Raw genomic sequence first — 101,164 nt, 5'->3', positions numbered from 1 at the left:
ACTGCGCACCGACTGTGTGCTAGGCTCTTTATACACAAGTGTCTCTTCTCCTTATCATTCATCCCCATTTCATAAAAGAGAAAGTGAGTCCCAGAGAGGCCAAACCACTTGTCCAGGGTCACAGCGCCCCCTTCCAGGCAGAGCTGGAAGATGCAGCTGAACTGAGACCTTGGGCTCCACTCCATCTCCTGGTTTCCTATTGACCCCCTTCTGTGACCTTAGCCTTATATCCTGACCTCTCTGGGCATCCAGAAGCAACACAAAGATCTTTCTTCTTAGTCCTGAATTCACTTCTTGGTTGAACATCTGTTTCTGTGATATCCTTTCCCGACTTGAGTTGTGGCAGGAAATGCCCCAGATTGCCCTCACATTCTGGGTCTTCTGCTGTGCCAGTGGGCTAGAGCTTAGAGGAGAGCGTTGATGGGACCCTCAGTCCAGGCTGGCACCTCCTTCCAGCCCACTCCTCCCTGGACCCTACATAGGGTCCTTACTGCTTTAGGATCCAAGATGCCTAAAGTTCCTTCATATTTTGACCCTGTCTGACTTCCCAGCCTCCCCCAACCCCATTTTGGGCACTTCTCCCTGCCTTTGCTCATGTTGGTTCCTCTGCCTGCTGTTCCCTCCTTGATGCTGTGTGCTGGGGACTGTTCATCCTTCAGAGTTCTGCTCAGATGCCACCTCCCTCCTTTCCCACTGTGCATGTCCTTCCTTCACTGTACTCTTTAATATATTTTTATTGAGAATGTGTTATTTCATTTAGTTTTTACCATTTTGGGTGCTGGAAACACGGCAAGTCCATGGGCTTTAAAGTTCTCAAGATTCTGAGCCCCAGATCCCCTCCTCATTGACTGTAAGTAGGATCCCTTTCAGGCTTATCTCCCCCAAGCTCTCCCACATGTGGATATGATCCAACCATGTACTTCCCCACTCTCTGCTTTCACTGGTCTCTGTTTCTGCAGCAGGAATTCCGTTTCCCTGCTATCAGCCCAGAGAAGGCCTACTCATCCTTTCAGTCCCAGGGAGAACGTGCCTTCCTTCACATTCCCGGTGGTGACCAGCAGATGTCTCCCTCACATTGCAAGGTGGCTCCTCCATCCAGGGTCTGAGACTGGATAAGATGTATCTCTGTGTCCCAGCACCTGTAACAGTTGCTAGGCATGCGGTAGAGACTCAATGGATGTTGTGGAGTTCAGTGGCAAGCCATTTCTACTGCGCAAAATGTAACTCTTGAGCCTGGCATTGAACGTTCTGTAGTAAAACTCATATATGCAGTGTTTTGAAGAGGTGTTTGAGGTTTAAGGTTTGAGGTTTAAGAGTGCCCCCAAGAAAGAGAAATGGGGACCAGGGTTGTCTCTGGCAGGTGACAGGCACAAGAGGGAGTGATAATTTTGAGATAATTCTTACCTATGGTGGGATCCACTTAAACTCACTGTGGTCCTGGGGGCCTGGAGTGTTCTTCCTAGAAGACACTGACAGTCCTGGGGGACCCCAGGGAGCAGAGTAGGACTCCCCTGGAGGAAGGCACTTGAAACTGAGGGCCTGCAGATGTTCAGGACCCAGGAAGACATCCCACTTGGCCAAGTCTAAGAGTATTACTATGCCTTTCAAAAGACCTGTATGTCTTGTATGTATGGAGGCTTGTGAATCACCAGATACCATAGTCTCAATGCAGAGAATATCCCTGATAGGCAGGGGTACTTATTTCCATTTTAAAAATCAGGAAACTGAGGTGGATAGGTTAGGTGGCAAATGGCAGGTCATTACAATAAATGAATAGGAGATCTGGGGCTTAGAATTCTGAGAACTTTTAAAAATCATGAAAGATTTCACTACAAAGGGCTGATATCCAAGATCTGTAAAGAACTCCTCAAACTCAACACCCAAAAAACAGATAAGTCAAAAACTGGGCAGAAGACATGAACAGACACTTTTCCAAAGAAGACATACAGATGGCTAACAGACACATGAAAAAATGTTCATCATCATTAGTCATCAGGGAGATTCAAATCAAAACCACATTGAGATTCCACCTTACACCAGTTAGAACGGCCAAAATTAACAAGACAAGAAACAACAAGTGTTGGAGAGGATGTGGAGAAAGGGGAACCCTCTTACACTGTTGATAGGAATGCAAAATGGTGCAGCCATTTTGGAAAACAGTGTGGCGATACCTCAAGAAATTAAAAAAATAGAGCTACCCTATGACCCTGCAATTGCACTACTGGGGATTTACCCCAAATATACAGATGTAGTGAAAAGAAGGGCCATCTGTACCCCAATGTTTATAGCAGCAATGGCCACAGTCGCCGAACTATGGAAAGAACCAAGATACCCTTCAACAGATGAATGGATAAGAAGATGTGGCCCATATATACTACGGAGTATTATGCCTCCATCAGAAAGGATGAACACCCAACTTTTGTATCAACATGAATGGGACTGGAGGAGGTTATGCTGAGTGAAATAAGTCAAGCAGAGAAAATCAGTTATCATATGGTTTTGCTTACTTGTGAAGCCTAAGGAATAACATGGAGGATAATAGGATAAGGAAAGGAAAAGTGAATTGGGGGAAATCAGAGGGGGAGATAAACCATGAGAGACTGTGGACTCTGATAAACGAACTGAGGATTTTGCAAGGGAGGGGGATGGGGGGATGGGTGAACCTGGTGGTGGGTATTAAGGTATTACTCCATGTATTACATGGAGTACTGGGTCTGGTGTATAAACAATGAATCTTGGAACACTGAAAAAATAAAATAAAATTTTAAAAAATCATAAAAGATCATTAAAACACAGATTGCGGGAACTCAGAAAATCCCTAGCTGGGTAAATTCCAAATAGCATATGGAGGCACACATAGTTACACACACACACACACACACACACCCTAATTAACTTGGTGAAAACCAAAGAAAAAGAAAAATTGTAACAGCGTTCAAAGAGAAAAAGACCCATGAAATGACGTGATATATGGACATTTCCTTAGAAGACTCTCAATTACATTAGCTTACTTGTCCTCCTTACTGTACCATATTCTCCATTTAAGACATAAAGCAATGTGTGGTGGAGGAGTGGCCACATGTTCTTTTTTTTTTTTTTTTGTGGCCACATGTTCTGAGTGAGCATTAACATAACTCCAATGTTGAAACCACTACAACTTTATCTCTGAGAAAATGCGAGATCTTTTGAAAGGACTGCAACCAGAAGCCTAAAGGTGCAAATGCACTGGAAACTTTGAGGAAGACTTCTGGGGCTGCTACTGAGCCCCAAACTGAGAAAAAACCAGAGTTTTACAGCATACTTGGAACAGAATACCTTTTCCAAGATGCTAATGCCACCTCCCTGTGACATGAACTGATGATAAGCCATCTAGAGATCTTGGGGGCCTTACGGAGCCAGGAAGGAAACATCTGATGGTTTACATAGGGGGTGGTATTTCCTAGTATAGGATGGGTGTGTCTTAATAATAACCAGAAGGGCTGTGGGTAGCTAGACAGAAGGAGCTGCAGCCATAGGTGAGGGCAGCCACAGAGAACATCAGGCTATAGGACCTCACGTCCATGGAGGGAAAATCTCTGCCCATGCCAGGGGAACCAGGTGAGTCAAGAAGTCGAGGGCAGGAGTAGATGCCCTCCTCAATACTAGGGGTGCTCACTGCCTCCCATTCCAGGGCCTGGTTCAGGCTCATCCCTCCACATTCCTAGCACGTTACCAGCACTTTCAGAGACCGTGTGCACTGCCTCATGCTTGTTGCATTTCCTGCAGCACACTGGGACCAAAAGCTGCCCCAGGATGGCCCCTGGAAGTTTTTCTGCCTGATGATGACCGTGATGTTGCTTCTGCTAGTCCTCATCCTTGGTGTGGTTCTGGCTGAGGGTAAGGTGTTGAGCCATGGGAATGGGTGATCACATGGACCCAGGCCCCCAAATCTGCAGTCCTGAGAAGAGGACCCTAGAGGGCTGGGGCAGAGATGGCTCAGTAGGGGGTGACTGGACTGTGTTGCTGGACTCAATGATTCTAGAGAGAAACTGCCCTCTTTGTCTCAGCCTGCCATTTGGGGAGTGGGAAAAGAAATGTGTATGGAAAAGTCTAGTGCATATCAGCCATGTGTTTCCTCTAGTACTGCAGTTCTTCAACCAGATGCAGGAAGAACTCAAGCAACTGGACATCAAATGTGAGTGCTGAATGTCATGGAGGGCTTATTCCTCTCCAGCCCTCCACCAGGTCTTGATCTGCCTTTCTCTGTGGGCCCCTTAGTTGTGCAGGGTCTGGCAGATGCTGGACACAAACGGGACACGATGCGGGGAGAGGTGTTCCGGCAAATGGAGGCTCTGCGGGCAGGCAACGGTAAGGAGATGGGGCAAGTTGGGTGGTGGGAAGTGGGAGTTGGGAGAAGAAGGTTGTTCTCTTGGACACTGTTGATGCTAGTGATTCTTGCAACACATGCATGTATGTAGGGTTGTTTTAATCGACCCTCTATCAGGGTTGGTGTTCATATAAAGTTTGAGGTCCCCTGAATGGCATTACTCTGCCATCTCATAATGGCTCTCTCTCTCCTAAAGATTTTATTTATTTATTTGAGAGAGAGAGAGAGAACACAAGCAGGGGGAGCAGCAGAGAGAGAGAGAGAGAGAGAGAGAAGCAAACTCCCCACTGAGCAGAGAGCCTGACTCAGGGCTCGATCCCAGTACCTGGGGATCATGATCTGAGCCGAAGGCAGCTGCTTAGCTGACCGAGCCACCCAGGCACCCCTGCCCATCTCCTGAATGAACAAATGGGAAGCTACTGTGCTCACTTTTGCAAAGTGGCAAAGATGCACAGGTGTGAATCATTTCACTGGAGATCTTGTTCAGTGGCCAGTGCAGCCCTTAACCCCAACAGAGCTAACCTCTTTCCCCTTCTCCAGAATCATCCTGTGAGCCCTGCCTGGAAAACTGGATGGCATTTCAGGGCTCCTGCTATCTATTTTCCACACAGAAACAGGACTGGTTTAAAGCCAAGGATCACTGTGCTAAGAAGGGTGCTCACTTGGTCATCATCAATAGCCAAGCAGAGCAGGTGCGAAGGTGGGGAGGGGTGCTCTGGGGACTCTTTGGGTCATTGCAAGTTCATGTCCTTGTCCCATGCAAAATCTAGTGCCAATCCTTCCTTCTGCCCTTCATAATACCCTTCCACTGCCTTAGCACACAGTATTGGCCAAGATTCTTTCTTGGCCAAGTCTTTTTTCTGAGCGATTCTTCATGTTGGCCCTTCTGTCCAGAATGCTTTCTTCTATCTACATAGACAACTTCTACTCCTTCTTCTTCAGATCCAACTTTGTCCTTCAACATCCTTCCCACCCCCTCTTCCTCAACACTGGACTATGCTGCCAGATCCCTGGTTAATCTCCTCTCACAGGAAGAACTCCCAGGCTAGGTGTGGTTCTGACTCATTTTTGAGTTGATAATGCCAGGGACCAGATTAGACATACTCAGTATGGTTCAGTGGACTCAGTGTTTGTCAGTGGAATCCAAATGATTCCTATTTTCCAGAACTCTTCCTAAGGGGGTAGTGTCTATATTTCTCACCTTGTAAACCATGCTTTTGAATAATCCTAACTACCTCTTAACCAGTGCTCAGCTAGGAGCCACACTGAGCTCTTGAGACTCTGGACTCTGGGAAACAAACCGAGGGTTACAGAAGGGAGGGGGTGGGGGGATGGGATAGCTGGGTGATGGGCATTAAGGAGGGCACATGTGGTGATGAGCACTGGGTATTACATGCAACTAATGAATTGTTGAACACTACATCAAAAACTAATGATGTACTAAATGTTGGCTAACTGAACATAATAAAAAAAAAGAAATTTCAGAAAATTCTGGAAGGCACCTGCCATTGTTATCCCCATTTTACAAATGAAAAGCCCGAGGGCCCCAAGTATCCATAATTTGATGACCACATAGGCCATAATAATGGTGGAAATGGAGATCTACCCAGAGCTTTTATCTAACTTCAGCCAAGGATGTTGCTTTGGACAACATCCCTGCCTATGTGGTCCTGTAAGTCTTATTCCCTTTCAGGGACTGCTTCCACCACCATTCTGACCTCTGCCCATAATATTTCTTGACTTAATCTGCCTTCTTCTCATGCAGAAATTCCTAAGGCCAGAGGAAAATACTGGCTACTGGATTGGCCTTAAGAAACAATATCCAAAGGGCATTTACAAGTGGCAAGATGGCTCAGCACCCACCTTTATGTGAGTGTCCCTGTTGAGCTTGTCTGTCTCACTGGACCTTGAAGACATCTTCCTACAGATTCCCACACTGTCTCAAGTGTTTGATTTTGGTTAAAACCAAACTGCCTGTCACATTTCCTATTGTCATGCTTAATGTTATTTTGTTAGCTGCAGAGGGGTGTGTGTGTGTGTGTGTGTGTGTGTGTGTGTGTGTAGACCATAATTAAACAACACTTAATAGGAAGTTCTCTATTGTGGGAAGTCTCAGTGCTGCTAATACATCGAAGAGAATCATACACTTCGAGGAGGGAGTAGGCAGTGTATGATGTGCCAAGCTTATTGAGATGCACATCTCATTTGCATGTATCTGGAGCCTTTAGTGTCCTACAGAACACACTCAAGGAATAACTGCCTAGGGGATCCAGACTTAACCCCTCTACATATGACTCAATGACCTCACATTCTGGTCATCTGTTCTTGAACTTTTTTTTTTTTCATGTCCACACACTTTCCTAGAACTTCACGCTTAACCTCCTGGACCATCTTGAGTATTTCTGCTTTCCTCAATTTCCACATCTTCTGCCTCAGCTCAGGTCAGGATGATTGCTATATATCCTATACTTAGTCTTACCCTCATGAACCCATGCTCTAGTCAAGTTCAAGGGGTCATTTTCCTAAAACATGCCTTTGATATAGTTTTAGGAAACACCTAATTCCTCAATGTTACATGCATAACCCAGAATCTTTAATTTTATTTAAAAACATTTTTGTTAAAGATTGTGTTTTTTATTTATCGGAGAGAGAAAGAGTGAGCACAAGCAGGAGGAGTGGCTGACAGAGGGAGAAGCAGGCTCCCCACTGGGCAAGGAGCCCGATGCAGGACTTGATTCCAGGCCCCTGGGATCATGACCTGAGCTGAAGGCAGACACTTAACCGTCCGAACCAGCCAGGTGTCCCGAATAACCCAGAATCTTTAGATGGCACCTTACAATGCCCACATAGTGGGTGCTATTCATCTTTACATCCTTATCTCTTACACACCCAAAGGCTCTCCATCTCCTTTCACAACTATGTGACAAATAACTCATCTTTTTGAACACTGTCTTGCATCTGATCTTTCCGTTTTTTCTCCTGCTGTGTTATCTGCCTAGAACACATTTTATTGGTTTGGTGAGCTACAATATGTGTGTCAGATCTCATAGAGGAATCCATCCTTTGCCCAGAATGAATTATTCCAACTCCCTTAACACTATGTAGAGTTTTGTGGCTGTGTCAATTTCAGTTATGATCTTTCTTTGCCTGCACATGTCTTACCTATCAGACAGGCTGCTGCTTCAGGGCAGAGCAGTCATCCAACTCATTGATGTGTCTCCAGTACCCACTTCTGGGCTTGGTACTCAGCAGGTGCATAATCACCTGTATTGGAGTGAATGAATGAATAAATGTTGTGAACATTTCAAGAAATGTTTAGGAAAGAGGGGATGGGATCCTTTGATAGACTTGGCACCTATCATATACTGGACATTCAAATGTGTCATGTCCTGAAACTTAACCTCAGAGACCCAGGGATATTAAGTTATTTGTCCATTTTGGCCTCATTTATTTCATTTATAATGCAAGAAATTGCACCAGATGATTATTATAAAACAGTGGTGCTCAGAAGGTAGTGATTTCCCCCTACAGCGATTTGGCATGGTCTGCAATATTGTTGGTTGTCACAATAGAGTGGAAGCTTCTGGCGTCAAATGGGTAGACAGCAGTGATGCTGCCCACTGTCCTACAATGCACAGGACATCCCCCACAACAAATAATGATAAGGCTCTCAATGTCAGTAGTTCCTTCATGTAAAAACCCTTGCTCTAAGAGACGGCTGGGATATTTTACTTCTAGAGATTTCTCACATATCCCCAAGGCTAGACCTTCCCCTGGTAGCCTTATCCTCTTCTGGGATTTTAATGGTGAGAAGCCCAGCTGGGCATGGCTGAGTGTGGCTTGCCCCAGTACTGTGGCTAAGGGACTTGGTTGATGCTCGTGTGTGTTTTCGCAGCAACTGGCCTGCTACCACATCTTCTGACTATGACTGTGTCTTCATGGAGAAGTCTGGCTCCTGGTTCTCGGGTATATGCCATGCGTACTGGTATTATTGGATCTGTGAGAAGCCACAGGTCTGCTGAGCCTGATCCCTCTACTCCGCCTGCAATCTTGGGAAAGGTTGTCTTGATATTTGACCTCATAACGATCCCCCAACTTCTCTGCAGAAAAGGGGGTTTCCTGAAAGCTCTGGTCCTCTTGGGAGCATCGTTCCCCTTTCTTGCCCTGACTTCTAAATGCTGTCGAGGAATATGAAAAATGACGCCAGGATGGAACAATAAGCAGAATATATTGTGTAGGACTTTCTGCAAGACAAATAATCTAGTTTTTAAAAAATTACATAAATAAAGGCAAATGTAGTATTCTTAGAAAATAAAAGAACCTTAAAGACATCACTAAATTAATATGTGTACCATGTTTGGATTTTGATTTGAAAAAGGTTTTGAAGAAATCACAATATTTGTGTATGGATTATATACCGGGCAACACGAAGGCAATTTTATTTATTTGTGAGTCATGCTAATAGCATGGTATAGATAGATGATGGATAGATAGAGAGATAAGAGATAAATCACTATGTGTTAGCAATACATACTAACATGAGTATGGGTAATATATATGGATAGATTTGTGTACTGTGTAGGATTTTCTTAAAAATAAATTAAATAAGCAGGAAGGTTGTATATAAGAAACTCAATTGGCCAAGTGTTTATAATTATTAAAGCTGAGACATAGAAGTCTATCATATATTTCCTCTAATTTGTGTCAAGAGGAGCATTCTACATAAAATTTTAAATTAATCAATGCAACTTTTAATAATTCATATAAGGTAAACCTGACCAAAAAGGAACTTATCAAACTTGTAATAGAACAGAAGTGTCTGAACCTAAAAGTGGTATCTACATAAAGTCTTACCATAACTATCATACGTCACAGTATATTGTTGAAAACATTCCATTTTACCTCAGGAACAATGAATGGGTTTCCATAGTTTTGGATTTCTCTTCAACATTATTCTGGGGTCTGTAGACAAGGCCGTGAGACATCCCCCCAAAGAAGTATCCCATAAAACACTAAGAAACAAAAGTATTAAAATTTGGAAAAGAAAATACAAACACATCATTTTTCATACATGATGTCATTGTTTTCACAGGGATACTAAAGCATCTGCGCATGCTTTTAAAATTTAGAAGTGTGTACCAAGTTTTCTGCATTCAAAGTCAGCATTAGAGATTGTGTTTTATAAATGAAGAGCAAATTGATAAACAAAGATTTAGAAAATATCACACTTAGGGAGAAAAACCATGAGAGACTCTTAGCTATAGGAAACAAACTGAGGGTTGCTGGAGGGGAGGTGGGTGGAAGGATGGAGTAACAGGGTGATGGGTGTTGGGGAGGGCATGCGATGTGATGAACACTGAGTGTTATATGCAACTGATAAATTTTGGAACACTGCATCCGAAACTAAGGATGTACTATATGTTAGCTAATTGAATTTAAATAAAAAATTTAAAAAAGAAAATATCACATTTGCCATTGCACAAAAACATTAAGTGACTTTATTAAAAAAAGGATTTTATTTATTTATTTCACAGAGAGAGAGCGAGATCGAGAGCACGCGAGAGAGCAAGAACAAATAGGCAGAGCAGCAGGCAGAGGCAGAGGGAGAAGCAGGCTCTCTGCTGAGTAGGGAGCCTGATGTGGGGCTCGATCCCAGGACCCTGAGAGCATGACTTGAGCCAAAGGCAGACGCTTAACAAACTGAGCCACCCAGGCACCCCATTAAGTGACTTTAAGAGTTACAGATATTCTGATGTCTTTTAGTGAAAAACTAAAAACTATGCATGAAGATACATAAGTGCAGATTAGGTAGTCTTGCAGCACTCACTATGGTGAGAATTTTAGGACACTGCATGCTTGGCATAGCTCTATCTGCATAACAAATACTTAATACATTATAACTTATTGGTAATAATATATTTAAAAGCTTCATCATGGAAAACGTTGAGTACCATGCTATCCCTCTGGCAACCAAGAGAGATGAATCTGAAGAAAGTCAATGTCCTCATGACAAACTTCTTTCCTGCAAGATGCCAGACTCAGAAGCACACTAGGGAAGATGAGCTAATTGTATTCCCTTCAACAAGGTTCTCTGGGGATTACGTCTCGGGGGTCAGAGAATCTGGTATAAACTGTGGTGGTGGTTCTGCTTCGTGCTCTCAGAGAAAACATGCTCCTCCTTCATGGCCATAAGACAAAGTTGAGGCAGCTGCAGCCTCTAACCTCTGGAAACACTACACCCAGCAGCTGAGAGGTCTGGGATCTGCCAGGGGTACAGTAGCCACTGGTCAAGTAAGTGTGTCAGGAAGACAAGCTACAAGGGAGTGGTCTCAGGGAAGAGCCCTCCCCAGAACATTCCTCAGACAGTGGGGAGCTGCCTGCTCAGTGTTCCCCACCAGAGCTTAGAGAGCCTGCTGTCCTAGCCTCATGAGTGGATAGGGAATTGTGAGTTGGTTAAGAGAGTGGGCGCCAGACCCAGAGCCAGAGCTTAGGCTGAATTCTAGCTCCACGTAGGAGTGAGGTGTGGAGTCTCAGCTGCCTGCCCCATGCGTTGGTCAGGGTTTAGTGGGCTGGTATGTGTCAAGTGATCAGCTAAAATGTGAATTTCAATCAAATAAACAGTACTGTCCCACTCAAAATTAGTTGATCTGGGCAGGTGCTGTGGGAGGAGAGAGCAGGGAGTTCAACCTACATCAGCGGTCCTTAATGGGGGGGCAATTTCAATCCCTTCCCAAGAGGTCTTGTTGCAGCTGGGATGAGGGGATGCTCCTGGCCAGGGGTGCTGCTCCGTATCCTGCAAGAATACCTGGACAGTCCCCACCACAAAAAACTGCTCTGGCCCCAAATGTCAATAGAGCCCAGGTTGAGAATCGCTGGGCTCGGCCAATAGAGGGATGAGTGGGAAAGGGATCCTTGCAGACATAAGGGTAATGCCTAAGTGAGGCAAAGTTGGGGCTAGAGGTTTCTAGGCAGGAGGAACAGCAGGTGCAAAGGCTCTAAGGCAGGGATAAAACCAGGAAGATGGAAACTGAGGTCCGGGAGTGAGAGGAACAGTGGTGAACCGTGGAAAGGTGAAGTTGAATTTGATCCCCATCTACACTTTTATAGAGTCACTGGCTGTAGGCCTGTGGAGGTGGGGTGGGTGAGAGTGGCCTTGGGGAGACCAAGGAACAGTAGATCATCCACATGAGAATCCATGGTGACCTGGATTGGAATACTTCCTCTGGGAATGAATTTTCTGCTTCTGTCCAAGAGATGAACATGATGTTTAAAAACCCACAAATCTGGAACCGTTGGGAAATGAAAGGCAAGCAGCAGTGGAGGGCAGTTCTCAGTCCTCCATGCCCAGTTGTTCAGGTTGTGCACCCTGTGGAATGCTACAGTGCGTGACTCCCAGGGCCAACCTCAGCATCTCTGGCAGGGAGATTCCATTTTGGACCTTGTGAGGCTCGAGTGCGTGGGAGTGTCTGGGAGTGATGTCCAGGAAGCAAAAGGATAATCAAGTAGGAATTTGAAAAGAGGTGGGTGCTGAGCCAGAAATTCAGAATGAATTTAATCCATTGAATGAAAAATGTAAGTCTGGAAGACAATGGAGACCCCCCACCCTGCACCAAGATACCTGCCACTAGTATTATAAATATTTTCATACCACATATGTACTCTGAGCATCCCATGTCATATGTACAGTATATGGATTGCAGGGGAGGGGTCCAGAGATACAAAACACCAAGTATTCACTCCCTTCCTCAGCCTTCAGTAGAAGAAGGTGAAAGGAAGGCTTTGAAGAGTCTATTGTAGTTCACAAATATGTACTGTTGCTCTCTACCCCTTGACACCAGACTTGGCCATTAAAATGTGTGTGGAGGTGAGAGAAGGCTGTTTCCTGGTAGATGTTCTTAGGAGCCAGCTTACAATTCACTTTTTCCATTGCTGTGATAACTGGCAGCATCCCAGACACAAACGTTTACCACCCGCCTGAGCCCCGAAGTGAATTCTTCATGGAACACAGCCATAGCAACATGTCATGGGCATGTAGCCTGAGAGAGAAATAAGCCTTCATTGCTGTCAGCCATGAAGATTTGGGCATGGATGTTACTGCAATATAATTTAGCCCAAATGGACTTCGACAGCGTCAGTGGGTGCCCAGTGGAAGCCAGTCAGGGTAATAAAAGCACCGCCTGGGACATAGGGCCAGAATTTGTGGACAAATTAAGATAATCTATCTCTAACATGGATGTGAAGAAGCATCAAATGAATGAAATTAACTCCCTTTGGAAATAACCTATACCAAGATATCTTTAATCCATGCCATGCTTATACAGCTTGACAGGGAGACTGATATAAAAGATACAGGTCATCGTAACATTTTAGAGTGGTACCTTTAAAAGAAGACTTTATAGAGCACCACACTAATTGTCTCATTTAATCCTCCCAAGAACCTGAGGCTTTGGGCGTATCTGTCATTGGCTCACACAGCTGATGAGTGTCTGGGGTGGTATTTAAATAGGGTCTGTCAGAACCCAGAGCCTTTGCTCTCAACCACTAAGAGACCTTAACTCTCAGGAAAAAAATCATAAGGTTCGGCATTTTACATATTAACCCACTGCATCTTTTCAATTGCTCTGTGGAGCAGCTACTACTATTAACCATCTTTACAGATGAGAACACGAAGGCACGAAGAGGTTAAGTAACTTGCCTAACTCACACACCTCGTAAGTGGCAGAGCTGGGATTTATCCCCAGGCTGTCTGGCTTCAGAGTGGATGCCCTTAATCACTAGTATTTATTTTTATTTTTAAAGCGAACCCCAGAAATAGTAAGCCTATTTATTTAGATTGTTTATTTTTTTCTCTCCTCCCATCATTTCTGAGGTACAATTGGCAGATAAAAATGTATATGATTAAGGTGTACAACTTGATGCTTTGATATATGTATGCACTCTGAAGTAATCACCACAATCAAGCTAATTAACATAGATCACTCTTTATTTTGATAGTGTCGCTAGAAGTTTCCACTGATAAAAACAACTGTCCAGTAACATATCAGGTGTGGATTTAAGGCCCTTATACATATTTTCTCACTTAATCCTTGTAATGATCCTAAGAGGTTAGATGACCAGTCCCATGGAGGAGATGAGGAACCTGAGGCTCAGGGAGGTTAGTGGGAGGCAACATGAGGGGTGGGTGGGAAGGACAATAATGCAACAATCCATTTCTTCTCCAGGAGTCCCCTCAAGCCGATGCCCTTATTTTGGCTTTTGTACTACCTGGGCATGGACAATCAGACCCGAGTCTTTGAATTCATCCTCCTTGGCCTCTCTGAGCAGCCCGTGCAACAGCAGGTGCTCTTTGGTCTGTCCTCCAGTCTGTATCTGATTGGGTGCCTGGGGAATCTTCTCACCATCCTGGCCATCCTCTTGGACCCTCACCTCCACAGCCCCATGTACTTCTTCCTCAGCAACTTGTCTCTACTTGACATCTGCTTTACCTCCACCACCATCCCCAAGATGCTGGTGAACCACCTATGCGGGCACAGTACCATCTCCCCTGAGGCTTGCCTGATGCAGATGTATTTCTTCGTTGCCTTTGGGGCAGCTGACAGCATCCTTCTCTCGGCCATGGCTTATGACCGCTACCTGGCCATCTGCTGCCCGCTGCGCTACTTGACAGTCATGAGTGTCCTTCGGTGTGCCTTGCTGGTGGTGGTACCCTGGATCTCAGCAAACCTCATCTCCATGGTCCATACTATCCTGATGACCCGCTTGTCCTTTTGCACCAATAGGATCCCACACTTTTTCTGTGACCTCAATGCCTTGATCAAGCTCTCTTGCTCTAACACCCAAGTCAATGAGATGTTGGTGTTGGTCCTTGGGGGCTTGGTGGTTCTGATTCCTTTTGTGTGTATCATGGCCTCTTATACACCTATTGCTGTGACTGTGTGGAAGGTGCCCTCAACTCAGGGGAAGTGGAAGGCGTTCTCCACCTGTAGTTCTCACCTTTGTGTCGTCTCTCTCTTCTATGGGACTATTATTGGGGTCTATTTCAACCCTGGATCCACGCATACCACCCAGAGGGACTTGGCAGCCACAGTGATGTACACTATGGTCACCCCCATGCTGAACCCCTTCATCTACAGCCTTCGGAACCGAGATCTGAAGGAAGCCCTCATGAAACTTCTCAAAGGAAACCACTTGGCTGAACCTCTTTGAAGATTCTTTTGAGACCCAGTTTTTTTTAATTTTAAGAATTTTTTAATTGCTATATTTGATGCGCTCATATTTTTTATTAGGTTATGTTAGTCACCTTACAGTACAACGGTAGTTTTTGATGCAGCGTTCCATGATTCATTATTTGTGTGTAACACCCAGTTCTAATTATAACACATGTCCTCCTTAATACCCATCACCGGACTACCCCATCCCTCCATCTGCCTTCCCTCCAGCAACCCTCAGTCTGTTTCCTGAAGTCCATAGTCTTTCATGGTTCATCTCTTCCTCTGATTTCCCCTGCTTCACTTTTCCCTCTCTTCCCCTATGTGCCTCTGCTCTATTCCTTATGCTCCACATATGAGTGAAGCCATATGATAATTGTCTTTCTCTGTTTGACTTATTTCACTTAGCATAACCCCATCCAGTTCCATCCATGTCCATGAAAATGGTGGGTATTCATCCTTTCAGATAAAAACTTCTGCACAGCAAAGGAAACAGTTAACAAAACTAAGAGACAGCCCGCAGAATGGGAGAGGGTATTTGCAGATAAAGGGCTGGTATTCAAGATCTATAAGTAACTTCTCAAACTCAACACCCAAAAAACAAATAATCCAGCCAAAAAATGGGCAGAAGACATGAACAGACACTTCTCCAAAGAAGACATGCAGAAGACATGAAAAAATGTTCAACATCATTAGCCATCAGGGAAATTCAAATCAAAAACACACTGAGATACCACCTTACACCAGTGAGGATGTTTTTTAAAATTATTTATTTATTTATTTATTTGGGGGTGGGAGAAGAGAGAGAGCATGAGCGGGGGAGGGGCAGAGGAAGAGAGAATCTCAAGCAAACTCCCTGCTGAGCGCAGAGCAGGACATGGGGCTCAATTTCAAGACCTGAGATCATAACCTGAGCCAAAATCAATAGTCGAGCATTCAACCAACTGAGCCACTCAGGCACTTCAGACCAAATTGTTTTTGAAAAAAACTAACTTTTCCCAGTGTCAAAAATCTGGGTGTTTTTTTTCTTTTTGTTTTTTAAAGGTAGAAACAAAATTTTATTATTTAAGTACTTTATTTTTTGTTGAATATATTTGACATATAACATTATGTAAATTTGTTGTATATGTTAATTTGATATATGTTTATATTATATTGTGATTGCCATGATAGCAATACTTAGCACTTCTATCATTACATAATTGCCTTTCTTTTTAACGGTTGAGATAATTAAGTTTTAGACTTTTAGCAAGTTGGATGATTGTAGTACAATATTGTCTATGTTCATTACATTGTGCATTATATCTCTGTCTTATTTACTACTTACTGCAGGTTTGTAGTCTTTTTTTAAATCTTTATTTTTATTTTATTATTTTATTTAAATTCAATTAGGCCACATATAGTACACCATTAATTTCAGATGTAGAGTTTAGTAGTTCATCAGTTGCATATAACACTCAGTTGCACATAACTAATTCATCAGTCGCATAAAACACTCAGTGCTCATCACATCACATGCCTTCCTTAATGCCCATTACCCAGTTACCCCATCCCCCCACCAATCTCCCCTCCAGCAACCCTCAGTTTGTTTCCTAGAGTTAAGAGTCTTACATGGTCTGTCTCCCTCTCTGATTTCTTCCCATGTAGTTTTACTTCCCTTCCCCTATGATCCTCTGTGCTATTTCTTGTATTCCACATGTGAGTGAAACCATATGATAAATGTCTTTCTCTGATTGACTCATTTTGCTCAGCATAATCCCCTCCAGTTCCATCTACATCAATGTAATGGTAAGATTTCAACCTTTTTGATGGCTGCTTAGTATTCCATGTATATAGACCACATCTTCTTTATCCATTGATCTGTCGATGGACATCTGGGTTCTTTTCATAGTTTGGCTATTGTGGATCTTGTTGTTATAAACATTGGGGTGCAGGTGTCCCTTCAGGATCACCACATTTTTATCTTTGGGGTTAATACCAGTAGCAGGGTAATTCTATTTTTAACTTCTGGTGGAAACCCCATACTGTTATCCAGAGTGGCTGTACCGGCTTGCACTCCCACCAACAGTGTAAGAAGTTTCCTCTTTCTCTGCATCCTTGCCAACATTTGTTGTTTCCTGACTTGATCATTTTAGTCATTCTCACAGGTGTGAGGTGGTATCTCATTGTGGTTTTGATTTGTATTTCCCTGATGCCAAGTGTTGTTGAACATGTGTCTTTATGTGTCTGTTGGCCATTTGTGTGTCTTCTTTGGAGAAATGTCTGTTCATGTCTTCTGCCCATTTCTTGACTGGATTATTTATTTTTTGGGTGTTGAGTTTGATATGTTCTTTATAGATCTTGGAAAACAGTGTCTTCAACAAATTGTGTTGGGAAAATTGGACAGCAACATGTAGAAGAATGAAAGTGGACCATTTTCTTACACCATACACAAAGGTAAACTAACAATGGATGAAAGACCTAAAAGTGAGTCAGGAATCCATCAGAATAGTACAGGAGAACACAGGCAGCAACCTCTTCAACCTTGGCCTCAGCAACTTCTTGCTAGACAAGTCTCCAAAAGCCAGGCAACAAAAGCAAAAAGAGCAAAAAACTGTTGGTACTTCGGTGAGTTTGTACTCTTGTTCCTCCACCTTCCCTTCCCTGGCAACCATCACTGTTTTTTTTTTTTCCACCTAGATTCCAGGTGTAAGTAATATCACACAGTGCATGTCATTCTCTGTCTGACTTATCTCACTTAGCATAATATACTCAAGTCCACCCATGTTGTCACAAATGATAGGATAGCCTCCTTTCTCATAGTGGAATAATATTCTATTGTATATATCACATTTTTTTTAACCCACTCATCTACTGATGAATATTTAAGTTGTTTCTATATCCTGGCTATTGTGAATAATGATGCATTAAACAGAGGAGTGCATATAACTCTTTGAAATTCTGTTTTTATTTCCTTTAAGGGTATATACCCAGAAGTGGAATTGCTGAATCATAAGGTAGATCTATTTCTGATTGTTGAGGAAACTTCATATTGTTTGCCATAAAGGTTGGACCACTTATATCCCCACCAACTGTGCACAAGGATTCTCTCATCATACCTCCTCACCAACACCTCTTGTCTTTTGTCTTCTGAGGAATGGGAGAGACTGGATCAGACAGATTGCCCATGTTGAGTCAAGAGAAAAACACTGGGATTTCATGATGGTATGGGGCATTGGCTTAAAAATCTGACACATTTGGGTTCAAATTCTCCATTTGCTCCTGAATAAACCACATGTCTCTTATCTGTTCACTTTCCCTTTGAGTGTGAGTTTTCTTTTTCATAAAGTGGGGGCTGTTCAATCATCCTTCTAGCCTGTTGCTCCAAGTTAGTTAACTTCACATCCCAGCACTACTGTTTTCTCATCTGTAAAGTGAATTTTGTTATGGTTCCCCCTCTCTCTACGTGGTCATCAGAATTCTATCAAATAAAATGTAGATCACCTGTCAAAGGACTCTGTGCATAGTAAGCACTGGACAAAAATTTCTGCAGCTCGAAAAAGATAGATATCACAAGTTTAAATCTTTTTTTTTTAATTTTTTTTTTAATTTTTTATTTTAATAAACATATAATGTATTTTTATCCCCAGGGGTACAGGTCTGTGAATCATCTGGTTTACACATTTCACAGCACTCATCATAGCCCATACCCTCCCCAATGTCCATTTCCCCACCACCCTCTCCCGTCCCCCTTCCCCCCCGCAACCCTCAGTCTGTTTCTTGAGATTGAGTCTTTTATGGTTTGTCTCCCTCCCAATCCCATCTTTTCATTTTTTCTTTTCCTACCTCCCCCCAAACCCCCCCACCTTGCATCTCCCCTTCCTCATATCAAAGAGATCATATGATAGTTATATTTCTCCGATTGACTTATTTCGCTAAGCATGATACCCTCTAGTTCCATCCACGTTGTCGCAAATGGCAAGATTTCATGTCTTTTGATGGCTGCATAGTATTCCATTGTGTATATATACCACATCTTCTTTATCCATAAAAGCCCTTTCTGGAGAAATAAAAGAACTAAAATCTAACCAACAAGTTTAAATCTTTTTTAATGGAGTCACAAGGCACTGAAAAAAAAACCTTCCAGAATTTGAGGTTTTGTCAATTCATGAGATGTAACAGGATTTTGGATGGAAGGAAACACCAACATTGTAAAAACAAAGATTGTGTGGTGCTTCTGAGAATGAATGCCCACCTTTGTGCCAGACAGGGATATAAAGTGCTTATTTTTAAAGACAGGGTTTCTTGGGACGCCTGGGTGGCTCAGTAGGTTAAGCCTCTGCCTTCGGCTCGGGTCATGATCTCAGGGTCCTGGGATCGAGTCCCGCATCAGGCTCTCTGCTTAGCCGGCAGCCTACTTCCCCCTTCTCTCTCTCTGCCTGCCTCTCTGCCTACTTGTGATCTCTCTCTGTCAAATGAATAAATAAAAATCTTTAAAAAAATAAAGACAGGGTTTCTAGAAAGAAACAATGAAGACTCACTGAATGTAACTTTTGCTACTTTATTTTTATTTTTGAGATAGTCCTTTCAACAAGTTCTACTGTATCTACTGATGTTTGTTTTCATCACCTTACTGGACTTTGGAAAATAAAGGTTTTGCTGAACTGAGTATTGGTGAACCAATCTTGTCCCACTTACCCTTCTTGATTTCTCAAAGATAATGATCTCCCTTCCCCAACAGATTGTGTACTCCACAGAGGAAGGAATCTGGCTTCATTCATCTTTGTACCTTGATTCCATGCACATGGTAAGTGTTCAATAAATATTTGCATATTTCTGAACTTAGTGTCTGTCCTCAAACCCGGACTAGTTCTTTTATGTGCTGCTGCAACAGGTAAGATGCAGATTGTTCAGGTCAAAGGTCTTCCTTCCACCCTTATCATTCTTTTTTAAAAAACATTTTATTCATTTATTAGACAGAGAGAGACACACAGAGAGAGGGAACACAAGCAGAGGGAGTCGGAGAGGGAGAAGCAGGCTTCCCACTGAGCAGAGAGCCCGATGGGGGGGGGGCTCGATCCCAGGGCTCCGGGATCATGACCTGAGCTGAAGGCAGATGCCTAATGACTGAGCCACCCAGGCACCCTACCCTTATCATTCTTAATCTTTAAAATCCTTCCAAAAATTTTGAGGCCTTAATTTGTTCATATGCTCTCCTGTCTTCTGTAGATCCTTCCAGTGTGTCTAAATACTCCAGGATTCACTTTTATTTTTGAGTTAACATATTAATTTCCCCTGATAAATACAAGTGCCAGCCCATTATGCCAAAGACAACCATTCACACTTTGGTATAAATTAGTATGGTGAAAATCATGGCCTTGAGGGACACCAGAAAAGAAGTCCTGGTGAAGAGAGAAGACTGGGAAGTGTAAGTATTAGATGCTGCCACATGGAGATAGCACAGATCTGCCTAAACTCACCCCAGTCATAAGACAAAGGCCAGGACTGGCTGAGTCCACCGAGCTTTCATGAAGGTAGGAGCCATGTCAAGGAGCAGAAGTTCCATAAGGGGGAAGGCAAGACCAAGGAGAAGCAGGAAAGGAACAAAACACTTCCTAGAATCTTTTTTATTTTCTTACCTCTCTGCCAGGGGTGTGGGTCAAGGATGTGCCAGGCAGACTTCAAGGTGTAACAGAAAGATAACAGAAAGGAATGCAGCATTTATTCCTAAACAGTTTTGCTAAGGTCCATCCCTGAATGCAAACCCTGCCTTTGGCAGTGGTGTGTATTCAGTGAATATTCACTACGTGAGGCACCGTGGTACAGGCTGGGGACTCATGGTGAACAAAACAGATCCAATCTTGTGTGTAGGAGAGATGACAAGTTGATAGACATTTGTGAATAGCAGTGATCAGTGAAGGACAAATTATGGGGGCATTCTGGAAGACCAAGGGGCCAACTGACTCAGATCAGGGAGTGTGGAAGGCTTCCAGGCAGTGGTAACATTTAACCTTAAAAATGAGTAGAAATGAGCCAGGCAAGGGAATGAAGGGAAATACAAGTGTCGTGGTTACCCCCTTGGTTTATTCTCTTCCTGCCATTGAGATGCCCTTCTCATCTTTTTCTTATTTCCAGGGTCACCCATTAGTTTTCCTGAGTCACTCACCTCTGCTCTTCTGATGATGATAGAGACCTTCTTTGTTGAGCACCCATTATGGGTTGCATATTATGCTTAGGGCTTTACAGGCAGAGCTCACTGAATGCTCTACTAGGTAGGTAGGGTGCAATCTTGATTGCACAGAGGGGAAACTGAGGCATAGAGAACTAGCTGAGACAATACTCCAAGTCTGCATCCAGTTTGTGCTAGTTGGTTAGTGTTTCCATAAGAAAGTAGTACAGACTGTGTGTCTTAAATAACAGAAGTTTGTTTTATTACAGATCTGGAGGCTGGAAGTCAAAGGCCAAGTTGTCAGAAATGTTTCTCCTGAGGGCTCTCTCCATGGCTTGTAAATGGCCATCTTTTCTCTGTATGTTCACATGGTCTTTCCCCTGTATCTGTCTGTGTTCAAATTTCCTTTCCTTTTTTAAAATTATGTCATGTTAGTCACCATACAGTACATCACTAGTTTTTGGTGTAGTGTTCCATGATTCATTGTTAAAATTTCCTCTTCTCATGAGGATGCCAGTCATACTGAATTGGGGTCTACCCATATGAACTTATATTACCTTAACTATCTCTTTAAAGATCCTGTCTCCAAAAACAGTCACATTCTGATGTGCTAGGGGTTAGGACTTCAACATATGAGTTTTAGAAGGACACAGCTCGTACGATAGCCTTCAACCGGAACAAGCTCAAGATGAAATCTCTAAGTTGACAGATCTGAACACTCCCCTCTCTTCCAAGGGAATGAGGTTTCTTGGGTATTAACCAGTCTCATGAGTAGGATCACATGTGGCTGAATTCTTGCCTTCTTCATTCACACAGGGATCTGTGGCTGTGCCCAGATGTTCTCAACTTGCCAGGAAAAGCCTGGCAATTGCTCCACATCTCAGTCCTGCAAAGCACAGCTTTCAGCAGAGAGTGTGTGCCTTTTTTTTTTTTTTAAAGATTTTATTCATTTATTTGACAGACAGAGATCACAAGTAGGCAGAGAGGCAGGCAGAGAGAGAGGAGGAAGCAGGCCCCCCGCTGAGCAGAGAGCCCGATGCGGGACTCGATCCCAGGACCCTGAGATCATGACCAGAGCCGAAGGCAGAGGCTTTAACCCACTGAGCCACCCAGGTGCCCCAGTGTGTGCCTTTTGTAATAAAAGCTCTACTCTCCAAGACAATGATGATCAATGAAAGCTGCAACCATTCCATGAAAGAAAAGTAGAATGAATAGGGAAGACACACATTAGAACCCAGCAATCAGTTCTAGTACCACTTAAAGCGTGTCTGTCAGATATTACAGTCCTCCTGATATGAAGTAATAGAAAACACAGGACACCCCTTATGAAGTAATGTTGCTTAAAAATTAGAACCTGAATCCAATCAAGCTTCATTTAATCACTAACAGTTTAACACAGGAAATACAGCAGATAGAGTTTGAGTCTGACAAGAAGGGACAGAGGATTAAAAGATGAGGCCTACTGTACCCAGGTGTAGAGAACTGAAAAAATAAAGCAATTTACCTAGTGGTAAGATACAGAAAGAGTCCCATTAACATGAGGAATGATAAGAATGTCTACTTTCAATATATGCCTATATTGAATCCTTATGTTGTACACCTGAAACTAACATAATGTTATATGTCAATTATATCTCAATTAAAAGAAAAGAATACCCACTATCATTACTTCTCTTCTGCATTGTACTGGAGGACCTAAACAATGCACTAGAACAAGAAAACAATAAAGAGGTACAAGGATTGGATGAGGAGAATCAGTGTTGTCAATATTTTCCAATAGTAATTATCTAGGGAAGCTTTGAGAATTAACTAACAATATAGCTTTCCTGTATAATCAACCTCATGAACACAATATAATAGGAAAAAAAACTCACTCACAGAAGCAACAAAATTTATGAGGCATCTAACAATAACACTAGCAAGAAAGGAGCAAGACATTTAGGGGGAAACTATAACATTTTGCTAATGGAGATAAAAGAATTTCTAGATAAACAGAGAGAGCTACCAAAGACATAATAATGTAAAAATGAATGAATCTGTAAAATGATGAAAACCTGATAAAAATTTTAATGCAACTCATGAATCACTGAACCCCACATCAAAAACTAATGATGAACTGTATAGTGGCTAACTTAACATAAAATTTTTTTAACATGAAATTTGAAATACTAGTTCACAATTCACATGAACATGTACATGTGTAAGAATATCTGATGCAAATATGAAAAAAACACGGAATGGATGATAGAATTAGAGAAGAGAACAATATGGGGGGTTCAAATATCCATTTCCTCATGTCTAAAGACCTTGGCCAAGTTATTTAAACTCCTTATACCTCTGTTTCTTAAATTTGGAACCTGGAGATGCCAGGAGTACCTAGCTCATAGAGTTGTGAGAATTGATGACTCACATATATACCTGTTTTGTGTAATTATAATCTTAGGAGAGTACCAGGAACAGTTAGTACTGACCAAATCTTAGTCATTATAAACTGCTACAACTACTGTTGCTATCAAAGATAAATACCATGCTATACATATATTGCTAAAATAATTTTTTAAGACAGCCTTATATTATATGGGAATAGACATACAAAACAGTGGAACAGAATAAGAGTCATGGAACAGATTCACATATAAATAAACTTACATTAAATAGTGGACTATTTATTAACTTGTGTTAGAACACTAGTTAGACATTAAAAAATAAGTATTACAACCACACACCTATTAGAACGGCTACATCCAGAACATTGGGCACATCAAATGCTGATGAGGATGGGAAGCAACAGGAACTCTGATCCACTGCTAGTGGGGATACAAAATGGTACCCCACTTTGGAAGACAGTTTGGCAGTGTCTTACAAAACTATATATATTCTGGCAATATAATTCAGCAACAATACTTCTTGGTATTGATCCCAAGGTGTTGAAAACTTAGGCCCATAAAAATATGAACACGGGTGTTTATAGCAGATTTATTCATAATTGCCCAAACTTGAAACAACCAAGATGCCCTTCAGTAGGTGAATAGATAAGCTATGGTCCATCTAGACCATCTAGAATGGAATATTATTCAGCACTGAAAAGGAGTGAGCTATCAAGCCATACAAAGACATGGAGGAACTTTATTTTTTTTTAATTTTAATTTTTAAAATTTCTTTTCAGTGTACCAGAATTCATTGTTTATGCACCACACCCAGTGCTCCATGCAATACGTGCCCTCCATAATACCCGACATGGAGGAACTTCAAATACATATCAATATGTGAAAGAAGCCAATCTGAAGAGGCTACAGACTGTACAACTCCAACTACATTATATTCAGGAAAAGGCAAAACTATGGAGACAGTAAGAAGATCAGTGGTTGCCAGGGGTCAGAGGGGGGAAGGAAGGATGGAAAGGTGAACACAGGAGATTTTAGGGGAGTGGAAATACTTTTATGATACCATAATGATGAATACATCTCATTATACATTTGTTAAAACCCTTAGAATGTACAATGAGAGCAGACCATAATGTAAACTACAGACTTTGGGTGATGATGTGTCAATATAGGTTCATTGGTTATAACAAAAGAACCACTCTGGTGGGGGATATTTATAATGGGAGTCTATGAATATGCAGGACAAGAGATATATGGGAAATCTCATATGAGATATGTGCCTCCCTCTTAAAAATGCTAAGGACCAAAACCACTTTAAAAAAAGTCTTTTTTTTATTGGAGGGGGAGATGAACCATGAGAGACTATGGACTCTGAAAGACAACCTGAGGGTTTTGAAGGGGCACGGGGTGGGAGGTTGGGGAGTCAGGTGGTGGGTATTACGGAGGGCATGGATTGCATGGAGCACTGAGTGTGGTGCAAAAACAATGAATTCTGTTACGCTGAAAAGAAATAAATAAAAAAAAAGTCTTTTTTTTTTTTTAGATTGCTTATTTATTTATTTGGCAGAGGGAGACACAGCAAGAGAGGGAGCACAAACAGGAGGAGTGGGAGAGGGAGAAGCAGGCCCCCCGCTGAGCAGGGAGCCCAATGCAGGGCTTCATTCCAGGACCCTGGGATCATGACCTGAGCCAAAGGCAGAGGCTTTAATCCACTGAGTCACCCAGGCACCCCATACAGCTGATAAATTATTGAACACTAGGTTGGAAACTAAGTATGTCCTGTATGTTGGCTAATTGAATTTAAATAAAAAAAAGGAAGAAACTGTCTCTGACAGGAAAAGTAGTGAGGCATAAGAAACAAAAGGCAAAGGAAAAAAATGGTACAAAAACTAGTATTTAGAATCTCTTCAAAAATGCCTGCAAATCAATAAGAACAAGACAATCCAATAGGAAAATGAGGAAAGATTTTGGATAGACATATCACAAAGAGGGAACTCATATAGTTAAAAACCAGTGGAGATTTCAGCCCCACCAGTAATTAGGGAAATGTAAATTAAAGCCACAACAGGAGACCACTTGGCAACCATATTGGTAAAATTAAGTTTCACATGATCAGGCATTAGTGAGGGTGGGAGAAATAAATCCTCTGACACGCAGGTGCTGGGAGTGTGAATTAGCACAGCCATTTGGGAGTTTAATTTGGCAATTCTTCTTAAATTTAAGAATCGTATTTCCTATGACCTGATTATCTCACTAGTAGTAATTTGTATTTTTTAAAACAAGATTATTTATTTATTTATTTATTTATTTGACAGACAGAGATCACAAGTAGGCAGAAAGGCAGGCAGAGAGAGAGAGGAGGAAGCAGGCTCCCTGGTGAGCAGAGAGCCCGATGTGGGGCTCGATCCCAGGACCCTGAGATCATGACCTGAGCCGAAGGCAGAGACTTAACCTACTGAGCCACCCAGGCGCCCCCTTAATTTGTATTTGATAGTGCCTGTGGGTAGTAAATGATATACAAAGATATGTATTGCATTATTCCTAAAAACAGTGAAAAATTAGAAGCAACTTAAGTGTCTATCAGATAACTATATATTGTGCATATTCATAAAATTGAATATTAAACTGATTTTATAAAAATGGGGCAGTTCTATAACAATGGTTCTCAGTGGCAGCAACAACTTTGCCACAGTGACAATTTTGGCAATATCTGGAGACATTTTTGTTATGACTGGGGTGGAGAGGCTACTGGCATCTGGCAGGTAGAGAACATTCTGCAATACACCAGACAACCCCCACCACAAAGAATGATCTGGCCCCAAATGTCAGTACTGCCAAGGTCCAGAAACCTTGGTCTCTGTAAACTAACATGGATTTCACTTTGTGATGTTGAGTTAAAAAAAAAAAGCCAAGTTACAGAAAGATACCTACCTTAAACCACAACAAAAACTCATAATAATAATCTTATTTTATGTTTGTTTACATGCCACGTGTGTACAAAGGTGTGGAAGGATGCCCATCAAATTCACCCTCATAATTGCATGGCTGGCCATTGCATGATTTTAGCCTTAGTTGTGGTATTTCAAGTATCTAATAAGAAGAAACAAACAGTTGTGGGTTTTTTTATGTTTTAAATCTTTAAAAAAGACATTTAATTGTTTAAATGACCTGGGTGGGGAAGGATGAAGGTCAAGAAGGTGTATTTGGCAGACTCCTTGACCCCAGTGGCCCATGGCAGGGCTGCTCACCTCTCAATATCAGAAGTCAGGGCCTCAAATCCCAAATTTGCAGAGCATTAGACTCTGCTCAAGTCCCTGAGAAGCTCAGGTAATTGACTCACCCCTGGCAAGCAGGGAGGGAAGGAAAGTGAGGACATAGTCTCTCTGAGGTTGCCCCCTCCCTTGCAGGATCCCAAGGGGTCCTGGTATCCCTGTAGCAGAAGCAGAAGCAGTGGACCACAGTGAGAGAAGGCAGCAGGTAAGGAACAGAGGCAGCATAAATAATGGAGGTCAGGCTTATGTCCCTCCCCCTCCCCCACTCCTGTCCAGCTAGCACGCTCAGGGCAGCAACTCCTTGTTTTGCAGTCCAGTCCTCACCTGTCCAGCCCTCACCTGCAGAGCAACACTAACCCAGGACCTCCTGCTGGAGTGAGGCAGAGGCAGATGCAGAGCCTTGACCCCAGGTGAGTCACCTTCCTCACATTCCACCTAAGAGAGACGTGGGGAACCAGCATCTGTCCTGGACTCAGTGAAGCCATCCTGTTTATACAACCCCTTGTGCAACTTGAATCTATGGCATGGGGGCAGCAGGTGGGGGCCCACTTCCTAGTTTTGAGGCAGTGTGATGATTGCTTTGCAGGCATTACTTTTTTGGAGCTCACATTACTTTATGATGGAGGTTCATTGGGTAGCTGAGAAACTGAGGTACAAAGACTGAGGTACAAAGCTGCCACTCAAAGTTACCCAGAATACCTACCTGACTTTGCACCTCTCTCTCCTCTCTGTCCTGCCCGGAAACCCATGGTAAAGGATCAGGGAAAGGCAAAGAAAAGAGAGAGATAAGAGGATTCAGGATTGAGAGACTCTAGCCACCTTCAGGGGTGTAAACTGTCAGAGAGGCCTGAGGGACAGACGGGGTGATGGTGAGAACTTAAGGATGAAGAGAGGGAGAGACAAGGCATGTAGGAGATGTCTAAAGTGTGAAGGAGGATGCAAAGAAGGGAAAACAAACAGTTTGACTAAGAAGAGACAGCCAGGATGGGGGCAGACAGGTAAGACAAGATGGGGACTGAGAGGCAAGACAGATCTAGCCTGTGGTTCTGCCCCCCAAGGATACATATGACAATATGCAAAGATACTTTTGATTATCCCAGCTGAGAGGTGTTACTGGTATCTATGGGTACCAGAAATGCAGCTCAATCCTGCAATGCACACATTGTCCCTTCCACAAAGAACCCAGCCTTAGGGGTATATATGGTAAGCAGCTGGCCCCACCATGATTTCCTCTAAGTTCTAGGTAGCCAGATATCTCTCCCACTCTCCCCACACCCTTCAGTAAAAAGACTGGTCTGCAGGGAGAGAGAGGATCTATAAGAAATCTCTGCATTAGAGAGAGTCAATTATCATATGGTTTCACTTATTTGTGGAGCATAACAAATAACATGGAGGACATCGGGAGATGGAGAGGAGAAGGGAGTTGAGGGAAATTGGAAGGGGAGGTGAACCATGAGAGACTATGGACTCTGAAAAACAACCTGAGGGTTTTGAAGGGGCGGGGGGTGGGAGGTTTGGGGAGCCTGGTGGTGGGTATTAGGGAGGGCACGTATTGCATGGAGCACTGGGTGTGGTGCAAAAACAATGAATATGGTTACACTGAAAAGAAATAAAAATAAATCTCTGCATTATCTGCTCAATTTTTAAAATTTCTTTATTTGAAAGAGAGTGGCTCATGTATCTGTTCACACTGCCTTATGCGTCTGTCTTCTGCTTAGGTCATGATCTCGGGGTCCTGATATTGCCCCACATCTGGGCTCCCTGCCAGGTGAGGAGTCTGTTGCTCCTTCTCCCTCCTGCCCCTCCACTCTCTCTCAAATAAAGAAATTTTTAAAATGTTCTGAAAAATTGAGAGGAATTTGTCAGTTGCATATAACACCCAGTGCTCATTACATCTTGTGCCTTCCTTAATGCATCTGAAACTAATGATACACCATATGTTAACTAATTGAATTTAAATAAAATAAGTAAAAAAAAAAAGTAACAAAAAATTGAGCAGATAATGCAGAGATTACTTAGAGATCCTCTCTCTCCCTGCACACAGTTTCCCCCCTTATTATCCTGCATTAGTGAGGTACATCTGTTACAGTAGCTGAGGTAATATTATTGTTATATATTATGATTGACAAAAGCCTACAGTTTACATTAGGGTTCACTGTTCGTGTTGTTCATGCTGTGGGTTTTGACAAATGCACGATGTCATTATCCACCATTATGGTATCATACAGAAGAGTTCACCAGCTTACCCCACGCCCCCAGAGTTTTACCTATTCATCCCTTCCTCTCTCACCACCGAGCCTCTGGCAACCACCAGTCTTTTTACTGTCTCCCTAGTTTTGCCTTTTCCAGAATGAACAGGCACCCCTCTTAGGTGCATTCTTCATCCCCATCATTCCAGAGGGTGCTTTATGCAGCTCTGGGTAGGTAGCTCTGGGCTACCTTCTCAGGACATGGTAACTTCTCGTCTTCTCATACGTCCTCTCCCTTTCTTTCTTCATGGCTGTGGATTTTTGTCATCTTAACTGACACAGGGAGGGAGTGGTCCAGCATAGTGAAGCTGTCATCTCCCAGGTCCTGGGAGTGGCCTCTGACATTCATTAACAGCCACCAGTAAGTGCTGAGTATGACAGAGAGGTTAGGAAGAGATAAATTTTGGCAGCATTCAAATACAGGTTCTGATCCTGGCCTCCTTATTCTGCATCTGCAGTCCCTTGAGCAAGTGATGTGTCTTCTGAGGGGTTCGGTGGCCACATCTATAAGATGGGGATCACAGGGGATGCCTTATAATGTTGGAGTAAAGATTTAATACAAAATACATAAGCATAGGTGCTGGGTTTATAGGATACATCCAATAAAATGTAGCTATTCTCACCAAGAACTCAAAATCCAGTGCCAGAAACAGTTACGTCTCCAGCATGACCAATTATGATGAGGGTCATGGTAAGTTAGGAGTAAGGAATTTTTTTTTTAATTTTTTATTTCTTTTCAGCGTAACAGTATTCGTTGTTTTTTCACCACACCCAGTGCTCCATGCAATCCATGCCCTCCCTAATACCCACCACCTGGCAGAGCAAGGAATTTTAAACTCACTCAGGAGCCATTGTTTTGGAAGCATGCAGGAATGAGTGATTAAATCTGCTTTGGGAAGGGAATGTCCAGGATGACATTTAAGCTGAACCTTTATTTATTTACTTATTTGTTTTTTTGTTTATTATTTTATTTTTTCAGTGTTCCAAGATTCATTGTTTATGGACCACACCCAGTGCTCCATGCAATACCTGCCCTCCTTAGTACCCACCACCAGGCTCACCCATCCCCCCACCCCCTCCCCTCTAAAACCCTCAGTTTGTTTCTCAGAGTCCACAGTCTCTCATGGTTCATCTCCCCCTCTGATTTCCACCTCTTTAATTTTCCTTTCCTTCTTCTAAGGTCCTCCGTGTTATTCCTTATGCTCCACAAGTAAGTGAAACGAATAATTGACTCTCTCTGTTTCACTTATTTACTCAGCATAATGTCCTCCAGTCCTGTCCATGTTGATTCAAAAGTTGGGTATTCATCCTTTCTGATGGCTGAGTAATATTCCATTGTATATATGGACCACGTCTTCTTGATCCGTTCGTCTGTTGAAGGACATCTTGGCTCTTTCCACATTTAAGCTGAAGCTTAAAGATAAATAGGCATTTGATGGGCAGAGAAGGGAAGGAACCAAGATTGGGGCAGAGGGAACATGCCAAGGAATGGCTACTGCACTATCTAGATCATTGCTTTCAACCAGGGTTGACTTTGCCCCCATGGGAACATTAGTGACTGCCTGGAGACATTTTTGGTTGTCACAACTAAGCAGGGGTTGGTAGGAGCCAAGGATGCTGCCAAACACCTTACAAGGCACAGAATGCCTGCCGCCACCAAAGAATGATCTGGCCTTAAAAATCAAGAGTCCCACAGTTGAGAAACCTTACATTAGATGTTGGAGAGCCACTGGAGGCTTGTGAGCACAACTCATGACCCTGGTCTCACCCATTCAGCCTCCTTTCGGAGGTTCTTGTTTCCAAATTATTGACTTTGACTCACCCGTCAGAGTGCCAGGACTGAATGGGGGGGTTGTTGGGGCCACAGTCCTGGGACCTATGGCCAGGTGCTCACCCAAATGTGGAGGAAGGATGCAAGGGACTCCAGGGAAGGGAAGCCAAGAAACTCTGAAAACTGGTGGTATTTGGAGAATGCAGCCTCTAGTCACCAACAGTTGCTCCCCCCTTCATTTCTCATTATCAACCTGTCAGGGCTTGATCAGGGATCTGTGGCCACTTAAGAAAGCATTGACCACTTTTTCCCGATTTTTTTTTCATTGTGGTAAAATACTATAACATAAAACTTACCATTTTAGCCATTTTATAGCATACAGTTCAGTGGCATTAACTACATTCACAGTGTTGTGAAGCCACCACCCCTATCTAGTTCTAGAACTTTCTCATCATCCAAAGGAAACACTGTGTCCATTAGCAGTCATTCACTATTCTCCCTCCCTAGTCCCTGGCAACCACTGATATGCTTTGAGCCCCTGCAAGAATGAGCATTCATAGTAGCACTATTCACAATAGTGAAAAAGTGGAAACAACCCAAATAGTGAGTAAATAGACAAAAAAATAGACAAAAGTAAACAAAATAAATAGACAAAAAAATTAGACAGAATGGTTTATCCATACAGTGGAATATTGGTCAACCATGAAAAGCAACAAAGTTTTCAGAATGTTACATGCTACAGTGTAGACAAACCTCAAAACCAGTAGGCTGAATGAAAGAAGCCAGACCCCAAAAGTCACATAGAGTATAATTTCATTTAGATGAATGTCCAGAACAGGCAAATAGAGACAGAAAGATGATTAGTGGTTTACACCCTTTAAACTTTATATTGCCTAATTAAAAGATCATTGAAAAATGGTTAAGTACTCATAAAGAAACATGGAAATGTCATTAAATTGAAGTTATTTCCTGATCACAGACTATGTACATTTGCTCACTTAGTGTATTGATTTACCATAGGTAGTACTTGCTGTGTGTCAGGTGACCTTCCAAGAAACTCATTTATTTCTCATAACAACACTTTGAAGTAGGCAGGGGGACGTGGAGGTACAGAGAGGTGAAGAAACTTGCTCAAGTTTACGCAGTAGACAGAAGAAGAATTCAAACTCAGGTTGGCTGGCTCCCATGTCCCTTTGTCTGATGGCCATGTTGTGTTGCTTTAGAACATATAGACTTCCCTCATGGGAGCTGGAAAATAACCATAATGTTATTTCTAATCAGCCTCCTGCTTCTGACTTCCTGCATGGGTAACTCCAGGGGAAGAATCTGTTCAAGTTAGAGGGGCAAGCTGATCCAAGGAGTTGTAGCCATGGGGAAGGGGTATCTTGTGGTCTCTGAGGATATGGGGAGAACAGGGCTTATCAGAAGGGAGTAGGAGAACACAGGGACGACGGGTGGAAGCTTTTCATTTTGGTAGGCAATCCAGAAGGATAGTGAAAGGCATAGTCTTTGGAGACAGCCAGGCATGGGTTCAAGTCTTAGCTCTGCCATTTTGACAGCACCGCCTTGAGCCAGTAGCCCAACCTGTATGCACACCAATATTCTCAATGAGTATGCTCAAGATACTCAAAATGCTGGTGATAAAAACAGCACCTTCTTTATTAAAATAATGAGAAAGTTAAATCGTAAGAGGCCCAGAGTGGGAACTCAATCAATGTGTTAACCTTAAAAATAAAAACAATCAGTTATTTTACCAGCAAAAGATGTGTTTATTTGGGAATAAAAGAGAATCACAATCCAGTGCAAACAAAAACCGAAGTGCCAAGAAATCGAAGGCAGGTTGAGGGGAACAAACAAACGGTAGACTTTTTAAGGAGAACAGGGGTAAGATAGGAAGGCTGTTATAAAAAGTCCATTAGAATAAATGGAGCATTCAAAGTATAGTGGCTTCTCACCGGGACAACTGTTAGGGGCAGGGAGTAGTATCCACACCCAAGGTCAAGTCCACCTCTTTCTGTCTGGTTGTCCAGTTTGCAGTCCACCAGGAGGGGCAAGGTATGAGAGCTCTTCCTGCTGAAACCTTCCGGTGCATTTTAGTGAGGTTTCCCTCTACTAATTTTCACAAATGCCAGCTGTCACAGATCAGGGGCAGCTTCCTGAGCCGTTCCAGGTATGGTGAAATCCTTTCCCCATCCAGTAGCTGACCTCTCTCTGTCACACTTCATCCCAGACACAGCCTCCATGCAGAGAAGCAACTTCTCAGTGGTGACTGAGTTCATACTGGTGGGTTTCTCCACCTTCCCCCACCTTCAGCTGATGTTCTTCTTGCTGTTCCTGCTCATGTACCTGTTCACGCTGCTGGGAAACCTGCTCATCATGGCCACTGTCTGGAGCGAGCGCAACCTGCACACGCCCATGTACCTCTTCCTGTGTGCCCTGTCCATCTCCGAGATCCTTTACACCTTGGCCATCACCCCACGCCTGCTGGCTGACCTGCTCTCCACCCGCCATGCCATTGTCTTTGCAGCCTGTGCCAGCCAGATGTTCTTCTCCTTCATGTTTGGCTTCACCCACTCCTTCCTTCTCACCATCATGGGCTATGACCGCTATGTGGCCATCTGCCACCCCTTGCGCTACAATGTGCTCATGAGCCCCCAAGGTTGCTCCTGCCTGGTGGCCTGGTCCTGGGTTGGTGGCTCTGTCATGGGGCTGGTGGTGACCATGGCCGTTTTCCGCCTAACCTTCTGTGGACCCAATGAGATCCACCATTTTGCTTGCCATGTGCCACCACTGTTGAAGTTGGCCTGTGGAACTGATATACCAATAGTGGCCTTGGGTGTGGGCCTGGTGTGCATCACTGCCCTGCTGGGTTGCTTTCTCCTCATCCTTCTCTCTTATGCCTTCATCGTGGCTGCCATCTTGAAGATCCCCTCTGCAGAGGGCCGGCACAAGGCTTTCTCCACCTGTGCGTCCCACCTCACGGTGGTGGTTGTGCACTATGGATTTGCTTCTGTCATCTACCTCAAGCCCAAGGCTCCCCAGTCTCTGGAAGGGGACACTTTGATGGGCATCACCTACACAATCCTCACACCCTTCCTCAGCCCTATCATCTTTAGTCTCAGGAACAAGGAGCTGAAGACTGCCATGAAGAAGACCTTCCTCAGCAGACTCTACCCAGAAAAAATATGACAATCTGGGAGGAATTACTTGGAAACAGCTAAATTGTGTTACCAGATGCTACCATTAGAAATGCAATAACCTATATTTATCTGATGTTTTAAGGTTTCCAAGGATCTTTGAAGACAACATTCAACTGTACACACAATGGTTAATCAACGTTAAGAGTATATTAAGATGTATGAGATGGTGATACACAGAGAAAATCAGATTTCATGATTCTTACCTGCTGCAGGACACTTGACTAGGCAACATCAAACCTAGGATCTGTTCTTCTCCTGCCAGAAGGTCTAATTACTTCCGCAACTAGTAATCCATATTATGAAGAGAAATGGAGGATGTCAGTTCCCCACCTTCTACTAGGCAGCAATGGGTACCTACAACATGGATTTTGCAAGGTTACAAAAGACTAAGCCAGATTATAATAGAGGAGAGCAAAGCACCCAAAATTTCAGCATTGCACAGATCTGCGCAACAGCAGTTAGAAATAGTAATAAAGCAGACTCAGAGAAAAAAAATCATGGAAAACTCTGCATTTCAAGTGTGTATCTCCACAGTCAGTTCAAGGAAAAAGTCCCACTGTGAGAAATCACCTGTTGTGTTAGAAAGTGATATGGAGATGAATGGATAAAGAAGATGTGGTATATATATACAGTGGAATACTATGCAGCCATCAAAAGAAATGAAATCTTGCCATTTGTGATGACATGGATGGAACTAGAGGGTATTATGTTGAGCAAAATAAGTCAATCAGAGAAAGACAATTATCATATGATCTCCCTTGGTATGAGGAAGTTGAGAGGCAAAGTGGGGAGTTTGAGGAGTAGGAAAAGAATAAATGAAACAAGATGGGATCGGGAGGGAGACAAACCATAAGAGACTCTTAATCTCACAAAACAAACTGGGGTTGCCAGGGGGAGGGGGATAGGGAGAGGGTGGTTGGGTTATGGACATTGCGGAAGGGATGTGCTATGTTGAGTGCTGTGAAGTGTGTAAACCTGGTGATTCACAGACCTGTACCCCTGGGGCTAATAATACATTATATGTTTATAAAAAAATTAAAAAATGTTAAAATTGTATGTTTTCTATATATTTTTTATGAATATTTGGAATATACCAAAAAAACCACAAAACCAGCCAGAGAACAACAACAAAAAAAATTAAAAAAAAAAAAAGAAAGTGATGTGGAACACTGGCCAGTGGGGAACTCTTTGTTGAGCCACAATAAATGCAGAGTCCAGGATAGAGGGGTATCTCATGATCAGATCAGCTTAATGCTTCCTAGTAGGCATGAGGAGGGATTTAAAGTTAACCATATTACATAGTATTTATAATTTGTTGAAAATATGTATATTTAAGAGAATAACAAATACTACATAATATCACTATATGCAAAACCTAAAAAAGCTGAACTTGTATAAAGCAGAGTAAAATTGTTTGTTACCAGGGACTGAGGTGAAACTGGGAAGATGTTGTTTAAAGGTACAAATCTGCAACCAGTAGATAAATAAGTCCTGGAGGTCTTACCCAGAGTATAGTGATTATGGACAACAATACTATATTGTAACTTAAAAGTTGCTAAGAGACTAGATCTTAGTTGTTCCCACCACAAAAATGAAATGATAATTATGTGACATGATAGAGGTATTAGCTAATGATACAGTAGTCATCATATTGCAATATATAAATGTATCAAATCAACACATACTATACCTTAAACTTACACAATGTTATGTGTCAATTATATCTCAATAAAAAAAGGTTTCCTTGAGGTACCTGGCTGGCTCAGTTGGTAAAGCAGGTGACTCTTGATTTGATTGACTCTTGGTTTGATTTTGAGGTTGTGAGTTCCTGCCCTATGTTGGGTATAGAGATTACTTATAAATAAAATGTTTAAAGAAAGATTCCCTTAAATTGTTTCTGCATATGAATTCATGAAATTTTAAAAAAAGATTTTGTTTATTTATTTATTTGACAGAGAGAGGGATCACAAGTAGGCAGAGAGTCAGGCAGAGAGAGAGGGGGAAGCAGGCTCCCTGCTGAGCAGAGAGCATGACAGGGTCTCCATCCCAGGACCCTGAGATCATGACCTGAGCTGAAGTCAGCAGCTTAACCCACTGAGCCACCCAGGCACCACTGAATTTATGAATTATTTTAAAATAGTGATTTATCATAATACTTAATGGACACTAGCTTATGGTGCTACTGTTGTACACAACAATACATGTAATTAAAATGCACAAAAATTATGTGCTATGATGAGTGCTGTGAAATGTGTAAACCTGGCGATTCACAGACCTGTACCCCTGGGGATAAAAATACATTATATGTTTATTAAAATAAAAAAAATTAATAAAAAATAAAAAATTTAAAAAATGCACAAAAATGCACAAGCAATACATTTCAAATTGGCCAAAGCTAATAAAAATATGTTTATTCATATTTAAGTCGAATAGTAAACTATTCGTCATTTGTCCTAAAGTTGAATGCAGTTTTTCTTTACAACTTGAGCAATAAAAATATCCCATGTTATCATGAAGTGGGAGGATGTAGGAAGCAACTTCAGTCAAAAGTGGGAAACCCAGACTGTCCTCCTTTGCAGAATGTACACTGCACTGCATATTTCCTGTTACCCCTCATGTACATTATCTCATTATAGCCTCACAACGAGGGATCACGGCACATAAATTCACATCCACTCCATTTGACAGAGGGGAAACTCAGGGTTAAAATGTTTGGATGACTCATACGACATCATGCAACTTAGTAGGGCCAAGCTTCTGTTGTAGGTCTTTTGTGAATCCCAGTCCTGGCCACCAAGCACTTCACACAGCATCTTCCTACAGTGGGTCTTGTGGGTTGCCTGTCCACGGAGGACTAGTCTATCCTCAAACCAAAAACTCCAGAACTCTGAGAGTCTTTTATTCATTTTTCTATTTTTTAGTTTTTTAAAGATAGAAATAGAGTGCAAATGAGGGGGCGGGGAGGAAGAGAGAGGATCACATGCGGGCTCCAGGCTCAGCACGGAGTCCAATGTGGGGTTTGATCCCATGACCTGAGATCATGACTTGAGTGGAAACCAGGTCAGATGTTCAGCCAGCTGAGCCACCCAGGCGCCCATCCTGAGAGCCTTTCAAACCACACAGGTAGGCAATTACAACCCACCATGCACTGGAGGAAGAATCTTTGGGAGACTAATGGGCTGTTTCTACAGATTCAGGACTACCTCATCATTTTATAGTACGTTTGGTCTTGCAGTGAATTCTTTTCACACTGAGTTAAGAGGTTCCACTTTCCCAGTAGCATGGCCAATCTGGACAAAAATACAAAGTAGCCTCTTTCATTGTCTTCATTAAAGGCCAGTTGGCCTCTGATCCTACTAGTATCTAAACGGAAAGAGAACCTGGAAGGTGGCTGGGTACCCACCGTGAGTCAGACCCCCAGTGTCTTTTGTTAACCCATTGGGATCTCTTAAGCTATTAGCTTTCTGAGGTCAGAAAGTCTGTCCATCTTGCTCACCATCACCTAACACCAACATGATACTTGGAAGATATAATTGGTTAATTAATAAATATTTCTTGGGTAGACCAATGTATTCCCTATAATACTGAACAAACCAGAAGTCTGGCTTATAATATCTACTGTGAGAAACCTCATTGTCCTCCAAAGCAGTGGGAGACAGTGTGGTGGGGAGCTGTGTTTGAGGTCAGACTGACCTGGATTTGAACTGGCTTCTCATCTTCCTACCAAATTAGATTGGCCTCTTACAGATATATCCCATATCTGTGGAAAAAAAAGTATATTCAGAACAGTGACATTATTGATTATAAAACATATTAGATATACTCATTAGTGAAACATTGTTAAACAAATATTGGTTTATTCATACTTGGAACACAAAGCAGCCATTAAAACCACCTGATCCTTGAACTTCATCAGTGTTCTTCCTTCCTGGGAGTCCTATCAGTATCAGGGCTTTATGTATACTCTGCACACAGGTGACCCCCAAATTCTTATCTTCATCCCTATCCAACCGCCTATGCAGTATCTCCACATGGATATCTAGTAGACATCTCAAACAATGTGTCCAAACCCTAACTCTTGGAAGTTCTCATTGCTGTTATCATTCTCTCTTTCTCTGTCTCTGTCTCTGTCTGTCTCTCTCTCTCTCACATACACAATTCTTCCACAGTCTTTCTTATCTCAAAAAACAGCAACTCAATCTCAAATCCCCCAAAACATGCCTGTTCAAAAATCATAGAGCCCTTCTCTAACCCTACCACAGAAATTAGAAACACCTCAGCCATATCCTATGTCTCTTGATCTGGTTATTTCCTGACTCATGCTTATTACCACCTCGTGTATATCTGCTTATTGGATGTTGTCTGTCTCTACCCACCAGAATGTTTTTTGAGGTAGTCAGGGACTCTTGGCCCATTTTGCTATGCCTACATAATATATGATAAGTTCTCAAATATTTGTTGAATAAATCAGTTTAGAAGAATGATGGCAAATGAAGGTAACTGTGAGGTACAATTTTTGTCTATCCGAGAAGAAGGACAAAAAAAATTTCAAGTTTATTAACACTGTTTCAGTAGGGTGGGGAAACTGGCTCTCATACTTTGCTGTTTGTGCTTGGGCAGCTCACCTCCCCTCTCAGCCTACCCTGGAGGAATGCATAACACCTACATTCTAAGACAGTTATAAGACTGAGGTAAGACAATGCTTGTGAAGGGCTTAGAATAGTGCCTGGCAGAAGGATATCCACAGTAGTTAAGATGACTTTATAATTTCAAGTTTTGTTTGATGAGCTTGTGATCAGAGAGAGGTGTGAGTTGAGGCAATGACCAATTGGAGTCTTCAACTTTGATATATCCATCTTGGTTATCAGTGCTGCAGAAGGAGCTGACCTTCAGTGGAGAGGATTGGGGTCCAGGAGGGGGCACCATTGGGAGAAGTGCGGCTCCAACTAAGCTTCCTGACCTAACCCTCTTCTCCCAGAACCCTCTTCTCCTGGAATATCCTCCTCTCTATGGCTCCTAGCCTCCATGAGTGATCCCCATGACTCATCACCATGGCAACAGCGAATGGCACTAGACATAGGTGAAACCTAGCTCTCTTGAGAGATAAAAAGATGCTCTGAATTGCAGACAGGATTGTGCAGTGGGTAAGGGACGAAGCAAAGTGGCATTGGTTAAATTGCATCCTATCTCTTGGCCTCAGTTTCCTGTCATTAAAATGGATTTATTAATAATGTAGTCATCCCTTAGGATAGTTCTGAGAATTAAATAACATCATCTGTGTAGGGTGATTGACAATGACTGGCATGCAACTGCACTCAATTAATGCCAGCTTTTAAGGATCTGTTCTATAATTATTTGCAGCCTTCTGTGTCTCAAATCCTGTGCTAGTTTGGGGAGTACAGAGGTGGGTCCATTGCTCTTCCCCGTCTTTGAAGAGTTTCTAAGTGCTTGATGGAATGACACACAGAGAAATATAGACCAAGGTATAGACCAAGCACTAAAGGCCACCAAAAGGGGCATGACTTTCACCACTGCTCCTCAGAGGACACTTGCAAGTTTCTGGAGAATTTTTGGTTATTACAGTTGAAGGAGGGTGAGATGTTCTACAATATCTAGTGGGTGAAGGCAAAAGATGCTGTTCAAAATCCTACAAGTGCAAAACCTGCCACAAAGAATGAGCCATCCCCAAATGTCAATAGTGCCAATGATGACAAACCTTGTTGTATTTATTCAACAGCTATTGAACACCTACTGTGTGCCAGGCACTTTTCAGATGTCACTAGGGATACAATGTTACACTGATCAGACATGACCCCTGATTTCAGTGCTTGTACTTGATAAAGACATAGATATTAAACAAATAATCAACCCAGTGAATATATATGATAAACTGTGATAAATGCTATGAGGAAAAAGAAAGAAGTTGCTGTCATAGGAGTTGCTTATAATAGGGGTGGTAACCTGGTATGGGGAAATCAGGAAAGGGTTTCCTGAGAAAGTGGCATTTAAGGTCAGACTTAAGGATGTGTAAGAGTAGGGGGAGGGTGTTCCAGGAAGAAGCAATGACTTGTGCAAAGTTCCTGAGATCCAAGCATGCTTGCTTTCTTACAGAACAGCTGAAGGTGTAGTGGGGCTGGAGAGCAGGGGAGGTCTGAGGAATAGAATTGGAGATGAAGCAGTGATCCAACCACACTAGAGTTTGTACTGTATCTAAAGAGTATAAAAACAGACCAATGATTTTTCGGTTTTTCCCTTTAGAAAGTTCCCTCTGGCCTCTGGACAGAGATAGTCTGGTGGGGGTTGAGGAGAAGGAGGAGGAAAACACCCTTGAGGAAGGAGCTGGCAAGGGCAAGGGGATCAAGGTCAACATTGGAGGAGAACAGAACAGGTGAGGTAAAGGCAATAAATTGCATCTCTCAAGCTGGCCTTTGCCTCCAGCAATTAGCACTGAAACACTCCAATTAGTGCAGGGAGGGATGGTCCTCTAAAGTCTGGAGATCTCCCCAACAACAGCCCTTCTCTGTGCTCCAGGACTTTTAATCACCTCTCTGGGCTCTGGCTGTGCCTTGGGGATATGGAAGAATGTGGCACAAAGGGGACCATTAGCAAGGAACGGTAAAGAGCTAGGGATGGAGGGGGTGAGGGAACTTCAGAAAGTGGGAGCTGAGTAATGGAGGGGGGGGGACAGGACCCCTGGGTGTGGGGATGGGGTCCTAGTCAACCCTAGTGAGCAGAGGGGTGGGGGCTGTCTCCACCTCTGTGATATCAAGGATCATCCCCTAAGATCTTGTGTTTATATTGATTTTCTGGCATATGTTCCGATTCCCATTTTCTGCCACCAGATAAGTTAATGATGGCTTCTATTTTTTGTCCTTTTTAGGAAAAATAAATGCAAAATTACTGGGGGGCAAGGAAGGGGAAGTCTAGCAGGGCAGGGACTAGGGTCAGACAAGTGAGGCATTCACCTTGACCACCAAATTTAAGGGGCAACCAAAAAACTCAGTGATCAAGATAAATCATATTTAATGCAGTATATTAAAAGTCAAAATTAATGCAAAAAATTTATGATGAATAGCACATCAACATTTTCAATAAAGATGGGATGAAAACTGTGATTTCGTAGCCGCATCTCAAACATCGTCCTGATCCAGGCCTTGGAGTTTAGAATATGTCACTTACAGAAACAATATACATTCACTAAGTTCAGTTTCTTTGGTTGTTTTAAATTTTCAAAGCGACGAATACTAAAAAAGCAAAGGACTAAACACATGGTTTATTTAAATTTCAGAATGTATTGACATTGGTCATTCAAACTAGAGTAAGTTGATTTTCTGATGACCACGGGAGCCACACTGACTCTTCTTGGGTATAATCCAGAAGACATTTTTGCCATCAGCTCTTTCAAATTCACAGTCTCTTACCCATTTCCCAGGTCAACCAGTATACTCCAAGTTGTCTCTGGATCTGTGACCAGACAAGCTCTGGCTATCCCCCAAGACTTATGCAGGTCACTTAAACATACCTCGTACAGGACAGCTCTAAGAGGAGCAGCTCTTACCACCTGGGACTCTTTCTCATTTTGTAAGGGAGGCAAAGGATGTTGCCAAATATTGCTAATCAACTACCTCAAATCTTCTCAATATAACCCAGGAACCTGGTTCCAAAAGGTCAGAGTTTTTTCTCCTTGTAGAAAATTTATTTATTTGTGGAATTTAATTGATTGATTAATTAATTATCATGTTCAATTTACCAGCATATATAGCACATCATTAGTTTTTGATGTAGTGCTCAACGATTCATTAGTTGTGTATAACACCCAGTGGTCATCACCTCCTTAATACCTATCACCCAGTTACCCCATCCTCCCCCCCTTTCTGTAACCCTTAGTTTGGTTTCCAGAGTTTTTTTCAGAGCAAATAATTTGGTGTTTGAACATGACAATATTTTCTGTATTAATACATCTATTAATGAAAACTAAAACCAGAAATGCTACAGCCAGTTTTGTCAAGCTTACAATGTGTCTCTCCCATCTCATCACCCTGGATGCTTCTTCCTAACCTCCCCACCCCCCAAGAATAGCATATCTTCAGTTCTGCCTCATTTCATCAGTGCTTCCTAAAATTGGTCCCTTCTTTCCAATCCAGGTCTTCGTCCCTTCTTGGAACACACTGGCTTCCTCTCCTTGTAACCCCTGAGAAATCTATGCTTCTGATCCCCAGTAACAACTCAAAGAATTCTAGTTTTTCCATTTCAGGGGCAAGACCCTTAATGAATAGATTTGATCTCTTTATATCTCTGTTTCCTCATCTTCAAAACGGAGCTAATAATGTGATCTTCCTTGTGAAGTAAAAGAACTATTATGTGTTAAATCATTTAAGATTGTACCTATCATTAGTCATCAAGGAAAATAAAATCAAATCACAATGAGACACATTAGAATGGTTATGATCAAGAAGTTAGATATGTTAGTGTTGGCAAGGATGTGGAGAAACTGGGACACTCACACACTGCTGGTGAGGATGTAAAATGATGCAGCTACTTTGGAAAACAGTCTACAAGTTCCTCAAATGATTTAACATAGACTTACCACACAATCCCTCAATTCCTCTCCTAGTTCATATGCCCCCGCAAATGAAAATGTATGTCCACACAGAAGCTTGAACATGAATGTTTATTGCAGCATTGCTCATAGCCAAAAGTCAGAAATAGCTCAAATATCTATCAACAAATGAATGCATAAATGAAGTGATATCCTAAACAATGGGATATCATTCAGCCATAAAAAAGAATGAGACTTTCATGGTTTTGGAGGGGGTGGGAGGTTGGGTGAGCCTGGTGGTGGGTATTATGGAGGGCACATATTGCATGGAGCACTGGGTGTGGTGCATAAACAATGAATTCCGGAACACTGAAAAGAAATAAAAAAAAATTTTAAAAAAAGGAAAAGGAATGAGACACTGATTCATACTACCATGTGAGTAAACCTTGAAAACATGCTAAATGAAAGAAGCCAAACACAAAAAGATCAATATTGCATGACTCCATTTATTAAAAAGTGTCCAGAACAGGTAAATCTATAAAGACAGTGGATTAGTAGCTGCTTAAGCCTGAAGGGAGGAGAGAAAAGAGGGATGACAGCTAAATGGTATAAGGTTATATTTGGAGATAATGGAAATGTCTAAATTGACTGTGATGATTACACATATTTTATTTTACATTTTATTTTATTTTTTCAGTGTTCCAAGATTCATTGTTTATGTACCACACCTATATATCTTTAAGTGGGTGAATTATATGGTAATGTGAAGTACATCCCCATACAGCTGTTTTTTTAAAAGACCACACCTAGCTGACGATAAATGGCCCCTAAAATGGGAAAAAAATGGAAGCTGTTATCAGCATAACTATTAATAAGGAAAGAAGGAAGATAAGATGGAAGGAAGGAAGGAAAGGGAAGAAGAAAGGAAGAAAGAAAAGAAGAAAGGAAGGAAGGGAGGAAGGAAGGAAGGAAGCAAGCTCCTTTCGTTTCCAACTCAAATATCTGGCTTTATCTTTGAGCTAGAGGTTCTGTAGACCAGGGGTTTCCAAACTGTCATCATCAGACCAGCAGTCTCAGCACCTAAGAGCCTGTTAGAAATATAATTTCTAGAGCCCTTTTCCAGACCTGTTGAATCAGACCCTTTGGAGTGAGACCCAGCAGCCTTTGACCTAACCAGCCCTCCAGGTGACTGTGACAGGTCCCCAGTTTGGAGACCCATTGCTCCTGAGGACTCACTGGGCTGACCCCATACTGCATCCCTGCACCTTGCTGGCTTTTCAACACTGAGCGATCCTGAGCCTCACTGTGCCCATTTCCTCATTTCAAAACTAAGTGCAACCCCAAGGGGCTGCCTGGCTTGGCCTGAGCACCTCCTTTGAACAAGACCCAGCTTGTGGATGCTTCCCCCAATATATCTGACTCCACAACACATGAAAGAGAAATGGATATTTATTGAGGATTTCAAGGGAGTCAGGGAAGGGGAATTTACATCAGGCACTTGATGGCAACTGTAAAACCTTATAAAGTGCCCATTTACATGCCTGTTCTTTCCTCAGACTTCTTCACCAGTCACTGGGCCCATCACTCCCTTTATATCCTGGTCAACTACCAGCAACTGGTTTTTTCTCCTGTCCCAGTCCTTTCCCTCGGCCCAGTCCTCACTTCCTTAGTCCTCTCCCACATCTTTGCCCCATCTGTCCACACATCTCTTCTCTACCAAGGAGAAATTCAGATCACCCATTTTCTTTCTGTAATTTACATCCCCAGACTGGTCATTTGGCTCAGCCAACAAGACAACACATAGGAGGAGATGTCTTTCCACCAAAAATTTGAAGAACTAAAAATGAACAATCATTTTCTTCATCAAAAATAATTTCTTTCCTTCAACATGATATTCAGAATGAGAGCAATGATGTGTCTGAAGCAGAGGACACAATGCTTGGTACACAGCAGGTGCCCAATCACAGTTTGTGTGTTTTGGGCAGAGCAAGCACCCCTTATTCACACTTTTGTGATAGACCATGCACATAGGCTTCCCAACCCAGCAATGTGGGCATGACCCCACACCCACCGACCCCCAGCCACCCTCAGGCACAGGAACCAGGAGGAAGTTGATATACACAATCAATATTGGGGAGGTTGGGACCCCAGTGAATCCAGAAGGAATGAGGTCACTGAGACTGGGGGAAAGGAGAGAAAATAAACATCTAGAATTTAGAGTACTTGCCAAGAAGGCAGGTGGGAGAATTCACATTCAAGAATCATCACCAGGGACACCTGGGTGGCTCAGTTGGTTAAGCATCTGCCTTAGGCTCAGGTCATGATCTCAAGGTCCTGGGACTGAGTCCCATGTCGGGCTCCATGCTCAGTGTGGAGTCTGCTTCTCCTTCTGCCTCTGCCCCTTCCCCTGCTCATGCGTTTTCTCTCTCAAATAAGTAAGATCTTTTTTTAAATTTAATTTTATTTTTTTCAGTGTTCCAAGATTCATTGTTTATGCACCACACACAGTGCTCCATGCAATACGTGGCCTCCTTAATACCCACCACCAGGCTCACCCATCCCCCACCCCTCCCTTCCAAAACCTTCAGTTTGTTTCTCATAGTCCACAGTCTCTCATGGTTTGTCTCCTGAAATAAGTAAGATCTTAAAAAAAAAAAAAAGAATCATCACCAGTGAAGCATAATCATTCCCATTTTATAGATGGAAGGCTGAGGTGCTTCTACCCAAAACATCTGCTGTCACAAAAGAAACAACTTCAGGAGCTCTGGGGATAGAGTCTGCTGAGGAAGGTCTTCTTCATGGCAGTCTTCAGCTCCTTGTTCCTGAGACTAAAGATGATAGGGCTGAGGAAGGGTGTGAGGACCGTGTAGGTGATGGCCATCAGGGTGTCCCCTTCCAGAGACTGGGGAGCCTTGGGCTTGAGGTAGATGACAGAAGCAAATCCATAGTGCACGACCACCACCGTGAGGTGGGACGCACAGGTGGAGAAGGCCTTGTGCCGGCCCTCTGCAGAGGGGATCTTCAAGATGGCAGCCACGATGAAGGCATAAGAGAGGAGGATGAGGAGAAAGCAACCCAGCAGGGCAGTGATGCACACCAGGCCCACACCCTGGGCCACTATTGGTACATCAGGTCCACAGGCCAGCTTCACCAGAGGTGGCACGTGGCAGAAGAAATGGTGAATCTCGTTGGGTCCACAGAAGGTGAGGTGGAAAATGGCTGTGGTCACCACCAGCCCCATGATGGAGCCACCAACCCAGGACCAGGCCACCAGGCAGGCGCAGCCATGGGGGCTCATGAGCACATTGTAGCGCAAGGGATGGCAGATGGCCACGTAGCGGTCGTAGCCCATGACAGTGAGCAGGAAGGAGTGGGTGAAGCCGAATGTGAAGGAGAAGAACATCTGGCTGGCACAGGCTGCAAAGGCAATGGTGCAGTGGGAGGAGAGCAGGTCGGCCAGCAGGCGCGGGGTGATGGTCAAGGTGTAGAGGATCTCAGAAATGGACAGGGTGCACAGGAAGAGGTACATGGGCGTATGCAGGCCGCGCTCACTCCAGACTGTGGTCATGATAAGCAGGTTCCCCAGCAGTGTGAACAGGTACATGAGCAGGAACAGCAGGAAGAAGACGGGCAGGACGTGAGGTGGGAAGGTGGAGAAGCCCACGAGGATGAATTCAGACACGGAGCTGTGGTTTAGGCCCAGAGTGACAGCCATCCCTGGGTGGGGAGAGAGCAAAGGCGACCTGGTGGGCAGGAGCTCCGGGTCCAAGTTGAACCCAGCCTTGGAGGACTTCCCGGGGGGAGAGGGGGCCCTCACCCTGCAGACCACGGCCAGTCCCTCCGCCACTCGATGCTCATGATGACTGTCAGCACTTCTTGGAGCTGCTTGGGCTTCATGGAAGATTGTGTGCCTCAAGTGCATAGTGCAGGGCCTGGCACATAGTAAAAATTCAGGAAATGATGACAGTAGTAATAGTAATAATAATAATAGCTACTATTTTTAAATCTCAGTGGCAGGAGCTCAGGGTCTCTATTCAGCCACACCTGGGTTGAGTCTCTCTTCAGAGCTTGTCAGTGCCTCCAACCATATTTCTAAGTACGAATGGAAAATTAAAGAAAAAAGCAACAATTCAGTCTTCTTTTTTAACAAAAGTTATTGTGTGGGAGTCTCCAATAAAAATGTTCAAATTGGAACATTCTGGTGCTGGTTGGAATTCCATCTTTGAAAGGTTAATGCAGATCTCACCATCACTATCCCCAGTTTGCTGCATCAACTCTGAGCTGTTTGCAAAGCTTAGCAAGTGTTACATGGTGGCTTTTTTTCTTTTTTAGACAAAACTCTACCATGTTATCCACATGAGTTAAATAAATTTGAGAAGCTGTTTTGAAACAGTGCTTCCAACAACTATACCAACAGCAACAACGTTGGGTTGGTTCCTTAATTTTTTTGAGCTTTAGTTTCCTCACCCTTAAAAGGAAGTTGATTGTAATAATATCTAGCTGACAAAGTTGTTATAAGGATTAAATAAGTTTATACATATAACGTTCTTATTGTGGGGCATGGAATAGATAGTAAACATTGGAGAAGTTAAGAGTAAGGACAAGCACGCATGACCGGAATCAGATTCTCTTAAAATGTAGCAACCTATGATTGTGTCTCTCTTTTAATTGGGTATTTAATACATTTTCCTCTTTTGTAATTACTGGTGTCTTAGGACTTAATTCTGTCACATTATTTAATATTTGAGCTTTTATATATATTAATGTACATAGCTAATATATACTTGTATATGTATATTTAATCTGTACAAATACACAAAGACACATGTATATTCCTGTTTACTATACCAAAAACAAACAAAGAAACAAAAAGAAAACAAGATTGGGTTATGGACATTGGGGAAGGTATGTGCTATGGTGAGTGCTGTGAAGTGTGTAAACCTGGCGATTCACAGACCTGTACCCCTGGGGCTAATAATACATTATATGTTAATAAAAAAATAAAAAAAAAGAAAACAAGACCCCAAACACCAAGAGCATGTAATTATCACACACACACACACACAAAACCCTTGAGTGAGGCCATAAAGGAAGTGCAAGTACATTCCCAAGTACCAGTATTACAAAGACGCAGGTATCTGACCATTTGACAATGAAACTAGAACTTAATAAGAGGATACCTCAAAATTCCCAAATACTTACAATGTAAATATTAGGTTGAACCATTTGACATTGCCACCATTACATACTACTCATTAATCTTCAGGCTAAAAGGAAAATGAAGAAACACTAAGAAGTGCATGAAAAGTTGAAATAACTAAATGAAATGGATTGTGTCCTGGGATAGAAAAAGGATATGAATGGAGAGCCAGAAAAATTCTAGTAAGATCTGTTGCTTGCTATATGGTTATATACACCAACAGTCATTTCCTGGGTCTGCTCATTGTCGTGGGTTCTGTAAGATCCTGCTGTTAGAGGGAGTTGGTGAGGGGAGGATAAGAATTTTCTGTATTATTTTTGTGACTTTTTCATAAGTTTAAAATTTGTTAATAATTAAACATTGAAAAATAAGATATCATTCACTGTTGCACAAAACCTGTCACAATCTAGGAATTACTTTAAACAAGAACACACAAGACTTGCATGGAGAAAAATTAAACCTCTATTAGATAAAAAAACATGACAGATCATATACATAAATGGATGAAAAGAAAAGACAATATAAGAAAGATGTTTGGGGTGCCTGGGTGGCTCAGTGGGTTAAAGCCTCTGCCTTCAGCTCAGGTCATGATCCCAGGGTCCCGGGATCAAGCCCCGCATTGGGCTCTCTGCTCAGAAGGGAGCCTGCTTCCTCCTCTCTCTCTCTCTCTCTGCCTGCCTCTCTGCCTACTTGTAATCTCTGTCTGTCAAATAAATAAATAAATAAATCTTTAAAAAAAAAAAAGATGTTCATTTTCCCCCCATCTTAATCTATACATGCAATGTAATCTTCGCAGAACTATCCAGCTGAATTTCTTGAGAAAGAGGATAATAAACTTATTTCAAAATGTTTATGAAAAAATAAAGACCCATGAATCGCGGAGGAAGTCCTGAAATGAAGAGTGAAAGGTGGTGGAGGGGTGGGGTAATTGCCTTCTGAGATACAGAGACATTCTACAGAGTCTTGGAAACAAAGCAGGGTATGATTAGTGCAAGGACAGACAGATGACCAGTGGTTCCGAATGCAACCTCCAAAACAGAGTCGGCCATTTGTATATGGTTAAGGTCACACCACAGATCTTTTAGAAAGAAATGAATTGTTTAAGGGATGCTGTTGAGGAAAGTATCTCTCTGTACAAACAAAAACCAAAACTATACTCTCACTATCCCAGTGAAAAGAGAATCAAGATAGATTAGTAACGTAATTGTGACAGATAAAAACAGAGCTAATGAGAGCAAGTGTAACAGGATCTTTGTGCTCTAAGAACAGAAAAGAAGTTCCTTAAACAGAAAAAAAAGCACAAACCTTAAATAAAAAATTTTACATCAGATTTATGAATCATATGAACATAGAGCATCATGGATAAAGTTAACAGATGACAGAGAACAGGAAGTTATTTGCAATATAAGTTCTAGAGCTCTGCTGTACAACCCAGAACCTATACTTAACAATATGATAGTGTGCAATTAAAAACTTCTTAAGAATATAGACAACAGTATTGTATTATAATCATCAAACTTGCTAAGAGATTAGATCCTCATTATTCCTAACACTAAAAAGAAATAATTATTATGTGACCTGATAGAGGTGCTAACTATCACTCCAAGGGCAGTCATATTACAATATATAAGCGTATCAACTCAGCATGTTGTACACCTTAAATTGATACAAATTACCTGTCAATATATTTCAATTTTTATTAATTTAGCCACATAAGGTGCATCATTTGTTTTTTTTGTGTGTGGATTCCCAGGCACACCTGAGTGTGTGGGTGTGGGAGGTATTTATTTATTTATTTATTTATTTATTTTAATGTTTTATTTCTTTTCAGCATAACAGTATTCATTGTTTTTTCACCACACCCAGTGCTCCATGCAATCTGTGCCCTCCCTAATACCCACCACCTGGTTCCCCCAACCTCCCACCCCCTGCCCCTTCGAAACCCTCAGGTTGTTTTTCAGAGTCCGTAGTCTCTCATGGTTCACTCATGGTTCGCATCGTTAGTTTTTGATGTAGTGTTCAATGATTCGTTAGTTGCATATATTTCAATAAAAAGAACTTGCTAAGATGATAGATTTCGTTAATGTTATTAACACACACACCAACAGAGGAAGGGGACACAAGGTATCGTTTGGAGCTGATGGATACATTTATTACCTTGATTGTGGCGATGGTATCACAATTATGGGCACATATGTCCAAACTCATAAAAATGTATACATTAAATGTATGCAGATTTTTGTATATTATGTATACTTCAGTCAGACTGAAAAAAAAGTCCACTGATAGAGCAGTGTCTATAATCTACAATGACAAAAAAGAGAAATGAGAAAACCAAGGAGAAAAAAGAAAGGATCATGATAGAAAGAGGGCAACAGAGGGGCACAGGAGATTTGCAGCTGAGGAACTGCAATAGGCAAGCAGCAAAGACATGAGCAACTAATTAGCAACTAGAGGAATTCAATTTAAAACTGCAACACTCTCATGGTTCATCTCCCCATTCAATACAAACTGAGGGTTTTGGAGGGTAGGGGTGTGGGGGGGTTAGGTGAATCTGGTGGTGGGTATTAAGGAGGGCACGTATTGCTTGGAGCACCGGGTATGGTGCATAAACAATGACCCTTGGAAACACCGAAAAAACAAAATTAAAAAAAAAGTGTCACACCATAAAAATAAATAAATAAATGAAACAGCAACACTCTGTGAGTGCAATGAATACAGGCATCCCCTCCCACCTGTTGGAGCAGCAAGACTTAGAAAGTTTGATCTGCTCTGTGTTGTCCCAGATGTGAGATAAGTGGACTACAGTGACTCTCGTGGTACTTGGTGGTTCATGGCCAAATTAAGGGGACACTTACCTGAAGTCCCCAAAACACTGCTCCTAGGTCTCCATCTGAAACTCCCACAGAGCTCAGTGAAGGGACGTGGTCAAGACCATTCATTGCAGCATTGTCTGTGATGGCGGAGAGTTGGGGGACAGTCTGAGAGACCCCCACAACCTGGGGCGTGAAGAAGTAACATGTGGTGAGCCTGAACCCTGAAGCTCTAAACAACATGTAAGAAAGAAACAAATCTGACATCCACACAGCAATGTGGATGGCTCTTAAACCATAGCTTTGGGTGAAAAATTAGAAAGAAGTATATCTACATATATACATATATATATTCATATTTATACCTGTATCATTGATACATATATATCTCAATGATACATGCATATATATCTATGATTCACACATCTATCATATACATATATTGGGCACATTTGATGACAAGCTTTGAAGTATTTACCCAGGAGCAGAGCTCACCCCCATATTACAACCCTGCTTCCATCCTCCCCACTCCCTCCCCTGGAAGATTGTTATTAAGTGTCATCTCAGAGCCACGGTGAGTCAGTGCTTGGAGGACCCAGAATCCAGTGGAAAATGGACAATTGGGCTGAGTGTCAGAATGGGGTCCCTCATACAGGAAAGCAACATTGGGCTACAGGGGCAGGGGGCAGCCCAACAATTCCAGGGGTACCTGTCTCAACTCCCTTCTCTACCTCATCCCTTGGCCAGCTCTCTGGCCCCTACTCCCAGCCTCTCTGTGCCATGGCTAGCCCTGGCTCTGGTCTCATTCCCTGTCTCCTGGTGAACTGTGCCTGCCCACCTCCCCTTTTGACTCCAAATCTACACTGGCTTCCAGAGTCCATCCTCTGAGACACATGCACCTTGGGAAGTCATTCCAACCCACTTCAAATCCTGGATCCTCACCATGTGTTGGGATAACCAGAGGACTTCCCTCATGGGTTCTCTGTGGGGATTAGATGCCAAGTGATTAGCACAGAGAAAGTTCTCAAGGAATGCTAGCTGGCATTGTGGTCAATTTTATCATCGTCTTGGGGCTGGCTTTCACTCACTCTTCTCTTCCAGGTGATGCATATCGGTGCCAACCCCTATTTTGGGGCACCCTATGTCTATACTGTGAATACCCCCACCCTAGCACGTACTCGTACTTCCCTGGGCAACCCACCTCTTCCCCTTTCTTGGCTACAAACAGGCCAACGTATGTGGTTCAAAATGTATAAATGGTACCCAAAAAAGGGGTCTCTCTTGGCTCTGTGTCTCTGTCTGGCACTTGCTCTGTGTCATCCTTCCCAGAACAGCCCCTGTGCAATGCTCTCCATGGGAGGGGGTCTCCAAGTGACCTGCCCAGGTATGATTTAAGGAAGGAGAAAGGCCAGGCCCTCATCCTAGCTATGGGCTCTCAGCCAGAACCCCAAGCCAGGGCACACTCAGGCTGGCCTCACATCCTGCCCCTGTGCCCTTCCTTCCTCCTCGAGGGGCACTATTCTACTCATTCAGCTCTCTCTGCTTATGCACCGGTGTCAGAGACTCAAGACTGGGCTCCCAGGAGTATAAGCAGACAGAGCTGAGCACTGCCACATAGATACACAGGTTCTGAAATACACACCGGCAGTGAAACCCAGGAGACACTCAGCCAGGAACAGAGACACTGTTGCTCATTCTGCACCCCTCTACTGAGCATGAACCAGGTGGCTGGAGCTTGTACAGGATTGAGATAAGCCAGAGACACACAAACAAGGGTACCATGGTGGGTTGAATAGCATCCCCCTCCAATTCACGTCCACTGGAATGTCAGAATGTGACCTTATTTGGAAATAGGGTGTTTGCAGATGTAATCAAGGGAAGGATCAAGGTGAGATCATCCTGGATAAAGGTGGGCCCTAAATCCAATGACTGGTGTCCTCACAGGGATAGGAGGGGACACACAGACAGAAGCAGGCTTTGTAAAGACAGAGGCATGCCTTAGGCTGCCAGAAGCTGGAAGAGATTAGGAAAGATTCTCCCCTAGAGCCTTTGGAGGGAGCATGACCTGACCCTGCCAATACCTTGGTTTTAGATTCTAGCCTCCAGAACTGTGAGAGAATAAATTTCTGTTGTTTAAAGCCACCTGGTTGTGGGACTTGTCACAGCAGCCACAGGAAACGAATATGGACAAACACAAGTGCGCATAAACAAACAGTACCCACAGAAGCACACACAACATTGTATAAATGAACACATGTACACGGTGACAAACCCAGTGCCACACTTCTGGCTCAACACCATTCTCTGCACGCCTGGTACAGAGAACAATTCCTGCCTTGGAATGGACCCTGGCATGCCTGACTGCTGTGGGTCCAGGCTTTGGGGCGGGAAGGAGGCAGTGTGGGCGGTAGATGGACTCAGTGTGGGACCAGGTTGCTGGGACTATAACCCCACTCCACCCCATCGCTCTCCCTGCCCCCTTCCTCCAGCCAGAGCCTCCCTCTGCTTTGGCTTTCCATGGTCTGCAAAATTTCTCCCTTCTACCTCCCCTGGCTCTTGCCACCTGTTCCTGGAAAACATTGCTGGAAAGAGCGTTCCTCTTGCCTTGCTTGCAGACTGCTGCCTGGGATGCCCTGTTTGCAGCTGGGACTGGGGCTGTGCGTCCTGCTGCGTGCGGGGCCAGTGGTGAGCCGGGGCCAGCTGTAAGCCAGGCGGGAGCTTTATCTCCCCGGTACCCTCCCCTGTGATGGATTCCCAGAGGTCTTTCCCCAGAGTCTGGGATGCAGGATGCCAGCTTCTCCAAGTTCAAGGAGGGTGACAGGGGCCCTGGAAATGCCCCTTCCTCTCTTGATCTTTCTCTCTTTTTCCTTCCTCTCTCTCTTCCTCAGGTCCTCCCTCACTTCTTTTTTTTTCTGTTTTTTTTTTAAAATTTTTTATTTATTTTCAGTGTAACAGTATTCATTGTTTTTGCACCACACCCAGTGCTCAATGCAATACGTGCCCTCCCTAATACCCACCACCTGGTTCCCCCAACCTCCCACCCCCTGCCCCTTCAAAACCCTCAGGTTGTTTTTCAGAGTCTATAGTCTCTCATGGTTCACCTCCCCTTCCAATTTCCCTCAACTCCCTTCTCCTCTCCATCTCCCCATGTCCTCCATGGTATTTGTTATGCTCCACAAATAAGTGAAACCAAATGATACTTGACTCTCTCTGCTTGACTTATTTCACTCAGCATAATCTCTTCCAGTCCTGTCCATGTTGCTACAAAAGTTGGGTATTCGTCCTTTCTGATGGAGGCATAATACTCCATAGTGTATATGGACCACATCTTCTTTATCCATTCATCCGTTGAAGGGCATCTTGGTTCCTCCATCACCTCTTTTCTTCCAGTCATCCCTCCCTTCTTGTCTCTCATGCTCTCTCCCTACTTCCTCCATCCATCACATCTTCACTGAGCCCTAGCTAAGGAACTTGGTCTGAATCCTGGAACCCAAAAGGAGCACTGCTGTAACCCTAAAAGAGCTCTCAGTCTAGCTCGCAGCTGGATGCAGACATATTACATTATATAAAATGCAACAGTATAACATAATGTATTATAATCTATAGTAGATTGTAACTGCATAGGGACATTATTTACTTTCTACCTTGAGTTTTTTTACTCAATTAACATATATTTAATAAACTCCTACTATATGTCAAGCAAGCTTTTCCTTTTTGATACTCTTTCAAAGTTTTTTCTTTGTTTTTAAAATTAGTGCCAAAAGAGAAAGGCATTATAATTTGTAAATGAAATTACATATCTTGTATCTCTTTAGCTTAGTAGTTGGAGCTACTTAGTCTTTAGCTGCAAGACTATTGTTCTAGTACCAAGGAAAAAATGTTACATGTGCCAGGAGATTGTGCATTTTTAAAAATAAAAGCAAGCAGCAAAAAGATGAATTTAAACATACTATAACATTATTACATATGTTATATGATATATATATATATATATATATTCGTATGTATATAACACACAGATATGAATACACATTCATCCTGGTAGTTCTCTGGGGAATTCTGACATCCACAAATCCAAAAGAAAAAGAAGCCTTATAAATGTCATCTTTCCATCTAAAGAGATGAGTTCCAGATCTCTGGATCCCTGGTGGTTTTTCCTTTGTGTAACTATTTCCACCAGGTCAGGCCCCCTGCAACTCAGTGTTCTCTCTGATGATGTACATGTTCATGTACCCTTATTGTAATGCAGAGGTCCCATCTCACAGGAGTTTTAGTATCTCTTACAAGCTCACACGGCCCACACCAATATGGAGAATGTTCCTGGTGTCCTCCAGTTCCTACTCTGCTGAGTAGGTTTGTTGGGTGTAGACCATAGTCCCTGGGCTGCATACCCTACAGCTTCATAGCATGTGTGTCCTCACGACACTCCCCAAGGGCCTTGCTGCTAATGAGCAAATCCTGCAGCCGGGCTATCAGGATCCTTCATCTTTGCTGATGGACTTCCAAGGATACTCAGCCCTTCTCATGAGTGATTGCAATGCCCTAAGTCTTCTCCATAGAGAATAGCCCAAGGATCTGGCTTGAAACAAATTCTGTCATGAAACAAATCACATAGAATGACAGGATGTCATTTCACAAATTCGTTTTCTAGGGCTACTGTAACAAAGCACATAAACCTAGTGACTTAAAACCACACACATCTATCCTCCTCTATGCTGGAGGCCAGAAGCCAAAATCAGGGTCACCAGGTGTGAGTCAAGGTGTGAGCAGGGCTGAGTCCTTCTGGGGATCCAGGGGATGTTCTGTCTCCTGCTTTCCCAGCTGCCAGAGGCAGCAGGCATTCCTTGGCTCAAGGTTCCTGACCCAGCTACTCCAATCCCTTCTTCCAGTGTCACATCGCCTACTTCTCTCTGTGTCTGACCCCTCCTGCCCCCTTTTAGAAGGACACTTGCAGTTATTGCAAGCCCATCTGGATGATCCAGGGCAATCCCTTTGTCTCAGAGGATTAACTGCATCTCATCAGCATGCAGTCCCTTTTGCTGGGGAAGGGAACACAGTCACAGGCTCTGGAAAAGGATCTTTAGGTGTGATGGGTTGGCATTAGTCATTAACATCAATAATTATAAAATAATGAAATGGAACCCCAGGGTCTCATTGTCAGTGCCAATGTGACAAGTGTCACAAAGTGTCTCCATAACTCCTCTGGAGTCAGTGTTTCTCTCTAGCTGTGTGAAGGCGTGTGTGTCTAGGGCTGTACCTGCCCTCCCACCCTGAGGGGTGTCTATTCCTTCTAATGACAGCCTTCCTCTCCCAGTCAGGACCACACTTCACTCTACAGGCACCTGAGAAAGATGCATTCCTGATCACCAACTGCACACACATGCAGATTGTAATGAATTCCTGCTTCCCCACTTCAGGGCAGTGTGGCTGGGCACAAATCATCTCTCAGATTTGCATTTTCAGAATTTCTTTTTTTTTTTTTAAACATACAGTGTCTTATTAGTTTAGATGTAGAATTCAGTGGTACATGGTACATCACTCTTATAAAATATCCAGTGCTCATTACATCACATGCCCTGCTTACTGCCCATCACCCCATTATCCCATCCCCTCACCCCCTCCCCTCCAGCAACCCTCAGTTTGTTTCCCATGATTAAGAGTCTCTTATGGTTTGTCTCCCTGTCTGATTTTGTCTTGTTTTATTTTTCCCTCCCTTCCCCTATGCTCCTCTTTTTTTTCCTTGAATTCCACATCATATGATAACTGTCTTCCTCTGCTTGGCTATTGTGGACAATGCTGCTATAAACATTGGGGTGCAGGTGACCCTTCAAATCACTATGTTTGTATCCATTGGATAAATACCTAGTAGTGCAATAGGTGGGTTGTGGGGTAGCTCTATTTTTAACTTATTGAGGAAACTCCATACTGTTTTCCAAAGTGGCTGCACCATTTTGCATTCCCACCAAAAGTGCAAGGGGGTTCCCCTTTCTCCACATCCTCACCAATGTCTGTCATTTCCTGATATGTTAACTTTAGCCATTCTGACCAACGTGACATTCTATCTATCTCACTGTGGTTTTGATTTACATTTCCCTGAGGCTGAGTGATGTTGAGCATTTTTTCATATGTCTGTTGGCCATTTGGATGTCTTCTTTGGAGAAACTTCTGTTCATGTCTTCTGCCCATTTCTCGATTAGATTGTTTGTTCTTTGGGTGTTGAGTTTGGTAAGTTCTTTATAGATTTTGGATACCAGCCCTTTATCTGATAAGACATTTGCAAATATCTTCTCCCATTCTGTTGTTTATCTTTTTGGTTTTGTTGGCTGTTTCCTTTCCTGTGAAAAGTTTTTTTATCTTGATGAAGTTCTAATAGTTCATTTTTGTTTTTGTTTCCCCTGTCTCTGGAGATGTGTCTAGCAAGAAGTTGCTGTGGCCCAGGTCACAGAGGTTGCTGTCTCTGTTCTCCACCAGGATTTTGATGGATTCCTATCTCATATGTAGGTCTATCATCCATTTTGAGTCTATTTTGGTGTATAGTGTAATAAAATGGTACAGTTTCATTCTTCTGCATGGGGCTGTCCAATTTTACTAACACCATTTGTTGAAGAGACTCTCTTTTTTTCAATGGATAGTCTTATTTTTCAGTATTGAAGGCTTTTATTTTTGCAGTATACATGAGGGAAAAGAAAAAGGTGATGATGGTCTTCCTCTGACTTAACAGAGCAATTTTTAATGTATATATATTGTTTAGAAACAGCAATCTTTCAATTTTAATATTATTTCTGTTTTAATTTTTTTATTATTTTATTTTATTTTTTCAGTGTTCGAAGATTCATTGTTTATGCACCACATCCAGTGCTCCATGCAATACATGTCCTCCTTAATACCCACCACCAGGCTTGCCCATCCCCCATCCCCCTCCCCTCCAAAACCCTCAGTTTGTTTCTCAGAGTCCACAGGCTCTCATGCCTCATCTCTCCCTCTGATTTCCCCCAATTCACTTTTCCTTTCCTTCTCCCAATGTCCTCCATGTTATACCTTATGCTCCATAAGTAAGTGAAACCATATGATAATTGACTATCTCTGCCTGACTTATTTCACTCTGCATAATTTCCTCCAATTCCATCCACATTGATCTAAAAGTTGGGTATTCATTCTTTCTGATGGAGGCATAATACTCCATTGTATATATGGACTATATCTTCTTAACCATTCATCTGTTGAAGGGCATCTTGGCTCTTTCCACAATTTGGCAATTGTGGCCATTGCTGCTATGAACATTGGAGTACAGATGGCACTTCTTTTCACTACATCTGTATCTTTAGGGTAAATACCCAATAGTGCAATTTCAGGGTCAGAGGGTAGCTCTATTTTTAATTTCTTGAGGAATCTCCACACTGTTTTCCAGAGTAGCTACACCATTTTACATTCCAACCAACAGTGTAAGAGCATTCCCCTTTCTCTACTCCAACTCATCCTCTCCAACACTTGTTTACTATCCTGTTAATTTTGGCCATTATAACTGGTATAAGGTGGTATCTCAATGTGGTTTTGATTTGAATCTCCCTGATGGCTAATGATGATGAACATATTTTCATGTGCCTGTTAGCCATCTGTATGTCTTCTTTGGAGAAGTGTCTGTTCATGCCTTCTGCCCATTTTTTGACTTGATTATCTGTTTTTTGGGTGTTGAGTTTGAGGAGTTCTTCATAGATCTTGGATATCAGCCCTTTGTCTGTAGTGTCATTTGTGAAGATAAACTTGAAATGGATGAAAGATCTCAATGTGAGGCAGGAATCTATCAAAATCCTAGAGGAGAACATAGGCAGTAACCTCTTTGACATTGGCCACAACAGCTTCTTTCAAGACACATCTCCAAAGGCAAAGGAAACAAAAAAGAAAATGAACTTTTGGGACTTCATCAAGATCAAAAGCTTCTGCACAGCAAAGGAAACAGTCAACAAAACAAAGAGGCAACCCACGGAATGGGAGAAGATATTTGTACAAACAAACAAACAAAAAAACCCCCAAACAAACAAACAAACAAATCAGGCAACAAAACAAAGGGACAACCCACGGAATGGGAGACATTCAATTTTAATATTATTTCTAAGGCAGGAAATTATTGAGACAACCAATGAGTTATAGGTTTCTCTTTGAAGTTTACTTTTTCAGAATATGACAACAATTTCTAAAGTTTTTGGAATTTCTTTTTTTAAAATTTTTTATTTATTTTCAGCATAACAGTATTCATTGTTTTTTCACCACACCCAGTGCTCCATGCAATCTGTGCCCTCCCTAATACCCACCACCTGGCTCCCCCAACCTCCCACCCCCGCCCCTTCAAAACCCTCAGGTTGTTTTTCAGAGTCCATAGTCTCTCATGGAATTTCTTTTTTTTAAATTATGTTCAGTTAGCCACTGTATAGTACATCATTAGTTTTTGATGTAGCGTTCAACGACTCATTAGTTGCATAAACACCCAGTTCTCATCACAACATGTGCCTTCCTCTATACCCATCACCCTAGTATCCTATCCCCACACCCCCTCCCCTCTGAAACCCGCAGTTTTTTTTCCTGAGGTCCACAGTCTCTCATGGTTCATTTACCTCTCTAATTTCTCCTGCATTTAAAAAATGTGAATAGTAATAGATGTGGGTCATATCTAAATGTGCAAAAATAACAATTTATTTTGAGACTTAGAAAAGTGAATGCACAGGAAATCCTTCCCACAACATTTGGCAAGCAGCAGGCACTCCTATGTGATAACCATTCATATGTTTAATATTATAAAAAATAACTGTGGAAAGAACCAAGATGCCCTTCAACGGATGAATGGATAAGGAAGATGTGGTCCATATACACTATGGAGTATTATGCCTCCATCAGAAAGGACGAATACCCAACTTTTGTAGCAACATGGACAGGACTGGAAGAGATTATGCTGAGTGAAATAAGTCAAGCAGAGAGAGTCAAGTATCATATGGTTTCACTTATTTGTGGAGCATAACAAATAATACAGAGGACAAGGGTAGATGGAGAAGAGAAGGGAGTTGAGGGAAATTGGAAGGGGAGGTGAACCATGAGAGACTATGGACTCTGAAAAACAACCTGAGGGTTTTGAAGGGGCGGGGGGCAGGAGGTTGGGGGAACCAGGTGGGGGGTATTAGGGAGGGCACAGATTGCATGGAGCACTGGGTATGGTGAAAAAACAATGAATACTGTTATGCTGAAAATAAATAAAAAATTTAATAAAAAAAAACAAAAAGCTTCTGCCACCAACCCAAATACTGGACATAGCTTTCGTTAAGAATTTATACCAATGGAAGGACTGTTCCCTGGATCCTCAGATATATGCTTCTCAAACCCCAGCATGGGAGTCAGACAGACTTCTACATGACTCATTCGTTCAAGTGTTGTATGACCTCCACCAACATTTCTCATCTGCATATTAGGAGTACCTGTATCCTGGCCTCTCCTTGTGCCATCTTGGTATAACACTGTGCCTACAACACATCCCCCAGATAGACTCAAGGAAACACAGGAATGAGAACTTGCTGTTGTACTGAAGGTAATGTGGGTGAAAAGGACGACTTCCATAAGATGTCAGATAACATTGGGGGAAATCGGAGGGGGAGATGAACCACGAAAGACTATGGACTCTGAGAAACAAACTGAGGGTTTTACAGGGGAGGGGGTTGGGGGGATGGGTTAGCTTGGTGGTGGGTATTAAAGAGGGCATGTATTGTATGGAGCACTGTGTGCTGTACATAAACAATGAATCTTGGAACACTGCATCAAAAACAAATGATGTCTGTACTGTCATTTGCAAATATCTTCTCCCCATTCCGTGGGTTGCCTCTTTGTTTTGTTGACTGTTCCCTTTGCTGTGCGGAAGCTTTTGCTCTTGATGAAGTCCCAAAAGTTCATTTTCGCTTTTGTTTCCTTTGCCTTTGGAGACATATCTTGAAAGAAGTTGCTGTGGCTGATATCGAAGAGGTTACTGCCTATGTTCTCCTCGAGGATTCTGATGGATTCCTGTCTCATGTTGAGGTCTTTTATCCATTTCGAGTTTATCTTTGTGTACAGTGTAAGAGAATGGTCCAGTTTCATTCTTCTACATATAGCTGTCCAGTTTTCCCAGCACCATTTATTGAAGAGACTGTCTTTTTCCACTGGATATTTTTTCCTGCTTTGTCGAAGATTATTTGACCATAGAGTTGAGGGTCCATATCTGGGCTCTCTACTCTGTTCCACTGGTCTATATGTCTATTTTTATGCCAGTACCATGCTGTCTTGGTAATCACAGCTTTGTAGTAAAGCTTGAAATCAGGTAACGTGATGCCACCAGTTTTATTTTTGTTTTTCAACATTTCCTTAGTGATTTGGGGGTCTCTTCTGATTCCATACAAATTTTAGGATTATTTGCTACAGCTCTTTGAAAAATACCGGTGGAATTTTGATTGGAATGGCATTAAAAGTATAGATTGCTCTAGGCAGTATAGACATTTTAACAATGTTTATTCTTCTGATCCAAGAGCATGGAATGGTCTTCCATCTTATTGTGTCTTCTTCAATTTCTTTCATGAGTGTTCTGTAGTTCCTCAGGTACAGATCCTTTACCTCTTTGGTTAGGTTTATTCCAAGGTATCTTATGGTTCTTGGTGCTATAGTAAATGGAATCGATTCTCCACTTTCCCTTTCTGTATTTTCATTGTTAGTGTATACGAAAGCCACTGATTTCTGTACATTGACTTTGTATCCTGCCACGTTACTGAATTGCTGTATGATTTCTAGTAGTTTGGGGGTGGAGTCTTTTGGGTTTTCCATATAAAGAATCATGTCATCTGCGAAGACAGAGAGTTTGACTTCTTCGTTGGCAATTTGAATACCTTTTATTTCTCTTTGTTGTCTGATTGCTGTTGCTAGGACTTCTAATACTATGTTGAACAAGAGTGGTGAGAGCTCATCGTCACTAGCCATCAGGGAGATTCAAAAATAAAACCACATTGAGATACCACCTTATGCCAGTTAGAATGGCCAAAATTAGCAAGACAGGAAACAACGTGTGCTGGAGAGGATGTGGAGAAAGGGGAACCCTTTTCCACTGTTGGTGGGAATACAAGTTGGTGCAGCCACTTTGGAGAAAAGTGTGGAGATTCCTCAAGAAATTAAAAATAGAGCCTCCCTATGACCCTGCCATTGCGCTACTGGGTATTTACCCCAAAGATACAGATGTAGTGAAAAGAAGGGCCATCTGTACCCCAATGTTTATAGCAGCAATGGCCACGGTCGCCAAACTGTGGAAAGAACCAAGACGCCCTTCAATGGACAAATGGATAAGGAAGATGTGGTCCATATACACTATGGAGTATTATGCCTTCATCAGAAAGGATGAATACCCAACTTTTGTAGCAACGTGGACGGGACTGGAAGAGATTATGCTGAGTGAAGTAAGTCAAGCAGAGAGAGTCAAGTATCATATGGTTTCACTTATTTGTGGAGCATAACAAATAACATGGAGGACATGGGGAGATGGAGAGGAGAAGGGAGTTGAGGGAAATTGGAAGGGGAGGTGAACCATGAGAGACTATGGACTCTGAAAAACAACCTGAGGGTTTTGAAGAGGCGGGGGGTGGGAGGTTGGGGGAACCACGTGGTGAGTATTAGGGAGGGCATGTATTGTATGGAGCACTGGGTGTGGTGCAAAAACAATGAATACTCTTATGCTGAAAATAAAAACAAACAAACAAATACATCACTTGCTCCAAAACCTATGGATGCATCCAACAATACCTATTTAATATTTCCATACACTGAACTCCTACAACAGTCCTATGGAGAGTGGCATTATTATTCCCAACCCTGCTATCATATCTCTTTATGACCAAACTGACCATCAGGAGCTTAGGGGATTGAATTTTCTCTGGAATGTTTTCTTTATGGCATTCTTGAGTTCCTTATTTCTGAGGCTGAAAATGATTGGGCTGAGAAAGGGGGTGAAGACTGTATAGGTGGTGGCCATCAGAGTGTTACTGTCCATAGAATGGGGGCCCTTGGGCTTGAGGTAGATAACGGAGGCAAAACTATAGTGCACAATGACCACAGTGAGGTGGGACACACATGTGGAGAAGGTCTTGTGCCTGCCTTCAGCTGAGGGGATCCTCAATATGGCAGCCACAATGAAGACATAGGAGAGGATGATGAGGAATAAACATCCCATCAAAACTGTAACACACACCAGGATCACACCCAAGGTGACAGAAGATGTCTCCTTCCCACAGGCCAACTTTAGGAGGGAAAGGGCATGGCAGCCAAAATGATGGATCTCATTAGACCCACAGAAGGTGAGTTGAAAAACTATCAGGGTAACCATCATCCCCATTACTGAGCCACCAGCCCAGGACAAGGACACCAGATGGGCACAGGTGCGAGTGCTCATGAGCACGTTATACCACAGGGGGTGGCTGATGGCCACGTAACGGTCATAGCCCATGACGGTGAGCAGGAAGGAGTGGGTGAAGCCGAATGTGAAGGAGAAGAACATCTGGCTGGCACAGGCCACAAAGGCGATGGTGCGGCGGGTGGAGAGCAGGTCGGCCAGCAGGCGCGGGGTAATGGCCAAGGTGTAGAGGATCTCGGAGATGGAGAGTGCACACAGGAAGAGGTACATGGGTGTGTGCAGGCTGTGCTCACTCCTGACAGTGGCCATGATGAGAAGGTTCCCCAGCAATGTGAATAGGTACATGAGCAGGAACAGCAGGAAGAAGGCAGGCAGGAGATGTTGTGGGAAGTTGGAGAAGCCCACGATGATGAATTCATACACCATGCTATAGTTCTGACCCGCCTCAGATGCTGCATCTGTTGAGACCAGAAAGGGAATGAATGTACATGGTTCATTCCATGAAGGAGAAGTGTAGTTCAGCATCAGAAAACCTATCATGTGGTTAGCCACATGAATAAACTAAAAGGAAATGTCATAAAATTATATCAATCTAGGCAACAGCCCAGGATTACTAAAGTTCAATTCCTATTTATGACTTTAAAAATTGATATATAGTTGATACATACATTGTATTATTTTAGATAGACAACATAATGATATATACACAAATATTAAAGATTTTTAAAAAGCTTCTCAACATAATATCGACTAGGACTTTCTTAGTTAACTAAGAATATATACTGCAAAACTAGCAAATACTATATGAAATGGGAAGCTAGGGGCGTTTCGTTTTAGGATCAGGAACAAGTCAAAGTTACTCACTGTCTCTGCTGCTCATTAGTGGGGAACAGAAAAGCAGGAGAGGTGCTTCAGGAAAGATATCAAAAGGAGTATCAGGATTAGAAAGGAAGAGGTATGGTCATCTACCTAGAAAGGTAAAAGAATGAAGGTGGAATACATTTGAGCAAAGACAGAAAGAACACAAGTTGCAGAGGACTAGATCAACTTCCCAAACTCACAGTATTTCCCATAGAATTACACCCATAATAATCACATTAAAGATAGACTTTAAGGAAAACATAAGATAACATTACAAACTATAATGAGAGAGTGCTCATACATTTTGGCCTCATGATTTCTTTATCCTAGAAACCTATTAAGTCCCCTAGAGGGCTTTTGTTTAAGGGAGATATAACTCTCCTTTCTTACCATATTAGTAAATAAAACTGAGATTTTTTGAGAATATTTAGTTATTAACACATATAAAAGAATAATAATCAACCTTTGATTCAACATAAAGGAATGATCTACTCATGTTAATATAAGAAACACTTTAAGAAAGTAGCTGGATTTTAAAAAACTCATTTAGTGAGAAGTGTGGCTTTGTTCTGCATTTTAGCAAATTTGTCCAATGCTGGCTGGATGGAAGACAAGATAATGCTCCTATCTGTTTCTGCATTCAGCCTGTGGCACTATGTGGTTTTAGTTGAAACATATGACAAAAATACATACTCTCCTTTATTGGAAAATTGAGGACCTGATGACCCCCTGAAAGGGTCTCCAGGGCCCCAGGGATCCTCATATCACACTTTGAAAACCTCTGATGTAAAATATCTAGGAATTAACCAAGGAATGCCATATGTCCAAGGACAGAAATTTTAGCCACAGATAGATATGTAGAAGATGGTCTGGATATACGGAAATATGGAAACCACTGTGCTCTCTTGGATGGGATGAGCTAATATAGCAATGATGTCAGTTCTTCCCCAAATTATATTCAGTAAAACTGCATTTACAATTTAAGAAGTTAAATTTCAGAACCTATCTTAAATTTCTTTCTGAAAAATAAAGTCAGTGAAAAGTTACACTGGTCTCCTAAAAATGGAGTACACAAGAGAGATAGAGATACCCCTCCCCGCATTGAGACTCACTATAGACTTGGAATCACTTAAAAAAGTGTGACAGTAGAACAGATGTGTATGATATGTATGATACACGGATCATGTTGGTTGGATATCTAAAAAATATCTCTGCCTGATTCTAAACCCAATATGCAATAAAGGTGAGAGCACAAGTCAAATGGAAAAAAAAAATTGTTGACTGGTTTGTGATGGGAAACTGGAGATTTTATGAAGTGGTGCAAATGTGGATTTGGGATTTGGGATGTGTCTTGGGACTCCTGCCCAAGACAACACCCAAAGTAGATGGATTCTACAAGTAAAATGAAATATAACGTTAATAGGAAAGGGGGGGTAGGAGAATAACCTTGTGATTTCAGAGTAAAGAAGTACTTCTTAACCAAAACTCAAAAGCACAAATATTAAGGTGATGTGGAGAAAGGGAAACCTTTTTACACTGTTGGTAGGAAGGCAAACTGGTGCAGCCACTCTGGAAAACAGCATGGAGGTTCCTCAAGTTAAAAATGGAGAATTGTCTCTTCATGTCTTCTGCCCATTTTTTGACGTGATTATCTTTTTTAAAAAAATTTTTAAATTTCTTTTCAGCGTAACAGTATTCATTGTTTTTTCACCACACCCAGTGCTCCATGAAATCCGTGCCCTCCCTAATACCCACCACCTGGTTCCCCCAACCTCCCACCCCCTGCCCCTTCAAAACCCTCAGGTTGTTTTTCAGAGTCCATAGTCTCTCATGGTTCACCTCCCCTTCCAATTTCCCTCAACTCCCTTCTCCTCTCCATCTACCCTTGTCCTCCATGTTATTTGTTATGCTCCACAAATAAGTGAAACCATATGATACTTGACTCTCTCTGCTTGACTTATTTCACTCAGCATAATCTCTTCCAGTCCTGTCCATGTTGCTACAAAAGTTGGGTATTCGTCCTTTCTGATGGAGACATAATACTCCATAGTGTATATGGACCACATCTTCCTTATCCATTCGTCCGTTGAAGGGCATCTTGGTTCTTTCCACAGTTTGGCGACTGTGGCCATTGCTGCTATAAACATTGGGGTACAGATGGCCCTTCTTTTCACTACATCTGTATCTTTGGGGTAAATACCCAGTAGTGCAATTGCAGGGTCATAGGGAAGCTCTACTTTTAATTTCTTGAGGAATCTCCACACTGTTCTCCAAAGTGGCTGCACCAACTTGCATTCCCACCAACAGTGTAAGAGGGTTCCCCTTTCTCCACATCCTCTCCAACACACGGTGTTTCCTGTCTTGCTAATTTTGGCCATTCTAACTGGTGTAAGGTGGTATCTCAATGTGGTTTTAATTTGAATCTCCCTGATGGCTAGTGATGATGAACATTTTTTCATGTGTCTGATAGCCATTTGTATGTCTTCATTGGAGAATTGTCTGTTCATATCTTCTGCCCATTTTTTAATATGATTGTTTTGTGTGCGTTGAGTTTGAGGAGTTCTTTTTTTTTTTTTTTTTTAATTTGACAGACAGAGATCACAAGTAGGCAGAGAGGCAGGCAGAGAGGGAGAGGGGGAAGCAGGCTCCCCGCCGAGCAGAGAGCCCAACGTGGGGCTCGATCCCAGGACCCCGGGATCATGACCCGAGCTGAAGGCAGACGCTTTAACCCACGGAGCCACCCAGGCGCCCCGAGGAGTTCTTTATAGATCCTGGATATCAACCTTTTGTCTGTACTGTCATTTGCAAATATCGTCTCGAAATGGATAAAAGACCTCAACGTGAGACAGGAATCCATCAGAATCCTCGAGGAGAACATGGGCAGTAACCTCTTCGATATCAGCCACAGCAACTTCTTTCAAGATATGTCTCCAAAGGCAAAGGAAACAAAAGTGAAAATGAACTTTTGGGACTTCATCAAGATCAAAAGCTTCTGCACAGCAAAGGAAACAGTCAACAAAACAAAGAGGCAACCCACGGAATGATTATCTGTTTTTTGAGTGAAAAAATGTTCATCATCATTAGCCATCAGGGAGATTCAAATCAAAACCACATTGAGATTCCACCTTAAACCAGTTAGAATGCCCAAAATTAACAAGACAGTAAACAACAAGTGTTTGAGAAGATGTGGAGAAAGGGGAACCCTCTTACACTGTTGGTGGGAATGCAAGCTGGTGCAGCCACTTTGGAAAACAGTATGGATATTCCTCAAGAAATTAAAAATAGAGCTTCCCTATGACCCTGCAATTGCACTACTGGGTATTTACCCCAAAGGTACAGATGTAGTGAAAAGAAGGGCCATCTCTACCACAGTGTTCATAGCAGCAAAGGGTACAGTTGCCAAACTGAGGAAAGAGCCAAGATGCCCTTCAATAGATGAATGGATAAAGAAGATATGGGCATATATACTATGGAGTATTATGTCTCCATCAGAAAGGATGAATACGGGGTGCCTGGGTGACTCAGACTATTAAGCCTCTGCCTTCAGTGTGGGTCATGGTCTCAGGGTCCTGGAATAGAGCCCCACATCAGGCTCTCCACTCAGCAGGGAACTTGCTTCGCCCCACCTCTCTGCCTGCCTCTCTGCCTACTTGTGAGCTCTCTCTCTGTGTCAAATAAATAAAAACTAAAAATCTTAAAAAAAAAGAAAAGAAAGGATGAATACCCAACTTTTGTATCAGCAAGGATGGGAGTGGAGGAGATTATGCTGAGTGAAATAAGTCAAGCAGAGAAAGTCAATTATCATATGGTTTCACTTACTTGTAGAGCATAAGGAATAACATGGAGGACATTGGGAGAAGGAGAGATAAAGTGAATTAGGGGAAATTGGAGGAGGAGACAAAGCATGAGAGACTGTGGACTGTGAGAAACAAACAGGGTTTTGGAGGGGAGGTGGGTTTGGGGTTGGGTGAGCCTGGTAGTGGGTATTAAGGAGGGCACGTATGGCACGGATCACTGGGTGTGGTGCATAAACAATGAATCTTGGAACACTGAAAAAATAAAATTATATTTTAAAAAAGTTAAAAACGGGACTACCCTATATCCAGCAATTGCACCACTACATATTTACCTAAAGAACAAAAAAATACTGATTCAAAGGGATACATGCACCCTGATGTTTATAGCCCCATTATCTGCAATAGCTAAATTATAGAAACAGCTCAAGTGTTGGATACAGAAGATGTGGTTTCTTTTTTTTTTTTTAAGATTTTATTTATTTATTTGACAGAGATCACAAGTAGGCAGAGAGGCAGGCAGAGAAAGAGGAGGAAGCAGGCTCCCTGCTGAGCAGAGAGCCTGATGCCGGGCTCTATCCCAGGACCCCGGGACCATGACTTGAGCCGAAGATAGAGGCCTCAACCCACTGACCCACCCAGGCTCCCCAAAGATGTGGTTTTTATACACAATGGAATATTACTCAGCCATCAAAAGAATGAAATCTTGCTGTTTGCAACAACATGGATGGAACTAGAGAGTATTATGCTAAATGAAATAAGCCAGTTAGGGAAAGACACATACCATGTGATTTCACTCATATATGGAATTTAAGAAACAAACAAAGGAGTAAAGGGAAAAAAAGGGAGAGAGTGAGAGGCTAACCAAGAAAGAGACTCTTAACTATAGAGAAAAAAACTGTTGGTTACCAGAGGGGAGAGGGGTAGAGGGTGGGAGAAATAGGTGATGGAGATTGAGGAGTACACTTGTGATGAACACGGGGTATTGTATGGAAGTGTTGAATAAGTATATTGAACACCTGAAACTAATATTACACTATATGTTAACTAGTGGGGCTGAAATAACAATGTAAAAAATACACGAAATGTGTATATGCATGCATAAAGGAGCATTTGAATTTCATAAGCATATCTTCTGTAAGTGCTGATGCTGTCCTCTGGAGATAAATGTTAACTGCTCAGGAAAGGAAACAGAGATGAAAGTTTCCCTAAGAATTTTGTTCAACAACAACAACAACAACAACAACAATAACAACAACAAAGGATATCAAGGATCCATGAATAGGTAGGTGGTAATTGGGAAAAGAACCTTGCATTGCTGAAAATTGACCAGGGAATACTATCTAGAAGAAATAAGAAAGCAGTGACATTCAGAAGGAGAAACCTCAATGCAGAAATCAGTCAAGGACATAAGCAGAGAATTCACAGAAGGAGTTACACAGACACAGGAAAGAGTGGTTTTAAGACAAGAAAAGGACAGAGGAAAATGATCATGGACTTTCACTGTACACCTATTCGTTTCCCCAGACTAGAAAGTGCCGGGTACTAATCAAAACATGGTCAGAAAGCAATCCTCATGGCCTACTGGCGAGAACCAAGAATGCAGAAGAACAGACTTCACCTGCTCTGTGCAACAGCACATGTTCTCCTGAGCATCTGTCTTGATTGTTCACACCTGTCTGAAGGGAGAATGTCAGAGGATGTTTCAGTAGCATTGCCTGAAGTGAGGAAATGGACAAGCCTGCTTGGGAACTGTAATTGGGAAGAGGCCAGGGCCATGGGCTGGATGCAACCGTTGGAGCCCCGAGCAGAAGTTTGATGCACACACAGCGGGTAAAGGAACCTGTAAAATGATCTTGAGTGAATGAAGCAAAAGCAGATGAACACTCAAGCATAATTCCATTTGGGCACGTGAAAATTAGAGCACCTGAACCTATTCTAGACCATGCTGCAAGGGTGTATACATGTCACTACACATTTCTCTATACCCACAGAATGGGTAACACAGTCAACCCTAATATAACCTATGAGGTGAATTAGTAATTATGTATCTATCCATATTGGCTCTCCAACTGGAACAAATGCACCACAAGAATTACTAGATTGTACAGCCTTTAGCAACAAACCTGGCCTCAACCCAACAGATGTCAGTAGCATCCCCTCCCTCCCCATGAGCTCTGACAACCAAGAGGTCCTCCAGGCAGGTACAAATATTTCAGGTTAGGGATACAGAATCATTCCCAAATAAGATACAGACTTAGAAACTGCAAAGGGCACTAGGTTGGATGAAGAACCTAAGATCCAGAATGGGCAACCTGAGAAGACCCCCAGCAGCTGCCCAAGACTAAGAGCCTGTCTAATGACCCATCTCCCAGACCCTGCCCTCAGTCTGGGTCTTGCTCCCCATAACTATCCAAGTATTGCCACCTACCCTGTCCCTCCTGTCCCTCTCAGCCTGGGCTGCCTCTTCTGGGAAGCACCCAGCAAGAGAAGGCAGAAGAAGCTCCCCTGCCTGAGGCTGTCAGTGGCACACAGGGACAGGTGTGGGGCCAGACCTTGGAGCTCCTGGAACTGATGCTGTGTGCTTTACCCCTGATGCAGCTTCCCAGGAGGCTGCTACCCAGGGTCTTCCCAGGACACCAACCTGCAAGGTCTGCCCTCTGGTTCTTAAGAGCCAGGAGGATCATCAGGGGGCCTCCAGGGACCCGAAGCCTCTATTCCTTCCTCCAACACTCCAACACAACCAAGGCTCCCTGGTATCTCTCTCTGCCCAGAGCCCCAGTCCCTGCTCAAGCCTAGGAACTCCCAGTCTTGGGGGAGACAGGACAGGATTAGATGCCCTCAACAAGTTGGGATCAGGGCAGGGTCATAGGGAAGGCAGGAGCTGGAGCAGCCCCGAGTGGGAATCCAGGACTCTGCCCTGGAGTCAAGGCAGCTGGAAGGCTTCCCAGAATAAGAGTAATTTAGAGCTGGGTCTTGGAGGATTGTTTCTCTAGGTTAATGGAAGTATTCAGTGTCTTCTGACCAAACTGGATATCCCTACTTCTCCCCGCTTGGTTGAGTTACCCTATCTCTGTTTTCATGGTGATCCAAGCCAGTGACTTCATCTTAGTGTGTGCATCTTTGAGCTATAATAACATATTTGGACTTTGTCCAGTTCCCGAGACACAGTCCCTTAACCCTTGTCTCAGGAGTGATATAGTGGCTTCTGTATGCTACTGAGATGAGTGGTGGCTGAGGGCACCTGGATAGTTTTAGGTAGGGGGCTGCTCACCAGAACAACCAAGGGATGATTGGTGAATTGGAACCTCCAGGGAGGGGAGGGGATACAGATTGATATTCAATACTGATGATGAATGATTTAATCAATCATGTCTGTGTAATCAAACCCCCATAAAACTCTCTAAAAATGGGATTCAGAAACCTTCCCAGCTGGTGAATACACAGCGGTGCTAGAGGGTGACATGTGCAGAGAGGGCATGGAAGTTCCTTGCTCCTTCCTCCATACTTTGCAGGATGCATCTTTTATTGGCCTCTTCCTGAGTTGTATCTTTCATAATAAACTGGGAAGAGTAAGTGTTGCATTTTCCTGATTTCTGTGAGTCATTTTAGCAAAGTATCCAAACGGGAAGGGGGAAATGTAGAAACCCTCACCTTTGTAGCCATGTCAGAAAGAAGTGCAGATACCCTGAGCACCAAGTATGTGTGAATGTCATCTCCACATAGTTAGTGTCAGAACTGAACACAATTATAGGACACCAAGGTGGTGTCAGGTAGTTGTGGGATTGGTATTGGTGTCGAAAGAATTCACACATTTGGTGCCTTGAGTGTTAGATGTAGAAACAGTTCAGTTCCTGTCTCCCTCTGTCCAGTCAGCAACACTGTCCTTTCTACATTTGAAATCAACCTCAATTTGCCACTCCACCCCATCCAGGATGCCCTCATGCACCTCTCCCCATCTCTTTCTGCACCTACCCACCCCACCTGCCCTCAGCAGCCTGCTTCCCTCACACCTGCCAGAGGGGGTCTCTACAAATGGGAATCTGACCATGCTACTTGTGCTTGAAATGTACCTGTTGGTACAATCTCTTTGGAAAACTGTTTGGCAGTATCTATTTTAGGTGAACATTGGTATTCCCTATGAGTCGGTATTTACACACCTAACTATAGACCCAACACAACACATAAGTATTAATCTACCAAAGGACACGTACTAGATGTCATAAGAACACCCTCATAGGAAGCCCCAACTGGAAACATCCATGAGAATGTTCACATAATGGAATACAGCTCTTTCCTCTATGGACCTAAAAAAATATTTAGGGGTCCCCATTGCCCTTAGAACAAATTTCTCAAGTGGACACTGTGGTCTTCATGCTCTTGCCCTATTCACCTGTCTGCTTTCCGTTCCAGAACTGCAGTAGCAACTTCAAATTCCTCTGTGCACTGAACATACCATTGTCCCAAATGCACTATGTTTGTCACCCTGAGACTTTGCATTTGCTGTCCCCTCTGTCTGGAAACCCCTCTTCCACCTGCCTGGCTCAGCTGAATCATTCCTACTCACCCTTCAGGTCTCCCTGTAGACATCACCAATTTCAAAGCCTCTAAATCGCAGGTTGGGTCTGAGACCCACACTTAGCTTCTGCAGATCCCCAGACTGTCCTGAACACTCCTCTGACCACTCTGTGCTGTCATCTTTGGTTATATAACAGCTTCCCTTAGTGGACCATGAAAAGGACAGAGCAGAGCCCTAGCCCTTGGTTGCTGCTGGATTTGAGCATCTAGAATATTTCCATATAAAATAAACCTTCAATAATATTTCTTGACTATATGAGTGAATAATTGAGGCAAAGTGCTCTGAGGACATATTTCACTCTTTTCTGTTCATGATCATGGGCAATGACTGCTGTGTGGCCATCTGCCACTCCCTGGGATACAATGTGCTCATGAGTCCACATAGCTGGGCCAGCTTGTGTCCAGGTGCTGGGTTGGTGGCTCAGTCATGGGGATGATGGTGACTCTGATAGTTTTTCACCTCACCTTCTATGAGTCTTAAGTAATCCATGATTTTGTCTACCATGTTTTTTGCATCCTAAAGTTGGCCTGTGGGGAGGAGACATCTTCTGTCACCTTGAGTGTGATCCTGGTGTGTGTCACAGCTCTGATGGAATGTTTATTCCTCATAATCCTCTCCTATGTCTTCATCATGGCCACCTTATTGAAGATCCTCTTGGCTGAGGCCAGGCACAAGACCTTCTCCACATGTGTGTCCCACCTCACTGCAGTCATTGTGCACTTTGGTTTTGCCTCTATTATCTACCTCAAGCCCAAAGGCCCCTGTTCTATGGACAGTAACACTCTGATGGCCACCACCTATACAGTCTTCACTCCCTTTATAAGCCCAATCATTTTCAGGAATAAGGAGCTCAAGAACGCCATAAAGAAAAGCTTCCAGAGAAAATTTAGTCCCCTGAGCTCCTATTGGCCAGTTTGGTAGTAAGGAAATATGACAGGAAGGCTGGGAATAATAACATCTGTCTCTGTAAGACTGTTGTAGGGTTTCATTATATGAAAATAAACACATCCATAGGTGATGGATGAATGCCTGATATTTGTTTTTCTCCAATTTGTTTGCTCCCTTGTATGGGATCTAGTGATCATGATCTCTTCTTCACCCCAAGTGATGAAGTCCATCCAATTACCTCCAACAAAGAACATGTTACCTACTTAAGTGCTGGACAGCAGCATTGTAGGTGTGTTTGGGTTCTGATGCATAGGGTTCTTCTTGAATGGATATGCAACAGAAGACTTTCCCCTCCTCCACCATAAGGATAAATAAAAATTAGCATAATAATAAATGTCCAAAGAATTTACCCTTTTCTTATCAAGCATGGTATCCAGTGTTTTATTGTCTTTTTAAAGTAAAAAGACAATAAAAGTATTGTCTTTTTAAAATTTTTATTTTATTTTTTCAATGTTCCAAGATTCATTGTTTACGCATCACACCCAGTGCTCCATGCAATACATGGCCTCCTTAATACCCACCACCAGGCTCACCCAGCCTCCCACCCCCTCTCTTGCAAAACACTCAGTTTTTTTCTCAGAGTTCACAGTCTCTCATGGTTCATCTCCCCCTCTGATTTCCCCCAACTTACTTCTCTCTTTCACCCAATGTCCTCCATGTTATTCCTTACGCTCCACAAGTAAGTGAAACCATATGAAAATTGACTTTCTCTGCTTGACTTATTTCACTCAGCATTATCTCCTCCAGTCCCATCCATGTTGATACAAAAGTTGGGTATTCATCCTTTCTGATGGAGGCACAATATTCCATTGTATATAGGGGCCATATCTTCTTTATCCATTCATCTATTGAAGGGTCTCTTGGCTCTTCACACAGTTTGGCTATTGTGGACATTGATGCTATAAACATTGGGGTACAGATGGCCCTTCTTTTCACTGCATCTGTATCTTTAGGGTAAATACCCAGTAATGCAATTGCAGGGTCATAAGGTAGGGTCTTTTAAATTATAACAAATATACAAAAGGAAATAAACTGTTTGTCTCTAGGAAGATGGTTACTGTTTATAATTTCTCCCTGCTTTGGAAGAGTTGACCCTAAAGGAGGTTTTCTATCTTAAGAGTTTAGAAAGTGAAGAAGAGAGAGACAGCAAGAGAGAGTGAGAGAAATGAGAGAGAGAGTGAACTAGTGGGATGGGAGTCCTTTAAATTGGTCTGAACAGAAAGTTGCATAAAATTGGGTCTATAAAGGAATAAAGAAGAAGAAGGCTGGTAACAGAGCAATTTTCCGAGAAGGGAAAGGAAAGGGAGAATGAGAGAGGAGGGGACCAGAAGTAGAAGAATGCAGACAGAGAAATGAGGGCTGGAAGGGGGAGAGGGTTCATGCTTGGGTTAGAACATAAAGGATGGTAAAAGTGTGAGGCTATCTGACATCTTATGGAAATCCTTTTCCCCACATTACTTTCAGGAAAACATCAATTTCTCATTCCTGTGTTTTACTTGAATCTATCTGGGGGATGTGTTGTAGGCACAATGATATCTCAAGATGGCACAAATTGAGGTCAAGTGTATGGGAATCCTTACTATGCAGATGAGAAATGTTGGTGGAGGTCACACAACACATAAGTGAAGAAGTCCCATGGAAATTTAGATCTGTCTGACTCCCATGCTGGGGTTTGGGAAAGCATATGTCTGAAGATCAAGGAAGGGGGCCTTCTGTGGATCTAAACTATTACTCAAAGGTGAGGCCAGATATTAGAGTTGGAGACACAAGGTGTATTGTAACCCTAAACCCACAGCCACCAGTCATCTTATGAGCATAAAAAGACTCTCATCAAAAGGTCAGTAAACAAAAACACATAAAAGACCAAATATAAGTGTGATTATATTACAGAGAGACAGATGTTAATGTAGACTCTTTTACTTGGACCACCAGGACAACAGGGATAGGGAAAAACTTGACCATAGGAGAGGTGGAGCCTCCAGCCACCACTTATCCCATTAGCATATGGAAGACACTATTATCACTCCTGAGGCGGGGGTCTTCCGGGCTGAATGTCAAGAATTAGAGCGAAAGGAGGCACAGACTAATGTGGATTCTTTGGCTTTAATCACCATCACAACAGATAGGGTAAATCTACCAAGGGGGGAGAAGTGGGACTATCCAGTTTGGTCAAAAGACACTGAACACTTCCATTGACCAGGAGAAACCAGTCTCCAAGTCCTAGCTCTAAATTACCCTTTTTGTTTTGTTTTGTTTTTTACATTGTTTATTTATTTATTTATTTTTATTTTTTAATCTTTTTAAAAATTTCTTTTCAGTGTTCCAGAATTCATTGTTTATGCACCGCACCCAGTGCTCCATGCAATACATGCCCTCCATAATACCCAAGACCAGGCTCACCCAACCCCCCACCCCCCTCCTAAATTACCCTTATTCTGGGAAGCCTTCCAGCTGCCTTGACTCCAGGGCAAAGCTCTGAATTCCCACTCTGGGCTGCTTCAGCTTCTGCCTTCCCTCTGACCCTTTCCTGATCCCAACTCGTTGAGGGCATCTAATCCTGTCCTGTCTCCCCCAAGACTGGGAGTTCCTAGGCTTGAGCAGGGACTGGGGCTCTGGGCAGAGAGAGATACCAGGGAGCCTTGGTTGTGTTGGAGTGTTGGAGGAAGGAATAGAGGCTTCGGGTCCCTGGAGGCCCCCTGATGATCCTCCTGGCTCTTAAGAACCAGAGGGCAGACCTTGCAGGTTGGTGTCCTGGGAAGACCCTGGGTAGCAGCCTCCTGGGAAGCTGCATCAGGGGTAAAGCACACAGCATCAGTTCCAGGAGCTCCAAGGTCTGGCCCCACACCTGTCCCTGTGTGCCACTGACAGCCTCAGGCAGGGGAGCTTCTTCTGCCTTCTCTTGCTGGGTGCTTCCCGGAAGAGGCAGCCTGGGCTGAGAGGGACAGGGTAGGTGACAATACTTGGATAGTTATGGGGAGCAAGACCCAGACTGAGGGCAGGGTCTGGGAGATGGGTCATTAGACAGGGTCTTAGCCTTGGGCAGCTGCTGGGGGTCTTCTCAGGTTGCCCATTCTGGATCTTAGGTTCTTCACCCAACCTAGTGCCCTTTGCAGCTTCTAAGTCTGTATCTTATTTGGGAATGATTTTGTATCCCTAACCTGAAATATTTGTACCTGCCTGGAGGACCTCTTGCTTATCAGAGCTCATGGGGAGGGAGGGGATGCTACTGACATCTGTTGGGTTGAGGCCAGGTTTGTTGCTAAAGGCTGTACAATCTAGTAATTCTTGTGGTGCTTTTGTTCCAGTTGGAGAGCCAATATGGATAGATACATAATTACCTCAAATGTCATATTAGGTGTTACCTAATTCTGTGGGTATTGAGAAATGTTTAGTGACATGTATACACCCTTGCAGCATGGTCTAGAATAGGTTCAGGTGCTCTAATTTTCATGTGCCCAAATGGAATTATGCTTGAGTGTTCATCTGCTTTTGTTTCATTCACTCAAGATCATTTTACAGGTTCCTTTACCCGCTGTGTGTGCATCAAACTTCTGCTCGGGGCTCCAACGGTTGCATCCAGCCCATGGCCCTGGCCTCTTCCCAATTACAGTTCCCAAGCAGGCTTGTCCATTTCCCCACTTCAGGCAATGCTACTGAAACATCCTCTGACATTCTCCCTTCAGACAGGTGTGAACAATCAAGACAGATGCTCAGGAGAACATGTGCTGTTGCAGAGAGCAGGTGAAGTCTGTTCTTCTGCATTCTTGGTTCTCACCAGTAGGCCATGAGGATTGCTTTCTGACCATGTTTTGATTAGTACCCGGCACTTTCTAGTCTGGGGAAACGAATAGGTGTACAGTGAAAGTCCATGATCATTTTCCTCTGTCCTTTTCTTGTCTTAAAACCACCCTTTCCTGTGTCTGTGTAACTCCTTCTGTGAATTCTCTGCTCATGTCCTTGACTGATTTCTGCATTGAGGTTTCTCCTTCTGAATGTCACTGCTTTCTTATTTCTTCTAGGTAGTATTCCCTCGTCAATTTTCAGCAGTGCAAAAGCTCATTAACTGAATATTTTCAAAGATCTCAGTTTTAATTACTAATATGGTAAGAATGGAGAGTTATAACTCACTCAAGCTAAAACCCTAGAGGACTCAATAGTGTTTTAGCATATGAAGTCCTGGGGTCAAAATGTTAAGAGCTGTCTCATTATCATTTGTGTCACTAATAGTAATATTATCTTACTTTTTCATTAAAAATCTATGTTTTGCATTAGTATTATGTTTTTAATTCTATGGGAAATGCTATGAGTTTGGAAAGTCGATCTAGTCTTCTACAGCTTGTGTTCTGTCTTTGCTCAAAAATATTTCACTTTGATTCTTTTACTTTTCTAGGTAAATGATCACATCTCTTTCCTTTCAATTCAATATTCCTTCTCTGTCATTGTCAACTACCACTCCAGACATTCAGTTCTCAGCTAATGACCGGCAGAGACAGTGAGTAAACTTGTCATGTTCCTGATTCTAAAATAATGCATTGATAGTTCCCTACTTCATAGAGCATTTGCTAGTTTTGCAGTATATATTCTTAGTTAGCTAAGAAAGTCTCAGTTGATGTCAGGTTAAAAAAAAAACTTTAAAAATTTTTAAGAGATGTACATATGTCAATCATTAGGCTATATATGTAAAATAATACAATGTTTTATGTCACCAAATATCAACTTTTAATCATAAATAGAAGCTCAAGTTTAGTAGTCTAGAACTGCTGCCCAGATTGATATATGACATTTACTTTTCATGTGACTAACCACGTGGTAGGTTTTCTGATGCTGACTCATCCTTGTCCTTCATGGGATAAACCATGTACCTTCATTCCCTTTCTTGTCTCAGCAGGTGCAGCATCCCTGACTGGTCAGAACTATAGCATGGTGTCTGAATTCATCCTCGTGGGCTTTTCCACCTTCCCTCAGCACCTCCTGCCTGCCTTCTTCTTGCTGTACCTGCTGATGTACCTGTTCACCCTGCTGGGGAACTTGATCATCATGGCCACTATCTGGAATGAGCGCAGCCTGCACACACCCATGTACCTCTTCCTGTGTGCCCTGTCCATCTCTGAGATTCTGTTCACCATTGTGGTTACTCCTCGCATGCTGGTTGACATGCTTTTCAGCCACAGCTCGATCACCTTTGTGGCCTGTGCCAGCCAGATGTTCTTTTCTTTCACATTTGGCTTCACCCACTCCTTTCTGCTTATGATCATGGGGTATGACCGCTACTTGGCCATCTGCCACCCCCTGCGCTACAACATGCTCATGAGCACCCGCACCTGTGCCCAGCTAGTGTCCTGGTCCTGGGCTGGTGGCTCAGTCATGGGGACGATGGTGACCCTGATAATTTCTCGTCTCACCTTCTGTGGGTCTAATGTGATACACCATTTTTTCTGCCATGCGCTTTCCCTCCTAAAGTTGGCCTGTGGGAAGGAGACATCTTCTGTCACTTTGGGTGTGATCCTGGTGTGTGTCACAGTTCTAATGGGATGTTTATTCCTCATCATCCTCTCCTATGTCTTCATTGTGGCCGCCATATTGAGGATCCCCTCAGCTGAAGGCAGGCACAAGACCTTCTCCACATGTGTGTCCCACCTCACTGTGGTCATTGTGCACTATGGTTTTGCCTCCATGATCTACCTCAAGCCCAAGGGCCCCCATTCTATGGACAGTCACACTCTGATGGCCACCACCTATATAGTCTTCACTCCCTTTCTCAGCCCAATCATATTCAGCCTCAGGAATAAGGAGCTCAAGAATGCCATAAAGAAAAGCTTCCAGAGAAAATTCAGTCCCCTAAGTTCCTGATGGCCAGTTTGGTCATGAAGAGTATGATGCAAGGACTGGGGATAATGATCCTCTCCACGGGACCATTGTCTATATTCAATATATGAGAATTCTGAAGAGGTATTATTGGATACATCTATAGGTTTTGGAGCTGGCTAGGTTATTAGATTTTGCATTTGTTTCCTCCTTCCCTCTTGGATAAGCTCTAGCGATCATCCTCTCTGTTCTTGACCCTGTGTGATGAACCCCAATCCAGTTACCTATTCCTAAGAATTTGTTATCTCTCTATGGGCAGAGGAAAGCATCACAAGGATGTGTGGCCAGTAATGAACAGGGTTCTTCTCCAATAGACAAGCGAGGGAGGAGTTTCACCTTCCCTCACCATGACATAAACAAAAGTAGCATAATGATAAATACCACCAGCACTGGGGATATACTTATTAGGCACCGTGTTCAGTGCTGTATCAGGGTTGTCTTTTTTTAAAATTTTTTATTTATTTTCAGCGTAACAGTATTCATTGTTTTTGCACCACACCCAGTGCTCCATGCAATCCGTGCCCTCCCTAATAACCACCACCTGGTTCCCCCAATCTCCCCCCCGACCCCTTCAAAACCCTCAGGTTGTTTTTCAGAGTCCGTAGTCTCTTATGGTTCACCTCCCCTTCCAATTTCCCTCCATCTCCCTTCTCCTTCTCCTCTCCATCTACCCTTGTCCTCTCTATTATTTGTTATGCTCCACAAATAAGTGAAACCATATGATACTTGACTCTCTCTGCTTGACTTATTTCACTCAGCATAATCTCTTCCAGTCCTGTCCATGTTGCTACAAAAGTTGAGTATTTGTCCTTTATCTTTTAATTACAACAAATGCAGAAAAGAACATAACTACTTTTCTCTAAGGAGATGGTTGAATGTTTTTAGTTCCTTCTGTCTTTGGGGTGGATAGACCTTAAGGAAGTTTCTATGTTGAATTTAGTAGAGTGACAGATGTCAGGATATGAAGTGGAGAAAGAGCGAGGCAGAGAGACCGAGAAAGAAAGGGGAGAGGGTTCGGTGCTTAGGTAAGGACATACAAAATATTAAGTGTGGGTTGTTATCTGACATTTTATGGAAATCCTTTTCCCTTTTTCCCACATTACTTTCCATAAGACATCAATTCCTAATTCTTTTGTCTTAAGTGGAACGATCTGGAGGATGTGTTGGAGGGCACAGTGGTAACTGAAGATGGTAAAAAGAGACATAGAGGGTATGGGTCCCCATTTTAACAGATGTAAAAGGTTGGTGGAGGCCACACAACATGTTAAGGAAGGAGTTACATGCAACATTTGGTCTGTCTAACTCTCATGTTGTTCGGGAAACCATGTGTCTCATGATCCAGGAAGGGGGACTTCCACTGGGTAAGTTCATACTCAGAGCTGCAGGTAGATATTTGAATTTCATGAAGAAGATGTTTTATAATAATAAACCTATGAATGGCTATCACATATGAGTGTCTGCCGCTTGCCAAATGCGGGAAGTGTTTCCTATGCATTCACTCTTCTAAGACTCAAAGTAAATTATTATTTATCCCTATTTAGATATGACTCACATCTATTACTACTCTTATTTTTTTCTTGATAGAGAAAGAGAGAGCTGGGTGGGGGGAGGGAGAGGGAGAGAATCTCAAGCAGTCCCCACTAGCACAAAGCTTGACCTTGGACTCCATTTGGGACCCTGAGATGATGAGCTGAGCCTAAACGAAGAGTGGGATGCTTAACCAGTGAAGCCACCCAAGCGCTCCAACTATTCACTTTTTTGAAATGCAGAAAATGCAAATCTGAGAGATGATTTGTGCCCAGACACAGTGCCCTGAGGTGCTGAAGCAGGAATTCATTACAATCTGCATATGTGTGCAGTTGGTGACCAGGAATGCACCTCTAGGTGCCTGCAGAGTGAAGTGTGGTCCTGACCTGGAGAGGAAGGCTGTCATTAGAAGGAATAGACACCCCTCAGGGTGGGAGAGCAGGTGCAGCCCTAGACACACATCCCTTCACACAGCCAGAGAGAAACACTGACTCCAGAGGAGTTATGGAGACACTTTGTGACACTTGTCACATTGACACTGACAATGAGACCCTGGGGTTCCATTTCATTATTTTACAATTATTGATATTAATGACTAATGCCAACCCATCACACCTAAGAGGTCTTTTTCCAGAGCCTGTGACTGTGTTCCCTTCCCCAGCAAAAGGGACTGCATGCTGATGAGATGCAGTTAAGGATCTGAGATAGAGGGATTGCCCTGGATCATCCAGATGGGCTTGCTATAACTGCAAGTGTCCTTCTAAAAGGGGGCAGGAGGGGTCAGACACAGAGAGAAGTAGGTGATGTGACACTGGAAAGAGGGATTAGAGTAGCTGAGTCAGGAACCTTGAGCCAAGGAATGCCTGCTGCCTCTGGCAGCTGGGAAAGCAGGAGACAGAACCTCCCCTGGATCCCCTGAAGGACTCAGCCCTGCTCACACCTTGACTCACACCTGGTGACCCTGATTTTGGCTTCTGGCCTCCAGCATAGAGGAGGATAGATGTGTGTGGTTTTAAGTCACTAGGTTTATGTGCTTTGTTACAGTAGCCCTAGAAAACTGACTTGTGGAATGACATCCTGTCATTCTATGTGATTTGTTTCATGAAACAAATGTTTCATGAACAAATTAGTTTCAAGCCAGATTCTTAGGCCATTCTTCTCTATGGAGAAGACTTAGGGCATTGTGATCACTCATGAGAAGGGCTGAGTATCCTTGGAAGGCCATCAGTGATGAGGGAGCAGGAGGCTGGCTGAGGACAAAGCAAAAGCTGGCACCTTGCACCCCCTCTCCACCCACTCCCCTGGGTGATATGTGTGACATTCCTCAGGCACCCCTGACTGCCCTAAAAGAAAAACAAATAGTTAACTTGCAGAGATCACAATCCTGCAAGACAGGAGTCTCCCTTTGTTTACAAATGTCCTAGAGATCTACAAACAAAGAAGTTATCTTAACAATAGCACAATTTCCAGAGGCAAATAACTCAGCTCCTCAAGCCCTAAATAAAGTTAAATTTCTTCTAAACCTAAATCTCACTAACAAGGACACTTGATAGGAGAAATGTGAAACTTTATCTCTAGATCTCCAAGACAGTGTTGAGAATCATTCCCAAGCATATGGCCCACTGATATACATCTAAAGGGTCTCACAAGAAGATTTTTACTACTAGTAATAAATAACTTTTCTCCCAACAATAGCTAGCCTCTCAAGGTCCTGGAGACCTTGCTTCCAAAATTCCTTAGAGACTAACATCACCCCCTTTGTTCTCACCTATCCAACTCCTGTGTATACAATCAGCCACTCCTCAGGATAGCGGGGCAGCAGCTCTTCCTGCCCATGGGTCCTGTCCCCGTGCTTTAATAAACCACCATTTTGCACCAAAGGTGTCTCAAGAATTCTTTCTTGGTCATCGGCTCCGGACTTCATCCCACCGAACCTCACCTAGGTTCTAGAACTTCATCATCAGCAAAGATGAAGGAGTCCTGATAGTCCAGCTGCAGGATTTGTTATTTGGCAGCAAGGCCCTTGGGGTGTGTTGTGGGTACACACATGCTGTGAAGCTGTAAGATACCCAGCCCAGGGACTCTGGTCTACACCCAAAGAACTCAGCGGAGTAGGAACTGGAGGACACCAGGAAACTTCTCAGTGCTCAGTATGGACTGTGTGAACTTGGAAGGTGTGCTAAAACTCCTGTGAGATGAGCCTTCTGCATTATAATAAGGATACACAAATATGCACATCATCAGAGAGAACACTGAGTTGCAGGGGGCTTGACCTGGTGGAAATACTTACACAAAGGAAAAACCACAAGGGATCTAGAGATCTGGAACTCATCTCTTTAGTATGGAAAGATGACATTTTTTTTAAACATCTAATTTTATTTTATTTTTTTTTTTTTTTTTTTTTTTTTTTTTTTTTTTTTTTTTTTTTTTTTAAGATTTTATTTATTTATTTGTCAGAGAGAGTGAGCACAGGCAGACAGAGAGGCAGGCAGAGGCAAAGGGAGAAGCAGGCTCCCTGCTGAGCAAGGAGCCCGATGTGGGACTCGATCCCAGGACCCTGGGATCATGACCTGAGCCGAAGGCAGCCGCTTAACCAACTGAGCCACCCAGGCGTCCCTATTTTATTTTTTTCAGTAAACAAACACCTACCATGTATCCAACACCTATAGATTTATTCCACAGTACCTGTTTAGTATTCTCACATATTGAATCTCTACAACAGTCTTATGGAGAGAGTCATTATTATTCCCAACCCTGCTATCATATTTTCTTATGACCAAACTGCCCATCAGGAGCTTAGGGGATTGAATTTTCTCTGGAAGCTTTTCTTTATGGCATTCTTGAGCTCCTTATTCCTGAGGCTGAAAATGATTGGGCTGAGAAAGGGCGTGAAGACTGTATAAGTGGTGGCCATCAGAGTGTTACTGTCCAAAGAATGGGAGCCTTTGGGCTTGAGGTAGATAATGGAGGCAAAACCATAGTGCACAATAACCACAGTGAGGTGGGACACACATGTGGAGAAGGTCTTGTGCCTGCCTTCAGCTGAGGGGATCCTCAATATGGCGGCCACAATGAAGACATAGGAGAGGATGATGAGGAATAAACATCCCATTAGAACTGTGACACACACCAGGATCACACCCAAAGTGACAGAAGATGTCTCCTTCCCACAGGCCAACTTTAGGAGGGAAAGCACGTGGCAGCCAAAATGATGGATCACATTAGACCCACAGAAAGTGAGACGAAAAACTATCAGGGTTACCATCATCCCTATGACTGAGCCACCAGCCCAGGACCAGGAAACTAGCCGGGCACAGGTGTGGGTGCTCATGAGCACGTTATACCACAGGGGGTGGCTGATGGCCACGTAACGGTCATAGCCCATGACTGTGAGCAGGAAGGAGTGAGTGAAGCCGAATGTAAAGGAGAAGAACATCTGGCTGGCACAGGCCACAAAGGCGATGGTGTGGCGGGTTGAGAGCATGTCAACCAGCATGCGAGGGGTGAGGGTAACAGTTAACAGAATCTCAGAGGTAGACAAGGCACACAAGAAAAGGTACATGGGTGTGTGCAGGCTGTGCTCATTCCAGACAGTGGCCATGATGATCAGGTTCCCCATCAGGGTGAACAGGTACATCAGCAGGTACAGCAGGAAGAAGGCAGGCAGGAGATGTGGTGGGAAGGTGGAGAAGCCTAGGAGGATGAATTCAGAAACCATGCTATAGTTCTGACCCGCCTCAGATGCTGCATCTGCTGAGACCAGAAAGGATATGAAGGCTCATGGTTTATCCTATGAAGGACAAGCATGGTTCAGCATCAGAAAACCTATCATGTAGTTGTTCACATGAATAAAATAAAAAGGAAATATCATAATTATTTCAATCTAGGCAGCAATCCTGGATTACTGAAGTTCAATTCCTATTTGTGACTTTAAGAATTGATTTTTTTCAATTTTATTTTATTTGTTCAGTGTTCCAAGATTCATTGTTTATGCACCACACCCAGTAGTCCATGCAATACGTACCCTCCTTATTACCCAACACCAGGCTCACCCACCTCCACCTCCCCTCCCCTCCAAAACCCTCAGTTTGTTTCTCAGAGTCCACAATCTCTCATGCTTCTTCTCCCCCTCTTATATGCCCAATTCACTTTTCCTTTCCTTCTCCTAATGTCCTCCATGTTGTTCCTTATGTTCCACAAGTAAGTGAAACCATATGATAATTGACTTTCTCTGCTTGACTTATTTCACTCAGCACACAATCTCCTCCAGTCCCATCCATGCTGATGCAAAAGTTGGGTAATCATCCTTTCTGATGGCTGTGTGATATTCCATTGTATATATGGATCATAGCTTCTTTATCCATTCGTCTGTTGAAGGGCATCTTGGCTCTCCCCACATTTTGGCTATTGTGGACATTGCTGCTATGAACATTGGGGTACATATGGCCCTTCTTCTTACTGGGTATTTACCACAAAGATACAGATGTAATTTTAGCTATTCTGATGGATGTATGGTGGTATCTCATGGTGGTTTTGATTTGTATTTCCTTGATGGTAAGAGATGTGGAACATTTTTTTTCATGTGTCTGTTGGCCATTTGGATGTCTTCTTTGGAGAATTATCTGTTCATGTCTTCTGCCCATTTCTTGACTGGATTATTTGTTTTCTGAGTGTTGAGTATGAGAAGTTCCTTAAGAGATCTTGGATACAGCCTTTTATGTATACTGTCATTTGCAAGTATCTTCTCCCACTCCATGGGTTGTTTCTTAGTTTTGTTGACTGTTTCCTTTGTTGTGCAGAAGGTTTGTATCTTGATGAAGTCCCAAAAGTTCATTTTTGCTTTTCTTTCTCTTGCCTTTAGAGACATGTCTTGAAAGAAGTCACAGTGACCAATGTCAAAGAGGTTACTGCCTATGTTCTCTTCGAGAATTTTGATGGATTCCTGTGTCACATTTAGATCTTTCATCCATTTTGAGTTTATCTTGGGTATGCTATAAGAGCAAGGTCTAGTTTCATCTTTCTGCATGTGACTGTCTAATTTTCCCAGCACCATTTATTGAAGAGAGTGCCTTTTTTCCATTGTATATTCTTTTTTTTCCCATTTTTCTCCCATTGTATATTCTTGCCTGATTTGCCAAAGATTAGTTGACCATAGAGTTGGGGGTCCATTTCTGGGTTATTTATTCTGTTCATTATTCTATGTGTCTGTTTTTGTGCTAGTACCATGCTGTCTTGATGATCACAGCTTTGCAATATACCTTGAAGTCAGGCATTGTGGTATCCCCAGCTTTGGTTTTCTTTTTCAACATTACCCTGGCAACTCAGAGTCTTTTCTGTTTCCATACAAATTTTAGAATTATTTGCTCCAGCTCTGTGAAAAATGTTGATGGTATTTCACCCAATTCACTTTTCCTTTCCTTCTCCTAATGTTCTTCATGTTATTCCTTGTGTTCCACGGGTAAGTGAAACTGTACATTCACAATAGCCAAACTACTGGAAGAGCTGAGATGCCCTTAAACAGATGAATGGATAAAGAAGATGTGGTCCTCAAACTCAACACACACCGAACAGATAATCATTTCAATAAATGGGCAGAAGACATGAACAGACACTTCTCCAATGAAGACATACAAATGGCTAAAAGACACATGAAAAAATGTACATCATCACTAACCAACAGGGAGATCCAAATCAAAACCACATTGAGATACCACCTTACACCAGTTAGAATGGCCAAAATTAGCAAGACAGTAAACAACAAGTGTTGGAGAGGATGTGGAGAAAGGAGAACCCTCTTACACTGTTGGTGGGAATGCAAGTTCGTGCAGCCACTTTGGAAAACAGTCTGGAGATTCCTGAAGAAATTAAAAATAGAGCTTCCCTATGACCCTGCAATTGCACTATTGTGTATTTACCCTGAAGATACAGAGGTAGTGAAAAGAAGGGCCATCTGTATCCCAATGTTCATAGCAGCAATGGCCACAATCGCCAAACTGTGGAAGGAACCAAGATGCCCTTCGACAGGCAAATGGATAAGGAAGATGTGGTCCATATACACTATGGAGTATTATGCCTCCATCAGAAAGGATGAATATCCAGCTTTTGTATCAACATGGACAGAACTGGAAGGGATTATGCTGAGTGAAACAAGTCAAGCAGAGAGTCAATTATCATGTGGTTTCGCTTATTTGTGGAGCATACGGAATAACACAGAGGACATGGGGAGATGGAGAGGAGAAGGGAGTTGGGGGAAATTGGAGGGGAAGATGAACCATGAGAAACTGTGGACTCTGAAAAACAATCTGAGGGTTTTGGAGGGGTGGGGAGTGGGAGGTTGGGTGAGCCTGGTGATGGGTATTATGGAGGGCATGTATTGCATGGAGCCCTCGGTGTGGTGCATAAATAATGAATTCTGGAACACTGAAAAGAAATTAAAAAAATAAATAAAAATTTTAAAAAATTAAAAAAAAGAAGATGTGGTCCATATATACAATGGAATATTATTCAGTCATCAGAAAGGATGAATACCCAACTTTTGCATCAACATGGATGGGACTGGAGGAGATTATGCTGAATGAAATAAGTCAAGCAGATAGAAGCACACATCTCAAAGATTTTTTCCAACTCTCAAACATCTTATCAATATTTATTGACTATTATTCTGTACTAGGCCATGAGATACAAAGAGGAATTCAAAGGTGCTCCCACTGCAACGAATATAAATTTATAATAGTTAATAAAAATGTGATATGGGCCTTAATACCAACAGTGAGTATACAATGTACACATAGTAGGTAGAAAGAAGCAGCCCGGAAGAGTCAGGGAAACCTGGGACAAGTGGTCATTCTTAGATGAGGACCTAGGTGTATATCAGATAGAAAGTGATGGGAAGAAGAGGAGTGCAAGTAAGTGAGGACAATGCAGGCAGGGTACATGGGGGAAGCTAGGCAATGTGAAGTGATTGTATTCTGGGAATATTATGGTTAATATTAATAGTGCCCAGTCTAGGGAGTGGGGCTACAAATCCTGGCTTTCCTACTGGTTCTCCCACCTACAGCTCCAGAGCTACACATAAAATGTTTAGTTTCATTTTCTTTATCTGAAAATGAAGGTTTTATGTACTTCGTGGGGTTGTTGGGAAGATCCAATGAGTTAAATCACATAAGGATTTTAATAGGTGCCTAAGAAATTTTAAGTATTCACTAAGGGTTAAATATTACTATAAGGTGGTCATAGAGACAGAGAGTGAGAAGACTTTATCAGAATCTTAAAGATTCTTAAAAAGCTTCTTCTTAAAAAACTAAGACTTTCTTACTTAACTAAGAATATACACTGCAAAATTAACAAACAGTACATGAAGTGGGAAGCTAGGAGTGCCTTGTTTTAGGATCAGGAACAAGCCAAGTTACTCACTGTCTCTGCTGCTCATTAGCAGGGAAGAGAAAGCCAGGAGAGGTGCTTCAGGAAAGATATCAAAGAAGGAATATCAGGACCAGAAGGGAAAAGATGTGATCGTCTACCTAGAAAGGTAAAAGAATGAAGACAGAACATATCTGAGCAAAGACAGAAAGAACACAAGTTGCAGAAGACTGGATCAACTTCCCAAACTCACAGTATTCCTCATAGAATTACACTTGTAATAGTCAATGTTAAAGATAGAATTTAAGGGAAACATAAAATAACATTACCGATAGTGAGACAAACTGTAATGAGAGAGTGCTCATACATTTTGGTCTTATGATTTCTTTACACTAGAAACCTATTGAGTCCCCTAAAGGGCTTTTGTTCAAGGGAGTTATAACTCTCCATTCATACCATATTAGTAATGAAAGTTGAGATTCTTTGAGAATATTAAATGAATAAATAATGAATTCTGGAACACTGAAAAGAAATTTAAAAAAATAAAAATTAAAAAAAAAGAAGATGTGGTCCATATATACAATGGAATATTATTCAGTCATCAGAAAGGATGAATACTCAACTTTTGCATCAACATGGATGGGACTAGAGGAGATTATGCTGAATGAAATAAGTCAAGCAGATATAAGCACACATTACCAACACATTAAAAAGAACAATAATCAACCATTGATTCAACCTAAAGGAACAACCAACTCATGCTAATATAAGAAACACTTTAGGATTATGCTAAGCGAAATAAGTCAAGCAGAGAGAGTCAAGTATCATATGGTTCCACTTATTTGTGGAGCATAACAAATAACATGGAGGACATAGGGAGATGGAGAGGAGATGGGAGTTGAGGGAAATCGGAATGGGAGGTGAACCATGAGAGACTATGGACTCTGAAAAACAATCTGAGGGTTTTGAAGGGGTGGGGGTTGGGAGGTTGGGGGAGCCAGGTGGTGGGTATTGAGGAGGGCACATGTTGCATGGAGGACTGGGTGTGGTGCAAAAACAATGAATTCTGTTATGCTGAAAAGAAATTAAAAAAAAAAACACTTTAGGAAAGTAGCTGGATTTTTAAAAACTCGTTTAGTGAAAAGTGTGGCTTTTTCTTCATTTTAGCAAATTTGTCCAATGCTGGCTGGATGGAAGAAAAGATGATGCTCTTATCTGTTTCTGCATTCAGCCTGTGGCACCATGTGGTTTTAGTTGAAACATATGACAAAAATACATTCTCTCCTTTATTGGAAAATTGAGGACCTGATGACCTCCCAAAAGGGTCTCTAGGGCCCCAGGGATCCTCATATCACACTTTGAAAACCTCTGATGTAAAATATCTAGGAATTAACCAAGCATATGCAGTATCTCCAAGGACAGAATTTTTAAAAATTTTATTTTATTTTTCCAGTGTTCCAAGATTCATTGTTTATGCACCACACCCAGTGCTCCATGCAATACATACCCTTCTTAATACCCACCACCAGGCTCACCCAACTCCCCACCCCCCTCCCCTCCAAAACCCTCAGTTTGTTTCTCAGAGTCCACAGACTCTCATGGCTCATTTCCCCCTCCAATTTCCCCCAACTCACTTCTCCTCTCCTTCTTCCAATGTCTTCTGTGTTATTCCTTATGCTCCACAGGTGAAACCATATGATAACTGACTCTCTCTGCTTGACTTATTTTACTCACATAGTGTCCTCCAGTCCCGTCCATGTTGATACAAAAGTTGGGTATTCATCCTTTCTGATGGAGGCACAATACTCCATTGTATATACAGACCACATCTTCTTTATCCATTTGACTGTCGAAGGGCATCTTGGTTCCTTCCACAGTTTGGTGATTGTGGCCATTGCTGCTATGAACATTGGGATACAGATGGCCCTTCTTTTCACTACCTCTGTATCTTCGGGGTAAATACACAATAGTGCAATTGCAGGGTCATAGGGAAGCTCTATTTTTAATTTCTTAAGGAATCTCCACACTGTTTTCCAAAGCAGATGCACCAACTTGCATTCCCACCAACAGTGTAAAGGGGTTCCCCTTTCTCCACTCCTCTCCAACACTTGTTGTTTACTGTCTTGTTAATATTGGGCATTCTAACTGGTGTAAGGTGGTATCTCAATGTGGTTTTTTTTTTTTTTCTCAATGTGGTTTTGATTTGAATCTCCCTGATGGCTAGTGATGATGAACATTTTTTCATGTGTTTATTAGCCATTTGTGTATCTTCTTTGGAGAAGTGAAGGACAGAAATTTTAATCACAGATAGATATGTAGAAGATAGTATGGATACATGGAAAATATGGAAACCACTGTGCTCTCTTGGGTGGGGTAAGCTAATATAGCAATTACATCAGTTATTCCTCATATTCAGTGCAACTGCATTTATAGTGGATATTAAGGAGGGCACATAATGCATGGAACACTGGATGTGGTGCATAAACAATAAATCTTGGAACACTGAAAAAATAAAGTAAAATTTAAAAAGATAATAAAAGCAGTACATGCTGTAACACATTAAAAAAAGTAGTTAAATTTAAGAACTATCTTAAACTTCTTTCTGAAAGATAGTCAGTGAAAAGCTATACTGGTCTTCTAAAAAGGGAATACACAAGAGAGATAGAGATATCCCCCCCCCCCACATTGAGACTCACTATAGACTAGGAATCATTTTAAAAAGTGTGACAATGGAACAGATGTGTATGATCATGCTGGTTGGATATCTCAGAAAATATCCCTGCTTGATTTTAAACACAATATGTGATAAAGGTGGGAGCACAATTCAAATGGAAAAAATGGATTGTTGACTGGTTTCTGGTGGAAAACTTGTGGGTTTATGAAGTGGTGCAAATCTGGATTCCTGCCCAAGACAACAACCAAAATAGATGGATTTTAGGCATAAAATGAAATATAACTTTAATAGGAAAGAGTGTAGGAGAATAACCTTGTGATTTCAGAATGAAGAAGGACTTCTTAACCAAAACTCAAAACCACAAATATTAAGGTGATATGGAGAAAGGAGAACCCTTTTACACTGTTGGTGGGAATGCAAACTGGTGCAGCCACTCTGGAAAACAGCATGGAGGTTCCTCAAAAAGTTAAAAATAGAACTACCCTGTATCCAGCAATTGCACTACTACATATTTACCAAAAGAACAAAAAAAATACAAATTCAAAGGTATACATGCACCCTGATGTTTATAGCAGCATTATCTGCAATAGCTAAATTATGGGAACAGCTCGAGTGTTGGATAAAGAAGATGTGGTTTCTACACACAATGGAATATTACTCAGCCATCAAAAGAATGAAATCTTGCTGTTTGCAACAACATGGATGGAACTAGAGAATATTATGCTAAATGAAATAAGCCAGTTAGGGAAAGACAAATAGCATATGATTTCACTCATATATGGAATTTAAGAAACAGACAAAGGAGCAAAGGGGAAAAAAAAAGGGAGAGAGTGATTCTTAACTTTAGAGAAAAGAGACTCTTAACTATAGAGAAAAAACTGTTGGTTACCAGAGGGGAGAGGGTAGGGGGTGGGAGAAATAGGTGATGGGGATTGAAGTGTACACTTGTTGTGATGAACATGGGGTATTGTATGGAAGTGTTGAATTAGTATATTGAACACCTGAAACTAATATTACATCGTATGTTAACTAGGGGGTTTGAAATAACAACTTAAAAAATACACAAAATACAGAAGCATATCTTCTGTAGGTGCTGATGCCATTCTTTGGAGATAAATGCTAACTGCTCAGGAAAGGAAACAGACATGAAAAGTTCCCCAAGGATTTTGTTCAACAACAACAACAAAAACAAAGGATATCAAGGATCTATGAATAGGCAGGTGGAATTTGGGGAAAGAAACTTTGCATTGCTGAAAATTGACCAGGAAATACTATCTAGAATAAGTAAGACACCAGTTACATTCAGAAGGAGAAACCTCAATGCAGAAATGAGCCAAGGATATGAGCAAAGAACTCACAGATGGGGTTTCACAGACACAGGAAAGGGTGGTTTTAGACAAGGAAAGGGCAGAGGAAAACCACTGTGCACTTTCACTGTACACCTATTCATTTCTCCAGACTAGAAAGTGCCTGGGGTTAATCGAGATATGGAGAGAAAACAATCCTGATGGCCTGCTGGCGAGAACCAAGAATGCAGAAGAACAGACTTCACCTGCTCTGTGCAACAGCACATGTTCTTCTGAGCATCTATCTTGATTGTTCACACCTGTCTGAAGGGAGAATGTCAGAGGATGTTTCAGTAGCATTGCCTGAAGTGGGGAAATGGACAAGCCTGCTTAAGAACTGTAATTGGGAAGAGGGCAGTTCACATGGGCTGGGTTCAACTGTTGGGGCCCAGGCAGGAGTTCGATGCACACACAGCAGGTAAAGGAACCTATAAAATGATCTTAAGTAAATGAAGCAAAAGCAGATGAACATTCAAACATAATTCCATTTGGGCACATGAAAATTAGAGCACCTGAAATTACTTTGGATGATGCTGTAATAGGGTATATATGTTTCTATACGTTTCTCAAAACCCAAGGATGGGTAACAGAGTCAACCCTAATATAAGTTAAGTTAAGTTAATAATTATGTATCTATCCATATTGGATCACCAATTGGAACAAATGCACCACAAGAATACCAGATTGTACAGCCTTCAGCAATGCTGGCCTCAACTCACCAGATGCCAGTAGCTTCCCCGCCCTCCCCATGAGCTCTGATAACCAGGAGGTCCTCCAGGCAAGTACAAATATTTTGCATTGGATGTGCAGAATCAGCCCCAAACAAGAATGCAGACTTAGAAGCTGCAAAGGGCACTAGGCTGTGTGAGAATCCAGGACCCAGAGTGGGCAACCTGAGAATAACCCCAGCAGTTCCCCAAGGCTAAAAGCCTGTCTTATGACCCTTCTCCTAGACTCTGTCCCCATCCCAAGTTTCGGTCTTGCTCCCCACAACTGTACGAATATCACCACCTACCCTGTCCTCCTCAGCCTGGGCTATCTCTTCCAGGAAGCAGCCAGTGGGGAAGGCAGAAGAAGCTCCCCTGCCTGAGGCTGTCAGTGGCACACAGAGGCAGGTGTGGGGCCAGACCTTGAGGCTCCTGGATGCTCTGTGCTTTACCCCTGCTGCAGCTTCCCAACAGGCTGCTCCCCAGGGCCTCCCTGGGACACCAACTTGCAAGGTCTGCCCTCAGAGTCTGGAGAGGCCAGGAAGATCATCAGGGGGCCTCTGGGGACCCGCAGCCTCTATTCCTTCCTCCAGTAGCCCAACACAACCAAGGCTCCCTATTGTTCTCTCTGCCCTGAGTGCCCTAGCCCCTGGTGAGGCCTAGGAACTCCCAGTCTTGGGAGAGACAGGACTGGATTAGATGCCCTCAGCCAGTTGGGGTCAGAGCAGGGTCAGAGGGAAGAAAGGAGCTGGAGCGGCCCAGAATGGGAATTCAGGGCTCTGCCCTGGGGTCAAGGCAGCTGGAAGTCTTCCCAGAATAAAGGTAATTTAGAGCTGGGTCTTGGAGAGTCTCTTCTCATGGTCAATGGAAGTGTTCAGTGTCTTCTGGCCAAAACGGAAAGCCCCACTTCTCCTCTTGGTAGATTTACCCTGTGTTGTCATGGTGATCCAGCCAGAGAATTCACATTAGTATGTGCACCCTTGGGATGTAATAACACATTTGGTCTTTGTCCAGTTCCTAAGACACAGCCCCTAAGCCCCTGTCTCAGGAGTGATAATAGTAGCTTCTGTATGCTAATAAGATGAATGGTGGCTGGAGGCCCCATCTCTCCTTGTGGTCAAGTTCTTCCCTATCCCTCTTTTCCTGGTAGTCCAGGCCAAAGAATCTACATTAACATCTGCCTCTCTGTGATATAGTCAAGCTAATATTTTGTTTCTTGTGTGTCTTTGTTTACTGACCATCTGATGAGAGTCTTTGTATGCTCATGAGATGACTGGAGGCTGTGGGTTTAACATTACAAAGTATCTGCTGCCTCCAGCTCTAATACCTGGCCTCATCTTTGAGTAATAGTTTTCCAGGAAGATCCAGGAAGATCCAGGAAGGTCTCCTTCCCAAATGCTCAGACGTATGTTTTACCAAACCCCCAGCATGGGAATCAGACAGGCCTAACATTCCATGTGACCCCCTGCATTCATGTGTTGTGTGCCCTCCACCAGCATTTCTCCTCTGCATAATAATAGTACCCATACCATTGACCTCTCTTCTGTCATTTGAGATAGCACTGTGCTCTCCAGCAAATCCCCTAGATAGATTCAAGTGAAACAGGAATGAGAATTTGATGTTTTACTGAAGGTAATGTGGGGAAAAGGGAAAGGGATTTCCATAAGATGTCAGTTAGCAACACAGTTTTAATATTCTGCATGTTCTTATCCAAACACTGAACATCTCCTCCCTTAGCTCTTTCCCTCTCCCTCCCTTCCTCTTTCTCTTTACTTCACATTCAGACATCCTTCAGTCAACTCAGATCAACATAGAAACTCATTTAGGGTCAATTCCCTCCAAAGACAGTGAGAACTATAAAGAGTTTGTCTTGGAGACAAATAGTTTATTTTCTCTTGTGCATATGTTATAATTAAAAGATAATACTTATACAACACTGGACACAGTGCCTAATAAGAAAAGCCCCAATGCTGGTGGCATTTATTATTTTACTTACTCTTGTTGTGCTTATGGTAGAGGAGGGGAAGTTCTGCCCTACTTGTCCATGCAAGAAGAACCATTGCCATCAGTGGCCTGACACATCATTGTGATGCCCCCAACTGGCCCATAGGTAAATAACACATTTTAGACATAGGTACTGGGATGGACTTCATCACATGGTGTCAAGAACGAGAGATGGTGATCACTAGAGGCTATGCAAGAGAGAACAAATTGAAAACAAACTGAAGGGGGGAAAAAAAGTCTATCATGCATCCAACACCTATGGATGCATCCCACGATACCTGTTTAGTATTCTCATATACTAAATCTCTATGACAGTCCTATGGAGACAGTCATTACTATTCCCAGCTCTGCTATCATATTTCCTCATGACCAAACTGGCCATCAGGAACTTAGAGGACTGAATTTTCTCTGGAAACTTTTCTTTATGGCATTCTTGAGCTCCTTATTCCTGAGGCTGAAAATGATTGGGCTGAGAAAGGGGGTGAAGACTGTATAGGTGGTGGCCATCAGAGTATTACTGTCCATAGAATGGGATCCCTTGGGCTTGAGATAGATAATGGAGGCAAAACCATAGTGCACAATGACCACAGTGAGGTGGGACACACATGTGGAGAAGGTCTTGTGCCTGCCTTCAGCCGAAGGGATCCTCAATATGGCAGCCACAATGAAGATATAGGAGAGAATGATGAGGAATAAACATCCCATCAGAGCTGTGACACATACCAGGATCACACCCAAGGTGACAGAGGATGTCTCCTTCCCACAGGCCAACTTTAGGAGGGAAAACACGTGGCAGCCAAAATGATGGATCACATTAGACCCACAGAAGGTGAGATGAAAAACTATCAGGGTCACCATCATCCCCATGACTGAGCCACCAGCCCAGGTCCAGGACACCAGACGAGCACAGGTGCGGGTACTCATGAGCACATTGTAGCGCAGGGGGTGGCAGATGGCCACGTAGCGGTCATAGCCCATGATCATGAGCAGGAAGGAGTGGGTGAAGCCGAATGTGAAAGAGAAGAACATCTGGCTGGCACAGGCCACAAAGCTGATGGAATGGTGGCTGGAGAGCATGTCAACCAGCATGCGAGGTGTGACAGCAACAGTGAACAGAATCTCAGAGGTGGACAGGGCACATAAGAAGAGGTACATGGGTGTGTGCAGGCTCTGCTCATTCCAGACAGTGGCCATGATGATCAGGTTCCCCAGCAGGGTGAACAGGTACATCAGCAGGTACAGCAAGAAGAGGATGGGCAGGATATGCTGTGGGAAGTTGGAGAAACCCAGAAGGATGAATTCGGACACCATGCTATAGTTCTGACCAGTTCCGGATGCTGCATCTGTTCAGATCATGGAGGGAATGAAGGCGACCAGAATAAAAATCATAAAGAACATGAATCTATGTAACAATAACCTTAAAAAATCTACAAAATGTAGGAACTTTAGATGCAGTGTGTTAGGATTGGGAAAATGACAAGGATACTCACTGTTTCTGCTGTTCTTTAGCATGGAACTGAAAGCTGTGAGTGGTGCTCTAAGGAAAGAAAAGAAAGAAGACATGTAAGAATTGGAAAGGAAGAGACCTGCTCATCTGACAGAAAAAACAAAAGAATGAAATCAGAACATACCACAATGTGAGAGAGCACTGAGCTGTAGAAGACAAGATTTGCTTCTAAAAACCAGTATTTCTCATAGAATTACACCAATAGTCATCATTAAAAGTATGAGTTTGAAGTAAAAAGTAAGATATCATTCCCACGAATGACACAAAGTATAAAGAAACAGCTCTCTAGCATTTTGGTCTGGCGATTTCTTTACACTCAAAGAAAAGTTGAGCCTCTAATGGGCTTTTGTTTGGGGGCATTATCACTCCCCATGTTCACCAGATTAGAAAGAAACACAGATTTTCTGACAATATTCAATTATGGATACATTCTAAAGAAGAATCAACCTGTTCAATGTCAATGTAAGTAACAATTATTTAGGAAAGTAACTACTTTTACAAAACTAACATTTAGTGACAAGAGTGGTTTCTTTCCCACCCTCCTCCTCCTCTTCCTCCTCCTTCTTCTTACATTTTAGCAAATTTGTCCCATGCTGGCTGGGTGGGAGACAAGATGATGCTTGTATCTACTTCTTCATTCAGGCTATGGCAATATGTGGTTGTAGTTGAAGCATATGATGAAAATACATCCTCACCTTCATTGGAAAACTGAGAACCTGATGGTCCCCCAAAAAGGGTCTCTGGGACCCCAGGGTCCTCATATCACACTTTGGAAGCCTCTGTTGTAAAATATCTAGGGATCAATCAAACACATGAATGCCTCCAAATTCAGAAATTTTTACCATTAATAAAATGCAGGGGATTTAAATACATAGAGAAAGATCTACACTCTCAGATGAGGTCAGCGAGTATGGAAATGATAACACTTCTTCCTCAAATCAGAGCACCAGAGCAACTACACTTTCAGTGAATCAGCTGTACATCTCATAGCAGTTTCCTCAAATCCCTTCTGAAAACTAAGGTCAGTGCAAAACCATACTGATGTTCTAAAAGTGGAGTCAATAGGAAAGAAATGCGCTGGCAGGTATGAAGACTCATCATAGACATTAAACACATCATAGTCATTTTTAAGTGTGAACCTGGAACAGACACAGACACTGATCAAACTGACTGGATACCTCAGAAAATATCCCCACATGAGTCACTGCTTAACATGTGCTAAAGGTGGGAGCACAAATCAAAGGGAAAACGTGGATTGTTTAGGAGTTTGTGGTGGGAAAACTGGTTCTTTTATGAAGCAAACTCAGTCTGAATTTCTGCCCAAGACCATATGCAAAGGTAGATTCCAGGATTCAAGACATAAATATGAAATATGACCATGGGAAGTTAATAGGAGAAGGTATAGGAGAGGAATTTTGTTGATCTAGGGTTGGGGAAGGACTTCTTAAACAAACTTCGGAAACACAAACATTAGGTGTTTTTGAAAGAATGAAAACATCAACAGGAAGAGTATTTGTTCAACAAATGATGTTCTGGATCCAGCTAAGAGTAGATGGAAAGGTGAGGAAAGATCACTGTCATTGTCCACAACTGACCAGGGAACATGATGTAGAATAAACAAAAAACCAGTTCCATCTACAAGAAGTAGAAATCTCAACACAGAAATGAGCAAAGGTGTGAGCAGAGAGCTCACATTGGGTATAGCACAAGCAAAGGAAAACATGCTAAAAAGAAAGAGAGAGAGAGAGAGAGAGAGAGAAAGGAAGAGAAATGCAGTGGAAATTCAGTGTCTACGTATTGTATTTAAGAATTAGAAAGTGCCCAGTGCTGATCAGGTATGGGGAGAAAGCAATATTAGTGCACAGTCTCTGAGAACCAGAGGGTTAAAATTAAGAGTTCCTGGGCTCTATGTACTAGCTCATGTACTCCTGAGTATCTATTTCCATTGCTGACAGGTATTTATAAGGGAAAATGTCAGGGAATGTTATGTAGCTTTGCTTGTAGTGAGAAATGTGGAAAGTGCTTGTCCATAAGTGGGAAGAGGGCAGGTCACATGGGCTGGATGCAACTACTGGAGCTCTAGACAGAGTTTGATGTGCACACAGCAGCATAAATGAACCTGTAAATGATCTTGAGTTAATGAAGCATAAGCACATGAACACTCTAGCATAATTCCATTTGGGTACATGAAAATTAAAGCACCTGAAATATTCTGGATGATGCTATAATGGTGTGTACAAGTCACTGTACATTTGCCCAAACCCAAGAATGTGAAATGTAGACAGTGAACCCTAATGTAACCTGTGGGTTGAGTTAATAATAATTTATCCATATTGGTTCACCAACTGGAACAATTGCACCATAAGAATACCAGATTGTACAATCTTTAGCAGCAACCCTTGCCTCCACTCGCCAGATGCCAGTACCATCCCTTACCTCCTCAGGAGCAGGGACAACCAAAAGGTCCTCCATGCATGTACAAACATTTGAGGAGGGGGAGTAGGAGCCCCAAACAAGAATGCAGACTTAGGAGCTGCAATGGGCACTAGGCTGAGAAAGAACGTAAGACCCAGAATGGGCAACCTAAGAAGACCCCCAGCAGTTGCCCAAGGCTAAAACCCTGTCTTATGACCCTTCTCCCAGACCCTGTTCCCATCACCAGTCTGGGCCTTGCTTCCCACAACTGTATGAGTATTATCACCTACCTGTCCCTCCTGGTCTTTCTCAGCCTGGGCTGCCTCTTCCAGGAAGCAGACAGCAGGGGAGGGCAGAAGAAACTCTTCTGCCTGAGGCTATCAACAGCGCACAGGGGCAGGTGTGGGGCCAGACCTCAGGGCTCCTGGAACTGATGCTGTGTGCTTTACCCCTGCTGTAGCTTCCCAGCTGGCTGCTCCCCAGGACTTCCCCAGGATACCAACCTGAAAAGTCTGCTCTCAGGTTCTTGAGAGGCTAGAAGGATCATCAGGGGACCTCCAGGGACTAGCAGCCACTATTCCTCCCTCCAACACTCCAAGACAATCAAGGCTCCCTTCTGTCTCTCTCTGCCCAGAGAGACCCAGTCCCTGATGAGGACTAGGAGCTCCCATTGTTGAGGGAGACGGGGCAAGATTAGATGCCTTCAACCACTTGGGGTCGGGACAGGGACAGAGGGAAGGCAGGAGCTGGAGCAGCCCAGAATGGGAATCCAGGGCTCTGCCCCGGGGCCAAGGCTTTCCAGAATAAGGGTAATTTAGAGGTTGGTCTTGGAGACTTTTCCCTCGGTCTTTGGAAGTGTTCAGAGTCTTCTGACCAAACTGGATAGCTCCACTTCTTCCTTGGTTGACTTACCTTTTCTCTGTTGTCACGGTGATCCAAGCCAGTGAATCTCTTTAGCATGTGCATCCTTGGGCTCTAATAACACATTTGCTCTTTGTCCAGTTCCTGAGATAGACCCCCTATGCTCTTGTCTCAAGAGTAATATAGTGGCCTCTGTATGTTACTGAGATGAGTGGTGGCTGAGGGCACCTGGATAGTTTTAGGAAGGGGGCTGGCTGCTCACCAGAACAACCAAGAGGGTGATTAGAGAATTGGAACCTCCAGGGAGGGGAGGGGATACAGACTGATATTCAATACAGGTGATGAATGATTTAATCAATCATGTCTGTGTCATCAAACCCCCATAAAACTCCCTAAACCCTGGGATTCAGAAACCTTCCCAACTCGTGGGATGTGCAGAGAGGGCATGGAAGTTCCTCGCTCTTTCCTTCATACCTTGCAGTATACATATCTTTTATTTTCTGTTCTTGAGTTGTTTACTCATAATAAACTGGGAAGAGTAAGTGTTGTATTTTCCTGATTTCTGAGAGTCATTCCAGCAAAGTATTCAAACTGAGGAGTGTGGAAACCCCCACCTTTTTAGCCACATCAGAAAGAAGTGCAGGTGCCCTGGGCAGTAAATATGTGTGACTGGTATCTCCAGGTTTTTAGTGTCAGAACTGAACAGAATTATAGGACACCAACGTGGTGTCTGGGTAGTTGGAGAATTGGTCATTGGTATGGAAAGAATTTACACGTTTCGTGTCTTGAGTATTAGAGGCATAAATAGTTCACTTTCTCTCCTTTGTCCAGTCAGAAACATTGTCCCTTCTACATCTGAAATCAACCTCAATTTGCCACTCCACCCTATCCAAGATGCCCTCATGCACCTCTCCCCATCTTTTCCTGCATCTGCCCACTCTGCCTGCCCTCATCAGGCTGCTTCCCTCACACCAGCCAGAGGAGGTCCCTACAAACAGAATCTGACCACTTTGGAAAACTGTTTCGCAGCGTCTATTCAAGCTGAACATAGGTATTCCCTATGAGTCAGTATTTACACACCTAACTATAGACCCAACACAACATATAAGTATTAATCTGCCAAAGAACATGTACTGGATGTCATAAGAACACCCTCTTAGGAAGCCCCAACTGGAAATATCCATGAGAATGTTCATGTAATGGAATACAGCTCTTCCCTTTATGAATTTAAAAAGCATTTATTGGTCCCCATTCCCCTTAAAACAAACTCCTCAGTTGGATACCATTGTCTTGCACGCTCATGCCCTTCCCACCTGTCTGCCTTCAATTCCAGAAACACACTAGTGACCTCCAACTCTCCCTGGTGCACTGAACATACCACTGTCCCAAATGCACTATGCCTTTTTCCACCCTGAGACTTTGTACTTGCTGTCCCCTCTGTCTGGAAACCCTTCTTCCACCAGCCTGGTCAGCTGAATCATACCTACTCACCCTTCAGGTCTCCCTGTAGACATCACCAATTTCAAAGCCTCTAAATCGCAGGGTGGGTCTGAGACCCACACTTAGCTTCTGCAGATCCCTAGGCTGTCCCGAACACTCCTCTGACTACTCTGTGCTCTCTTCTTTGGTTATATGACAGCTTCCCTCGGTGGACCATGGAAAGGATAGAGCAGAGCCCTAGCCCTTTGTCATTGCTGGATTTGAGCACCTAAAATATTTCCATATAGAATAAGCCTTCAATAATATTTCTTGACTATATGAATGAATAAATAAGGGCAAAGAGCTGTGAGAACATATAGCATTCTTTTCTGTTCATGAACATGGGCAATGACTGCTTTGTGGCCATCTGCCTCTCCCTGAGGTACAATGTGTTCATGAGTCCACATGGCTATGCCATGTCATGTCCTGGTCCTGGGTCATAGGGATGATGGTGACCCTGATAGTTTTTCACCTCACCTTCTGTGGGTCTAAAGTAATCCATGATTTTTTCTACAACATGCTTTCCCTCCTAACCTTGGCTGTGGGAATAAGACATCCTCTGTTACCTTGGTTGTGGTCCTAGTATGTGTCACAGCTCTGATGTGCTGTTTATTCTTAATCATCCTCTTCTATGTCTTCATTGTTGCTGCCGTATTGAGGATCCCCTCAGCTGAGCGCAGCACAA

At 42.8% G+C, this 101,164-nt stretch overlaps 7 protein-coding genes, 1 long non-coding RNA gene and 1 pseudogene across 9 annotated transcripts; 5 read left to right on the top strand and 4 right to left on the bottom strand.

The window, feature by feature from the left end:
* Positions 1-4,905: 4,905 nt before the first annotated feature.
* On the top strand, positions 4,906-8,702 carry LOC308340192. The gene is made up of 3 exons (XR_013966586.1): positions 4,906-5,058; positions 6,132-6,235; positions 8,262-8,702. It is a non-coding gene; the product is annotated as an uncharacterized lncRNA (long non-coding RNA).
* A 4,934-nt stretch (positions 8,703-13,636) lies between these two features.
* Positions 13,637-14,572, top strand: LOC308340032 (olfactory receptor 1f45-like; the record flags this gene model as incomplete). Its single annotated transcript, XM_080799187.1, has 1 exon — positions 13,637-14,572. The coding sequence occupies one exon, from the start codon at positions 13,637-13,639 to the stop codon at positions 14,570-14,572; it is 936 nt and encodes a 311-aa protein (XP_080655313.1).
* Positions 14,573-32,639: 18,067 nt separating this feature from the next.
* Positions 32,640-33,587, top strand: LOC308344864 (olfactory receptor 10H1; the record flags this gene model as incomplete). Its single annotated transcript, XM_080806678.1, has 1 exon — positions 32,640-33,587. The coding sequence occupies one exon, from the start codon at positions 32,640-32,642 to the stop codon at positions 33,585-33,587; it is 948 nt and encodes a 315-aa protein (XP_080662804.1).
* Positions 33,588-44,892: 11,305 nt separating this feature from the next.
* On the bottom strand, positions 44,893-45,852 carry LOC308344853 (olfactory receptor 10H1-like; the record flags this gene model as incomplete). The annotated part of the gene is made up of 1 exon (XM_080806668.1): positions 44,893-45,852. One exon carries the CDS (start codon positions 45,850-45,852, stop codon positions 44,893-44,895), a length of 960 nt encoding a protein of 319 aa, XP_080662794.1.
* A 16,197-nt stretch (positions 45,853-62,049) lies between these two features.
* Positions 62,050-62,979, bottom strand: LOC308344870 (olfactory receptor 10H4-like; the record flags this gene model as incomplete). The annotated part of the gene is made up of 1 exon (XM_080806690.1): positions 62,050-62,979. The coding sequence occupies one exon, from the start codon at positions 62,977-62,979 to the stop codon at positions 62,050-62,052; it is 930 nt and encodes a 309-aa protein (XP_080662816.1).
* A 7,693-nt stretch (positions 62,980-70,672) lies between these two features.
* LOC308350939 (olfactory receptor 10H3-like) lies at positions 70,673-72,708 on the top strand (annotated as a pseudogene). The gene is made up of 2 exons: positions 70,673-70,780; positions 72,065-72,708. The product of its transcript is annotated as an olfactory receptor 10H3-like (transcript).
* Positions 72,709-77,655: 4,947 nt separating this feature from the next.
* LOC308344889 (olfactory receptor 10H3-like) lies at positions 77,656-78,585 on the top strand (the record flags this gene model as incomplete). Its single annotated transcript, XM_080806713.1, has 1 exon — positions 77,656-78,585. The coding sequence occupies one exon, from the start codon at positions 77,656-77,658 to the stop codon at positions 78,583-78,585; it is 930 nt and encodes a 309-aa protein (XP_080662839.1).
* A 4,330-nt stretch (positions 78,586-82,915) lies between these two features.
* Positions 82,916-83,845, bottom strand: LOC308344882 (olfactory receptor 10H4-like; the record flags this gene model as incomplete). Its single annotated transcript, XM_080806701.1, has 1 exon — positions 82,916-83,845. One exon carries the CDS (start codon positions 83,843-83,845, stop codon positions 82,916-82,918), a length of 930 nt encoding a protein of 309 aa, XP_080662827.1.
* Positions 83,846-94,598: 10,753 nt separating this feature from the next.
* On the bottom strand, positions 94,599-95,528 carry LOC308356949 (olfactory receptor 10H4-like; the record flags this gene model as incomplete). The annotated part of the gene is made up of 1 exon (XM_080826351.1): positions 94,599-95,528. One exon carries the CDS (start codon positions 95,526-95,528, stop codon positions 94,599-94,601), a length of 930 nt encoding a protein of 309 aa, XP_080682477.1.
* Positions 95,529-101,164: the final 5,636 nt, after the last annotated feature.

The sequence above is a fragment of the Martes martes genome (assembly GCF_963455335.1).
Source record: "Martes martes genome assembly, chromosome: 1".
NCBI lineage: Eukaryota > Metazoa > Chordata > Mammalia > Carnivora > Mustelidae > Martes > Martes martes.
The sequence above is the reverse complement of the archived record's forward strand: the minus strand, read 5'-3'. Positions and strand labels throughout refer to the sequence as shown.